Below are 144,179 nucleotides of genomic sequence, written 5' to 3' on the forward strand. Positions count from 1 at the left end.
TTTATAACTGCTTCTATCTCATTTTTCCTACAATTATCTGTCTCATCTTTTCTCTTTGATGCCTCAACATATCAAGCAGCGCATTTCTTCCCTCTTCCATGTTTCTATCAAAACTGTATGGTATTTCCTGAATGTATGTTTCATGTGCTTACAATATTTGAACCATATTTCAAAATCACTGTTTTGCCGTCTTGACCAATGACTGTTGCTGGTCATTTCCATTCCTTTTGCTCTTCTCTCTTAAAATAGACTTGATCTCCATTCTTAAGGACTTTACCAGTGGTCCTTACTTTGTGTCTTAGTGCCCGTCGTATTTTCTCAGAAATACCTGAGGACAAGAATAAGAAGGGGGCTGAGGAAAAGAAGAAGACTAAGGGAAAGAAGGTTAGTAAGGGTGACACAGGATGAGACTAGGACTGGATACATTGGAGAAAGGGCTGAGAGTGATTTAGAGTGGTGAGTGGGAACAGGTAGGTAGAAAGAAGGGTAAGAAGAGCGTAATCAAGAGCATGGATGTTAGTATGGAAGTTGATTCGTTGTATTCGGACGAGGTTAAGAGGGATCAGAATGGAAGTAGCGAAAGTGAGAGTGAGCAGTAAGTACGAAAGGCTGTGTATATGAGAGAGGTACCCCTATGTGAGAAGTATGAGGAATATGGTAGTAGGGACATAGGGGACTTTTTTAGAGAGTATGAGAAGTATTGTGTGGCTAACAAGAGGGTCTGGTCATTGAGTTGGGTAACTTCTTGACGAGATTCTTGTTGAGTATGTATGGGGTAATGATGAGTGTAGGGAATGTGCCGTATGAGTGTGTGAAAGCCAGGATTGTGGAACAGGCAATGAGGATAGAGTTGTTCGATGTAGAAGAAAGCATGATTTTGAAGAGGCAAGAATGAATGTTGGTGAGTCGCTGTCAGTGTATGTATGCAGATTGGAAACATTAGCTAGGAAAAAGCTTGGGGACGAAGGGATAAATGAGTGTAAGAGTTAGTGAGGAAGTTGTTGGCGACTGTGCCTGAGAGTGTGTATGAGTTTATAAATCTGAAACGTCAGGCGAAAATGTGATGGACGAATGAAAGGTTAACATGGAATGACATTTTAGAAATAGTAGAGGATTGCGAGCTAGGTAGGTGTATGAAAGAGAGTAGAAGTGTTAGTGTTAGAACTGAAGTAGCTGAGGGAATAGAGTTTAAGAGCTATAGGGAGGCAGTTTTAGAAGGGCCGAGGTGAATGGCAGAGCGAGTGGTTGATAGGAGTGTTAGAGCAAGTAATGTAAGTGTAGTTAACCCTAAGAGAGATCGGAGTGCAAGCGTTGGAAGTGTAGGGTTGATTAGTCATGAATGAGAACAGCAGTGTTATAGATGTGGAAAGCAAGGACACAGGAAGAATGAATAACGGTTGGTGTTAGGAGAGTGTTTCGGGGGTGGACAGACAGGTCATATGGTGAGCGAATATAAGAAAGAGAGGGATATTAATTGTTACAGGTGTGGGCAGGTAGGGCATATAGCGAGTGGATGTTGGGGTACCCATGTGACCATGGTATGCGGCAACTGTGGGAAGAATGGGCAATATGCTAAGCCGTGTAAAGAACAGCGTGCAAAGTGTGCTGAATGGGGAATGGAAGGTCATGTGGTGAGTGTGTGTAGGCGAAAGAGGGTGAGTCAGGCAGGGAATTTGGGAAACTAGGTTGTTAAGGTGATTCAATTGGGTGGGTCCACTAGTAAGTGACAGTGTGTTAAGAATGCAAGGAGTGAGTGGTTAAGGGTGAATAAGTATGAGCCGAGTGTCAGTGAACAAATGGGTCTGGGAGAGTGGCAGTTAGTGTTGGTTGAGTATGGAAGGAAGCGGAAGAGTGTAGAGAAAGGAAGTGGAAGGAAAAACCATAAACGGCATGGTAAGGGGGTTAGTGGTAGGGTGCAAATGGTTGATAAAGCTTGTAATACGGATGACTGTGAGGGAATGCATGATACTTTTAGTGTATTTGGATTTGAGTTAACAGGGATAAGTGAGACTGTGGGAAGGAAACTGAGTAGTAAGGAGGTCGTTGATCGGATGGATAAGTCTTTGCAAGAGTTGACAGAAGTATGGAGGAACTGAGTGGTTTGGTAGCAGAAATAGGGGGATGTTGGGACCAAAGCTAGAAGATGTCGAAGTAGTGAATGAGATTTGGGAGGATAGTAGTGAGGGAGATAATGGGAATTTGAATGAAAGTGGTTTGGAAGAAGTGAATGGTGATGTAACTGAGAGAATGTATGAGGGTCTTCAAACAAGATTCAGGGGGCCTGCATCCAAGCATCCTTGGGTGTTGCGAAAGGCAAATTAGTGTGGATGTTGCAAGTGTAAGGAGATGTTGTCAAATGTACTGGGGGAGGTAATATGGTGGAGTGATAATGGTAGTTTATATTTGACGTCTCCGAGGGTTGCGTGAAAGAGAGAGAGAGAGAGATTGGTGGAGGAATAATGGGAGTGGTTTAATGGCAGTTGTAAGCGTGTGTCTGTTGTGGCGCTTGCTGTGTATATTGGTGGCGAGCGCCGGTTACAAGCGTCGGGAGAAGTGAGCATGTCTGTTAGGAGAGCCAGTGCTGGTAAATCAGTTTTGGGAGGGGTATTATTGATTGTCAGCTATTTTGTGTTTTTAGAAGCTGTTGGTTGAATTGTTGTTGGTGTTGTATGTTTGAAGGTGGTTGTGCCTGTGTTGTTGAGTTTCTTGTGCTTGTGAGTCCTGTTGGGTTGTAGATGAGTTGTTGGAGTTGTTGAGTGTTGTTGTTGTGGTTCCTTGATGTTGTAGGGGTGTGTTGACATGTTGGGTTATTGTTTTTTGGTATGGATAGTGATTATTTGTGCATTGGTCTTTTGTAGTATGGTTATTGAGCTGTTGTTTGGTTGTTGTCCTTGGTCGGTTGTTTGTGTGTTGTGTTATAACGGCTAGCCTAGCCTAGCAATATATCCAGCGGACAGTGGCGCAGCTCCTCACCCTGAGTGTGAGGTGAGTACATGTGTTTGTGTTTAAAGTTTGTTGCTTTTTAGCTTGTGTAAACCTGCCACAATATGGACCCATTAATGCCAGAACATTCTGTAAACAAACTATTCATGCATTGCCTGGTTCATTCAGAACTCTTGATGTATGCAATCCCAAATTTATGTGCATGTGGCCAAGGGTTGTTAGTATGGGGGAACGATTCGTTTGTTGTGTTTGACAACATCTTGGAGAGAGAGAGAGAGAGAGAGAGAGAGAGAGAGAGAGAGAGAGAGAGAGAGAGAGAGAGAAGGGGGGGGGGAAAGTTTTGTGGTTGTTGTCGCTGTTGAGATCATGCAGTAGGTATTTATGTTTGTGGTTCTCCGAGAGAGAGAGAGAGAACGTAATTGGTAGATGGATGGTTAACAATTGAATTGCATGTTGGTGAGGTCTGGGTTGTCTGCAGGTGCAGTTGCCGTGTCAGTCAGAAAGTCAGTTTTGTTATCAGAGTTCTGGGCAGTCAGTCAGTAAAGGTAGTCAGTGGAGTCAGTATTGAAGGGATTGAGAGTCAGTTATATTGTGTGTTTTTTAATTGTTTGTATTGTTGTTGATGTTGTATGCTTACAGTTGTTGTGCCTGTGTTGCTGAAGTAGTTGTGCTTGTGTGTTGGAGGGTTGTTAAGCTTATGAGTTCTGTTGTGTTGTAGATGAGTTGTTGGAGTTGTGAGTTGTTGAGTGGTGATGTTAGTGAGTTGATGTTATAGGTGGTTGAAACCGCTTTTTATGTTATTGTTTTTTTATGCTATGGAGGATTGAGAGAGAGAGAGAGAGAGAGAGAGAGAGAGCAGTGAATGTAAAGCAGCGTTGGGTTGTTTGTGGTTGTCGGTAATAACAGGGTTTAGATGTTTCGTGTGGTTGATGTGTTGTGTTCTGTGTTGGTTGTTGGTTGGCGTGCAGTGGAGAGTCTGTGATCAGTCTGTAATGAGAAATCGTGAAGGACAGACGTTTGGGCAGCGGTCATGACAGTATTGTTGGTCAGTTGTGTTGTGTTTTCAGGGAGTTATTTGAGTTATTTGTGCTATGTGTTCTTGGATAAAGATTTTGTTGATGCCTCTGCTTGTTGTGGACTTCGCCTTGGTTTTTTTTCTCTGCTTTTGGCATTAAAGATTATGACTTGGACCAAAATGGGCTCAACTGCAAAGGATTCCCCTCCGGCTAAGACGCCTTTGGACCCTCCCAGTGAAGATGCAGCTACTCATCGCTCCTGTACTGCCTGCTGTCCCTCAGGACAAAGCATCTGAAGGAGATAGGAGGAGGTCCTCTTCATGAGGTTCGATCACGAAGAAGATAGATGCGTAGAAAGACGTGGCAAGTTCTTGCCAACTTTTACTGCATTTAACTCCGGTCAACTTTCGCTTGCGTTTGCAAAAATGAAACGGTTGTAGGAATCAATGCTTCATTTAACAGAGTGAGAACAGCACAAGTTCAGGGAAAAGCGGGCAAGAACAGTCAATCCTCTTCTCTTTTTTCCCCTCTGCTTCCTGGTTATACTGGAATGAACAAGGAAATAAGAGTAATTCTGTGGAGTCTACTCCTCGGAATTTGAACCTGAGAGACTATGTTCTTGGTTAAATCTTACGATCTTACTGAACATACGTCAATCCGTTAAGATGGATAGCACAGAGAGGTTTGAACGCCTCTCCAGTGCTGCTATTTTGGGAACAACTAGTTTGGCTTGAACTAGTCATCTTCGGTATCCTGTTATCACCATAGAAGTCTTCCTTTGGGAAAACTTCACCTTTGCTTTCTTCATTAGAGAATGAAGGAGGTCTGCTTCCAGTCCTTATTCTTTTCCCTTGAAAGAAGACGAATTAGGAAGAAGAATTAGGCTGGAGTGCGATTTACAGGAACCTATACAAATACAAGCAGTCCCCCGGTTACGACGGGGTTTCCGTTCTTGAAACGCGTTGTAAGCCGAAAATCGTTGTAAGCCGGAACATTGTCAAAAATGCTAAGAAAACCTTACTTTTAATGCTTTGGGTGCATTAAAAACTATGTAAACTGTATTCTTATTGCATTTTCCATCCAAAAAACCTTCAAATATTGATTGTTTTGCATTTTTGGAGTCATATTTCTTGTGCCAGATCAGCGTTGTAGGCATTGTAACCCTGGGACATGCGTCGTAACCCTGGAAATAATTTCTGATGACTATAATTGAAAAGCACCTTAACTCTGGAACGTCATAAGCCGGACCCGTCGTAACCCAGGGATTGCCTGTAAACTAGTATATTTCTCTCGCGACATGCTTCTGTTATCAATTGCATGATCCAAGTAGTAGGCGCATACCTGTAAGTTAACTCTTCTGGTATGTGACCGAGACCTGGAACTCAGGACAGCCTTTCGGGCCTCCCAAGAATTACCAGTTTTGATTTTGAGATAACTAGTTGCATTGTCTCTCAACAACACCGCAGCATTTGCATTATCACCGAACAAGAGGGTTATCTTCCTTCCCATTTCGGTTGAAATGAAGATGCTCGAGAGTATCTTTTTTGCGCTTGATCGTTCCAGCCGGATGCATTCCTTCATGGAATGCTCTACCAGGTAACTCAGGATGATGATAAGTTGAGCGAGCTGTGTATGGCTCTGCCTCAGTACTGCTTGCTCTCCGAGATTCTTTTCGGTTTAGTATTGTTTCTCCTCTGTCGAGGATTGACTTTCAATTCGAATCTGCCCGGCAATCACAGACTTAGGTCTCTGGTTGGCTAAAATTCTCACATATGTGTATGCCCATCTCTCCTGCACTGCATTTGCCGTTGCAAGAATTTTCAGACAGATATATCTCTTCAGACTCTTTATCATCTTTCTGTTTACCCCATGGTATAAGAGAATTCTGTAGCCTAGTCTTCCGCTTCATTGCACCTGCCCCATCAGCTGCTGCATTGACGCAGAATGATAGTCTTCAGATAATTTGAATTTGTCTTCTAATATACATTTCATAATTCGTAAGGTGTTCAATCATTCTTTGTTCACCCTGAATTGTAAATGAATAATGGAAGATTTCACCTTTTCCCCGTCCTACAGCTCTGCTTCCAAAGTAAATAGAAACTTCCTCCCTGATCCAACTCACGAGAAGCCGTTCTTCAGGCAGTACAATCCCTGTGTTTTCATTACTGAAAGACTCAACACTTTCATTGCAAACATAACCCTTCTAAAGGTGGGTGTCATGTTGTGACTATGTCTCGGGTGCATGACAGCACAGTCCTTAATGATCTGTGCTGTGGACTTTGTATTGGTTGATCCAGATCAGTCATTACTTTGTCCTATTGGTGTGTTGCTGTACCCATGAAGGATCGACACCCATCATTGAGTGTCTGTTTCTTTATCCGCTGCCGACTACCATTGCAAGAGTGTCCAATGACACGTCTTTCTCCAAGTCTTACGAGATTGTGAGAGACTTCTCTACAGTTGGATAGTCCAGTGGATGGGTACATTTCATCACTCAGAAGAATATGTCGAACAGGAAGATAGATGAGGTCTCTTTGCCACCATGTGTATATCTTTCTTCCTTCGGGTCTGCCCACAGGTCCTGGGAACCTTCTTTCCTTGGACTGGTGGTGGATGCTTGCAGTTGTGTTTGCTTTCCCAGCTCCTTCAAGAGGACAAATTGCATCTCGCCTATGGTGTGTGGTTCTACAGGTAAGTAAGAAGGATGGGAGAATGACTGGCCTCTCCACCTTCCCCACCTTGTCCTTCTACTCCTCTTCCTTTGGATTGAGGTCCTTGAGGGTAGGACTCGAACTTACACTGGCTGGTTGGGCAATTGATGCACTAAGCTTACACATAGAACTTCCTTTCTATTTTTCTTATCAGAATCATAGAAGCAATCCGCTCCTTCCTCTAGCAAGGGGTGATGGAGGAGACTGGCAATAATGCAAACCATTCCCAGAACTTGGCATTAATGCCTTTGACTCTTGATCATGCAGTTCCTATACTCCGATCAAGTTGTCAGAGGCAGGGCACTCCTCCTTGCTCTTACGACCAGGAGGAATAGCCCAGGTGTGTAGAACTCCAATCAGTTCGAGAGGCTCACTCACATTCCTCCTACCAGTCAGTGAGTCTTCCTTATGTAAAGGCCCGAGAGTTTGTATATAGTGTAGGAACAAATCACAATTTTTGAGAGTAAATTGTATTTTTCCTAACTATACAAACCTGAGGTCCTTTACATTTATGCCCACCTCGTGCCACCCCTTAATCTGAACCTGGGCTAAAAGGCAAAGTGGAGTGTTTACTTCCGGGCACGCAGGCCTACCCACCTACCAGACGTTAGTTACTGCCTGACCACCTTGTTCAAGAATTTTACAGCCATAATTTCAGCTACGCTGAAAGTAATCCCTAATATAAAGGACCACAGGTTTGTATAGTTAGGAAAAATACAATTTACTTTCAAAAATTGTGATTTTGCATAAGTAACTTACCAAGTAACTACATAGCTATAATTTTCTACTTCGTGGCAGTTTTCAAAGCAATTCATGGTAGTGATTCTTTTGTTTAGCAAAGGTAACTGGCCCCGCCCACTTACGGGGAAGTAAAGGTACAACACAGCTAAGACCGTCATTCTTTTTCTACCGCGCAGCGACAACAGTCACTTGCTTGGTGTTTTGCTTAGTAATTCCTTCATTTCACCGGATTGTTGTGGGTCCCACAGGATTTGGTGACGTATTCGGGAATTGTTTTCTTGTTTTTGGTAGCAACATTGCTAATTTGGTTAGCTTACTTTCTTTCTGCAGTGAATATGTCTGAAGCTAGTACCTCTAGTGCCCAGTTTTGTAGCAAGGGCTGTAATACTAGACTGACTTCTATTAATTATGACTCTCATACCACTTGTTCTTCCATTCTTTCTATTAATTATGACTCTCATACCACTTGTTCTTCCATTCTTTCATGCGATGAATGTAAAGACTGGGATCAGGGAAAGTGGAAGACTTTGGCTAATTATTTGGCTTGAGAAGATGGCTAATTAATTGGAGAAGCTTGAGAAGAATAGACTTATTCAGGCTCTCTCGACACCTGTGACTGCTTTCTCACCAATCAACAGTCCTCCGGCTTTTCCTAATTCTCCCTTGCCTAACTCCCAACATTCTGATCCCAATACCATCGCCAGTTTAGAGGCTTGGTTTGATCATAAATTTAATTTGCTTGTGAATTCTGTTGACCAGATTGGGAATTCAGTTAAATGTTTAATGGATAAGGTTAGCGTAAGTGATCAAGGTGCTTGTGATTTGGAGGAGGTGGCTATCCGTCCCATCGATGCTTCGGGACGAAGGTCCCTGTCAAAAGTCAAACTCCCTTAAACCTGGGAGGAGGCAAACCGGAGGTCCTAAGAAGCTCAGTGGGGGTTGCCCACAGGTAGTTGCCCCTCATCCGAGCCTGTAGTGCAAGGATCCCAGGACTCGGAGGACGGCCGTTGGAAAGGCATCCAACTTGGTATTCGTGCTCTTTCATCCAGTGAGTCGGATTCAGAAGTTAGTGGAGGATGTTTATGAACGATTTAAGGTGGTTTCTAGACCTCTGGAAAGGTCTTTTCCAGTGTCAGATTGCCGTTCTCCTCCTCCTTGCAAGCATTCTAAGGACCAGGACCATAGCCCTGGGCTGTCGCCTGGACAGTGTCTTGGAATTTCTTCAAAATCTGTCAACACCTCACAGTTCTTCAGTAGTACCTCCTTTGTCTCCTCCTTCAGATGAAGAGGAGGATCTGGAACAGGATCAACCTACATCAGCATATGCGTCCCTGTTGAGATATTTTTTGCTTTGTTTTCCAGATATCTTCTTGCCAGCTACACCCGCATCCCCGGGATCAGCCCTTATGATGAGACAACCTGTTGAAGACTCTAGATTGCCCAGTATGGTCCTGTCCTCTTCATCAAGGAAAGCTCTCGACTCACATTGAGACTTTGCTCACAGAGAAGAGAGATACAGGAAAGGTGGTTTTTTGTGCACCGCCTTATTGGTTGTTGAAGAGGAGATACCTTTCATATGTGACTGGGGAGGCTTCTTCTTTGGGAGTTTCTGCCTCCTCCCGGGGGACTTCTCCAGTCTGATTGATTCGGTAAGAAGGTTGTCGGCCTTTTCATCCACTAAGATCTTCACGGCCTCGGAACTAGATCATCTTGTACATGACTCTTTTAAGGTTTTTGAAATTTTCAGTTTCCTTGACTGGACCATAGGCTTGCTGACCAAGAAGAACGAGAGTTGCGCTTCCCTTCAACCCAACTTGTGTCGGGTTGGTTAGTTTTATCTTGCGCCGATAAAGCGATCAGGGACGGTTCGCAACAGTTAGCTTCACAGGTTACTTTTGGGGTTCTCAAGAAGAGAGAGCAATGGTGCTCATTCACCTCAAAAGTGGTGACACCTTCGCAGAGATCAGCACTGCTGTTTGCACCTGTAGACCTTGGTACTTTTTTTTCTCGAGCCGCCATTGAACATGTAACAGCAGAACTGCAGAAGAAAACTACCCAGGATCCCTTAGCCGATTCTTCTAAGAGGATTAAGGAAACAGTTTGTCCTCCTCAACTTCAATCTCTTCTAGAACTGCATCTCCTCTGCAGCAGCACCATTTTAGGGGGGGACAGAGGTAGGTTCCAGTCACGACCCCTCGGACTAACATTCGGTCAGTACGACCAGCAAGCAAGTCAACATCCAAGACCCCTTATCATAAGTGAGGATCCAGTCCTCCATGCTACAGTGGGAGCCAGACTTCAGTGTTTTTGGGCCAAATGGACATAAAAGAAGGCTGAACCTTGGGTTCCGAAAGTCATCAAAGAAGGGTATTCCATCCCCTTCAAGGAAAACCCCCAGTTAGTTTCCTCTCCCGTCAACTTTGGAGCATACTCCGAAGACTGAAAAATTTACTGCCCTATCAGAAGAGGTTGATTCTCTTTTCAAGAAGGGAGCAATAGAAGTAGCACAAGACATCAACTCAAAGGGGTTTTACAACCATATATTTCTTTCTAGTCCCTAAAACATCGGGGGGTTGGAGACCCGTCCTAGATGTCAGCGCCCTGAATTTCTTCGTGGAGACCATGAAATTGAAGATGAAACCAACCATTCAGTTCAGTCAGCCATCCATCAAGGGGATTGGATGGCAACTTTAGACATGCAGGCTGCCTACTTCCACATACCCATACATCAAGACTCCAAGAAGTATCTAAGGTTTACGTTCCAAGGCAAGGTTTTCCAATTTTGTGCTCTGTGTTTCGGCTTGTCAACTGCTCCTCAAGTTTTTACCAGAGTCCTTGCCCCGCTGGCTAAGTGGCTTCACCTAGCAGGGATAAATGTTTGTCAATACCTAGACGACTGGCTCATTTGCTCCCCATTGAAGTTAAAGTGCATGGAGGACATTCAAGAGGCTGTTCAGTTGGCCCAGAATCTGGGTATCCTGTTCAACAAATCCAAGTCCCAACTAGTCCCAACCCAATTGATTCTTTATTTGGGGATGAGGATAGAATCTCAGTGTTTTCGGGTTTTTCTGTCCGACAAAAGTGTCCTATCCTATCTTCAGAAAGTCCGAAAGTTCCTATCTCACCTATTGTGTACGACCAACAAATGGATGAGCCTTCTGGGGACCCTTTTGTCCATAGAAAAATTTGTGTCCTTGGGAAGGCTGCATATGAGACCCCTTCAGTTCTTTCTCAAGGCCAACTGGCAGAGGAAAATGCAACTGAATTCCTTGGTGTTTCCAATCACTCAAGAAATCAATGAGAACCTCAAGTGGTGACTCATAGAAGGAAGGTTTATGACAGGAAAATTTCTGTTTGCTCTAAGCTCCGACTGCACGCTATACTTAGACGCGTCGGATCTGGGTTGGGGCGCCATTCTAGGGAATGCAGAAGTATCAGGGATGTGGTCAAGTTCAGAGTGAAGGAACAAAAAGCGGTTCATCTGGCCCTTCAATACTTTACGACAGCGGTCCACGACTCCACAGTCATTGTGTATTCCGACAACACAACAGCGTTGTCTTGCATAAAGAACCAAGGAGGCACACACTGGTTCTCCCTGTTCAAGACAACCAGAGATCTACTCTAGGTTCATGACAATCACACCCAGATTGTCACGAGGTTTATTTAGGGGACACCGAATGTTATCGTGTACGAGTTAAGTCGTTGCAAGCAGGTACTACCAATGGAGTGGACATTCAATCCACAAGTGTGCACAGACTTGTGGAGGCAGCGGGGGAAACCATCGATAGATCTGTTTGCAATGGCGAGGAATCATCGACTCCCCTTGTATTGTTCACCAGTCCCTGATCCTCTCGCATGGGCAACGGACACGACGATCCAGGATTGGTAGAGTCTCGATGTTTATGCTTTCCCACCCTTCAGTATGGTAATGGATGTGATACACAAATTCAGGTCACACGGCAACCTCTCAGTGACATTAGTGGCCCCCTTTTGGCCACAAAAAGAGTGGTTCCCAGATCTCCTCAACCTCCTGATGGATTTCCCAAGACTTCTATCACAGCGATGAAGTCTACTTAGGCAACTGCATTTTCTCCGGTTCTATCAAGGATTATCCACTATTGCTCTGACCGGCTTCCAATAATCAGGAAGCTTGTCAGAGCAAAAGGCTTTTCAAGACCAGCGGCAGAAGCAATTGCTAAGTGTAGATGCCAATCCTCTGCTAATGTTTACCAGACCAAGTGGGCAGTCTTTTGCAGCTGGTGCAGAAGCCATGATATCTCATCTTCTACCTCTATAGCCCAAATAGCAGACTTTCTGCTATTTTTAAGAATGTCTCGACAGTTAGCACCAACTACAATCCAAGGATATAGAGCCATGCTAAGCTCTTGTGTTTAGACACAGGGGCCTGGCTTTGTCTTCAGATAAGGGCATCAGTGATTTGATTAAGTTGTTTGAGACAACCAAAAAGGAAAAGGCTGCATTGTCTTGGAATCTTCTTGTTGTGCTGAAGTGGATTTCAGGGCCTCCATTCGAACCCATGCATTCTGCTAACCTGAGGGATCTTTCAAGGAAGACGCTTTTTTTTTATTGCTTTAGCTACGGCTAAAAGAGTGACTGAGATACAAGCCCTACATAAAGATGTGGGTTTTTCACAGGGTGATGCAGTGTACTCATTAATTTTGGGTTTTCTTGCTAGAAATGAAACCTCAACTAATCCTTGGCCACACTCCTTCAGAATTAAGTCGCTGACTGACGACATCCTCAGTCCTACAGATCAAGAAAGAACCCTGCGCCCCATAAGAGCTTTGAAATTCTACTTGGAAAGAACTAAGACTATCCGAGGCCGCTTCCCTAACCTTTGGTGCTCGGTCAGGGACCCATCTCGTCCTGTGTCTAAAAACGCTTTAGTCTTTTTTCTCAGAAATGTTATTTCTGAATCACACTCAAAGACTTCAGAAGAAGATTTTCCTTTATGCAAGGTCAAGGCCCATGAAATAGGGCAGTGGCCACTAGCATAGTTTTCATAAAAAGTTTCTCTTGCTTCGATTGTACAAGCTACATTCTGGAGATGTAAATCCGTATTTGCTCATTTTTATTTACGTGAATAGAGATACAGTAGTACCTCGAGATACGAAATTAATCCGTTCCGAGGCGCCTTTCGTATCATGAGGTTTTTGTATCTTGGACCACATTTTACACCCCAGTAAATTTCATAATAAAGGTAAATTGACCTATAAACAATGAAATAATACAACAATTTGGACCATTCAATACGTAACTTAATAATAAAAATGCAAAACCTGTAAATAAAGTGTATATTAGTGTACAAGAAATATTATTACTGTAACGTAAAATGTGGAAGCTTACCTTTCGAGTGAGGCTATCTCCGAAAGTGGCGGCAGAAGAGGAGGACAAACGGCAGATACGTACACTTAACTTTACGAAACACATAAAAAAATGTCAGAAAAACAAACTAAACTTTACAAAACACACTAACAAAACTGTAACACTTAACTTTACAAAAAACTTAAAATTAAATTTATTTTGTCTTTTTTTTTATTTTTACATTTCTTTTTACTTTTTTATACTTTACAGATTGCCGTCTCGGTTATCGTATCGCCATCGATTTCTTTGTCCTCGATCCATACAAGAAGCAGCCTTTCCATTTCATTATGCACATGGCTCCTCTTGTTGGACAAAATAGTCACGCCCTTGGAAGGTGTAGCAGCTTTGATGGCTTCCTTCTGCTTAAGGATGGTGCCTATCGTCGACGGATTTCAGCCGTATTCCTTTGCGATCACACTCAACCGCAAGCCAGCTTCATACTTTTTTATTATGTCCATTTTTGTCTCCATAGAAAGAATTCTCTTCTTTCTGTGAACTTTAGCAACTTTCTTGGGACCCATGACTATATGTACTGTACGTAATTAAGTTACGTATGTAGTACGTATACTAATTAGGTTCTCACAACACGGTAAAGTAGCACAATGAAATCACTAACGAATTTACGATACTAAACGAAATCGTTGGACCGAACGAATGCCGCATGCGTACGATAAAGCTTCGGGTGCGAAGTGGCCGAGCGAAGGCACGCCTCTGCGTAAGATGCATGATGGGAGGGATGCTGTCCAATAGGAGAGAAGGATCTCATGGCTTGGCTAGCATCAGGAACCAATGGGAGAGCAGGAGGATGGTGGCAAGTCTACTAGAACTAAGATGGCGGCGCGCGGCGCGAGTTTCAAAACTGTTATCGGGCGAATCTCGGACTTTCAGAAACCTTTCGTATCTTGAAAACTTTTCGTATGAAGAGCAGTAAAATTTTTCATGTCAGCTTTCATATCTCGAATTCTTCGTAAGTTGAGCCTTTCGTATCTCGAGTTACCACTGTAGTTATAATAATTGTAGTGCTTTAGGTCCCTTATCTATTGCTGGTGTGGTTTTGGGAAAGGAAGGGTAGGAGAGTATATCTACGTATTCTCTTATTTTAACTCTCCTTGACAGTGGTCATAGAGTTTTGGGGAGTTTGGGGGTACGATGTAACTGGAGTACCCACCAATGTGGTTGATGATGGTTGGGTAATGGTGATAGTTTTTATTGGTGTTCAGGTAACTGGGTTTTCTGGTTGCTTCGTTTGTTGCCCAGGGCAAGGGCTTGTGTTTTCGTAGTTTTGGCAGTCATCGGAGTACTCTTTGATTGCAAAGCATCCCACTGAAGTAGAGGCAAAACCTGGCTCTACTGCCATGTCTCTACAGGTTGAGGTGAGCTCTGACCAGAAGCAGTACCTTCTTGCTGGAGGTCTCTCACCAGGTAGGTTACAACAGGCATTTTGTTGGTGCTAGCTAAGCTACTATTGTAAATTCAGCTCTGTCACAGACTGTTTATGGAATAGTATACGTATGTCCATTACTGCCACCTCTTGTCAATGTGAGATTCTGTTATGTAGTTACTTGGTAAGTTACTTATACAAAAATTATATTTTTATAATAAAATAAGATATTTTGTATACTTACCGAGTAACCACGTGAACGGAGCCCACCCTCCTCTCCTCTTATGGACATAGACATAAAACGAATGACGGTCTTAGCTGTGTTGTGCAACCTTTACTTCCCCGGGAAGTGGGCGGGGCCAGTTACGTTCGCTAAACAAAAGAATTGCTACCGTGAATTGCATTGTAAACTGCTACGAAGTAGAAAATAATAGCTATGTAGTTACTTGGTAAGTACTATATACAAAATTTAATTTTATTATAAAAATATAATTTTTAATATAAAATATCATGTTTATTATGTACTACATTGTTGATTTTATTATTGTTTGTGGTTTTATTTCATTTGAGCTAAGATCAAAACCAAATTGATATTGCTAGTGTGATATGTAGGATACTTTTCAAACGAGGAAGAGTTAACATATTTCTATTGTCTTTCTTATTGTGTTGGTTTTCAAATAAAGAAGAGTTAAACTATTTCTGTCACCTTTGTGGTTGTTTGGCTTTTGGCTTTTTTTGCTTCCAGAGAACCCAATTTGTTTGTTTTCAGGAATGACTTCTGATTCTACAGACATATCAGTAGTGATTGTTAATATGCCATTGTTACATGACTTATTTTTTAAATGATACTGTTGTTAAATTTAGTTTACGACATATGAGATACTTCCTATTAAATTAATATTTCCTTCTCTTTTTCTACTTTCCAGAGTTCAGGAATTATAACAAACATGAGCATGGAACCCAACTTGCGTGTATCTCAGAAACCTAGCCAGCATGAATGGGTGATAACTTTGTGTCCACCATCTCCTTTGCGTGTTGTTTCTCTCCTCCATGATGCGCACAGAACTCACTTTTCAATCACTGAGGTTGCCCAAATTGATAATCACCGCTGTATACATAAGTCCTGTGCACCAGAAAATAACCAAGAGTGGATTAGTTCTGATATTGAGTCTCTAGCACCTGTTGACCATCATCCCTTAGAATATAAAATTACTGTTTCATTTAAAACTGTAATCTATGGTACCTTTAGACAGGCAGTGATTTTTGATAGTGGAACAGAGCCTGTACTTTTGCAGAGGTTATGTGTAGATGTGATTCCTGTTGAAGATCTGAATACACTAGAGGAAACAAAAAATACAATTCTCACTAGGAGTGAGAGGTGGTGTGAGGAAAATGTGAAAATTGTAACATATGAGCCCAAACCCCACGAATTGAGTGGTCATGATAAAAACATTTTATCTTCTTATCCAGCCCCAACTAATCAGAATTTTGTGTTGACTCAAACAACCATGGAGAAAATACCTACCAGAAACAACTACAAAACTAGATTACATGATCTTCTTCATATTGAAGAATTAGCGCAATTTGACTTGATGTCAAGGTTTAATATTAAGACAACTTTACAGATAACTAACAGCTATCTTCTCTTGCCCTCTGCAGCAGCAACAGCTAAGTATTCACGCCCAGGAGAACTCTTTGGGAAGTTGGAGCTCTCCTCAGAAATCTCAGAGGATTCTCTGCATGGAAGGTTAGTCTTATCAAATTGTAACACAATCCTTGTAGCGCCAATATCAGAGACTCCAGAAAATGGCGTTGCAGAAAGTAACACCGAAATCAAAAAGCCTATGCGCCAAGTTTATGAAGTGCTTATAGAAGACAAAACGAAAAAGGAGATCTATTTAAGGTTTTCTGAAACGGCTGTTACCGAGCTTCAGTTGGGGGATGATGAGGAAGTCACAGTTGAAGTACAGTTCCAGCTGAATAGACTTCCACTGTGTGAAATGCACGCTGCATTAGATCGTGTACCAACGATGGACCTGATCTTTCCTGATGTCTCCACTGAGCTCACCATTCCCTGGAATACAAAGAAACAGTGGGGTGATAACATCAATAACAAACTCAACCCTAAGCAGCGGGAAGCACTCCTTGCAATCACCGCTCCATCTGATATAATTTTACCTCCAATATTAATAATTGGACCCTATGGCACTGGAAAAACATACACGCTAGCACAAGGTATCAAACAAATCCTCTTACAACAAGATACAAGAATTCTGATATGTACCCATTCCAACAGTGCAGCTGATTTGTACATTAAAGATTATCTCCACCCTTATGTTTTAGAAGGACACGAAGAAGCGAGGCCCTTGAGAATCTATTATCGAAATCGCTGGGTTAACACTGTACCTCAGGAAGTGCAGCAGTATTGCTTGATTGAATTGGAACAAGGGTGTTCAAAGTTCAAGATGCCGTCTGAAGAAGAGATCCTTAAGCATCGAGTGGTTGTTGCTACACTGAATACCTCGAGGCAAATTGTTTCATTAAACTTGGAAAAGGGTGTGTTCACTCATATCCTTGTAGACGAAGCAGCTCAGGCCATGGAATGTGAAACTCTAACTCCACTGGCATTGGTGAAACCAGGAACACGTTTAGTTTTGGCTGGAGATTACATGCAACTAAGTCCTGAGGTCTACTCACCATTTTGTGAAGAACGGGGTTTAGGGACCTCACTTTTAGAACGGCTCTACGATCTGTATCCAGTAAACTCCCCTTGTAAAATTATGTTGGTTGAAAATTATCGCTCCCATTCTGCTATAACCAAGGTAAGAGAAAAAAACTTCATAATGATAATTGTATTTTGTTGTGTAGGATTGTATATTTAACTGAAAAATTCAAAGAACCCCAATGAGTAAGAAAAGGCACCTGATGCCTTGTTGACCCATGTCGTAAGTCTAACATGATTCACTCCTAGATTAAGGAACTAATAGTTCATCTATCCCATTTTTCCATGATTTCCTAAACCTTCTAACAGGTCTTTGTTTTGCTATATCCATATCCTCAGCTTGTATGGTCAGCTTTCCCTCTCATCTGTTGCCTAACCTGTAGAATTTTTAAAAATTTTCATTGTGATGAATTCCTTTGTGGATATTTTGTTCATTTTCTTAAATATTTCTTTTTAAGAAGAATTTTGCTCTATGGAAACTATCATTTATATTAATAAACATGCTTCTGTTCTTTGCTCTCCCACCTGAACTCCCAACACATTTTACCTTCGTGCATTTAAGATTTTTGTGCATATGTATTTGTTACCCCACCTTACCATTTCCATTTGCCATACCTTGAGATCAGTGGTATCATGTAGCTCTCTCTCTCTCTCTCTGTCTAAGGTATGTAAATCAAATTGTAACTACAAATATAGTTTATTAACCCCTTATTTACCGAGAAGCTTAACCAAATGTAAACTTTGCATTTGTTACTGAACCAATTTTTTAGCTAATTTAATAAATAAATATTGAGTAAATGGGTCATAGTTTACATGGTTAGTATAATCATTCCTCTTCTCATATGAACTTCTTACTGAAGTTTCTCCAGAGAAAGAAGACAGAAGAGAAGCACAGAAAAAAAATACAGATGGTTTTATACTACATGTGTAGAGGATTTTTAAAATGTTCACACTTTTATGTCTAAAAAAAAAATGAACATGGTTTCTGGGTTATATCTTTATTTCACTTATTGTAATAAACAATAGCATCAAGAGCAGACAATGCATTCTATGATTACTGCCCAGAAGTACAAGGCAAAATGATGTATTCTAACTTCCCTTCAACTCCAGTTGCCACACTCGATACCACAAGCAAGTGTTGCTATGTAACTCTTATTCATCTATTTCAGAAAGAGATTACACTTGTTTCCAAATAACACTGAAGTTTTTATTATCTATATGTATATATGTATGTGCATGTATACTCAGCATAGATCCAAATGTCTGAATCTAGATAGCCAGCAATAATGTTTATTTTGCTTCATCATACACCTAGCAGTGCATACCACCTTGAATGACAGTACTCTGTGTACCCCCAAGCAAACCGTCAGTAAAGAAGGGGTTAAGCAAGTTTAACTATGTATTATGTAAAATGAAATTATGAAAAATGGATATTAAACCCATTAAGCATTCCCTAAATTAAAGGAATGAATTGCTTGGCAGCGTGATGTGAAGGGATTAATTTTTTCCCCACCGAGTCCAATCCAACCTTAATTTCTCTAAAGTCTGTTACTCATAGCTTTCCAAGTCATTTCTGTATTAAGTTACATTTTGCATGACCACTTCCCACATCTATTTTAAGTGCTCGTTTACAGATGAACATATCTTCCCCAATTATTCATGGGTCCATTGAAACATTCTGTCAAAGAGTAAATACCTCAAATTGACAATAGAATAAAAAAAATGGTGATAAAGGATGTCTCCTCTGATGACTGGGACGCGTCATGAGGACCGCACTCAACTCTTGTCAGTCAGGTGGACGCTACTTTCCACCCGGCAAATGTGACCAACTAGTCCCGGTGACGACTAGCATTTCTCCTGCCGTGTATGAGCACCGTACCGTACCTCGGGGGAGCGCTTCTTTGGAGTTAGAGCTCTCTTTTAGACCTGCAAACCGATCACCACCACAGGTTGGTGATCGTTTGTGGCCCACTCCCTCAGTTATTTCCGCTAGCAGAGCAAGTGGGAGCGTTTGATCTTCCTCACCTGTCTCACAACTTCCTCAGGATATACCAGGAGGGACGGGGTGATCGGGAGGAACCCTGGGGAGGGATCTCCTCAGGGTTCGGCTACAAGAGGATACTTTCCTGGCACAGTCCTAGGACCTGAGAGGTCATATGTTCGAGTGGTTCAGGAATGTCCTAGGGGATGTGCTGAGGTTCTTCCTTCTGAAGGAAGAGGGTCGAGGGAGGAACATATCCTAGAAAGGACTTGACGGTCCTTCCCCTCAGGGTTCGGTCACTCCCTGAGATCCAGAGGATGTTTGCCGAGGTCATTGCGCTGATTTGTCAGCGCAGTGGCCTAGGGGAAGATACCATGGTTACTAATTCTGACCGGCATTTGCAACTAGAGTTGTTCTGGGTTCCTAAGAAGGAAACCAGGGCCTCTACACGCCTACCTTGGTGTTCCTTGTCCGAGGAAGTGTTAGACCAAGATCTTGTCTCAGGACAAGAGAATTCACATACGGCTAACAGATCAGAGAAGCTGCTTCCCCTTACTCTGCCTCGACAGAAGCTTTTCTATATGCCTTCAGGCAACCCTTTGCTAACCAAGCAGATAGAGCCATAGTTAGTTCACCTGACTCTTTGCTTGCTGCTGCTGCACCTTTTTGTGGAAAGCTTCTGGTTTATGCAACAAGAGGTAGCATGCTTGGAAGCTACCGCTATGGCACCATTCCAGGCAGTCTCCTGCTTGGATCTCTGATCCCTCACAATATCCAAGGTTGCTGCTTCCTCAGGACCCATAGTTCCTGGAGAAGACGCGACTTTTGGGAGACTTTGCCAATCTGGAGGTGGGGCTATTTCCTACCTGGCCCACCAGACGGAAAACTTGTGAGACAGATTGGTACGTAGGAGTAGGGACGCTGTCCTGAATCGTATCTCTAGGTATAAGACTTCAGGGCCTTCTCGAGCAACTGCGGCTAGGCCTCCGAGCCAAGCTAGCTCTTCCTCCACCTCTAAGAAGACACCTCCTTCAAAGGGGGTGTGAGGAAAGACCCAGCCTACTTCTTTCTCCTTGAAAGGATCGTTTCAGCCCTCCTGGGGGAAGGGAGGTAAGGGAAAGAAGAAGAGGGGGAAACACTAGGGACAGCATTCCCCCTTAACTGCTGCCATTAGTGAAAGTGCTGCCTAGCAAGCCGTTGGGCAACATGGCACGGTATGGAGCCAAGAACTGGGTACTGGATGTCCTTCAGGAGGGATATCTTCTTCCCTTCAAGTCAGGGCCACCCCTCACCGACACTCTGGTCTGCCTTCAGACTTACACTCCTGGTTCTGCCAAGGATTAGGCACTGAAAGAAGAAGTGCAAGCGATGCTGAGCAAGGCAGCTGTAGAAGTCATACGAGATCCGTCACCAGGGTTCTACAGCCAAGTCTTCCTTGTGGAGAAAGCATCACGGGGGCTGGAGACTGGGGATAGATCTCTCTCTCCTTTGAACCAATTCTTTTGTCAGACCTAATTCATGGTGGAAACAGCATGTTCAGTGCTTGCCTCTATCAGGGAGAACAAACTTCATGCTTTTGGTGGATCTGAAGGATGCATATATCCAGATACCCATCAATCAATCCTCCAGGAAGTACCTTTGCTTTATCTTCGAGGGGACGGTGTTTCAATTCAGGGCACTTTGTTTCGGACTCTCCACCGTCCTCTCAAGTGTTCATGAGAGTGTTCACTTTGGTATCAGCTTTGGCCCATTCAGTCGGGATATGTCTGTTGAGGTATCTCGATGACTGGTTAGTCCTGGCGGGAAGCTTACTCGCAGTTGCTACAGGACAGGGATCGTCTCCTTGACTTTTGTCGCTATCTTGGGCTTATGATAAATTTCGAGAAGGCAGATCTCATTCCCATGCAGAGGATAAAGTACCTGGGCATGCTGATCGATACAGTAGTAACACAAGTCTTCCCTGTGATTCGTTGCATGTCCATATACGTGATGGAGGTCCTACTTTCGTCGTTTATTTTCCAGAGTAAGGGGCCAAGACTCTTCCAGGCAAACAGTGATCTCCCTGACATTCATTTGTGGATTGTTCTACATCACATGACCATGTTCATGTGTTATTGCACATCCAAGGTTGTGATTCATCCCACATCTATATACGTACGTGATTCATCCCACGTCCATATACGTGATTCATCACACGTCCATGTACAAGTTTCATCGCACGGCCATGTATATGTTTCCTCACATGTCCGTGTATGAGGCTATTCGCACTTCCACGTACTTATGTGGTTCATCACGTGTCCACGTACATGGTTCGTCGCATAGCCCCATTCCAGTTTTTTCCTTGCAAGGTGAATTCAGGATCTTATTCCATCATTCAAGAGCATAGTTCTTCTGGTGAAAGAGGTGATGACCTCCCCAACGGTAAATCAGAACATCTGTGCAATGCCTTTTGTCCACAGCAAAAGACTTACGGACATCCTCCAGAGCAAGTCAGTGGATTCATTCAATCAAGCCATACGACCTTCATTGTGGGAATTGTAAGTTTTTTGCATTGTTTTTTTTTTTTTTTTTTTTACATTTGAATTATTCTTCATTCTTGGGATTCAGACCCACTCTCTGGTTAGTACTTGTGTCTAGACTATGAAGGCTCAAGTTCAAGGTGAAAGAAGGATAAGGAACTGCTGTTCTTTCTGACTTAGACTGGCCTAACTGGTTGAGTTCTTAGCCTAGCATAGCCTGGCTACTTGAACCTACCTTAACCATTTAAGCCTAGCCTAGAGGTTGAGTTCTTAGCCTGACCTAGCCTAGCTAGTTGATCCTACCTTAACCATCTTAGCCTAGCCTAAATAGTTGAGTTCTTAGCCTGCCCTAGCCTAGCTAGTTGAACCTGCCTTAACCATCTCAGCCTAGCCTAAGTGGTTGAGTTCTTAGCCTAGCTTAGCTAGTTCGAATCTACCGTAACCACCTTAACCTAGCCTAAGTGGTTGAGTTCTAAGCCTAGCAAGTGGTTGAATCCTTAGCCTGGCCTACCCTAGCTAGTCAAACCTGCCCTAACCATCTCTTAGCCTAGCCTAAGTGGTTAAGTCCGTGCCCTAGTGGTTGGACGAGTTCTTAGCCTAGCCTAGCTAGTTTGAAACTATTTGTTCATACGCAAACAAACCTTCTGTCTTAATAATAGGATAATTTCTAGCGCCTAGCTGGATCCAGTTAAAAAGCAGATGAAAGCAAGGAATCTTGTGAAATCTGGCAACGCAAGCGTAGATCGGGTGAAGAGTGGTCAAGGACCACGCACCTACGCCACTGCATTAGACTGCATTTCGCTTGTGTTTAGTGTGTGTGTATGTTTGGCTGATATTATGGCTGCTTCTGCTCCTTCTCGGCCTCGTCAACGTGTGTGCCCCGGATTTCCAGGTTTTCCGTGTTCTCGTTTTTCTGGCTTCGGCAGCAACTGATCCCCACATCACGTGTACTAGGTGCCATTTTAATTTTTGTACTATAATGAATCCTTGCACAGAATGCCGGGCATGGCCTAAGAGCAGTGGAAGTCATTTTATACTAGGAAGAGAGAACATCGGAGGGTTTCGACTCTTTCTTCATAGGAAGGTTTTTTGCCTCTTCCCGATGCTTCGTCTCCTGCACTATTCAACCCCCATAGTAGCGTTGTTCCTGTATCTCCTTCCATTTCTTCCATTGATTCGTCACTGGAAGTATCGGGAGGCCACCAGACTGATGTTTGTAATGTCGCCCCTTCTTCTTCGGGAGTTAATTTGATTCCCAGGAAGGGGGGAGGCTTTTTCATCATTCTCATTTATTCCAGAGTCGGAGGCGTCCAAGATGGCGGCGATTTGGAAGACGCTTGGGCTAGGGGGTCCCCCGTCCTTGAAGGGGCTGCTAGCGCACTTTATGGAGGCTCGCATCCCCCCTCCTCAGGCTGGCCAGGCCATCCCCCCTCCTCCTGGCTTCGTCTTCATGGGTAGCCGAGGTCAGCCATCTTGTATTGCTCCACCAGTAACTGCTGCTGCTTCTTCGAGTCAGCCCCTTTGATGACGTCATGGGATCTGTCTTTGTGTATTCCTCCACCAGTGGCGTCTGATTTCCCTTCGGACCGAGGGTAAGCCGTGACGTCACTACCACTTGTGACGTCACTCCCACTTGTGACGTCACTCCCAGTCGTCTCTTCTGCACTGCCTTTCTCAGCCGTGACATCATCCCTGCTGCGCAGTTCGCTACATCTCCCTTCCATGTCATTGGAGCCTTCTCTGGCAGATCAGTCTGAGTTAGTGCTTCAGAGGTTGGACTCTGTTTTGGATGTAAAGTTGGCTGCCTTGTTGGTTGGGAGGACTTGTAGGAAGTGTTGCTTCGTCCCCGTCTCCTGCAAAGAGATCCCATAAGAAACCAGTGTTGTCTTCCTCTCCCTCTTCCCCCTTTAAGCCACGTCGGCATATCAAGCGTTGGAAGGCTAAGGACTTTGCCCTTTCTTCACCTACGAGGGAGGAACAACGCGGACGTGTTCTCGAGTGTTGGTGTTTCGGAGAGTGTTAGTGTACCTTCCCTTGTGCAATCTGCAGTGGCTGCTTCGTCCTCTGCTTTGAATCATGGGCGTGTTACAACCTCCCCCGTCCGTTCGCATCACGAGCGAGTTGCAGCCTCCCCAATCCATGCACATCACGAGCGTGTTACAACCTCCCCTGTCCGTGCACATGATGCAAGTGCTCTTTCTTCTCCAAGGCCTATTTGTCGCTGTAAGGATCTCAAGGCGCCAGTCAAGAGGTCAAAGGTAGTGAGCGCAGAGTTAGTGCAGCAGGAGTGTTTGGCTGCCTCTCTCACTGATGCTTCCAAGAGTTCGACTCTGGGGGATTCTCCTTCGATCTCGAGTGTTTGGGATTCCCCTCCAACTCACGTTCGTACGTCTGCCATGCCCGTGACCATTCACGGACATGTTAATAAGTCATCTGTTGGAGGAGTACGTAGTGATGTTCCTAGTGTTATAGTGGGTTCGTCTCGGACGCATGGACCCAGCCCAGACAGGTTAGTTGCGGTTTCTGCTGTTTGGCTGCTGATGCTTCCATTAATATTTGTGGGGAAGGTGCCTTAGAGGACCCTACACATTCTTCTCGTTGTTGGTCTCCGTTGCTGGAGCAGGAGGAGGGAGACACGCAAGAGATTTTGTCTTCCTTTTTGGAAGTTGTTGATCTCATTCGAGGGTTCAATAATTTGGAAAGTAGGACTCAGGCTCGGTCGTCTTACACTCCTTCTTGCTTGGAAGCCTTGGTGGGAGCTACACAGGATCCCAAATCATCTCTTCAGCTTCCTTTGTTGGGGCACGTTCAGTTGGTCTTGCAGAAGGTTAACGCCTCTGTTTCGGACCAGTATGGTTCACTTCACTCTAGGGGCTCTACCAAACTACTACCCCCGCCTCTCACGAGACATAGGAAGTACTATGCAACGAGCTCTGCATTTTTGATGTCGTGCCATCTTAACCCAGACGTCATTCGTCTGAAGCCGGGATTGACTTTGGAACAGGTGACGTCGGTGGCTCCGTCCTTGTCTCCACAAGATGCCTCAGCATTGGAATCTATGGCAGCCTCCATGATGCAGACGGTTTCTTGGCTGAACTTCTTGTCTGTGGTGATTGCCAAGATAGCTTCCGACAGGTCCCCGGAAGGGTTGGTGAGTGCATCCTCACTTGCCAGTCTGTTGCAGTCCAGGGGCAAGGCATTTTCATATATGGCTCACCTCAGTGCTAATTTATGAGCTAACCTTCTTCTGATTAGAAGAGACGCAGCTTTGTCTAGGATGGAGAGATCACTTGACACGGAGTCCTTGCTGGCATTGAGGAACGGAGATCTGTTGGAGTCCCAATATTTGTTTCCTCTGACAGAGCTCGAGAATGTGATAGACCGGCGCTGGGCTGACACCAAAGACAGACTGGTGCACCAGGCCGGGTCTAAGTCGGAGTCTCGTCCTCAGAGACATCCGGCTCCTCCTCCTATACTGTCCAGCAGCAGTCAAGGAGATTGTTGCCTGGTAGGCCGTCGAGGACCTCGAGTTCGTCAGGCCCTTCCCATTTGACTTAGCCTAGGTCAGAGGATCAACGCCCCTTTCGCTCTTGTTCCTTTAAGCCAAGAAGGGGCCCAAGAGGCAGAGGTAAAGGGGGCTGTCGGTAGGTTAGGCACCTCTCCCTTTCCTGTGCCATGGGTTGAGGGGTGCCTGGCTGGCCATTGGGCCATGTGGCAAAGTTATGGGGCGGAGAAGTGGGTAGTAGATGTCCTTCGAGTTGGGTACCTATTGCCATTCGACTTCTCTCTTCCTCTGTCGGACAAGCTGCAGCTTAGGAAGGCATATCCTCCAGATTCTCTGTAGTTCTTGGCTCTTCGGGAGGAAGTGCAGAAAATGCTGGACAAGGATGTGATAGAGGAAGTGGCGCATCTTTCCCCAAGGTTTTACAGTCACATCTTCTTGGTGCCCAAGGCGTCGGGGGGATGGAGGCCTGTGATCGACTTATTCACCTTGAATCACTTCATCAGGAAGACACGGTTCAAGATGGAGACCCCGCGTTCGGTGTTGGCAGCCGTGAGAGAAGGCGACTTCATGCTGTCGATAGACTTAAGGGACGCATACTTCCAAATCCCTGTTCATCTGATGTCCAGGAAGTTCCTTTGCTTCTCTCTTGGGGACAAGGTCTTCGAGTTCAAAGTCTTGTGCTTCAGGCTGACGACAGCCCCTCAAGTGTTCACAAGGGTCTTCTCTCTCGTGTCAAGTTGGGCCCATGCTCAGGGGATCCGTTTGCTGAGGTACGTCGACGATTGGTTAGTCTTGGCAGTTTCCAGGGAAAAGCTGCTGCAGGACAGGGATCGTTTACTTTGGTTCTGTCTGGAACTGGGCATATTAGTCAACCAGGAAAAGTCGAACCTCGTACCCAGTCAAAAGATTCTCTACCTGGGCATGGTCATCGATACGACAGTGTCAAAAGTTTTCCCGTCGGATCAGAGGTTGGAGAAGTTGCGGGTGGTGGAGCGCAACTTCCTGTCAGAATCACATCAGTCAGCTCATCAGTGGTAGGTTCTTCAGGGAGTGTTGTCTTCCCTGGAGAAGCTGGTCCCTCATGGGTGTCTTCATCTTCGGCCTCTGCAATGGGGACTGGGAGAATTCTGGTCTCTGGCTGCGGACTCACCCTTGTTAATGGTTCCTCTATCTCTGGAAGTGAGAGAAGACCTTCGTTGGTGGTTGGACAACCAGAATCTTTTGAAGGGTGTCCCTCTGCGTTCTCTTCCACCGGACTTCCTTCTATTCTCAGACGCCTCCCACGCAGGTTGAGGGCCTCATTTAGGCGGCCTCATCGCTTCAGGCGTTTGGAGTTTGGAGGACAAGCAGCAACATATCAACGTTTTGGAGTTGAAGGCAGCCTTCCTGGGTCTGAAGAAGTTTCGGTAGAAGGTAGAGGGTCATTCTGTCGTTCTCATGTCAGACAACACCACTGTGGTAGCCTATGTAAACAAACAGGGAGGCCTAGTTTCTTGTGAACTCCACGCCTTGACCGCCAAGGTTCACCAGTGGGCAATCAGCAATTCGGTAGAGCTCTCAGCCAGGTATATCCCAGGCAAACGGAACGTGGTCTCAGACAAACTCAGTCATCAGGATCAGATCCTAGGCACAGAGTGGTCCCTTCATCAAGTGGTAGCAGACAAGCTTTTCCAGGTTTGGGGGAAACCCATGCTGGACCTTTTTGTGACTCACTTCAATAGGAAGCTTGAGATATTCTGTTCAGTGGTTCCAGATCCTTTAGCATTGGCAGAGGACATATTCCAACATCCCTGGGACAACCTGGAGGTGTATGCCTTCCCTCCTTTTGTTTGATCCATCAGGTTCTGAACAGGCTAATGAGTTGACAGGGTCTCAGGATGACTTTGGTAGCCCCTCTGTGGCCTCAGGTAGAATGGTTCCCAGATCGGCTGTCGTCGTGTCAGAGGTTCTGAGGGAGATTCCCCCTTGGCGACATCTGTGTCAGCCCCATGCGGAAAGGTTCCACCAGTCAGTAGAATCCCTGTCTCTTCACGGTTGGTGGCTATCAAGTATCTCCTCCGAGCGAGAGGCTTTTCTCAGAGAACAGCAGGGCATATGTCCAGCAGTCTCAGAAAGTCGACCTCCGCGGTTTACCAAGGCAAAGGGGCGATCTACTGTGATTGGTGTCGTAAACGGGGTTTTTCTCCGCTCGCAACCTCTATTCAGCGAATAGCAGACTTTTTAACCTTCTTCAGAGACAAGAAACGTTTGTCCGTTTCTGCCATTAGAGGCTACAGGGCGGACCTGAGCTTGGTGTTATGCCTTAAAGGTATCGACATCATCTCTTGCTGGGAACTTTCCCTGCTAGTTAAGGGGTTTGAGCAGTCAAGTTCTCTTAGAGAGCTCAAGCCTCTGACGTGGGATGTTTCCTTGGTTCTCAAGAGCTTCACGAAGAGTCCATATGAGCCCTTGTGTCGATCATCTGACAGGAACTTGATGCTCAAGACAGTTTTCCTTCTGGCCTTGGCATCTTCCAAAAGGGTAGGAGAGCTCCACGGTCTGAGCTATGAGGTGAACCACACCAGGGGTTGGGGGTTGGTGTCCTTCGAATTTGTCCCGGAATTCGTAGCAAGACCCAAAATCCCTGTGCACGATGACAGGTTCACTTTTTTTCCATTCCATCACTGACTGACTTTGTGGGTGGTGATGCTCAAGAGCTTTTGTTTTGCCCTGTCCAGGCCCTGCGTTGCTACCTTAAAAGGACTCGGCACCTTAGACTAGGCTGCCGCAGACTTAGTTAGCACAGGCCGTACAAAGAAAGAGGTGTCTAAGAATACTATCTCTTTTTGGATATGGGAAGCCATCAGACAGGCATACTTGATTCTTGATGGTTCCACCACCACGTCTGTGCAGGCTAGAACACATGAATTTAGGGGTATTGTTCCCTCTCTGGCTTTCAAAAAGAACTTGGCTGTGCATAGAGTGCTGAGCACTGGTACTTGGTTATGCCAGTCCACATTCACCTCTTTCTATCTTAAGGATGTTGCCCACAGATCTGTGGACATGTTTTCCCTAGGTCCTGTGGTGGCTGCCCTACAGGTTGTGTAACTCATAGTTGCCCTTAACAGCGCACTTTTGTATCTTACCTAAGGTGATTGTGTGGATGAAAGAATGAATGAGTTGGCTGGTCTCCTTCTTTCTCTTGAACCTTTCCTTCTTCCTTCGGGAAGGTTAAGGAATAGACACGTCATTCGCTGGACTGGTCTGATACAGGTAACCATCTTCCTAGCCTAAATAGTTGAGTTGCAAGTTGTTAGGTTCTTAGCCTAGCTTAGCAGAGCCTAATTAGTTTGAACCTTCCTTTCCAACTTAGCTTAGCCTAAGTGGATAAGTTCTTAGGCTAGCCTACAATGGGTGAACTAATTTGAATCTTCCCCTACAGACTTAGCCTAGCCTAAGTGGTTGGGTCCTAGGCCTATCCTAGATTGTTCAAACGTATCTCTCCATCTTATCATAGCCTAAGCATTGGAGTTCTTAGCCTATCCCAACTGGTTTGAGCTTATGTTTTTGGGCATGCTCTTCAAATTCCCAGAGCATGTTCTGCTTCTTGAATTTTGCCAAAATATTTTCCCATTCTTGAAGATTTTGGGATTGGGTTAGGCTCAAGCTTAAGCTACCTTTTTATTTAAGTAACCTGATCAATAATGTAACTCATATTCCCTTGTCAAAGGGTTGCCATGCCCTATCATCATAGGACATCTCCTCTGTTGGAGATGCACGTTTTCTGGGCAGCTCTAGGACTTCTCCCCTGTCTACAGTGCAATTACTTTTGATAATGCACAAATTGACAGTAGTATATTTAGAACATATCTGTGCTGAGGATTTTGTCATAGGACATCCCCTTGGGTTATCCTGTTATCTCTTCTGTCTACTTGGGAAAGACCTATGTTAAACCTCTTCTCTCTGACAGGAAGCTAGGGATCTTCTATTTGTGGTCCCAGAATTATTTGTTGGAGAAGAAAACTCCCTTCTGCCCTCTGGGAATTTTCTGGGAGGCTGGACGATGGAGTGCCCACACCTACCTTCCTCGAATTTTGTAAAGTCAGGGGAAGTTGTGCTCAACTGTACTCTCTCATGTGGGCTTGGTTGTCCTGTATGCTCCATCCCCCCCCCCCCCCCCCCCCCCCCCCCCCCCCCCCAGGCCAGGAGCTCTTCGAGATAAGCACCCCAACCTTCGGATGAGGCTCACAAGTAAAGGAACAATTCAGAGTGGTAATTAAGGGCTACAACCTTTGTTAAGCTCCAAAGACTTTGGTTTAACCCTAGTAGCTCCTTAAACCCAAGCTGCATAGTTGAGAGATTCCTCCCTAACACAACCTTCTTCACCAGTTTCTTGTGAAGAGATGCCTCCAATCACTAGGATCTTTTTCTCTTCACGAACAGAGTTGGTCCAGTATCTCTTAGGAGAGATCTTTCCTGCGAGACAGAAACTCACATGTAAGGCTATTGCTTCGGAAGATTTTCTTCAGCCATATACAAGGTGAGATGTCTGCTGCTGTGATTGGTGACATCAGGAGGGTTCCTCTCCACTCAGAATCGCTGTGCGGTAGACAAGATCTGAATGTTTTCCAGAACAGAAGAAGTTCCTGCTGTTTATACTGTAAAAGTGCTATAGAACTTAAATATATTTAGTTTGTCTGAAGGGTGCAGACCTCTCTTCACCTTCAGAATCCTCAGTGTAGTTCAAGAGCTTGGAATGGTCTTGTTCAATTTGGAAGCACAGACCTCCTACTTAACCTTACTCTGGTACTGAGTTGGGACTTACTCTGGTTCTGAGTTTTCTCTATCTACTTCTTATTAATCATCGCCCATGGTTCTGAGTTTTCTCTATCTACTTCTTATTAATCATCGCCCAGGAAACTGACTTTCTAAGCAGTTTTCCTTCTGACCTAGGATTCCATGGAAGGGTTGGAAAACTTCAGGGTCCCCTCAGCACTGCGTAGTTATCTGAACATCTCGTCTCCTAAAGGTTAGGTGCCGTAGACTTCATGTTAACGCAAGCCAGGTTAGGAAAGAGGTGTCCCAACTTGGTTTGTTGTTTGAACAGATACTATAGTTCTTTTTTGTCTTCATCTATGGATGCAATGATTCTGGACATGTTTCATTGTGTTGACTCGACTCCCAGTGAATGATGGTCGGGCATGCCGAACCTCCAGTCCATTCAGGATTCTCGTACCTCCCTCCAAGTATGAGTCTATCCTATCGTAATACCGAAGGTTTGTTCCGCATAGGAACAAATGACAAATTTTTAATCAATTTGTATTTTTCATATCTAACAAACCTTGAGGTCATAACGTCGACTGCCCAGATCTAGCTGCCTTCTAGTAATCCTGGGTTGGAAGAAAGACTAAATGTGTCTCGATGTTCATGCGTGGTAGATGACCATTCTCCACCTCTTTTATGCCTTAGAAGCCAGATGCCACAGAGTCCTTGCATATAGTACAATTTTTTTTTAATGGGTTTACAGCTGCTGCCAGAAGATTTATCCTACTGTTAAGACCTTAGGTTTCTTAACTATGAAAAATACAAATTTATTAAAAATTTGTCATTTCAAACAGAAAGTGCTGATAAACAATAAACATATAGAAAGTGCTGATAAACAAAGGCATCCAGAATGATTCACTAAACAGGAATAGTAAAGTTGGTCAAAGTTAATAAGTTTTAACATTTCACACTTACCTTCCACAGTGGAAAACTGTTCCCAAGAGTGTCCTAGAACTTGATCAGGCACTATCGATCTCAACACCGGACTAAAAGATTCCATGCTTTGACAATGGAAATTTCCATTCTTCAACATGTGTTACTGTATCCGGGCACTTTCCAAACAATGCCAGGTCACCATTCAATCACATGCTTGGTTGATTTTTGTTCCCTTGAGGACAGAATTAGGTGGTCTCTAACCAGAAGGACAATGCTGAAACTCAACCAGAACTGCTAAACAAGATGCCTACAAGATCACTGAATACCGCAAGCATCTTATGTTACAAATATCACCACATGTATAGTTAACATATTCACTTATTTAAATCAAGAGGAATTCAGTTGTACCTGTATAATTTCTTTTTCAAAGTTTGGTATTGGAGGGGTTTTATTGCAGTTCTTTATCACAATTTGACTTCTAAGAGGCAGTGAAATATATGCGGTTACAGTAATAGAGTAATACATTACAAATTTGTGCAGGGACCAAGTGAGATGGGATCAAACATTCTCTCTTCTGCAACCTTGTAATGGATATGGATTGAGTGATCCAAGCATGCTAATTGTTATTGTCCAAAAATGCATTGCAAAACTTTTTGTTTCACTTATATAACTTACCCGGTGGTTACATATAGCTGTCGTCTCCTGACGTCACGGCAGAATTTGAAATTCGGGGTAGCGCTAATGGTTTGACAGGTGATACCTCTACTCCCGCCCTCTACCGGGTACCGGGAACCATTCCAACAATAAATCAGAAGTTTCCTGCCGTCGGAACCGGTAACACGGTTCCTCTGCTGGTTGGAATTTGGATTTGATCATCTTGGTTTTCTCCTTTTGGTGATGTACCTTGAGTTTACTGATCTTTTTGCTAGCGCTATAGTTATTTTGGTTTTGATATTGTTGTCCTTTTTAGGAATTATTTTGAATTCTTCACGATGTCTGACACCGGCTCTATTCAGTATAGGGTGTGTAGTAGTGGGTGTAAGACTAGACTTCTTAAAGCTTCACTTGATCCTCATTCTACTTGTGTTAGTTGTAGGGGACGTAAATGTTCTTTTGAGAATACGTGTGAAGAATGTAAGTCTCTAACATCTCAGGAGTGGAAGGCACTGGGAAAGTATATGAGAAAGTTAGAAAAAGATAGAATCAGAAAGGCTTCACAGAGATCTTCTTCTGAGTCAGTGAGTAGCCAGGATATTCCTCTGAATTCTGTTAATCCTGTTCCTATTAACCCCATAGTGGTTGCTCCTGCCCTCGAATCTGTATCTCCCGATCCCGATCCCGTGTCAGTATTACGAGCCGATATGGACTCGAAATTTGTCTCTTTCCTCACCACTATGCAGAAAATGGGTGAGACAGTGCAAGAAGTGGTAGTTAAGTGTGATAAATTACTTAGTGCAAGTGTAGTGGAGGAGGTGGTTGTTCGGCCCGTTCGTTCTCCTAGGGTCTAGGCCCCTGTCAAACTCCCCAGATCCCCGGGGGAGGAGGGGCATGCCGAAAACCGAAGGGAGGCGAGCGGGATCTGCTCCCAAGCAGCCGCCCCCTCAAGCAATCCTGTAGCCGTATCCCAGGATGCTGTCGCTCACCATTGGAAAGGTGTTGCGAGGAAGTGTTTTTCGTCAAGCGACTCTAGTTCAGATGTTTCCTCTTATAGAGGTTGGCGTAATAAGACTTCTAGACCGCTGAAAAGGTCTCACGATGTTTCGCCTGCTGCGGTTCCCAAGAAGGTGGCGGCTGCCGAACCTTCTTGTAGTTTTTGGGAGGAGCCTGAAGCTTTTTCTCCGGCGGTTTCGATTTATCGCCCTTCTCTCATAGAAGTGGAGAAGCCGAACACGCACACTCCTTCGGAGCCTTCTCCAGAGCCTCCTCAAGCGATAACTCCTGCGGCTCCAGACGTGTTTGTGGATCATCCCTCTACTCCTCCCGCGCCTTCTACGTCGGTGGATCCTCAACCTTCGGTGTTTGAACAGATGAATGCCAAGTTAGGCAGTATCTTGGAGCTTTTTGGCGAGTCTCTTTCGTCCCCGAATGCGCTCCCGACCGCCTTACATCTTCCGCAGACTACTGTGCAGTCCTCTTCGCAGGCTCCTTTTCAGTCGCCTCTTCAGGCTCAGACTCTCCATGTGACTCCTCTTCAGACGCCACTTCAGGTGCCTGGTCGGACTCCTTTCCTGACTCCGTCTATGGCGCCACGTCAGGCTCTCGCTCGAGCGCCACCTCAGCCGCCAGCGCGGCGCCGCCACCTCAGTCGCCAACGCAGCCGCCAACGCAGCCGCCACCTCAGCCGCCTGGATTCGTCTTGGTACAGGCTCAGACGTCTTCTCCTGCTTTCTCACACCCTCCTCGGACGCATCAGGGTGTGACTTCGCCGAACAGGATTCCTCTTCCGATGGAATGTTCGCCAGTTTCGTCGAAGGAAGCTTCGGATTTGGAGGAAGAAGGAGAAGTACTTACAGAAAAAGACAAGCATTTGTCGGGGTATAAACTCCTTTTACGATCCTATCGTTTGACAACTTTGGAGATTCTTTTGCGCCTTCCGTTCCAGTTTCTCCTAGTTCGCAGTGGAAAAAGGACAGTAAGCCTGACTCCTCGTCCTCGTTCACGCGTCTCGTCCTCTCGATTTCGGCTAAGAAAGCTATCAAGAAAGTTAACGCTTGGCTTTTGGAGAAGAGGGAACAGGGGAAAAATGTTTTTTGTCTTCCCCCTTCGAGACTTTCGTCAAGGAGCCGTGTCTGGTATGACACTGGAGAAGTTTTTTCCCTGGGTGTGACTGCCTCCGCTCAGGGAGACTTTTCTAGTCTCGTGGACTCTTCCCGCAGAGCAGCCCTTAATACTGCTAAGATTTTCTTTTCAGCAAATGAACTGGAGCATCTTTGCAAGAGTGTTTTCCGTGTTTTTGAAGTTGTTACCTTCCTGGATTGGGCCATTGCTTCGCTGGCCAGGAAAGTCAAGTCATTTGGACTTTCGGAGGAGCAGTTGAAGGATTTTGCCTCGGTACTGGATTGTATCGATAAAGGCATCTGTGATGGAGCTTCGGAGCTCGCTGCCATTTTCGCCTCTGGAGTGTTGAAGAAGAGACAGCTTTGGTGCTCCTTCTTGTCGAAAGGGGTCTCATCGAACCAGAAGTCTGCCTTGCTCTTCTCTCCTTTGGACAAGAAACACCTTTTTCCGCAAGAGATTGTGAGCGAGATCGCTCAATCTTTAACAGAAAGCGACCCAGGATCTTTTATCACAGTCAGTGAAGAAGCCCAGGAAGATAGCTCCGGTTCTTTCTGCTTCTCGGAGTGCTCCCTCCACGGAAGCTCCTAAACCATTTCGAGGGAGAGCTCCCGTTCGATCTTTCTCCAGGTTTCGTGGGAGAGGTAGAGCCTCTTCTAAAACCACTCCCTCTTCCATTAAGAAGTAGGCCCGTAGTCCTCCACACAGCAGTAGGAGCCAGATTACACCTTTTCTGGCAGACCTGGTTTCATCTCGGAGCGGATCCTTGGACGGTCCAGGTCCTGAAGGAAGGATACACCATTCCGTTCATCAAGCACCCCCCTCTCACAGAATTTCCTGTGAATTTGTCAGCTTACTCGGAGAACTCCAAAAAATTTGCCGCCCTCCATCAAGAAGTTCTCGCCTTACTGGCAAAGAGGGCCATAGAGTTAGTGGACTCTCCGCAGAAACCAGGATTTTACAATCGCCTTTTCCTGGTAAAGAAGGCCAAGGGGGGTTGGAGACCGGTGTTGGACGTCAGTGCCCTGAACGTCTTTGTCCTGAAGACGAAGTTTTCTATGGAAACGACCCAATCGGTATTAGCAGCGCTTCATCCTGGAGATTGGGTGGTTTCCATAGACCTTCGGGACGCTTATTTTCATATTCCGATTCATTCGGAATCGAGAAGATTCCTGAGATTCGTGTTCCAGGGCCGCATTTATCAGTTCAGGGCCCTCTGCTTCGGCCTGTCGACAGCTCCACAAGTGTTCACCAGAGTTCTGTCGTCAGTAGCAAAGTGGCTTCATCTGGACGGGATACGAATCTCCATGTATCTAGACGATTGGCTTCTCAGGGCAAGGTCCAGACAGAAGTGTATGGAGGACCTACAAAAGACTTTAAGGCTGACAGAAAGCCTAGGTTTGTTAGTAAACAAGGAAAAGTCATGTCTCACTCCTTCTCAGGAGATAGTTTATTTAGGAGTGAGACTGAATTCAGTTCTTTTTCAGGCTTTTCCGTCTCTCCAAAGGATCGACTCTTGCCTGAACAAAATAGACGAATTTCTCGTCAGACAAACTTGCTCGGCGAATCAGTGGATGAGCCTTTTAGGAACCTTGGCTTCAATAGAGCAATTTGTAAGTCTGGGCAGGCTCAACATGAGACCACTTCAATTTTACTTGAAGCAGAAGTGGCAAAGGAAGAAGTTCCCAGACTCCTTCGTGTTCCCCATCTCGGAAGGAATCAAACAGGACCTCCTTTGGTGGAAATCAGATGGAAGGCTAGAGGAAGGCTTGTCTCTAAGCCAGTTGAGCCCCAACCTTACGCTTTTGTCAGACGCATCGGACAAAGGGTGGGGAGCTACTCTGGGGAGAAAGGAAGTGTCGGGACTTTGGCAGATTCATCAAGAGAAGCTGGCAACATAAATCTAAAAGAGTTGAAGGCTATTCATTTGGCTCTAATGCACTTCAAGACAGAGGTAAGAGGGAAAGTAGTGCTGGTTCAAGCAGACAACACCACGGCTCTCTCTTACATAAAAAAACAGGGGGGGACACACTCGTTCTCTCTGTGCGAGGTGGCGAGAGACCTACTCATTTGGGCGAAAGAGAACAAGGTTGTCTTGAGCACAAGATTTATTCAAGGCTCGAAGAATGTAAAGGCGGACATTCTCAGCAGGAGAGGACAAGTCCTCTCCACAGAGTGGACGTTACATCCTCAAATATGCAAGAAGCTTTGGGGGATTTGGGGATGTCCTCAGTTGGATCTCTTCGCCACAAACAAGACAGCTCGTCTACCACTGTATTGCTCCCCAGTTCCAGACGAGGAGACGTTTACAGTGGATGCCATGCTTCTGGACTGGTCAAATCTGGATCTGTATGCCTTTCCGCCTTTCAAAATGCTAAGATTAGTTCTTGCAAAGTTCAGAGGTCATCAGAACGTCAGGATGACTCTGATAGCCCCCTTTTGGCCGGCCAGGGAATGGTTTCCGGATCTACTACTGCTGTTGACGGACTTTCCGAGAGTGTTACCGTTAAGGAAGGATCTACTCAGACAGCCCCACTTTCTGAGGTTCCATCACAACTTGTCCGCTCTTCGACTAGTCGCCTTCAGACTGTCGAGCATCTCCTCAGAAAGAGAGGATTTTCAAAGAGAGCTTCAAGGGCTATTGCTAGACCCAGAAGAGAATCCTCTGATCGAGTGTACCAAGCTAAGTGGGTCCAATTCAGAGCTTGGTGCAAAGAAGAAGGAATTTCGTCTTCTAAGACCTCTATAGCTCAGTTAGCTAACTTCCTTCTTTTTCTTCGTGAGAATAAGAAGCTTTCTACCCAGACGATTAGGGGTTATAGAGCTATGTTATCTTCTGTGTTCAGACATCGAGAATTAGACATTTCTAATAATCAAGACCTCTCAGACCTGATTCGTTCCTTTGATACGACCAAGACAAAGGAGTCAAGAACAGTAGCTTGGAACCTGGATGTAGTTCTTAAATGGCTGATGTCAGATAGATTCGAACCGATCTCCTCTAGTTCTTTTAGAGATATGACTAGGAAGACACTTTTTCTTTGTGCTTTAGCATCAGCTAGAAGAATCAGTGAGCTGCATGCTATTGATAAGAGAGTTGGATTCGCTAAGGGCAATGCCATTTGCTCATCAATGCTGGGGTTTTTGGCTAAGAATGAAAATCCCTCACGTCCTTGGCCACGTTCTTTCTCTATAAAGAACATTTCGGAGTTAGTGGGGCCTAATGAGCCTGAATGTCTTCTCTGTCCAGTGAGAGCACTTAGACATTATGTGCAAAGGACCAAAGGTAAGAGTGATAACCTGTGGTGTTCAGTGAAAGATCCTTCTCGTCCTCTTTCTAAAAATGCGCTCTCCTTCTTTTTAAGGAATTTGATTTCTGAGGCACACGGACAATGTCAGGACTCAGATATCAAAGTGTTTAAAGTCAAAGCTCATGAAATTAGAGCAGTGTCTACGTCTATGGCCTTTAGACGTAATCTGTCTTTGAAAGACATTATTAAATCTACATATTGGAGAAGCAATTCTGTCTTCGCATCTCATTATCTGACAGATTTGCAAACCACATATGAAAATTGCAGTACATTGGGGCCATTCATTGTGACTGACACGGTATTGGGTGAGGGAGAGAAGGATGTATCCCATCCTCACTAACTTTTCTCCTTGATTATGTTTTTTGTATTTTTAAGGTTGTCTGAAGATACAGGGAGTTTTTTTGAGTATCTTTCAGTCTTTTAATGTCTTGGTGTATTTCTTAAACGGTTGTGGTGATCCCTCGTTTTTCATTGTATTTTGTGGTGATTTGTACTGCGCCCTGAGCAGGGGCATTATAGTCTTGTCCGTTACGGTCACGTCCTCAACGGCAAGTACTTATTATTGTGTCCGACGCACGGATCCATATATCCTGTCGGTACAATAAAGGCCAGCAGACTACAGAGGCACTAACCACTGAGTCAACGGTCTTTAAAGGTAGGGAACCTATATCTTCGGATAATTCCAACAGTTGTTATTTTAGCTGCCATTGTCCCACCACCTAAATGTGTCAATCAGCTATATGTAACCACCGGGTAAGTTATATAAGTGAAAATGACATTTTTATAATAATATAAAGTTCACTTATACTTACCCGGTGGTTACATAACGAAGCCCGCCCTCCTCCCCTCATATGGACAGGTAGGCATGAAACTTCTGATTTATTGTTGGAATGGTTCCCGGTACCCGGTAGAGGGCTGGAGTAGAGGGATCACCTGTCAAACCATTAGCGCTACCGCGAATTTCAAATTTTGCCGTGACGTCAGGAGACGACAGCTATATGTAACCACCGGGTAAGTATAAGTGAAACTTTATATTATTATAAAAATGTCATTTTACTAACAATTAACTAAGTAGTATTTTTGTTGGTAGTACAGTGCAATGAGAGATAATGTTTTATAATTAACATTGGTGAGCGAGGTAGTCAACATAAAAGTAAAATATAAAAAAAACCATAGATAAAACTTTTCACATTTGTATTCATGGAGAGAGGAAGCACATAGTTAGTCATAAGGGGGAGGCATGCAATGGAGGGTAAGCCAAAAGGTGGTTGGGAACACAAATGCCCTCTGGCTGCGTCCATCATTTCTCACAAATTATTATCAGCTGCCACAAATAACATGAAGTGAGGTGGAATGTAAATCTTGAAAATAGGGCTAAATTAAGGAGCTACCAAACTGCGGACATACCCATCTAGGTCTTTGAATATAACTGAGGGTTTAACTTAACGTATTGAAAGCCTTGCCTTGCTATTTGTAAATTTCATGAGACGAGGGTGTCTATTATGCCTTGAACCTGTAGAATTGTTAGGAACTGTGAACTGCAGGGGCTCTCATGCCAGGAAAAGGAAACAGAGAAATGGTAATGTGAGACAGCATTATAATTATGGAAGAGAAAATATGATAAAAGTGTACTATACTAAAGAAGTGGATGAAAATTGGCCATTTGCAACAACTTGTAAGTGGATTTGGAATTTTCAGTTGCTGCCACTCTCTTTGCTCAAGTTATCATACTGCTCTTCTCTATCTATCATACATAATACTATATGATAGTATGTACTACTATTTTAATCTTTTTCAAAATATTTTACAAAACTAATGCAAAAAAATTAAAATATTTACTACAGTAATATGATGTGTACACTTTTTCTATTTCATGTAAAAAAAAAACTGGACTGGAACACCATTATTACAAAGGCAGTATTTATTTCAGAGTATGCAAAACTGATTTTCCTATGCAAATGCCAAAGTATTCCGGAACTGCTGCATTACCTATAAAAACTTGATGTTGTAAAGAAAAGCTTTGACAACATTTAGGATTTGCGTTTATTCAGTAGTTTCTGTGTCATCCTGAGCCTATTCGTATACATTTCAGTTGAAGGAGATAAACTTATTTCCACTAAAAAATACCAACTTTATATTTCTTTAGAACTGTCTGTAGGTATTTCAGGAAACATCTTATCTCTTGATAGATAATAATGCCCTTTCGAACCGGATGCTTTGTGCTCCATGTTCATCACTTATAACAACAGTTGCACTTATTTGTGACACATCTTTTTTAAACCTGTTTTATGTGAAGGTGAGATAAGTGCATTTGTTTGTTTCTGATAATCCTTTGTTAGTGTATTTAGTTGGTAGTTTTTTAAGCCAGTCTGTTGCCTATTGTAGGTTTTATGATTTTGCTTTGTTGAACCATGGAGTGTATTGACAGTTGTTCTTGTGTTTATCATTTTTGTACCTTGAACCTAAAAGTAAATCTGTTAAAAGAGAGTTCTGTTATCTGATTCATGGTTGTGAAGCATTAGTAATTGTTGCGCTGTGTTACCATTTGTCAAGAAATAAGGGTTCGAATGTTGAAATAGAAATATGCACTGAAAAATGAGTGTTGTGGTTAAGTTGTCAGATTATGTAGCTTACTGCACTGCATTGATACTTCACACGTAAACCTTGTTAGTTGTTCATACAAGGAACAAACATTCGGTCGTAACAATAGGATAATCTTCTAGCGCTAGCTGGAAACTGGTAAAAACAATCAAAGATTGTAAAACAAGGAATCTGTGGCATCTGGCAACTCACGCATTTACTTGGTGGATGTTTGGTCAACAACCAAGCTCGTACCCCACAATATGCCAGTCTTTCTTTTACTACTATAGAAAGTGAGTTTCGCTTCGCTCTCCTCTTCCAAGCCGGTTTCTTTTATCTTAGCCTGAGCTTCCCAGAAATTTCGTGGATGTCAACGTTTTCAGTCAAGCCATCCTTGTTTACTATGTTGACATTCCTTAAGATAGATGCTTTTGCAGTAGATACATCTCTCACCCTGCATCAGCATCACTTGTGTTGTGTGATAAACTGGTCTGTGTCCTTGAGAGTATTGCCTTTAGGGAGACAGGACCCTTTTTTGGTTTAGTGTTTTAATTTTGATATGTGTTTCACCATTTATGTTTTATATATCTTTTCACACATGTCTGGGAACTTTGCAATGTTTTAGTCTTTCAGATGTGTGTGTTTCGGGATGTCCAGGTCATTTTTAATGGCAGATGGGGTGATCTTCCCTTTTGCTTGCTGGGCCAGTCATGATTGTCATCTCATCTCTTTCCATCATTTTAAGAGGATTGGGGCATGGGCGGTAATGCTTTCTTCCGTATTTCCCTCCATCCTCGCATATTATTTTAGTCTCTCAGGATACATCATCCTGAGGGAGAGAGAATTTTGGTTTATTTACAGACTCTGAAGTTGTCAGCCCTGTATCTCATCTGGAATCTGGTGGCGGACTCCCATAACTTTTGAGCCTTCTGCTTCGCTTCCATCTGAAAGGGACATCAAGTCACTAATTTTGCCTTTGTGTTTTTGTTGTGAGGAAGTGAGAATTTAGAGCAGTCAATACTGTCGGTGGTGGGTTCTTTGCCGTTGTCGGAGCCCCTTCCTGCTGAACAATTCAGCGTCATCATGCGGGATACCAACCTTTCGGTTTGCTTTGAACATTGTTTACCTATGATGTTCATATAAGTAATGTAACACTATTTTGTTTTACGTTTTCTGCATTATTCAAATGTTCTCTTCTCTCTGTGACAGTAATCTGCTGTGTGACGTTGTGAGTAGGCTGTGATATCGCGAACGGGCTTGTGACGTCCTGGGTTTTGCTGACTGCATAGTTGTAGCTCCTCTTGGCTTGAGCTACAGTCAGATGTCGTGACGTCATTCTCATACATCTAGCTGGCTTCTCTCCTATGCCTGTTGAGCAATGATTCGTACATGACGCCATCGTGGTCGGTTGTAACCATCTGTATGAACTACCTAGAGCTGGTTATTTGGATAACCGTTTTCTCCACAGTGGCATGTTTGTGTTCGTTAGGCTCATGCAAGGAGTGCATCTAATTCCTTCATTTCAGATACGGAGTCATCCAAGATGGTGTTTGTTTGGGCATCGCTTGGGCTATAGGGTTCACCTTCCTTGGATGGGCTGTTGTCGCATTTCTTGAAGAAGCGTACCCCCTCTCCATCCTCTATACCAGTCCCCCCCAGCTCCTTTACATTGGCTCTCGAGTGCTGCCATCTTGTGGAACACCTTCATCATTGTCGACATGCTCTCAGGCTCTCCACCAGTGAGACTGTCAGTCAGCGATGGTCATAGAGATGTCGTGACGTCATTCCCAGATTCCTCTCAGACTTTTATGTCAGATGAGTTTGGCTGCACATCTCCAGTTATGGTGTCATCTCTGCTGTTATGACGTCATCGACTTCTCTGGCTAGGCGGTTCGAGGCGTTGGTTCAAGTGCTCTTCAAGAGGCTGGCGCTGGACTATGTTTGCGAGATAGGATTTCTACTGTATTTACGAGGAAGAAAGTTCAAAATGAAGGGTCTCTTCCCCGACTCCTGCTAGTAAGAGACCTCATAGAGAGAGGAGTTTCACTCATTCTCCTACTTCTCCATCACTGCCTCACCATTGTGTCAGATGGAGGATCAAGGAATGGTTGGTTTCGTCTTCTGCGAGTGAGAGAGTAATACATTGTCTTTTGCCCCATGACTGGGTCTCCCATGCTTGTCTGTGTTTGGGCAAGTGAGAGCAGTGCTTCACCATCTACCCACAAGTTTGCGTTTGTGAGGTTGGCAGTGGAGCTAGTGGAAAGAAGGCATTCTCAGAGTGAATATGGCTCATCGCTTGTCTCCACATGACACGAATGTGTACAGGTGTCATCACTGGTCTGTGTATGTGGCTCATCACTCGTACACGTACTTGATCCTTGGTTCTCCATGTACATGAGTGAGCGATCTTCTCACTAATGTTCCAGCTTGTTTCGCTCCAGATGACACGAACGTGTACGGGTGTCTTCACTGGTCTGTGTACGTGGCTCATCACTCGTACGTGTACTTGATCCTCGCTTGTCTGTGTACATGATTGAATGACCTTCTCACTGATGCTCCAACTTGTATCGCTCCACACGACACGAATGTGTGTGGGTGTCATCACTGCTCTGTGGGTGTCATCACTGCTCTGTGTACGTGACTCATTGCTCATACATGAACTAGATTCTTGTTTGTCCATTGTACATGGTTGAGCGATCTTCTCACTGATGTTCCAACTTGTATCGCTCCTCTTGATATGAACTGTCATTTCATTCATCTATGTGTACCAATGTCCATGGACGTATAGTGCCATGCCCACGTCCTTACATCAAGTTCACGTATGTGTTTCATCGTACAGCCACATCCAGTGTCTTCTGTTCAAATTACATTGTGCTCAGAAGCATAGTTACGTCACTCACCATCTGTGCAAATGCCAGTTGATGTATTTGTTCAATCAAGCCATCCAGCCGCCTTTGTGATTCAGGCCTACTTTATGGTTAGATACTTGGGTGTAGGCCAAGACACTTCAGGGAGCCGAAGTATTTGCATTCTTACCTGGCAAGTAGCTAATACAACCTATCCTTAGGGGGTTAGGTCTTAGCCTAGCCTAGATAATTCAGAAGCCTTCTTACGTAGCCTAAGTAGTTGAGTTCTTAGCCTAGCAATGGCTGAGTTCTTAGCTAACCTAACCAGTTCAGGGCTACATATCCTTAGCCTGGCCTAGCTTAACTAGTTCAAGGCTACCTGGCTCTAGACTAACTGATGGGTCTTTAGCCTAATGTAAATAGTTTAAGGATACCTTACCCTAGACTAAGTGATTGAGTTCTTAGACTAGCCTAACTGGTTCAAGGCATCCTTATCCTAGGCGAAGTGGTTAAGGTCTTAGCCTAGTCTAACTAGTCCAAGGTACCTTGTCATAGTCTAAATGGTTGTTCTTAGCCTAAGTTAACTAGTCAAACCTTGCAAGTGGTTAATTCACCAACTAGCGTAGCTAGTTTCGTTGACTAGAACTTTCCTCTCTATCTTAGCTTAGATTAAGTGCTAGAATTTGGCTTAGCAGACCTATGGGGATAAGTTCTTAGGGTAATCTAAAATGACGGTTAATGGGTATGCTAGTTAGACCTTCCCAGGCCTATTTATACTTTTCATGCCTTAAGAAGTTGGCTTTTGGTTGGGTTAGGTTCAATTCCTAGCTAAACCTTCCTTCATATGAATGGCCAGATCAGTAATGTAACTTGTTTTTTGGTGGACTTACCTTCAAATTACGAAGGATCCATTTTAACTGTTGATATTGCTCTGGAACACTGCCATGATGGTTCCTTAGCCTAGAAAGGGGTCCGGGATCTGTTAATATAGGCACACTCCTCTGATGAGTAGCATACTGATTGTAGGTCATCATGATGGATCAACTTATAAGGAATCTCTACGGTTGAGGATGCATGTCTCCTGGGCAGCTCAAGGGCTTCTTCCAGTTCTACAGTGCAGTTACTTTTGTCATGTGAAGTTTACAGTAGGAGATTTTAGAGAATATCTAATGAGTTTTATTTTAGGACATCCCAATAGGGGGCCCCATTATATTTTCAGCCTTTGAAGACTCTCTTGAGCCTTTTCTCGATGACAGATTCTAGAAGTCTTCTATTGAGATGAAAATCCTTTCTGCCACCAGCTCCTCTTCCCTTTTGACAGTTGAGATACACCAGTGTGCAGTCGACACCCCTGTGGAGCTCATGGTAAGCTACTTCCAAGCTAAGAAAGATCCATGTTAGACCTCTTTTCCTCTTGCTGCAACAGGAAATGGAGTCAAGGATCCTCTTCCTCAGACGGAGGACGCTCTTCAGCATCTTTGGCACAATCTCCAGAGTAGGTATTCCCTCAGTTCTGCCAAATACGTTAGGCCTGGTTAGAGAAATCTGTGGGATCCGTCAGGTTCTGGACAGAGTATGTAGTCTGCTGGATCCATCAGGTCTTGGGCAGGCTTTTGAGCCCCAGAAATTTCAGGGTGTCCTTGGTGACTCCCCAGTGTACACAGGTGGAGCGGTGCCCATGACTAATATATCTTGTCAGCAATTATGAGAAGAATCATTCATGGGCACTTCCTTGCCAGCCTCATGTGGAAATGTTCCACCATTCAATAAAATCTCTGTTGTTTCACGGCTGGAGACTGTCGAGTACCTCCTGAAAGCAAGGTGTTCTTTCAAAGCAGCAGACCAGATGTCTAGCTTTCTCAGGAGGTCTTCATCAGCAGTTTACCAGGAAGGGTGGGCCACCTACTATGGTTGGTTTTGTCGACAGTTTTTCTCCCCACTCCAAATGTCAGTGAGCTGTTATTAAATTTCCTTTTCTTTCACATAATGAAAAGGTCTTTCCATCTCAGCTTTCAGGAACTGCAGGCCCAACTTTGGGTTGATCCTACTCCTTTAAGGCTCGGACATATCTTTATCCTGGGAATGGTGTTTTAGAAGGTGGTACAGTCCTATTCAACAAAGGAGCTCAAATATGCAATGTGTGATCTTACTCTGGTCTTGAGTAGTCTCACTTGAGCTTCATTTAAACCACTACGTCAATAGTTAGTGGGAGATCTGACTCTTGTGACGGTTTTTTTGTATTTGCATTGACTTTCTCGAAGAGAGAACTAACTCATGGCACCATAAAAAATGAGAGGTCTGTGGCCTTCAAATTGTCCTGGATTTCGTAGGTAAGACTCAGAATCACTCGGTTCATGATATAAGTTCGTCTCTTTTAATTTTACTCCGGAATGAATGGGTGGAAAGTGATCCGTAGGAGTTCTTACCTTGTCCTGTGAAACCTCTGCCCTGCTATCTGAAGATTCTCCACTTAAGACCAACAGTCATTGACTTTGTGTTAGCACTGGTCGGTCCAGAATGGAAACACACCGGTCGGTCCAGAATGGAAACACACCGGTCGGTCCAGAATGGAAGTTTCCAAGATCTTGTCATTCTGGCTGCGTGAGGTGATTAAAGGTATACTCCTCATTGAATAGTTCTGCCACAGAGTCTGTGCAGGCTAGAGCATATGACATGAGAGGATTGAATTCCTCTTTGTCAATAAAGAAGAATTTGTCGGTTCATAGTGTTTTGAATGTTGGCTCCTGGCTTAAGCAGACCAAGTTCATTTCCTTCCTGAAGGACATTGCTCACAGGTTCTTGGACACTTTTCCTTGGGTCTGGTGAGCTGCCTATGAAGTTGAGTAACTCACCAGTGCCCAAAGCAGGACAGTTGGCATCTTACCTAAGATGATTGTTGGAGAGAGAATGAGGGAGATGGCTGGTCTCCTTTCTCTTTTTCCCTCGTCGTCTTTCTGGCAGGCGGGTTGAAGAATTTCACACATCATAAGGTGGAACAGGTCTGATACAGGTGAGTGTGGCAGCCATACTGATTGCATTATTTGTGTGTTATGCGAACAAGAATTTCACAGGGGGTCCCAAACCAGTTCCCAACCATGTCTCCATCATTTTGTCTATTATCTCCTTAGGTTCTTTACTTCTTGTCTCACAAGACTTTGAGAACCTTGTTGCCATATCCACCATATGCAGAAAATGTATACTCTCCCCTTTTTTGTATTCCTTTAGGTCTAATGCCACTACTTCATTGAACTCCTTTGCCATATTCACACTAACAATTAGCCTTGATGGTGTTTTCTTATATTTCATGCATATCTCACAGCTATCTGATACATCTTCAGCATACACATAGCACATTTCATTCTTAGCACCAGCATCCTTCAACAACTGAATCAGTCTTTTAGATGAGGGATGCCTGAATTGTTGGTGCAATTTTCCTATGATCTTCTTTCTTTTGCATTATCTCCCAAGGTCATCATTATTTCTTCTGTTTTCTTCCAGGCTTCTTTCTCATCCCTCAGTGGAAGGCAATAGTGTCCTGAGAAAGTGCACCTCAATTTCAACTTTCTTCCATGAATTTCTGCAGTATCATTTTCTAAGTCCAATATCATTTGTGCTCTCTTCATTGATTTTTTACTGAATAAAAGGGGAATATAGAGCAGTTCACCACATCTGCTATTACACTTGCTCTGTCACCTACAATGTTCACTGGAAATTTTACTTTCATCATAGACTTATAAACATTACCATCACCAAACCTAAACGTTGTTTCACTTTCTTCCTCTTCTATTTGCAATTTTTCTTTGTCTGACAAAGACTGTGTGTAAGCTTTCAACCAATCACTACCACACACTGTAGAACTGCAAGCTGTGTCTAGGATAGCACAATTAATAGATTCTGTCATCAACACTGACATCATTTTTGGATTTTCAATAATAGAATATAACTCTTCTTCCTTTACACTACTTACATACACATTTTTTTGGACATGCTGGAGACAGGTGGTACTCTGATCCACATAAATAACATTTCCTAACCTTACCATATATGTCAACTGAGTTTCTCTGCCTATTTGTTTCACTTCTGTTTACTATGCTTCCTCTTCCTCTGCCTCTAAACCTTCCCTGTCCTCTTCCACGTGTAATAACATTTACCTCCTCCGTGCTAAATACTGGTTCAGATTTTATCACCACAGCAGGGGCTCTCACTCATGTTTGACGCTGCACCCAATGATAACACTTCCCGACTTCCAAAAAATTTCCTAAGGGCTTGCTGCATAGAATCAAACATTTTATCCGTTTCACTAAAGGACACTGCTGTCAACACTATTTGTTTATCTTTAACCTCTAGCCCTGCACTGTCTGGTAACTTAATGCTAAAATGCACCCTGCACTGTCTGGTAACTTAATGCTAAAATGCATTTTGGTGTACAGTGGTCCCCCCGTATTCGCGGGGGATGCGTACCATACCCCCCCGTGAATAGTTAGAACCCTCGAATGTTTGGAACCCCTATAAAAATGCCAAAAACAGCCTATTTTCTTAGTTAAAACTCAAGAAAAACCCACCAGTAATAATTTTCATACATGGTTTTTTTGATGAAATTCATCAAAAAAACCAGGAATTTGTGGATATTTGCCATAAAAAAATACCGCGAATGCGCGAATTTTCCGCGAATAATGCAGGGAAACGTTCCTGAGAGAATTCTGCGAATGTGTGAGTCCGCGAATCTGGAGAACGCGAATACAGGGGGTCCACTGTACCTACTTTGTACGTCTCCAGAACTGTACTTCTCTTCACAAATTCCAAAATGTACTTCTCCATTGTATGTTCCTCTTCTTTTTGTAGCTGTGAAACCTTGTCCATCCCTCATACGCTGCAGATATTTCATCCTTCTTGTACCACTTGTCCAAGTGTTGAAGCAAACTTTCATTCCATCTTCGACTGCCAACTTATCAATATCCGCTTTCTCGAAAATCTTGCTCCTTACCTCGCTTCCTTCTGGGAATGACAGGGCAACAACCACAGCCTGTTTCTTTTTCTCGATGCTTGTGACAAGCTGCCATGCTTTTAGCTCTCGTTTCCAGCGGTCATATCCCTTATCAGCACCGAAAACTGGCAATTCCAGCCTACCGCCACATTCGCTGACGCTACTCATGTTTACGATGTCTTAGCCTATCTTCTAAACTAGTACTTGTCAATCCCCTCATTCCTGCCATAACCATGCTCTGCTACCATTTGTTGATCGTGTTGACCAGTGTGGCAGGGTAAATCAAAGGCAGACATAAAAAACTGTCTTTATTTACCTCTCAGTCCCAACCTGACAAGTGCCTACATAGTAGTTTCCAATCGCTTCCCCTTTCCGCTCACAACATAAACATAAACAAACCTCACAAACAAATGACGTGCGCGATGCGCAACGTTGTACACAAACATTCTCCTCAAAGTTAATATAAGATGCAGCTGTGGTTTAGCCTGGGAAAGTAAGGAAACCTCAAAGTTGTAATCTGAAATATTACACCTAGGAAAATAAGCAGTTTGTCATCTGAAACATTGCATTCTTGTTTGGGTGTGTTTCATTCAAGAATTTTTAAAATAAACTTGACCATCTTGCTTCTAAGGGACATTCCTTTTCCACTGTGATGTCCATTTATTAATAAGAATTTGTCTATATTTTTATGAATTTATAAATCAAACAAGGCTGGTTTTAGTAAATTTGCAAATTGAAATTTTGCAACAGGAGGATGTAGATTTTATAAAGTGTTCCAGGACTTAAATTGGTTTATCTGATTTTCTTTTTCAGTATACGTCGGATCTGTTTTATGAGGGACGTTTAATTGCCAGTGGAAAGCAGGCTGCTCATCCAAAGTTTTACCCGCTGACTTTCTTTACTGCTAGAGGAGAGGACTTTCAAGATCCGAATTCAACTGCCTTCCATAACAACTCAGAGGTAAGGTGTGAGAGATTGAAAGTTATTAGTGTCCTAAAGCATATTGTTAATATACCATGTATATTAATGTCTTTTAACTTATTTTATATGATTCATGAAATTTTCAAAAGGTGTTTCAACATTATCTCATAGAGCAGCCCCTTAACGTCCCCAAGTCATAGCAGCATGAAGTATGTTAAGATGTTGTGATATGTAAGTAGAGTACAAATATACAGCCACACTACTATGGCTGTAACATGACTACCCTCATGGTCGCAGCTGACCGACACCAAACGTTCAACTAGTTATCGAACCAGCAGACAACTGACGACCGGTACTCAAGCTCTATTACACATATATTTACAAACTAATATGTGAAATGACCAAACACACCACTTTTCACAACTAAATAAAAAGAGAACAAAACATAATAGCTTCCTTTCACACAATATATATTTCCACTTTAAGTAAATAAGGAAAATACACAAATCTACATAACAACTTGAGGGAAATTACAATGTCTTTTGTCGAAGTTACAACAGGGATAATGAGGTCTAAAACAAGATCTAGACCTATTGAAAATATAGACCTACCATTATTGTCCTTATGTGACTGTGATCTAACTTTTCCACGGAGGACCAAAAACAAAGGCAGGAGACAGGAGGGCACAGTCCTTGAACATCCTGGGATGTTTAGTCCTCATCTGGAAACCCCCAGACTACCAGGAATGGGTGCCAAGGTGACACGCAAGGCTGCGTCTGCAGAGTGGCTAATGGTAAAAGGGGACACTGTCTCTGCCAATGCACTGGGCACATTCAATGCAAAAGACTCAAATTGTTTCACAATTCTATTCTAGATTTTACCAAGTCGATATCTAATTGCATTAAATCTATTCTACTACCCCAAGCTTACAGTTGGTTGTAGAATCTAAACAGATTTTGATAGGGAAGATTGAAAAGACTAAAATCCAACAATCCATTTGTTAACCAAAAAAACAAACCCAAATTTTAGAGCATGTGTCCAAACAGCTTGCCGTATTCACCAACTAGAGAGGAATGACAACCAAAACATTCACTGTCTTACCTTCACCCTCCAAAGGGTGGGGGTAACTATTGGGAGCATTTGTTAAGTATTATTTCAGTTTTAACACTTGTTGAACCTGTGCCAAGTAGCCACAGATAAGGCTAATGATAGAGGGAAATTTCACCTTAAAAATTTGGGAAATATGATATACTTTCATCTACATTATTCGCATGTCACCAGTTAATTGTTTTACTGTTTTGACTTTCACTATTATAATAGTGTTCTCAAAGAAAGAAATTTATGAATCTTATTTAGAGTACAGTACTATTTATTGCTGTCTTTATTATATTTTTTAATACAGATATGCAAACTTATGGAATACTGTTTTGACAGAAAAGAGTCCTTATTTTTAAAAAGTGCCCAGGAAATTGTGTAAAATAAATAACAAACAATAAATGTACTGTATAAGCAAATAAAGGTAGAACAAGGCTAAAAACAACTACTATACATGTAAGGAAGTATGTAGTATTAGACTATTGAACTTTAGAGTATCACTATCAGTAGCTCTGCCAGGAAGAGACCAATCCTCAAATTTACCTTGAAGAGAATGTTATGTTATGGGAAAGAAGAGTGTAAAAGATTGAATCAGAATTGCTTACTGAAGATTTGCAGGGCTAGTTAAAACAATTTGTTCATAAGTAAAAGGTGAAAATTTGACCAGTGCAAAGTTAAACAGCTGGCCAGCTGTAAGGGAAGAGAAAAAAGCAATATACAGAAAGCAGTGGAGGTAGCAGCTGGAGAGTCCCTCATTTTGGGACCACCTTGACATGGTGAGGCGGCTCTCGAACCTCAGGAATTTCTTCCCAGGTTCAAACCCTAGAGTCCCATATAACATTATATGTTTTGGGTTAATATATGTGGATTTTTCCACTTTTGTCAAAATTTTCCATATCTAATAATAAGAAACATATAACTTGGATTGAAGTTAAATCCGATGCTAAATAGTGGGAATAGAACTCTCGGCATTCTGTCCGGTTTGCCCGTAATGTGGTTAGGATGGGGATAATTGTAATTTTTAATACTCTTAGTCCTACCAAGTGGGTATTGCTTACACTTGGGCCATTACTAATCATGTTATGCCATCCCACTTTTTGGGGTAGGGTAGGGATGCAGACATTTGGGTTTCATTTCTCATTTGTGCCATTGGTGGAAGATTTAACTTCATGAAAAGCCAATGATATCTTTTTAAAATTTATTTTTTTTTCTTTTTCTAATATTTATCATAAATACAATTAAAGTTTTTAGTACCCCTGGACCCCTTGATGGACGCAATTCAACACAGTTGATAACCATTGGAAGTTTATCCCTGAATGTCCCTCAGTCAGTTCAAGATAATAATGCAGCAAAGGAACATCCAGTTCCCAAAAAAAATTATACGATCCAAAATACCCATCAGGGCCCTTAGAAATTCTACAAAAAAGTAAAAACCAATCAGAAGATTCAAACATAATAACAATGGAACCATATGTTACAGAGAAAGGGAACGAATCTGATAACAGATAACCCGCATAAGGCAAGGTCCAAAAAGAAAGAGAAACTATCGTCTTAACCCATCACTGGTGCATTTTGATCATCTTATTGGACCAGATAACTGGTTGAGATTTCTAGTAGTACTTAAAGCTGAAAATAAAATATCAACAGCAATACTAGAAAACAAATTATTGAACATATGTCCAACACAAGAAATGGAATGCCAATATATTACAGAAAATGAATGGTTACTTCAGGTAACCACAAAAAAACCGTCCACCGCCATTTTAAATATAAAAGAAATAAATGGCACAAAAGTAACAATAATAAGTCATGAAACATCAAATTATATACAGGGCACAGTCATTTTACCCAACATTGAAGAAGAAGGACTACCCTCAAAACAATTGATACTTGACTCCCTTAAGTTAAGACACAATAATATACATGATTTAGAAGTCTACTCAATTCCAAGTAGGAAAGATAAAAATAAACAAATTAATATTGCAAAAGTAAAATTTACAGGCCAAGATCTCCCACTCAAAATCAAAATTCTTGGACAAAATAGAGAAGTGCATCCATTTATACCAAAACTACTTCAGTGTAGTCAATGTTCAAAGTATGGGCACACATACAAAAAATGCCATATAAAAGCAGCATACGCAATGTGTGCATCAGACACCCATACTACTAATTGGAAATGTAAATCCCCAAAGTGTGCATAAACTGTGGACAATCCCATCTCACAAAATGTAAGGAATGCTCCTTTTATCAATACAACACAGAGCTCCAGTTGTTGATAAATAGAACAGGAATGTCAGTCAAAGAAGCTAGACTCGAGCTAAAAGTAAGAGGAGTCAGTAATCCATCTAAAAACCAGTCTTTTGCAAATATAACTAAAAATCTAAATATTGATCACATTAATAACAAACAACAAGATAATATAAGGGTACAACTGATTCTCATATCAATAATACTGAGCCCCAAAACAAGCATGTTTATATATCCACTAGTACCACCACTAACACTGAAGATTCAGATATCCATGGAAAAGAACTTCCAATGGAAGAGGAGTCAAATAATAATAATAATTGAACTGACAAAAAGAAAAGAATAATGGAACAAACCCCACCTAAGGGAAAAAAAGTGAATATTGAAAATTACAATCAGTCCAAAGAAACTCCAACTACACCAGGTGAACATTTTAAAAAAGATATTGTACTAACCTCATCACTAGTGGAAATACACAATTACCCTCAATGCCAATCAAACAGCCAACATCTGGACAGTAAAGAATAAATTAATCACTCTTTACAATTCCTAACAGATAATAATAATGAAAATCATACCATTAAACCAAACCAAAATATAACTATCACACCCCAACCATCCACAAGACCCAAATATTCCACTAACAAAAAAAAAAAAACAAATAACCTCTAAAACCAACAGTCCTTATCACTACAGAAAAGGACCAATAGAATTACAAACCAGAAATTTTTAAAGCTAGATCAAATACTTCTGAACCAATTACTAACTTCACCAAACATGCTTCATCTTGTGGTTGTAATGAGTGCTGTGTAAGTACATATAACCAACTAACTACCAACACAGAGGACACAATACGAAATTGTATAGACTATTTTATTAAATTTTTGGAAATGCCCTTTAACACACCAACATGAGAATGAATTATATTCTGAATCCTTGAAATACAAAAAGGAAATTATAGAATAAAAAATAGACATTAATATTCAATTATGAAAAACAAACAACTGCTGAACCTAATAACCAACATACAAATACAACAATTAAAAAATCACAAATAAATTCAAATGCATATAAACTTTGAGGCAAAGTAGAGTCGGCAATGAATTTACAGAATTTAACACCAATTCCTCTCAATAGTGGAATATAAAATTATTCAATGGAATATAAATGGCCTCTTAACCCGATTACGTTTGGGTGAATTACAAAGAATCTTACGTGGGTGAATTACAAAGTATCTTAAGAGACCACAACCCAATATGTATATGCTCACAACACATAGGATCTAACCCCGCAAACCTTTGACAGTACAAAATTGCTTGTTATTCACCAATCATCCCCTATAAACTCCCTGTTTGTAGAAGCAGGTATATTACCCCTAAAACATCACCGCAAATTGATAACTATGCATAGGGTGTTGATCGTGTAGACCAGTGTGGCAGGGTAAATCAAAGGCAGACATAAAAACTGTGTTTATTTACCTCTCAGTCCCAACCTGACAAGTGCCTACATCATTTCCAATCGCTTCCCTTTTCCGCTCACAACATAAATATAAACAAACCTCACAAACAAATGGCGAGTGCAATGCGCAACATTGTACACAAACATTCTCACCAAAGTTAACATATTCCCCCTCTTTTGAAAGAAAGAAAAAAAAAAAGAAATCCATGTCCAAAGCAAGAAGCATTATATGGCATAGGAACAAAAATAAAATTATCTACTTATAAAATCTATTTAAGATTTCAGGGATCCACTCTCAAACACTTTACCTATTCTCAAAGAATTTACCCCCCTTTTTGGTTAACACATCAGCCAACTGTGCATTTGAATCTACCTAAAATATCTTAAACTCGCCATTCTGAACTAATTCTTTGAGAATAGCTATGTCAATTCTCAATCTCTTTTCTGAAACATTTTTTACATAGTACACATTCTCATAAAGTGAACGGTTATCCACATAGAGTTCCACAGGCAGATTTCTCTTTCCATCATACAATATTTGGGACAACATGTTTCCAATATAGTAAGCCATATGCACTGCCTCAGCGGCTGCTAGTGTGTCTGCTGTAAGAGTGCTTTTTACAACCCTTCTGATTTTCTTTGACTCCCAGTATAAAGGACAACTGTTTCCATTTTCAACCACTAAGGAAATCACAAAGCCCCCAGCACTACTAAATCCATGGGGGAGATTGCCATAAGAAGCATCACTGTAGACAACCAACTTAAACTTACAACTGTCTCCCAGCCCTGGGAAGTACATACAGATCTCAAAGGTACAGGCTTTTCTTAGACATTTGTTTGCCTCAATCAGATCTTTTACTTTAGGGTTATTTATTTTACAGCTAAGTTCCAACATATCATATGCCAAGTCAGGTCTTGAATTCGTGGATAACCACCCTAGTTGGCCTACTAGACCCCTAAAGTTCTCCTTTTCTTCTTCATTACACTCCATATTCTTATTTAATCCTCTCTCAGCACTTACAGTTATAGATTCAAGAGATTTACAATACTCATTTTGATGAAGTGTGACACCATGATTATTCTGCACAATATCCAGGCCAATGTATCTGAATATATGTTCCCTAACCTGGAAATGATTTCTGATTTGTGCAATGACTGCACTTTCAAATTTGTTTATTCCTCCCCACAAGAAATCTTCTACATGCATCAAAAACATACCACACAAATCTCCTTCATAATACCAATAGAATGCTGCAGGGTCAGTTTTCACCTGATTACATCCCATCTTGAACAGGAAAGTCTTCACTGTGAGATACCATTTTCTAGCAGCATCATTAAGACCATATACACATTTTTTTATTTCCATAACACATTATCATCACAGCCAGCTTCAACAGGTGGAGTAAGATACACTTCACGCTCAAACTGTTCACTTTGTAGGAATGCAGCCTTAATATCAATTGAATTCACTGCCCATCTTTTGGAAGACAATATACCAACAAAGGACCTCAACACTTTCTTGCTAACAGTGGGAGAATCTGACTGGATTTCTTCTTTTTCCTCAAAACCTCTGGCAACTAGCAGTGCTTTAATTTTCTCTTTCCCATCACTGACTTTCTGTGTTTTCACAAGCCATTACGATTTCACTGGGTTCCTGTATTTCATCTTCTAAAACTGGTACCCATTTTTCTACATCTCTGTTCCAGTCAATGGCTGTTAAATGTCCATCTTTTTGTTCAATATTTCTCCAACTCTATATTTTCCTTTAGATTTTCCAGCGCGGCTGTGAACAGTTCCTATCTGCCATTCATTAGACTCTTTCAGCAGGAATCTTATTCTCTGTCCAATATTTGGAGTACTCTTAATTGTTAAATTATCTTCAGATGAAGTGATCTCAACTTTGGTTCTCTTGTTCTTCATCTTCATTTTTTTCTTTTGCATTATCTCCCAAGGTCATCATTATTTCTTCTGTTTTATTCCAGGCATCTTTCTCATCCCTCAGTGGAAGGCAATAGTGTCCTGAGGAAGTGCACCTCAATTTCAACTTTCTTTCATGAATTTCTGCAGTATCATTTTCTAAGTCCAATATCATTTGTGCTCTCTTCATTGATTTTTTACTGAATAAAAGGGGAATATAGAGCAGTTCACCACATCTGCTATTACACTTGCTCTGTCACCTACAATGTTCACTGGAAATTTTACTTTCATCATTGACTTACAAACATTACCATCACCAAACCTAAACGTTGTTTCACTTTCTTCCTCTTCTATTTGCAATTTTTCTTTGTCTGACAAAGACTGTGTGTAAGCTTTCAGCCAATCACTACCACACACTGTAGAACTGCAAGCTGTGTCTAGGATAGCACAATTAATAGATTCTGTCATCAACACTGACATCATTTTTGGATTTTCAATAACAGAATATAACTCTTCTTCCTTTACATTACTTACATACACTTTTTTGGACATGCTGGAGACAGGTGGTACTCTGATCCACATAAATAACATTTCCTAACCTTACCATATATGTCAACTGAGTTTCTCTGTTATTTGTTTCACTTCTGTTTACTATGCTTCCTCTTCCTCTGCCTCTAAACCTTCCCTGTCCTCTTCCACGTGTAATAACATTTACCTCCTCCGTGCTAAATACTGGTTCAGATTTTATCACCACAGCAGGGGCTCTCACTCATGTTTGACGCTGCACCCAATGATAACACTTCCCGACTTCCAAAAAATTTCCTAAGGGCTTACATGCAATCAAACATTTTATCCGTTTCACTAACGGACACTGCTGTCAACACTATTTGTTTATCTTTAACCTCTAGCCCTGCACTGTCTAGTAACTTAATGCTAAAATGCATTTTGGTGTACTTATTTTGTACATCTCCAGAACTGTACTTCTCTTCACAAATTCCAAAATATACTTCTCCATTGTATGTTCCTTTTCCTTTTTGTAGCTGTGAAACCTTGTCCATGCCTCATATGCTGCAGACATCTCATCCTTCTTGCACCACTTGTCCAAGTGTTGAAGCAAAACTTTCATTCCATCTTCGACTGTCAACTTATCAATATCCACTTTCTCGAAAATCATGCTCCTTACCTCGCTTCCTTCTGGGAATGACAGGGCAACAACCACAGCCTGTTTCTTTTTCTCAATGCTTGTAACAAGCTGCCATGCTTTTAGCTCTTGTTTCCAGAGGTCATAGCCCTTATCAGCACCGAAAACTGGCAATACTAGCCTACCGCCACATTCCCTGACGCTACTCATGTTTACGATGTGTTAGCCTATCTTCTAAACTAGTACTTGCAATCCCCTCTTTCCTGCCACAACCACGCTCTGCTACCATTTGTTGATTGTGTCGACCAGTGTGGCAGGGTAAATGAAAGGCAGGCGTAAAAACTGTCTTTATTTACCTCTCAGTCCCAACCTGACAAGTGCCTACATCATTTCCAATCGCTTCCCCTTCCCGCTCACAACATAAATAAAAACAAACCTCACAAACAAATGACGAGCGCGATGCGCAATGTTGTACCCAAACATTCTCACCAAAGTTAACGTAGGGGTCTTTCCCTTCAAGCAGGAACATTTCCCGCTGCTACCTGCTTTCTGAATTATAATCAGATTAGAAAACCATATTGCTAGTAGCTCTTTCCCACAAAGAACCAAATATTTAATGAGTTCACCTAATATTAAACCAATTTTCCATCCAGCAATGGAATTCCCACCACCCTGGACTTTGAAAAGAGTAAAAATATGTACTGCTCTATCATATCTTCTAAAAAGAAATATGGTAAACACAGAAATGTACCGCCAACATGCGTTGCAACTTATGATCTCTACGGATGGATAAAAAAGCAACACTGGAGTCTGAGCTTCAACATTCTCAAAAGATAAGTTAGTTAAGATAAGTCTTCACCCAATATCATCAGTATGCACAGCTGAACTCGCAGCCATATAAATAGTACTAGACATAATATGTATCTGAGAAGAGAGTGATTTCCACCATAATTTTCAGTGATTCACAAAGTGCTATGATGCTATTAACAAGTACAAGTCTACAAATCACCTTGTACAAGAAATCCAAATAAAAATACAGATTACAGTTACAGGTCAGACAGTATCATAACAAATAGGAACAAATTCTGAGTATACTTGTAAAATATTTACTACACATTCTTGAATGGGAAGTTGGGACAACATTCCCTTTTACCAACTCAAGCAATACTGTATCTCTCCCAGCTCACTCTGACTCTTGTACAGCAATCTGAAGTTACCAATAGTGATAAATGGCACTTTGAACATTTTTCCAGCAAAATCCCTGAAACTATATGGTGGCAAACCTTGAACTTATATGTGTGTAGGGGGTTAAATTTATACAGGACAGTTTTAAAAGGTAAATAAAAAGATAATACATGACCAAAATAGTTATTTTCTTGAAGAACTTTTCAGAATTATTGACTTATTGGTGGTGTTGTGGGGTAGGTACATTAGACCAGTGACTTACCAGTAGTCATGTAACTGAAAGCTTTGTTTGGGGGCCTGATTAGTGCAAGGCAGAGAGTTATACAGGTTATCTACTTATGATTTATCAAGGAGCATAGGAAGTCAGCTGCTCTATCCGTAACTGAGCAGTAAAACTTATGGGTTCTTTTTCCAGGTGTATGAGGTATGCGAACAGGTTGGAGAAATTGTCAAACACTGGCCAGTTGAAGATTGGGGTCCTATTGCTGAAGGATCCATTGGTGTTGTAACACCGTATGCTGATCAGATGATTCGGATAAGAGCAGAGTTGAGAAAACGCAAGCACCATAAGATCAATGTAGAAAGAGTGTTAAATGTACAAGGTACTCCATGTTTTTTTTATTGAAATATTAGTTTGTAAGAGCAGGCAAGTCTTAATCATAGCCTACATTAGTGTTTCATTGGTATGGTGTGTTGACCATATTGAAAAGCTTGTGATGATTTCCAAAATTTTTGCGCTTATTCATTTTTATTCTTAAAGGTAAATGAAAAGTGAAAATGAAATAAATGATTGAGACTTTATAGGGAGGTGGTGGTGTCTCAAACCTTGCCTGTGGCAAATCAAACACACTTAACTTTCATATATTAGTTATGTAAAGAATCTCAATAATTTATCCATATTATATTGAATGGAATCCCCCCAAAATTGTAGATAAATAGTTGAATTAATCTAAGAGTTTTCTATTGATGAGATCATTTGCAGTCATCAGAATCTTGAGGGTTGATTTTTGCATTTCAAATTGTGATGTTACCAGTTAATGCCTTTATCAGCTGTTTATTGGTAATAGATTTTAGAAGATAAATCCACTTTCATGCTGATTCATGATTTTTTTGACAAGGGTGGCATACAAATTGCTCCTTAATTTATTAAGGAACAAACACATTATAAAGATTGCAAAAAGAGAATATTATATTATTAACCAAAGTTTTATCTTAATTTCTTTTCTACTTGGGGGAAAAATTTTGAGTTCTAAATGCCTGATTGCTTTTTCTGTAACAGTGTTATGTGAATTTTTCTAAAACTTAGTAAATTGATATAAAATCTAGATGGCTCATTCTTATACAAAATCTGTCTTGATTATTTCAGGGAAGCAGTTTAGAGTTATTATCTTGTCAACTGTCCGAACGAGACACACTTGCAAGGCAGGTGATGATGAATTAGATTTTGGCTTTCTATCAAATGCTAAGCTGCTCACGACTGCCATTACTAGAGCACAAAGTTTGGTTGCTGTTGTTGGAGATCCTGTATCTCTCTGCTCGATTGGCAAGTGCAGGTCAGTTCTGAGATGCAGCATATGTTTTTTAACCCTCTTACGCCGAAGCCCTAAAAATCAAAACCTCTCCCGTATGCCGGGGCCGGTTTGGAGTGAGCGCGGAAGCGGAAAAAATCATTTTTTCAAAAATTCATAGCGTGCTTAGTTTTGAAGATTAAAGAGTTCATTTTTGGCTCCTTTTTTTGTCATTGCCTGAAGTTTAGTATGCAACCATCAGAAATGAAAAATATCATTATCATATGTAAATAATGCGATATATGGTAGCGAAAAAAAAAATTCATACATAATTGTATTCAAATCACGCTGTGCAAAAAACGGTCTAAGCTAACGAGTTACTTTTTTTTCGTTGTATTGTACACTAAATTGCAATCATTTTGATATATAATACATTGTAAAACAATAAAAGCAACACCGGAAAAATATTATCACAAAATGATGTACAAATTCGTAACGCGCGGACGTAAATTTTTTTTTTTTTTCAAAAATTCACCGTAAATCTAAATATTGTTCTAGAGACTTCCAATTTGTTTCAAAATGAAGACAAATGATTGAATATTATAATACTGTAAGAGTTTTAGATTAGAATTGCAGATTTCGACCATTTCGGACGAGTTAAAGTTACCTAATGTTGAAATTTTTATATATATATTTTTTTATATGCACATATTTCGGAGATGGGAAAAGCTACAACCTTCAATTATTTTTTATTGTATTCTTCATGAATTTGCACACATTTTGATATATGAAACTCTATAAAACGGCTAATATGAAAAGGAGCAAATATTAGGATAATGCGATGTACGCATTTCGGAGACTTGCGGCCGCGAATCGGCGCGCGGAGGGAAGTTAAATATATTTTTCAAAAATTCACCATAAATCACAATATTGTTCTTGAGACTTCAAATTTATTTCAAAATGAAGATAAATGACTGAATATTACTAGGCCTTAAGAGTTTTAGCTTACAATTGCATTATTAATAAACATTACCTTAATATAATTTATCTAGCCCTAAATCCCCAAAAACCGCACCAAAATTTACCACATTGGCAACCCTGTTACCTCCTATTCTGTCCGCCAGTTGGCAACACTGTCGTTGACAGATACGAAAAACCTTCCCTCAAATCAGTTGTTAACGAGCGCCCGTGTTGTTTACATCACGGCCGCTCTTTATAAATTTCCTTAAACATTTTTTGCCTTTAAAGCTTTCATTATTTGTTAAATGAGACTTTATATGAATTACCACTCACGCATTACATCACATAGTGAATTAACTTTGATTTCTGTAGTGGTTCTTATCTTAAATTACGAACTTTTGCGCGACCCGGAACTACTGACCTGTCCAATTCTACAATGGATTACCAAGAAATTACGATGCTTCCTTCTGCCAGCAACATCAGGAACTGCCCGGTTTGTGGGACAAGGATGAGTAGCAGGGAGTATGAACCACATGACATTTGTAGCTCTTGTCGTGGACAGGTTTGTGACTGACTTCTCGTTGTGACGTATGTAAGCCCTGGTCTGACGAGGATATGACTGCTTATATGAAACGCCAAACAATCTTGCAGCGTAAAAGATCGGTTAAGGAGAAAAAGAAATCAATTGCTAGAACTGTATCTAACGAATTCTTTGACTTGGGCGCTCATGATTCTGGCTCTTCGGTTTCGGTATCGTACGACTCCGACTCCGAATTAATTGATGCTTTGCCCCTGTACAACCGGTAATTAGTGAAGTTATTCTGATGTAGATTCGAAGATTTTGGCAATGGAAACTACCTGGAAACAGAACTTTAAGAAATTACAGCTTAGTCTAGATAGAGATATTTCTGCTAAGTTTAACAATCTGTCAGAGAATTTTCAAGAAGCCTTTACTAGAATGTCTAACACACTTTTAGATTCATTTTCAGCTCCTCGTCAGGTACCTGTCGACAGCACCATGGGTAACGGTGCGACAGATACCCCGCTTGTGAACCCCGTCGTGGCGAAGGCCTAGGGGGGATCCGGTCCGGGCAGGTGCCTAACGAATCTTTACCCAACGTGTCCCCTGTTAGTCCCGTAACAGTGCCAAAGGGCGCTTATTTAGGAGAAGGGGGGGAGGGATATTAGTGTCAGACCTAAGATAGCTAGTCGTCAGGATTTTACTTCAGAGGAAGTTTCTAAGTTAGGATCTGACGATGATGATGATGCGGATTCGTGTGATATTGATGTTTCCTCGAATGGATGTCATGATGTAGAATTCAAGAAACTTTTTGATTTAATTTTGAGTTTTTCTTCCTCAGGCGAGGCCTAAAGAGCAGAAGCAGCCTCCGCCTCGTTGTATTACAGAAGGGATTTTTCTTGACGGTCCTTCCCGGTCACGGGAATTTTTACGTTTTCCCTTTGCCCAGAGGTTCGCGAGAGTGAGGGCGGACGTTGCCGCTAAATTTTCGAAGGTGATCGGGGAAGGGAAGAGGAAGCTCTCTTCTCTTCTACGACACCAGAGAGGAGTTTACCAGGTGGCGGATGATTCTTCATTCTCTCGACCCCCCAAGCCAAATCCTGATTTTGTCCGACTTTCAGTCAACCCTTGCCTTCTAAGGCTTCGGTCTCTGTCTCAATTGAAGATTTTATTGCTATGGAGGCTGTTATGAGCTCCTTACAAGAAGCTCAATCCTTCAATATGTGGGTCCTCGGAGGGCTTTTAATGTATATCAAGGACTCCGGGTTTGTTCCTCCTGATGCTCCTCTTTTTGAGAATTCTGCTCATCCATTTCAATCGCTTCTGTACATCAGAACGAGCTTGCTGCTTCAATGCAGGCCTTTCTTGTTTCTCTAAGGCGTAACCTGTATTTGTCGCAGTTACCCTCCTCTGTATCGGAGATTCAGAGAACCCGTCGTTGTCCTCTTCTCCTTTTGGCGATTTTCTTTTCGATATTTCTGTGCTTTCTGAGGTTTTGAAGGAACATCAAGGTGATGCCTCTTCCCAAGCTCACTGGGCCTTATCAAGAGCTTTTTCCTCTGGTCTTCCTCCCGTTCCTTCAAGGAGTAAGCGTAAGTTTAGGACCAGATCTGTACCTTCTGCTCCAGCCCAACAACCTCCTTCTGGCTCTTTTTTCCAGAGTACATCTCAGTTGCTGGTCCTCTTCTTCATCTGGTGCTCACCCTTTGAAACGCGGGAGAGGTTCTTGGCGTGGCTCTAAGGGCAGAGAAAGAGCTCAACCTCCAGGAGGACCTTCTTCTTCTTCTTCTTCTTCTTCCTTGTCTTTGCGTAAGAATTTTCGGAAGTAGGAGTCATCACCTTGCCTGGAGACCGCAGTAGGAGCTTCTCTCTCCCGCCATTGGTCAGCTTGGCAGGGAGAGCGGTGGATGCTTGGGTGGTGGAGGTCCTGAAGGAAGGTTTACGAGATCCCTTTTGTTTCCAGACCTCCACTTTCCAATCGTCCTCTCGAGTTCAGCAGTTATTACCCGCACTCAATCAGGGGTCAAGCCTTGGAGAAGGAGCTTCGGCCCTCTTGGAGAAGGATGCCATAGAGCGAGCTCCTCCTTCTCCCGGGTTTTACTCTCGGATGTTTGTAGTTCTAAGGCCTCGGGTGCCTGGCGCCCCATCATAGATCTTTCGGTTTTGAACAATTCATTCTAAAGTCCAAGTTCAGGATGGAGACGGTCCAGACTGTTCTTTCATCCGTCAGGAGGGGGGACTGGATGATTTCCATCGATCTGCAGGATGCTTATCTGCAAATCCCCATCCATCCAAGAAGCAGACCTTACCTACGGTTTTTCATGGACTCGGGAGTTTTCCAGTTCAAGACCCTTTGTTTCAGCCTCACCACTGCTCCACAGGTCTTTTCTCGGGTGATGGCTCCTGTTTCAGCTATTCTGCATCAGTTAAACGTAAGGATGCTTCGGTATCTGGACGATTGGCTAGTCCAGGCCGAATCTCTAGAGAAATGTCTCCGGTCGAGGGAGATAGTTCTGTCTCTGTGTCGAGTTGGGCATTCGTGTCAACTTCGACAAGTCAATCTAATCCCTTGCCAGATCATGACTTATCTGGGGATTGTTTTGAATTCCCAGATTTTGAGGTTTCTCCCGCTCAGAAACGGATAGACAAGCTTCTGAGTCTGATCGAAGAAATTTTTGTCCTCCGTAACGCAGCCAGTTTCTCTTTGGAGGTCTCTCCTGGGCCATTTGTCATCCCTCATCCAACTGGTTCCCGGAGGTCGTCTCAGAATGAGGTCCCTTCAGTCGACACTTCGCCAGTCATGGGATTTCGTGTCCGAGGACACGATAGTCGCCTCTTCTCCACAATGTCAGAAGGATCTCCGTTTGTTGGATGCAAGTTCAACCGCCTTCAAGTCAGGGACATCTCTTCTTTCAGTTCCTCCGGACCTAATGTTTTGGTCAGACGCCTCAGATCAAGGTTGGGGCGCACACCTGGGCTCCGAAGCCGCTTCGGGCCTTTGGTTAGAGGAGGAGAGGAGCATGTCAATAAATTGGAGGGAACTGAGGCAGTGTACCTAGGCCTTCTTTCATTTCAGGAACAACTGTTGGAGTCGGTTGTCGCGATCTTTGTCGACAACACCACAGCAGTCTCGTACTTGAGAAACCAAGGCGGCACACAGTCGGATCTTCTCACTCAAGCAAGCCCGATCAATCCTGTGTTGGGCAGAAGACAGGGGGATTAACGTTGGTCCCTCAGTTTATCCTGGGCCATCACAACGTCTTAGCAGACGCCTTGTCGAGACCGAACGAAGTTCAAGGGTCGGAGTGGACACTTTGCCAGGAAGTCTTCGACAGCCTCAGGAAGAAATGGCCTGTCACAGTCGATCTGTTTGCCACCCCACTGAATTTTCGGTGCCAGATATTCTTCGCCCCTTACCAGACTCCTCAGAGTGCCGGGACAGACTCTCTTTTGCAGGACTGGGAGGGACTTCAAGCCTATGCTTTTCCTCCGTTCTCTCTGGTGAGGTCAGTCCTCAACAAAGTGAGGGCAACCAAGCGTCTGGATCTCACCTTGATCGCCCCCTTCTGGCCACAGAAGGAGTGGTTTCCCGACCTTCTGGAAGCACTGGTGGAACCCCCCATTCGCCTGCCAGAGAGACCAGATCTTCTCAAACAACCCCACTTTCATCGGTTCCATCAGAGGCTCCACATGCTTCATCTTCATGCCTGGAGACTGTCAGGAGGTTCTCCAAGCACGAAGGGTTCTCCTCCAGAGTGGCGCGACAGTTGGCTCTTGCCAGGCGGCAATCAACCAGAGTAAATTATCAGGCTAAATGGTCGGTTTACAGACGTTGGTGTAAGTCTCAAGGACATTCAATTTCTAGACCTTCCTTACCGAAAGTAGCGGAGTTTTTAGTTCATTTACATCATGACAGGGCCCTGTCACCTCGTGCATTAAGGGTTATAGGTCTATGCTTTCCTATGTTTTTAAAGGCAAGGCTTCCTGAGATCTCTTCATCTTATGTCATTAGAGATTTACTTCGATCTTTTTCCCTATCTCGACCCAGGCCGCAGTGTTCGCCTCCGACATGGGACGTTAACAAAGTCCTTCAAGCCTTAAGGTTCCCTCCGTTTGAGCCTCTGAATTCTGCCAAATTTAGGGACCTCTCTTCTAAGACACTCTTCCTTGTCTCACTGGCTACAGCCAAGAGGGTGGGTGAACTGCAAGCGCACTCTTTTCTGGTTGCCAGATCTGGACAAGACAATGATTTTGTCATACCTTCCTGAATTTGTCGCAAAGACTGAATCGTCTGATATCCATTCCCAGGTCTTTCGTACTGAAGTCGCTGGTCGACTTTGTTGGTAATTTAAATGAGGAATTAGTTCTTTGCCCTGTTAGGGGGCGCTCATGTTATTTACGCCGCACGAAGGACATTCAGGGTCGTCCCCGTCATCTGTTTGTTTCACCCCGAAATGTCAAGAGACCTATTTCAAAGAATGGTGTATCCTTTTTTCTTAGAGATCTGATCGTTAAAACTGGTGGTATCGGCTGTCCTACTGGGGGAAGATCAGACGCCGAGAGCACACAGTATTAGAGCAGTTGCTACATCAGTAGCTTTTATGAAGAACGTCTCAGTCGCCAAGGTGCTTGAGGCGGCGACTTGGCGTTCTAATTCTGTTTTTGCCTCTTTTTTACTTGAGGGATATTTCTCTAGTTCTAGGCGACCTTCGTTCTTTGGGCCCGTTGGTGATGGCAGGACAGGTCGTCAGACAGGAGAATTAGGTAGTCTTCCTGTTTTACGTTTGGTTGCTACCTGTATATTATTCATTAATTTTTATTTTGTTGTATATATTTTTTGTTTTGTATTATAACCCATGGCAGTTTTTTGACGTAGTTATAATGGGAATTAGGCAGTTTGGTATTTAGGTGTTTTTGATGACAAGGACTGACTGCTTGGCAACTCATGCTGCTTCCATTTTCAGTGTGAAATGGTTCCAGCCACTGGGTTGTCGGCACTGGCGACTACGCTTCTCCCAGAGTCGATGCTGACCTAGGACTAGCCACTGGTTCGCTTGTCCTGACGACTCCTGCTTCTTCCACTGTCCTGGACAGGGAATTAGTCGATGGATCGTCTGCTGTCATCTGGTGACTCGCTCACCATCTACTTTTGTCTCACCTGTCTTCTCGGAGTCAGACACTCGTGTGAGATCAGGCGACATTTAGTAGCCCTGAGTTTCTTGTTGACGAAGTCGGTTGCGTTGATACACCCCCGATGATCGTGTAACACGAGACCAGGTTGGACTGTCAGGCATTCGTCCTTCGGGGGACTGAATCGCCTTTTTGCTCCGCGCTCCTTTCTCTTGGCACCAGAAAGCTCGAGTTAGGAGTTGCTCATGAGCCGATTCGTTGCTGGCGACTTCGGGTTGCGTTGATACACCCCCAAGGTTTGCTTAGCTTTGAATCGCCCAGACAGTCCAGACACTCATCCTTTAGGGAAAGAATAGTGCTTGATAGTCTTCAGGGTGCAGCCTTGCTGTCCGCAATTCGTCTGACTGGTCACCTGGTCGGGCACCTGACTTTAGTACAGACAGACTGACTATGCACTTACTCCTTGTCCTGTGCTACCGCAGTTGGTGGCATTATGGTAGGAGACTTTGAGTTGTTAGTATCTTTGACCTTGGGTTGAGTTTTGACTGCCTATGATATATATTTCTTTGTTTGTTTTCTCCTATTCTGTCCGAAGGGGAAATTGTATTCAGATTCCCTCCTCCTTTTCAATGTGGTTAATCGGGCTAGATAAATTATATTAAGGTAATGTTTATTAATATGGAATTTTTATTCTAAAATTAATATTAATAATACTTACCTGTATAATTTATCTAGCCCTAAATCCCCAAAAACCGCACCAAAATTTACCACATTGGCAACCCTGTTACCTCCTATTCTGTCCGCCAGTTGGCAACACTGTCGTTGACAGATACGAAAAACCTTCCCTCAAATCAGTTGTGATAGGCAGATCGTGGGGTAGGATGGGTGGGACTAGATAAATTATACAGGTAAGTATTATTAATATTAATTTTAGAATAAAAATTCCATTTTCAACTATTTCGGTAGAGTCAAATTTGACCGAACGTGGTTTTTTTTCTATTTATCGTGATTTATATGTAAATATTTTGAAAAAAGAGAAAAGCTACAACCTTCAATCATTTTTAGTTGTATTCTACATGAAATTGCGCACATTTTCATATATAAAACTTTATGTAACAGCTACTTTTAATTGGTGCAAACATTTCGACAATCGCAAAAAAAAAAAATTCTGATTTTATCGGAAGAGTTACCGCGCGGACGTAAGGAAAATGTTTTTTTTTTCTTGTGGCCTTGGCTATTTCTCTTCTTTTCGCCGGCGGAATTGATAGAGTATGAGAGTCTAGGTCCCACTGGATTCCTAGCCACTGGAAGCGTGACTCCGGAGTCAGCCGGGACTTGGTCCTGCTTATCTGGAAACCTAAGTGTTCCAGAAACTCTATTACTTTGACCGTCGCCTTGCGGCATTCTTCGACATCTGTGGCCCATATGAGCCAATTGTCCAGATAGGCTACTAACATTATTCCCTGAGTCCTTAATTCCTGGACTACTGTTTCCGCTATCTTTGTAAATATTCTGGGCGCTATGTTGAGCCCGAATGGCATTACTTTGAAGGAATAAGCCTTCTTTCCTAGTCTGAAGCCTAGGAATGGGCGGAAGTGTCTTGCTATCGGGATATGATAGTAAGCATCTGTAAGATGTGGTGACGGCCCCACGGGGAAGTAAGGTCCGCACCTGCGAAACGGTCAGCATTGTGAACTTGTCGCAGTGAATGAATGAGTTCAGATGGGACAAGTCTAGAATTATTCTTAGTTTGTTAGAGTCTGTCTTTGGCACGCTGAACAAGTGCCCTTGAAACTTTAAGTTTCTGATTCGTGACACTACCCTTTTCTGAAGAAGTTCTTGGGTATACTCTATCAGTTCCGAAGTCGGTTTTTGGTAAAAGGTGTTGGATGGAGGAGGACCTTGAAGCCAACTCCAACCCAGACCCTTGGTCACAATACTCTGTGCCCAGTTGCTGAACCCCCACCGATGTCGGTAGAAGTACAGTCTCCCTCCTACCTGGGGATCTCACTGGTTGGCCGATGGTCGGCCACCACGTGCTCCCCGGAAGCCTTTGCTTCGGTTAGAGACTCTTCCGCCGCCTCTGTGACGGGAGGGTCCTCTGGCACGACTGCCTCTGGCAAACCTATTGAACCCTTGAAGTGTTTGAGTCTCAAAGGTTGCATTATAGGCTGGAGAGACAGCAAAGGAGGTCGAAGCCTAAGCCTGTTGTGACGGTTGGGTCAATAGCACAAACTGCTGTTGCGGATGTGCCTTTGACGTCGACGGTTGCGGCACTTGGGACACCGGAACCGCCTGCACCAAAGTCTGCTGTTGGGGGCCTTGGAAGGGCTGGAACTTCCTCTGCCTCTTCTTACCTTTGGGATTCGTTCCGGTGGACTCGGGTTTCCTTTTGGGAATGAGTCCCCAACGAATCTTTAGACTTTGATTTACCCTCGAGGCTTCCGCCAGAACCTCGTTCACGACGGAGGCGGGGAAAAGGTCCGTTCCCCATATGGAGGATGCAATTAGCTTATTAGGTTCGTGGCGGATTGTCGCCTCCGCCAGAACGTGCCTCCTGCAATTCCGCCGAGCTATGATAAAATCATACAAGTCACACTGCATTGTATGCAGTAGTGACTTGGTAATGATCTTAAACAATGGTTCCTCACCATAGATGAGGGACGCCATTTCGGTCATAGTGAGGGAATTGAGGGACCTACTGAGCCTCATCCTAGCGTCATACTCAGCTTGGATCAGGCTGTCTGACAGTCTAGGGAGCCTCCCGCTGACCAGCGTGTTACAGCAGTCCGGCTTGAGCTTACCTACTGAGAAGGTGGCAGGGGTGTCAACCCAGCAATCAGTGGATCCGGGGACCAGAAGGGAAGTTAAATCCGTCTCCCGGAGCTGAGGCATGGGTTCATCCTTTATGGCTGCCTGAATCATCAGTTCAGCCACTTTGGATGTACATGGCATCGGAGTTACCTCATTTACTGCAAAAATAGTAAACGGGCTTTTGTATGCTGTCACTCTTGTTTTGGTACACTGCCATTCTTCCAAGCTCTGGAGCCAAGCCTGTTGAGCTTGATCCCGGGGGAAGATTACTGTTTCTTTGGGGACCTTGTCCTCCCTCCTCATGGCAACTTCCGTTAGGCGGGCGTAGCCCATGAAGGGGAATTGGAGCCCCTGAGGATAGAACTCGAAGTCTTCCAACCTTCGAGTTCCGCAACCCTCAATAGTCAGCATACCCTCCAAGAACGGGGCGTATGCTGCTAACCTCCATGGGTTGTTACTCTTAAATGGAGGTAGATTGGATGAGTCCAGCATTGGCAAGGGCTGAGTAGCCTGTCCGGACTGGGCCAGTCCTGTTGCCACTGTATCCTGGAGACCCGCCATCAGGTTCTCCTGGGTTACCATCCTTTCCGATAAGGATTGGATAGTCTGTCCCGATGCCTCCAGCGTGGTAGACAGTTGGGAAAACATTTCCTGGAACTTGGTCTGGACCAAGTTCCCCATCATGTTTCCCACCTGTTGCATGATGGTGGCTGAAAAGGCATCCGGGTCGAAGGTAGAAGGCTGAGCCTTCGCCTTTAGAACCTTGGCTCTCGACCCCTTCAGCGGGGGAGTAACCTTAGCCTTATCTGCCTCGGGGTTGCGAGCCAATGGCTTAGTGACTTGGCTGGTTCCAGACCGCTTAGGCAAGGATTTTTGCATGGACTTTAAGTCCACTGGGTTCTTAACCTTAGGGATCACTGAGGTAGACTTCGGTCTGACCGACTGAGGTCTCTCGGCGAACCCCTGAAAAGAAGTGGTAGAGGAGAAGGATGAAGACTGAGATGGGCTCAAGAGCAATCCTTGAGCCCCTACTGCACCTGCCTCACTAACATCCTTACCGTTGCCCATGTCGTCAATAGTCATGGGCTCGTGGTCCAAGTCGAGGGCTGCCACTTCCCCTGCGACCTCCTCTTCAAGACCTTCCTCCGGTAAGGGCGATGTCGCGGCTTGAATCATAGCGATGATGGGAGCAGCTACCGTGGGTTCTACCGTCGATGCCTTCTTGGCCCCGGGGTAACTGAGTCCAGCCATATCTTGGGAAAGCATGTAAGGCTGGCCCTTCTTGGCGTTGCGGCCAAACCCGCCTACCCAGACCTTCAGGGTTGTCAAGGCAGCGTCCCTAACCGCTTGGATGCCCTGTAAAAAGGGGTATATTAATAGTTAAAACTAGAGATTAATCTTAGTCTAGTATAATTTTGCAGGCTATAATCGAGTTGATTCTCATTGTATCATTATGTACAGTCCGGCGTGCTACATACCGATTCAGAGACCGTAGCATATCACGCAGCATTCATGGTGCCTGACGATCACGTCCTCCATCTGGACTGCGCAACCGGCATGAGACCAGCAGACCACGTGCCCACAGGGTTCCTGGAGAACGGCGTTGCAACCCTCCTCCAGGCAACGAGCGACCTGGAAGTCAAATGATACATAGTATCATCATTAACCTTCCGGAGACAAGTCCGGGGTTGCATGTAGTATGCTATTGCTGCTGGAGTAACTCCGGTGGCAGCATATATATTGCACAATAACATGCGACCTTGTTCTCACCAGCTCCGGCGCTCCGTCTATACCCCTAGTAACATCCGAAATAGACAATGGGGGACAGGTTATGAAACTCAATGGACTCCGGTGACGCCGGAGACGGTTTCAAGCCGTTCCCATTGCGTCGGGATGAAGGATAGAATCCAATACCCAGGTACAGGGTTGAGGAGCTAGTGATAACCGGGTAGGTCAGTTAAATACACGGTGGAGTTGATAAGTCCGCCGTCGTAAATAACCGAATATTTAGTAAGATAATACCTTACAAAATACAATGGTGGATGTTATGTTATGTGTAATAAAACATGCATGCAGCATAAGGGATCCCATGGTTAGGCCGAAGCCTTTTCACGTATCTAAATACGCCTAGCTATCCCAATGCCGGGCCCGGCTTCGAAAGAACAGAACAGGGGTTCGGTTATAACCTTAACCCATATTTGGTCGGCGAGGGGTAGGACTATTTACATAGACCATACCTTGAAGCCAGAGTCCCGAGTCTGCCGGAGCGGGGTGGGAAAGGGTGGGCACAAAAGACAGAGAAAGGGATACATAACATAGTGGACCGAGGCGCACCCCACCCTGCTGAGCCTGGTGGCCAACCAGGGCTCGGCCGAGCAGGGCTCCCCCCATCTCCACTAGAGAGAGGCATGGTACGGTGGGCCCGCCTACCGATAGTCCTCCCCACCCATCCCCCCTTTGGGAAACTCGGATCGGCTACCTGAGGTAGCGTGAGCGAGTCCTCACTCCACCCCGAGGTGGGTGAGAGGGTGGGGGGGGGGGGGGGGGTTTTGGGGGGGGGGCGCGGGGAGGGGTCGGTTAGCAGGGTGGCGTCGGTTTAGCAGGGTGGCTCGTACGCGATCGACTGGGGACCTTCTCAGCCGTGTGAACAGTCACGCGGTGTGAAAGACCAGTTGATCGAAAGTAGGCCTATAGGTTAACTGAATGCCGTATACAATGAACATAGTAAACACATAACACAAACATCCTGTCCTAACACGGGGAGAAGAAAGAAAAATAAATATGGAGTAAAAGAGAAAGTAAGGTGTCCTCTTGAGAAGCTGGCCTAACTTCGCAAATCGAATCGATCTGGACCCGTTAGCCTGGCAACTCAGAGCGGCTTAGCCTAGATGCCATATCGAGTTATTTAATCGAGGGGCAAGGCGGCCAGGGTGGCTCAAGGACGATCCTAGGCTACGAATGGACCAGGGTCCTTCCGTAGAAGACAAGAGTGTCTTACCATGAAAATGTCTATAATACAACCTGACTAGATATATGGTTGTTATGCCAACCTCAAGATGTAAAATAAGGCTAATTGAGTAGGCTACGTCCCGACAGCATGCGGTTCGGTCAGTAGGCTATACCTCTGTGATCGTACTAATCATAAAAACGTCAGCAATAAAAGCATCTGTATAAAACATAAATAGAGTACTGCTAGGTAATAGGATCGACTCCAATTAGTATAGGAGACCAATTGGAGAATGATATAAGCGTAACTTTACGCGGGTAGCGAGCCACGAAATGGTGGCGCGGGTCGGCAACATGCGGACTGCCGCTCTCGCATATAACCTATTTTAAAACAGTTTATCATGCCCATCGCTACCTCAAAATAATATCAAACATTAATTGCAGTACGTACTTGGATGCAGAAGCTACTTGACGTTCCATGATGTTAATTAAGGAAATTCCAACGAATTCACAACACAGAGCAAAAAACGTGTGCTAGCGATGTCGTGCTATCGAAAGGAATGGTAAACAAAGGCGCTAGTTGTAGTAGTAGCGGGTAGCGGGGGCCTAGAACGGCTCCTAAGTAGACGTGGGATATTGAGGAAGGAAGAGACTAAATGGCAAGGGATCTCTGGTAGTGGTTTCACTCGCCCCGGATACCATACTGACACCTTGAATAAAGGTGAGCGAGCCAGAATACTCTGGCACTACCATATAGCTTTTTTCTCTGGTATTTGTAGCAATACTTATATCTTAAATATGAGTGCTAAAGGAACCATTTCACGGAGCGACACAGGCTGAGCCCAGAAATTGCAGATTTTATTGAGATAGACAAGTGCCATAAAACTAGATCGCCAATAACCGAGTCCTCCGATGACTGGGGACTGCCTGTATACCTTACCTTGTGAACACCACTTATGCCCCCATTCCTTATTATTACCATTGCCACAACTTCCCTATAGGCACTGCCCACCATTGTTCACACATGTATATTGCTCATTTTTATATTCCACATGAATTAAGGACTAGTTGGACTATATTCCACAAACTCACCATCAAGACTATTAATATCCCTAAACTTTTGCGAGACATGTCACACCTTGTAGCCTTTACCTAACATAGTCCATTGGCCTAGCAACTCGACAATACTAAGAAGTGTTTTAAATTTATCCTACCTAACCAACAGCTCAGACTATCATAAAGTAATGAATTTTCTTGTCGAACAAACTGCTTGCTTGGTTTTTTTTTTTTTAATCAAAACTTTTTTTTTTTTTTAATTTTTACCAAATTTTTTCCACATGCAGCCATTACTTTAACTTTATGGGAGAAACTTTGCTCTCCTCCCAACCCCACAAAACAGCACCTTGCTCAAATGCTGATGTTGTTTGAGATTAATTTTAGCTGAAAAATGTATATATGTTTGGTTTCTCTGTAGCAATACCAGGTTGTTAGTGTTTTATTTTATAGTTACTTATTAACCCTTTAACGCCGAAGGGGTATAATAAAAATCATCTCCCATATGCCGGGGGGGTCTCGGAGTGATCGCCGAAGCAGAAATTTTTTTTTCAAAAAATCACAGTGCGCTTAGTTTTCAAGATTAAGAGTTCATTTTTTGCTCCTTTTTTTGTCATTGCCTGAAGTTTAGTATGCAACCATCAGAAATGAAAAAATATCATTATCATATATAAATAATGCGATATATGATAGCGCAAAAACAAAATTTCATATATAATTGTATTCAAATCGCGCTGTGAGCAAAATGGTTAAAGCTAATGAGTTAATATTTTTTCGTTGTATTGTACACTAAATTGCAATCATTTTGGTATATAACACATTGTAAAACGATCAAAGCAACACACAAAATATTATCACAAAATAGTGCATGAATTCATAACGCGCGGACGTAAAAAATATTGTTCTAGAGATTTCCAATTTGTTTCAAAATGAAGATAAATGATTGAATATTACTATACTGTAAGAGTTTTAGCGTACAATTGCAGTTTTCGACCATTTCGAGTGAGTTAAAGTTGACCGAATGTCAAAATTTTTTAATATATTTTTTTGTATACAAATATTTTGAAAATGAGAAAAGCTACAACCTTCAATTATTTTTTGTTGCATTCTACATGAAATTGTGCACATTTTCATATATAAAACTCTATGACACCCCTAATATGAAATTGAGCAAATATTATGAGAATGCGATGTATGCATTTCGGAGATTTGCGGCAGAGAATCTGCGAGCGGAGGGAAGGAAAGTTTTTTTTCCAAAAATTCACCATAAATCTAAATATTGTGCTAGAGACTTCGAATTTGTTTCAAAATGAAGATAAATGGCTGAATATTACTAGACTGTAAGAGTTTTAGCTTACAATTGCATTTTTCAACCATTTCGGTAGAGTCAAAGTTGACTGAACATAGTTTTTTCTATTTATCGTGATTTATATGCAATTATTTTGAAAATGAGAAAAGCTACAACCTTCAATTATTTATTGTTGTATTCTACATTAAATTGCGCAAATTTTCATTTATAAAACTCTATGAAACGGAGCAAATATTACGAGAATGCGACGTACGCATTTCGGAGATTTGCGGCGGAGAATCCGCGAGCGGAGGGAAGGAAGAAGTTTTTTTCAAAAATTCACCATAAATCTAAATATTGTGTTAGAGACTTTAAATTTGTTTCAAAATGAAGATAAATGACTGAATATTACTAGACTGTAAGAGTTTTAGCTTACAATTGCGTTTTTTGACCATTTTGGTAGAGTCAAAGTTGACCGAACGCAGTTTTTTTCTATTTATTGTGATTTATATGCAATTATTTCGAAAATGAGAAAAGCTACAACCTTCAATGATTTTTTGTTGTATTCTACATAAAATTGCACACATTTCCATATATAAAACTATGAAATGCCTAATATGAAATGGAGCAAATATTACGAGAATGCGATGTACAGTGGGCCTCGTTATCCCCACGGGGATAGGGCCTAGAACCCCCCCGTGATAAGTAAATACCCGTGTTATCCTGATACCCCCCTCAAAAATTGCTTAAAACTGCCTACTTTAATAGTTAACCCACCCAAGACCACTATTCCAATGTTTATAACTGCCTACTTTAGTTCAAACACCAAATATGTTTTTCAACTATCACCTAAAACTAAATTCAAGACAGTTTTAAAGTATTGTACAAAATTAGCCTTAAAAAATAAATGTAGTATATGTACTACTGTACATAGGTATGTAGCCTACTAGCCTAGGGATTACAGCTAGAAGCCTACATACGCATGGTGGGCCTCTTTTTTTTTTACAAGGAAAGAGAGGATGAGTGGTAGAGAACTATCAAAATATGTAAATCATATGGGTACTCACCAACAATCTATGTTGATAAAAGATGGCGACGATTTTGCAGTGCAATCCAGTAATATAATAACGATAATGCTACCAACAGTATGCAGCGAAACATCTCTTCCCTTCGTCACAACACGTTAATACTAGTATATTCCACGTAAAAAACCTTCATCTGACCTTTAGGCGTCTTTCCCATAAGAGTTAAAGAATCAGGGCTTTTGGATGCCACATAATTAACTCGTTTATATGGGTACAATTTAAAGAACGCGCCGCACACCACATTTCATAACAACACCAAACAAACGTTTGTAGGCCAGTGTTGCCAACTGGGAATGGCAATTTCTTGCTAGATTTTGTTCCATAAAAGGCTAAAAAAAAATCACATACCGTATATACTCGAATAAGTGCAATCTCCCCATATCGTGCAACCCCTAATTTTCACCAATAAACAGTGGTTTTGTGTTTTGTCATGTATCTCATGTATCATGCAAGTTCATAAGGTTGGTGGTTAGCCTGCTAATGGCCGAGTCATTCAGATGTGTGCTGAGCTAGTCAATTTACGTAATTTTCTTATTAATCTCGAGAATTGAATAGAAAATCTCAGATTAAAAAAAAATCCCAAGATAATAAAATAATTGTAAAAATAACACGCCTTGGAGTCCTTAATCATTCTCTCTCTCTCTCTCTCTCTCTCTCTCTCTCAGGAATAAATACGTACGTACTGTAATTTGCAGTAAATGTGTAGACATTGTGTGCGTGTTTTTAAAAAAGTGCAGTACACACACATTCCGATGTTTCGGTTTTTGGAATTTTTCAGATTTCGGAAATGTGAGGTCAGATGCCTAATCAAACAAAACACCACTACTGCAGCAAAAACATTTTTTCCCTTTATGTTTTTCATTATTGTTATTTATTAATTACAGTTTATTTAAATAAATATTAATATAATACTGTTAAATGAATGTGAGATAATTAAGATCACCTATAATAAAATAGTGGGACAATTAATACCATATGTTCACTAATAGGTATTATTTTCAAAACAAACATTCCGTAAAACACAAAAAATATATGTACATAACAATCAAAATATAATAATGTTTTGCAGTTCAACTTGTGAATTTTAACAATAAGTATGACTATATAATATATTTTACCATATCGATCTTGAAGTTGAAGAGTCGTAAAATTCTGAGGATGGTCCGGGAAAAGGATTTGTACTTTGTGATTACGTATCGCTACACCATGTGGTATTTTCATTCCACTATATTGATGACGCACGCTACGACACACTGGTGTTTTTCATACCACTATACGTTAAAGTTAAAAACATGACATAGAATCGACTTTGCGACTTCGTTCACTTTGATATTTTTAACGATACAATAACTATCATTTGTACTACTAAAACATCTTCACATAAGTAATTTTTCGTAAGATATTGTGTTGTTGCAAAAGCTAGCTATACATAAAAGGCTTTTATAATTTAAGTCATCTTAGATATACATATGCACCCAAACTCATTGTGGGGAAATTTACTACTGTTTCCTCGGATATGGAAATACTTTAGCATCATTCAAACACTTTAATAATATAATGCATAAATACTAGGCTATACATATTTACATCGTATACAAATACTACATACAGTTATATACACATACTTTTATATACAAAGTTAACAGTTATATACCATACTTTTATATACAAAGTTTTATAATATGAATAGTGATCAGACGACAGCTGTGCACTGGACTACGTACGTACTACTTGGAAGATTAAAACGAAACAAAAAAAATTTTGTTGTTGTTAGTCGCCGGGATAGATTAACATTTTTCCAGAGATTAAAAGCTGAATTTTGTTTTGAAGGTATGTTCACCGCGATAGTTATATTATTGTTTTCCACGAAGGAATAATTATATAAAGAAAATTATTGAGTAATTTTTGCCGTCAGCAGTCAGAAAATCACGAACATGGTAACGTTCAAACCTAGTGCCATCCATGGCGTATGTCTATAAATAGAACAGAAGCAGAGGGCAGTCATTGGATAACAGATCTCCATGGCTACCAACCAACCAATCAGGTGTTAGTTATACTACTCTGTAATTTCTTAGAATGAACGTTTACACACACGAAGCTAACGATGATGTATGTGTTTTTGCATACAGTACGTAGTTTTTAGTTTTATTATTAGTGTAAGTATTTACTGATTCATGAAGAATAGAATGATTCCTTCTCATTACTTGAATGCAAAATGGCTTGAAGATTCTCCGCAAAAAGAAGAGAAAAAAAAATTCCTTAGAAGATGATATCTATTTACTAACGCGGTTGACATACCTTCAAAAGAAAAATTCAGCTCTTTAATCTCTGGAAAAATGTTAATCTATCCCGGCGACTACAACAACAAAATTTTTTGTTTGTTTATCTTCCAGTACATAGTACGTACGTAGTCCAGTGCACAGCTGTCGTCTGATCACTATCATATGATTAATTTTGTATATAAAAGTATGTGTATATAACTGTTAACTTTGATATAAAAGTAGTGTATATAACTGTATGTAGTATTTGTATACGATGTAAATATGTACCCTAGCCAGTATTTATGCATTATATTATTAAAGTGTTTGAATGATGCTAAAGTATTTCAATATCCGAGGAAACAGTAGTAAATTTCCCCACAATGAGTTTGGGTACATATGTATATGGTGACTTAAATTATAAAAGCCTTTTATGTATAAGCTAGCTTTTGTAACAACACATATCTTACGAAAAATTACTTATGTGAAGATGGTTTTAGTAGTACAAATGATAGTTATTGTATCGTTAAAAATATCAAAGTGAACGAAGTCGCAAAGTCGATTATATGTCATGTTTTTCCTAAACGCGTGACTTAACCTGTTAAGCGTCACCCCCCACGTATATACGTTTACCGCGATCTACTCGGTAGCGCCTTCAACGGGATATTACGTTCAAAACTTTGACTGTGCTTGTCAAGCCGTCAGCCCCGTAATAATACGTTTACTCGTATAGAAAGTGTAGGAAATCATTTGGTAACACTCTCAGCACACGGGGAACTTATTTCCAGCCCCTGGCAAACTCTTCCTGGTGGTCGCTTATGCTAAAAAACTGCCTGTCTGTTGGTTTTCTTTCAATACGCTTCGGCCGTTTATCGAGACAAATTGGATTTCGCGTCTTTCACAATGAATGTCCCAAAGAGGAGGCGTATTTCTTCAGGTGAGATCATTCAAATACTAGATGAGGAGTCTGATATTGATAAACCTATTTGATGATGAGAGCTCTAGTTCTGATCCTCCAGTGATGATACAAACTTTTCTTCCAATAGCGGGAGTGAAGATGAATTTTCTTTGCCGAGTGACTGGACTCCGAGAGAGAGAGAGAGAGAGAGAGAATTTCCTACACTTAATTACAGTAAGAATAATAAACATAAAAATCAATATTAACTTTGAAAAAACTATCATCAGTGCTATGATCGCTGATTACACAAAAAAGCGTGACGGTACGTTTAGCAGCGAGCTCATCCAGGGGAGGACGCTTAACAGGTTAAAGGAGAACGTTATTTTGGTTGTTTATCACTGGCACAAACCCATAACAATGCAGTGTATGTATGATAATTTCTAAACTATTATTCACTACCAAAATAACGATGATATTTTGTATTGAAAATTAATGTTACGTATATTCCAAACATTATTACTACGTAGCATGATAGTACTATAAAAATTTCGAAAGATAATCTTGCTGTGAACGCTACCATAATTTGATTTTTCATCATACGTACGTACATTTTGTCAGCTGGCTGGCCTCGCATAGATAAAATTGATTTCATGATATGGAATTACTCCACGAATAGCCTTTTATTATGAAGATATGACGATAATATATAAGGTAAAAAATGCTTTTATGTATTTCGTTTACGCTTCGTCGCCAATAACAAACAGCAATACTTACGATAATCTATGACAAATAGCGTTTGTATGACTTCATTGTTCAGAGAAGTTATATACGAATACTGCCAAAATAATAATGAAGTTCGAATTAATTTTAGCCTTAATGTTATTACTACTGTAATTACACTACCACTACTATGTTAAAATTTCTAAAAGTTTATCAAAACAAAAAATGTCGCTTTGAACGCAACCGTATACATAAACCATTTTCGTACTTAAAGGTATAGCTTACATTTGTGGCTGGCCACTGCAACGATAAAGTTGAGTGCAATGATGTGGAATTATTCTTCGAATAGGCTATTTATTATGAAGATATGACTATAATATATATGGTAAGAATGGTTTATTACCTTTATTGTCAATTAATATCATAATGTGAATGTGTGTACGTTGGTGGTTATCGCACTGCAACTACGCTTAGCCTACCAATGAACGTCGTACATAAACCTTGAATAGGCTATTTATTTCGAAGATAGGACACTAATATATTAGGTGAGAATGGTTTTATTACCTTTATTGTCAGTAATCATTATATGAGTCTTTAAATGAATGTTGGTAGTTATCGACCACGGCCGAGGGTTAGCCTACCGAAAAACATCGCATACGCAACACAAACAAACCCGTGATGCAGCGATTCATACCAGTGATGTAACATGAGAAAGAGAAACGTCCAAGAAAAACCCAGTGATTAACTGGATCCGTGAATACTGATCCGTGAATAAGCAGGATGCCCACTGTACTCATTTCGGAGATTTGCGGCGGAGAATCCGCTCGCTGAGGGAAGGAAGAAGTTTTTTTCAAAAATTCACCATAAATCTAAATATTGTGCTAGAAACTTCGAATTTGGCTCAAAATGAAGATAAATGGCTGAATATTACTAGACTGTAAGAGTTTTAGCTTACAATTGCGTTTTTCAACCATTTCGGTTGAGTCAAAGTTGACCGAACATAGTTTTTTTTCTATTTATCGTGATTTATATGCAATTATTTTGAAAATTAGAAAAGCTACAACCTTCAATTATTTCTTTTTGTATTCTACATGTAATTATGCACATTTTCATCTATAAAACTCTATGAAACGCCTAATATTACGAGAATGCAACATACGCATTTCTGAGATTTGCGGTGGAAAATCCGCGCGCAGAGAGAAGGAAAAAGTTTTTCAAAAATTCACCATAAATCTAAGTATTGTTCTAGAGACTTCGAATTTGTTTCAAAATGAAGATGAAGATAAATGATTGAATATTACTAGTGTTAGGTATTTTGCCTACCCAAAAAATACCAAAATATATATAGCATATAATATATATATATATATATATATATATTATATATATATATATTATATATATATATATATATATATTTATATATATATATATATTTATTTATTAAATTTATTCTGGTACGAATACATAACTAAAAGGAATGCAGGTGAAACTTTTCTTTTTGCATAAAATGAAATAACATGTATCATGCATCAATAGATACTGATATATAAAAACTTGTAATAAATATAAAAGTAAATATAAAATAAATGCAAAATACTCATTCGTAATCCTGACTCTACGTACTAGTACTATTCTTGTTTTCTCCCTCCTCCATTGAAGAGTCTTGCATTTTTGCATTTTTTTCCTCTCGACATGACGAGGTACAGGTGGAGGAGGGAGAGCGCGCCCTTACTGCTGATGGGCCAGGCAGCCCCGTGCGCCTTCCGCTGTCGGTTCCTCAGGCACACTCCAATAGAAGACCGCATTGTGGTATTTACGGTCACACTCCCCGAACCTGCAAAGAGCTATTTTGCAGGTGCGACAGAAGAACTGGGTGTCTCTCCTTCTGCCATTCATATGGCACACCCGGCACCGTTTCTGCCTGTGCCCTTGTAGGAGCTCCAGTGTGTGATCTCCTGGCTGCAGCCGACACACAGGGTACGCTACCCAACGAGAAGTGATGTGGGCGGGGCCAGCAGCAGGGGCGTTGGCAGCAAGGGTGTCGGCAGCAGGGGCGGCAGCGGCAGCACCAGTAGGAGCAGGACGACCGAAGTTGGCCCCCCTAATATCTGCCCTTTCCTCTAGGGGCAGATCTGCAGCTCGGGGCAGGGACCATTGATGGAAGGCCACTCATCGGGATTAAAGTGGATGAGGGCATTCCCGGCTACCTCGAGGAACTGGATGTGGGACAACCTCCGGAGACCGTGACTGTAGTACCCACAGTACAATATGTAGGCATTTTGGAGGGCCAACTGAAGAATGTATTTGAGGAGCTTCTGTGTCCACCTCCTGGTTCTCCTGGCGAAGGGATAATACTGGATGAGTTGATCAAAGAGATCAACTCCTCCCATGTGCCTATTGTAGTGCCCAATGACGGTAGGCCGCTCGGCACGAAACTCCTCATACATAACTCGGCCCTGTCGACTTGTCTTCTTCCGCTGTTCGATCTCTTCTTGGATGGGTTCGTGACTCCTCGTAATCATGGGGACGAGTCGGACCCCCTTCCAACAGATGACGAAGACAGCTCCCTTCCGCAGCCACTCTGTCTCTCCTCTTGCCAGATGTTGCGGATGGCTAGCGAACCTCTTGAGGACATTCGGAGCCCCATGCACCAACCGAAGGGTACCACTGACGTGCACACCTGCTTCATACAGTTCCTGGGCCAGGTATACTGAGTTATAATAAGTATCCATAAACAGGTGGTATCCCTGGTTATGGAAACGATCCACAAGACTGAAAACAGTGTCACGCAGCGTGGAGAAGACCCCGAAATGCACCGAGAAGTCCACTACGTATCCAGTGTTGGACTCGGTAATAAAAAAAATTTCACTCCATATTTCTTTGGCTTCTTGGGGTTATACACTTTAATGCTTCGATGTACTTTGTAAGGCATCATCCCCTCATCCAAAGAAAGGTTCTTTCTAGGAACCACGAGAATTTTGCACCGCTCACGAATGTATTCCAACACTGGGCGGACTAATATGAGGCGATCGGAGTTATTCCGGGGTATGGCCCATCAGTTGAAGATGTTGAAATACCTGTCCAACGCCAGGAAAGTATCACGGGGCATAACGCTTGGCACATTGGGCGTACTTAAAAAAAATTCCGCCTCCAATATTGCCTGACGTCGGCAGCAGGAATCATACCAAAAAAAATGTGGACCCCCAAAAAATGCGCCATGTCGGTGAGGTTGCAGCCCCACCAGCGATACGACAGTGTTGTGCATAGTTTGTCACGGCAGTACCAAGCGTAGTCTGCCGTCTCTGCTACCAGGTACTCCAGCAATTCCCGCGTAAGGAACAGCTGAATGAACCCCAGAGCAGTGAGAGGAACAGGTACGGTGAGGCCTGGTGCTGCCATGAATGGGTGCATGTTAGGTGGGGTGGGGTTCTCCGTCCACCCCTCGTCGCTCTCGGACGACCGACCTTCACCTTGGCTGGCACGACGCTCCGACCTTCTACATGCCCGTGCGCGGGCACGGTTTCGCACCCGAAACCCCACCACTGGCCCATCTCCCTCACTTAGTCCCTCGCTTTCTGTATCGTCATCAGCGACAAAACTAGACAACCCTATATCCTCCTCCTCCTCCTCCTCCTCAGATTCCCCCTCAGATTCCCCCTCATAAGCACTAAAATCACTAAATTCTAGCTCACTTTCGGGATGTGAGCCTCGAACGGACATTGGGGGCAAATATTCATCATCACTGACATCGGGAGTGATGTCCTCATCACTGGATGACCAACCGCCATCAAAATGAGGACTTGCGACATGCTCCCGATCGAGCTCCGATAAGTAAGCATCAATGTTCCTTGGTTGGAGGCCTCCCAAATACCTTGGTCCGTGAACTCCCAGCATCCCCCAAGGCGTGTGATTCAAAAGTTTTCAGCTGGTAGACCTATAAGTATTTTTCCGCAAATTTAAAAAAAAAAAAATTTCTATGTCGACGTACGATACGTCCAATCGGCACCCAACAGACAATTTATGTCGACGTATAATACGTCCAATCGGCGTTTAAGGGTTAATTAAAGTTTGCCATATTAGCTTTTGTACCATTAATGTTAGAACTTGCTTTTTATCACACTGTAGGCTGAACTTTTAATTGATTGATGTTGGAACTGATCCAATTTTCTCATGTCCAAAAAAGAACTTATTTTTCCAAGTTAGTATTATATTTTTGCTTATACATGTGTTTGTATGTTTTATTGTCATTATTTCATGTTTTTATCATAATTCCTTGCTTTGGTTCTATTTTTATTTTTCTCAATGAAGCATTTTGCAGAACTCCTCCAAATTTGAGTCAGATTGTGTATGTCAGATAATGCACAGCCAATGATTAAGATTCTCTTTATGTACTAAGGGGATAAGTAGAACCTGTTAGTAGTGAATATTGGTGTAACATAAGTGTTAAATTAAAATCCTAGATATATTTTGACAAATGTAATTTGATACACATGCTGAGAATTGTTTTTCTTTAAACAGAAAACTGTGGGAGAAGTTTTTGCAGCTCTGCTCAGAAGCAGGATCACTTTATGGGATCACCTGGTCTGCCCTCCGAGCTCAACTGGATGGTGTTGAACTCAAGAAGACCTATGTTCTAAATCCGTTGGCTCCAGAATTTATTCCTCGTTACCTATATTTTTCACCCTTACCTTCACTTCCAATGGTACCAACTATGCCACCTTATGTTAACTTTTTCCCACCTTACAGTTCTTACATGCCTGCGTACCCTATGCATTCTGTCATTGGACATCATCCAGTGCCATACATGCCTTCAGCCCATATACCTCCACAGTGGCCTGCTGTACGATATGGCAAGCCACTAATGAAGCCTCCACCTGGTAGGCCAGCCCAACAGTTAGTTGCATCCCATCCTTTACGACCCCCAGTAACCTCAACAATGGCACCTCCTTACATTGAAGCAATTGGTCACGATTATCTTCCCGTGCAGCCAGGTTTTTATTCTATGTACTATCCACATTGCCCTCCTATCACCCACCCTATAACGGCAATTAGACCTCCACCAAATATAGAGTCATATAATCGAAGTGCATACATTTCAGCCCTCCCTCAAACGTATCATGATATTAAACAGTTAACCCCACCTGCAAATTTGTTACATCCCATTGGCTTCAAAAGTGCTCATTATGGACGGAGTATGCCACTCCCTGTGCCACAACCAGATCATGTTATACCCCAGAGTGAAGGAGACAAATCATACCAGTTCCTTAATAATGTACACTTTCCTGAACGTAATCTTTCATCCAACCCATCAGCAGTTTCCCAGTCCATCCGTTCACGTGCTGACACAGAATCTCCTCTGTCGACTCATTCTAGAGAAAGGTAAGTTACCAGGTTTGGGTTGATAAAGCTTAACTAATACAGTAAAATCTCATGTAATTGTACAGTCCATAACTGGATTTCACTAAATGATGAACTGTTTGTTCTATCAGTCATACCAGGATGTTAAGAAGATTTTCCAATTAAAGTAGGATGAGATGAGCAGAAGTCAATACTGTTTAGCATTGCATGAGTTAGGTAGCAGATAGTGAATGCTGTTTTGCAGTGCAATTTTGGGGGTGGTGGAAGTCCTTGGAAGGTGAAGGCCAAGGCTAGTTCACTAGAAATATTTTGAAGGCATGGTATCTTTAATATGACATAGGAGTATATTAGATATATATATATATATATATATATTATATATAGAATATGATATTATTATATAATTATCATATAGTATAGATAGATCTAGATAGAATCTATATATAGAGTATGATGATAGATCTAGAAGATTAGAGAGATCTATAGATATAGATATATAGATGATAGATAGAATATATATGATATCTAGATATATATAATGAGAGATCATATATAGAGATAGAGAGATATATAGATAGAGAAATGGTTTGGATAGCTTATATATAATCTATAGATCGTAATAGATATATAGATAGACGCTAGAGAGAGATAGATCGATAGATATATAGATCGATAATATAAGAGAATATAGAGATATATCAAGAGTAGACATAGATATAGATTCTATTATAATATATAGATCTAATATATATAGATATAGGAGATAATATAGATAGATAATATATAATAATATGATTACACATAGCTATCGATATGATATATATATATTATAATTATTATATAAAATATATATCTATATATATATATACAGATCTATATATATATATATATAGATCTATATATATATAGATCGATATATAATATAGATCTAATATATATATAATAATATATAGATATATATATATTAAAATAATATATAATAGATCTATATAATTAGATCTATATTATAATATATATAGATATATATATATATATATATATATATATATTATAATAATTCCTATCTATCTATAATATCTATATATCTATATATAATATTATATTATCTATACATTATATATTATTATATAATAATATAGCCCCCCCTATATATATATACTATCTATATAATCTATTATATATATATCTATATATATTATATATATATATAGATATATATGATATATATAGATTCTATATATAATATATATAAAGATCTATATATATATATATATATATATATATTATATATAGATCTAATATTATAGATATATATATATATATATATATATAAGATATAGATCCGATATATATATATATATAGATCTATATATATATATTATAGATAGATCTATATTTATATATATAGATTATATTATCAGAGATCTATCTATATATATATATCTATATATATATATATAAATATATCTATATACTATCTATATATCTATATATATATAATTCTATATTATATATATCGATATACATATTATATATATATATAATAATCTATATATTATCTATTATATATATCCATATTTTCAGAATATATATATAATCTCTACTATATATATAGATATCTATATATATATAATAATATAGATCTATATATATTATATTATATAGATATAGATAGATATAATATTATATATAGTTATACATATCTATTAGATATATATATATTATATATTAGATATATATCTATATATATATATATATATATAATAATATATATAATATATATATATATGTATCGAATATTCATATATTATATATATATATATATATAATATATATATATATATAGAAATCTATATATATATTATATATATATATCGATATATATATAGATCTATAAATATATATATTATGTAAACTATATATATAATATATAATATATTATATATATATTATTATATATATATATATATATATATGATAACTTGATCACAAAGTCATATAAAACTGTGATGCTATGATATATAGATATATATATAGGATATAGATATATCTATATTATATTATATTATAGATCTACATATATATATAATATATATCAGATTATATATAAAATATATATAGATAGAATATAGATATTTATATACATATATAATATATATATATATATATACTAATTATAGAGAATATATAAAATAAGATAATAATAGATATATATATATAGATATACAGAGATAGATAAGATATATATACTATACAATATATATTATATACATATATATATTATATATATATCTATATTCTATATAATAAATATATTAATTTCTATAGATAATACAATATATATATATATATATAAAGACTATATATAATAATATTATTATTATATATATATAAGAAATTATATAATATTATATAAATATATATAATATGTGTAAATATTATAATAGATATATATTATATATATATATATATATATTATATAATATAGAATATATTGAATAACTTGAACGAAGTAAGTATTATAAAACCGTGATGCTATGTTATAAATAAAGGTTTTTTTGCCACGAAGGAAAAAAATGAAAAAAACGAGTTGGCCGAGTACTTTCGGTCCTATTCGGACCCTTTACTGAGGCATACTGGTTTTACAAAGAACACCATAGTCAAAAGAAGGCTTAATATACAAACTGACACTACCAATTAGCCATAAGGGTTGATTTTTCACTCTACAGAGAGGAGGAGGAGTCATAGGCTAGCCACACCTTGAAGGATACCCGCGGTAAACAAGTGATTCTTCCAGAAAAACAGTTCATTTTGAAAACAACACAGGAGCATATACAATTTAATATCATGAATTTTTACACAAATTTTCCCAACAAAAATGATTATTAATGAAAAGACGAAGGAAAATATAAATATATATATATATATATCGACAAGAGAAAGAGGGAGAGAAAATATCGAACCAGAAAGGAGAGAGAGACGAGAGAGAGAGAGAGGGAGAGATAGAGAGAGAAGGAGGAGAGAGAGAGAGAGAGAAAGAGAGGAATAGAGAGAGAGAGAAAGAGAAGGAGAGAGAGGAAGAGGAGAAGAGATGACAGACAAGAAGAGAGAGAGGGAGAGAGAGAGAAAGAAAAAGAGAGAGAGAGGAGAGAATTAATAACTTATTATACTGTGGGACTAATTTATTAGTTGTTCATTTATTTTGAGGTCCTTCATAAAACATCTTTACAAATATATGGGTCCAAATGGTACATTCCCAGACTAAGATTTAGGTTGTTTTTATTAGTGATTTGTATAATTGCCGATTCCAGTAAATTTCTTGAAACATAATCATTAGATCTAGCAATTACCGAGGCATCACCCCAATTAATACAATGAGATTTTTCACTCAGTTAGAACAGCCCAGACTTCAAATGCACTGTTTATCCATCTGAGTGAAAAATCTCATTGTATTAATTGGGGTGATGCCTCGGTAATTGCTAGATCTAATGATTATGTTTCAAGAAATTTACTGGAATCGGCAATTATACAAATCACTAATAACAACAACCTAAATCTTAGTCTGGGAATGTACCATTTTGGACCCATATATTTGTAAGATGTTTATGAAGGACCTCAAAATAAATGAACAACTAATAAATTAGTCCCACATGTATATAGTTATTAATTCTCTCTCTCTCTCTCTCTCTCTCTCTCTCTCTCTCTCTCTCTCTCTTCTCTCTCTCTCTCTCGTCTCTCTCTTTTCTCTCTCTCATCTTTCTCTCTCTCTCTCTCCTCTCTCTCTCTCTCTCTCTCTCTCTCTCTCTCTCTCTCTCTCTCTCTCTCTCTCTCTCTCTCTCTCTCTCTCTCTCTCTCTCTCTCTGGTTCGATATTTTCTCTCCCTCTTTCTCTTGCTCAATATATATATATATATATATTTATATTTTCCTTCGTCTTTTCATTAATAATAATTTTTTGTTGGGAAAATTTGTGTAAAAATTCATGATATTAAATTGTATATGCTCCTGTGTTGTTTTCAAAATGAACTGTTTTTCTGGAAGAATCACTTGTTACCGCGGGTATCCTTCAAGGTGTGGCTAGCCTATGACTCCTCCTCCTCTCTGTAGAGTGAAAATCGCCCTTATGGCTAATTTGGTAGTGTCAGTTTGTATATTAAGCCTTCTTTTGACTATGGTGTTCTTTGTAAAACCAGTATGCCTCAGTAAAGGGTCCGAATAGGACCGAAAGTACTCGGCCACTCGTTTTTTCATTTTTTTCCTTCGTGGCAAAAAAACCTTTATTTATATATATATATATATATATATATATATATATATATATATATATAGATATATATATGATATAATATATAGAGATATAGAGATATAGAGATATAGATGATATATAGATATATATATATATATATATATATATATATATATATATATATATATATATATATACACACACACACACACACACACACATACATACTGGTAGTGCCCAGCTTACGACAGGTTAGGCTTACGGCTTTCCAAGGTTACGATGCTTTTTGATTATATTTATCAGAAATTGTTCCCAAGTTTACGACATGTTCCAAGGTTACAGCACTTGTGCCGCTGATCTGGCAGAAGAAATATGACTCCTAAAATACAAAATAATTAACATTTGAAGGTGTTTTGATGAAAAATGCAATGAAAATGCAGTTTATATAGTTTTTAATACACCCAAAGTATTATAAGTAAGGTTTTCTTAGAATTTTTGGTGATTTTCCGGCATACAGCGATTTTTTACTTAGACACGTCTCAAGAATGGAACCCTGTCGTTAGCCGGGGACTGCCTTATATAGAATTGTCATCTGTAGAGAAAGATTTAGAAAAATTGTCACTATTGACTTAATCTTCAGAGCACTGCATGGAAATTGAAAAGAAAGACCAAAAAAATTGTGATACATTAAGAATCAGAGGGAAACAATAATAAAATTATATAATGCTTTAGTAGGACCCCACCTAGGGCATGTCATTCAGTTCCTGTTGTCATCATAAAGGAAGGACATAGGAAGAACAGAAGCAGTGGCCAAATAACCAAACTAATAGCATGAGTTTCATAACTTCGATAGAAAAGGAGGCTAGAATCCCTTAATACTTTGTACTCTTGAAAAGTATTTATTTTTATTAAGTAGTAACCAAACTAGAACTAAAGGTTTCAACAGCAGCCTCTGTGGGAACTTCCACATTGTAAGATAGCTAATTTTTGGAACATTACCCGCTGAGCTTTTGAATAGCACCATTACTTTATGGACACATTAAGTAAATTGATCACAAGCTCTTGTGATTTTTTTCTTAAGTACAAAGGCATCCCACTGTTAGGTATTACATGTGCAAATTTTGTCTTTGTTCCAATATTTTTTTCACAATAGAGAAATAAAGACTTTTTACTTTGCCATTCATTTAGCAGAGCTTAGGCATCCCATCTGCACTATGCTTGAACATTTTTTTTTTATTAATTTATTTTTTTGTTTTTATCTAGGAGAATTTTATTGTGGAAAATTGCCTGTCACATTAATGACATTTTAGGCTTATTAAAGAGTAATATTATTTCAAGACTCACACTTTTGATGATACTTTTTATTATCTTCACATTAAGAACTTATGTGGACTTCATACTCATTTTTGTTATATAATCCATTGCCAATTTTCTTGCTTTGGATCATAGTTCCTCTCGTTTTGTGTTCTTTTTCCTGTTTCTCTTAACCTGTCTGGTGTTGCATGCAGTATGGGTGTTCTGCTTTTGTTTTGTAATTTGTGAATTTCTTCCCAGGGCCAAATCCAATACCAGCAGCAACCATCATGCGGTACCATCAACCCTCACAGTTGCAATATTGGTTTGAGGGCTCATTCACTGCTAACTGAAAATTATTAATCTTACCATAAAAAACAATTTTTTACATTTTCTGATGTTTTTAATAAGATAACAGCCCGAGAAGAGCCTTTATTAGGCTCAGAGGTCTACATAAACTAATCCTTTATATAATAATAATAATAATGCAGTTTTTTATGATAACCTAGAAAGGGACAAACGTTACTAACACCTTTAGAGTTATCCACCAGTTTGTGATGATTTGGTCTTAATCCTCTCAGTTTTGCTAAATTCAAGAAACACATTCATGGTTGACTCAGTTTTATTGTTAAGTAAGTTTGTTCTAATGTCTTGCAGAAGAGATCTGTCCCCAGAATATTGTGAAGTTCATCCATCGTAAGTCATCATCTCTATGGGAGCAAAACATTTGTCCAAACCACCTTTTGTGATGCTTGATTTATTGAAATGACAAAATTGCTAAGGTTGGCAAAGGTTGACTCACTGGTCAACACAAATAAGTCACTTATTTGAATTGTAAAATGTTCTAATTTAAAACATGCTGGAATTGAATTGTAGTATTCATAAAAGCAGAAAAGATACCCTTAATAGTTTTAGGGAAAATTAAAACTTAACATCTATTATTGTGAAGTAGGTTAGATTTAAAATGAATAAATTAATTCCCTTACTACATAGGTTGTAAATGCCCACAGACCACCAGTAAATGAGTTTGTCAAAACTCTTGACATAACAAAGATGATATGATATTAACTTCAGTTGCAGGATTTTCAAGGCATTGTCATTCATAGTATACTGCAGTATTTTCATTGTATTGTCAGATGCGATAGATATCGTTGCTTAGTCAACTCAACTTAGAAGTTGCTAAATTGTTAGTGTATAATTTTGTATTTTAATTTACGTTTGCTTGATGCTCTTCAATAAAATAACCTCACTGACAAAAGTAATCAATGGTGACTGATGATTTCATGTTTTAGGAATGAAAGCATTGTGAAATGTGTGCAAAAGAAGCTGCAACTATTGTTAAAAAAATTATATTACACTTACCAATACTAATCAGTAATGCAATTTTGTTTTTATTTTCAGTTCCCATTCTAGCAACAGTGATAGTAGAACATCCTTTAGACCTCAAATTCAGCCAATATCTCGACCACCTCCCGAACCAAAGATGCATTCTGGTTTTTCTGCATCATTTGTAGCCCATCAAAAACAACTTGATGCCCAAGATCAGCATCCTGTTCAGAGGAGGCCAAGCTTTCCTACGTATCGGCAGAATGGGGAGATTATGTCAGATGAATCGGCTCTTCCTACTCCAGATGTAGTTCGTATCATAGATGACATAATTAGTGACAGGTCACCTACAAAAACTACAAATCAGTGGCACTGGGGGGAGTCTGAAGATGGTTCCAAGTTGGACCCTATTCAAGACATTTGTCAGGCACCAATGGATTTATGGTTAGGAGGAAATCAGCCTAATAGGATAAGGCCTTCTCACTCAAATGTTCAGCATTCTGCTTCCCCATCTTGGTTAGGAGCATCTGCTAATATTGGTAAAATTGTTACAGTGCAAGAAGTGGAAGCTGGTTTAAGGAAGAGGCAAAAAGCTCATGAACTGAATATTGGTAATTCATCAAGTCTCACAGCACCCCAAGCATCTTCTGGGCTACCAGCAACTCACACTTCAACAGGGCATCCATATTTCCATGGGGACAGTGAAAATTCCAGAAGAGGTAGAGAAGGTGAGGAAATAAAAGATGTGCGAAGTGGAAGAGTGGATGTTCCTCCTCCACCTGGTTTTAGTGGGCTTAATAGACTAGTTGACCCACTGACACAGTTAGAACTGAGAGATGTTGAACCTGTTGGGCACAGAACCCCCAGTATCCCTTTGTACTTGAGACGTGGAAGTCGTGAAACATCTTCCATGCGTGGGTGCAATTCTCCGCTGAGTACTCAAGGTTCAAGTAGTACTAATTCTAGTAATAGTTATGTTATTGGATCTTCCGTGTGGAACAGCAACTCAGCAGATTTACATTCCTCTTCATCGCAAGGAGACTCAAGTTTTAAAGACATGTCATTTCTCCATTCTGGAGGACATTCAGTTGGGGGACAAAGTCAGTTGACTCATAATTCAAATAACAAGACTTATGCGGGAGTGTTGAGGTCCTCATTGCAACAGTCGCCTATAGACCAAAATGAGGAGTCTAATTATCTTTTAAAAGACTTAACTGATAAGCGACATTGTATGTCAAACCATCTTTATCAGTATTTCCCATGATTTAAATTTTTGTTTATGTACAGATCATATGAAATTGATTATTTTTCATCGATTATCTGAGTATTGTCTCGTAGTTTTATGCCGGATCATATTTTACCTTTAGTGGAGAGATTTTCAAAGGAATCTTGAAATTTAAGGTAATGCTTCAATTGAATTCAACCAATTGACCACAGAAATTTAAAAACCTACTTTCCTGCATTGAATTAGGCTTACGGAAACTGGAGATTTTGGTGTTTTCTTCAATTATATAACAATAATGGAGGGGGCATTCTGCACAACCAGTAGAAACATACAGTCTGTAGAACCATAATTATGGTAAATACTTTTTTATAATTATAAAAATAACATTTTCTGGATTCTTACCTTTTTTTCAATCTATATTTCATTTAAGTGGGAACTTACAGGAGAAAACGGGTTACGGGCAAAGTGAACATATAACATCAAAGTATACATCAGCCTTATAATAATTTTACTAAAGCATTTATGGCTATCCTGTTTACAATTTTAATTTATTTATCTTCAGAAATTATTGGTTTGCTGAGCCAGATTATAGTAGAGCTTAGTTTTGGCATGTTACATTAGAATGTCAGAAATATGAGATTAGAAGTTTGGGTGTATGTTTTGAAAAGTTGATGATGTAACTGTACATTTAGTTCTATAAATAAGAAAAAAAACAGAAACAAAACATTTGCATGTGTGGCAGTTTTTCCATCTACTTGCATTTTTATGGTTTATTAAATTGTTTACTGAGACCTTATTTCCCAGTACGTATATCCCTCCTTTTCTTGAGAATTTAACAGTGATCACCCATCTTCCATTGCTTGCTCTCAGTAAGTTCATAATTTTTAAATGTTGTAAGTATAACAAACGGCAAAAGTATGCTCTCTCTCTATTTTGGATAGCAAGAGTTTTCCTAGGAGTATTAAAACTGTGGCAAGTTCTCCAGGAATCCATTTTTATTAAAATTATAAATGTTTAAATAAAATTTTGTTTAACCCACCAACTTTTTATCAGACGGTTTTCTCCTGTTGAGTGGTGATAATTGTGAATTTTACATGAATGTGTGACCCACCCCTGGTTGATGAAGCTAATGCATTATTGATAGAACCTCTAGTATTAAGTTGAAAATTTTATAATGAAATTTTTATATTATTTGGTACCATTGGCAGTTGAAAAGATTCCTTGGACTGATTCACACAAAGGTTACGGCACTCTGTAAGAATGAGGCTTTGTGGTGATACTCAGAATTGGCTTCTCTTATTAAAACTGCATTTATTTTTTCTTCAATCTCTGTACCAGTATTTCATTGAATATTGTAAATAAGTTGCATGTGAAATTTATACACTGTAATTAGTAGCAATTAATGTTTGTATATTTAGAAGTACAATTAATCTTCACTCAGAGTAATTCACCTTCATCTATTTTGTTTATGAATAAATTTAGAAAGGAAAGAAACGGTGCATATTTTGTAAAAAAAAAAATAAAAAAAAAAAGACATCTTTAAATGTTGTGTGTATTGTAAATATAAAGTGAATTAGTAATGTAAATATGTTAATAGATGTTTGCATACATATATTTATATGTAATGTATAGTGTTTATATATTTTTATGTGTATGCAGATATTTAAAATGGGACACACATACACGTATTACTTGTACATGATAATTCACTGACGTGACCAGTTGTATTCTGAGGAATATCTAGTTCCGCAGCAATATTTCAGCATGTTATTTCCTGTTAGTACCGATTAGCAAAAGAAATATTTTACATACGCATTTAGGTCAGAGTGTTGGATTAGTGTTCAGAGGGTAGGGAGTGATAGTTAATTGTTGGTTATAGAAGAACGAAATAGACATAGATTGATTCTCAGCATACTGGTATGTTGACACGTTATTTTTTATTGTGTGATCTCATTCTGATTTGTTGGATCTGAATTGGAATTCAAAATTGCTGGTACATTTAGGAAAGAGTTATTGTGTTAAATAAAATGTACCTGTATGTGTGTGTCTGATTGTGGTTTGGATGTGGACGTGTGTGTGTGTGTGTGTGGCGCGTGCATGCATGTGTAATTATACAGTATATTCAAGTTAAGTGATTGTCTATGATTATGATTGGAGAGTAACGAAGCCCTGTGTGAAATTTTAAAAATTAATGCGGATTAGATGTTCATCGAGGATGAGGCACTTTTTATAAATTTGTTTCGTATTTTATCTTTTGACTGTTTTATGTTCTCGTTATGTTACGTGTTTTACTGTGTATTCACCTTCATCAATAAAAAAAATGAATTTACAATAAACAGAAAAGGCTTTTTATCTCCTCTTGATAGAAAAGACTGCTCATATCCTTGTTGGCTGTTTGAAATTCAGCAATTTCAAACATAAGACAGCTGAGAAGTCAAGTTTGAGGTAGAAGGGCGGTAGAAGGAAAATGTTACAAGTAGGCAAAATATACAGTTTTGTAAAAGTTGTTAACAGCTAATACTTGGAATACTGTATATCATCCTCATCATCATTATCGTTAACTCTTAGGACTCCTTTTGCCCCACTTATATTTCAGTTACTGCAGTATCGGTTTCTTGAGTACCCTTTTCTTATTTTTTAATCTAAGGTTATAGTTTCTTCATAAATGCTCAAATTCTCCCATTTTTTTCATTTATTGGAGTAACTTGGTGAAAAGTTATTACCGTGGATTCGGTTTCCAATAGCTGTATTCCATATTTGCTTCATAAATCTATTTGGTCACTTCAGTAAATAAACCATGTAACTGCTTCTGTTAATAATACTGGAGAACATTGTACGTATTTCCAGTAGTGTAATCATGTTTGTGTATGCTTATGTACAATCAATTTAATAATTATCATTCAGCTCTCTTACATACTTTTGACATCTTATCCGTTTCATTGAGATCAATAAGTATTCTTGTCTTCTTTATTTATGCTCCCATTTTTTAAATATTTTACCATTTTAAAGTTAATATAAATATTTTTATGTGGCTTTAAATATGCTGTACATTTCATACATTTTATCTTCATTTAGTTCCAGTGTTTCTGCTCATCAGACTTTTGCTGCTATTTATCACCATTTTTCATATTACAGTACCTTTAGTGTTGCCAATAAATGGTAGGAACTGTGTATCATATAAGGGAAATGTAATTACAGCCATCAACTCCGCTATACATATCGCAGTGCAGCATTTGCGGCTTCAATTAATCACAGATTTTTCTGTGGAATGTACATCTCCAAATATATCACAGAAACTTCACTAATTTGCAGATTTTTCGCAGAGCAATATTCACTTATACAATTTTTATGAATGGAAAATTATTTAAACTACTAATTTCAAAATGGTACTAATATTAAGATTACATAAATCATACAGGCACGCATCAGTGATGAATATTGGAGGTGACGATGATGAATTAGCTGTGCCGTCCAATGAATGACGACGAAGATCTGACTTCACAGCAAAGTAGAGGAGTTACATCTCTGGAGCACCTCTTCCCCTTCTTCAGGCTCTCCATCCACTAATTGCACTTTTTCAGGGGCTTCAGAAGGCTTTGGAGAGTCCTTCTTCATGGTGACAGGCAGCTGCTGTTACTGTTTCTTTTGCTGACAAGGAGCTTATAATAGGGCACTGTGCACGCATCAAGGCCACTGTGAACGGTATGGAATATTCCATAGAAGGATACCATGCTTCTGTCATATCCGGTAGCTCCCTGGTTGCCATCATAATTTGGGACTGACTCTCTCAAGACAGGCCCTCATCCTCTTCCTCATTCCCGTCCCCTGAACCTGTTGTGTCTTTTTCCTCACTGACTTTGTCAGCTCTTCCAAATCCTGGTCCATCAAGGGGTCAGAGTGGGCATCAGTGATGGTGGTGACTTCATCTCCACCAAGGATACTCACAAATAGCTTTATCCCCTTATCCTATTCCTTCGTGATGTACTGGACAGTACTCTCATTCACGCCAAAATGGGGGGCTACTGCGGCGGGGATTTTGGGTCTTGGCCACGAATTCCAGGACAAATCCGAAGGACACCGACCCCCAACCCCTGGTGTGCTTCACGTCATGGCTCAGACCGTGGAGCTCTCATACCCTCTTCAAAGATGCCAAGGCCAGAAGGAAAACTGTCTTGAGCGTCAAGTTCCTGTCAGATGAGTGACACAAAGGCTCATATGGATCCTTAGTGAAGCTCTTGAGAACCAAGGAAACATCCCACATCAGAGGCTTGAGCTCCCTAGAACTCAACTGCTCAAACCCTTTAACTAGCAAGAAAAGTTCCCAGGACGAGGAGATGACGATACCCCTAATGCGTAACACTAACTCGGGACCGTCCTGTAGCCACTACTGGCAGAAACGGACAAACGTTTCTCATCTCTGAGGAAGGTTAAAAGTCTGCTATTTGCTAAATAGAGGTTGCAAGTGGAGAAAAAACCCGTTTATGACACCAATCACAGTAGATTGCCCATAGCCTTGGTAAACCATAGAGGTTGACTTTCTGAGACTGCTGGACATAAGACCTACTGTTCTCTGAGAAAAGCCTCTCTCTCTCGGAGGAGATACTTGATAGCCTCCAACCGTGAAGAGAGAGGGAATCTACTGACTGGTGGAACCTTTCCGCAAGTGGCTGACACAGGAGATGTCACCAAGGGGTAATTTCCCTTGGAACCTCCTACAACAACTACAGCAGATCTGGAAACCAGTCTGCCTGAGGCCACAGAGGGGCTGCCAAAGTCATCCTGAGACCCTACGAACTCATCAGTCTATTCAGAACCTGACGGATCAAACAAAATGGAGGGAAGGCATACACCTCCAGATTGTCCCAAGGATGTTGTAATGCATTCTACGCTAACGCCAAAGGATCTACTGAAAAGAATATCTTCAGTTTCGAGTTGAGTTGAGTCACAAAAAGATCCAGCATGGGTCTCCCCCAAACCAGGAAGAGCTTGTCTGCTACTACTTGAAGGGACCACCGTGCCTAGGATCTGATCCTGGCAACTGAGTTCGTCTGCGACCACATTCCGTTTGCCTGGGATATACCTGGCTGAGAGCTACATTGAATAGCAGACCTCCCACTGGTGAAGCTCAACGGTCAAGGCGTGAAGATGACGTAAAACCAGACCTCCCTGCTTGTTCACATAGGTGACCACCGTGGTGTTGTCCGACATGAGAACGACAGAATGACTCAACTTTCTCCCGAAACTCCTTCAGATCCAGGAAGGCTGCCTTCAACTGCCAGACGCTGATATGCTGCTGTTTGTCCTCCAAACTCCAAACGCCTGAGGCAATGAGGCCGCCTAAATGAGCCCCCAACCTTCGAGGGAGGCATCTGAAAACTGAAGGAAGTCCAGTGGTAGAGAATGCAGGACACCCTTCCAAAGGTTTTTTGTTGTCCAACCACCAACGAAGGTCTTCTCTTACTTCCAGAGACAGAGAAACCTCTAACAGTGTGAGACCCCACCGGAGACCAGAATTCCCCCAGTCTCCATTGTAGAGACCGAAGATGAAAATCACCCATGAGGGACCAGCTTCTCCAGGGGAGACAAAACTCCTAGAAGAACCTGCCACTGATGAGCTGACTGATGTGGTTCCGAGAGGAAGTCGCGTGCCACCGCTCGCAACTTCTTTAATCTGTGATCCGACGGGAAAACTCTTGCAACCACCACATCGATGACCATGCCCAGGTAGAGATTACTTGACTGGGTACAAAGTTTTACTCTATCCTATCCTATTGTTAAGACCAAAGGTTTGTAGCTAAGAAAAATACAAATTGCCTTAGAAAATTTGGCATTTTTCCCTTCTCACATTTTCAAAAGTCCTAGCTTCTTGACCTTCCTCTGGAACATAGGTTCTTTGCCAGAAGCCTTAGAAGGTGCAGGGTATGTAGGAGGCAGCTTAGGGCACGATTACTTTAAAATAGGTACACGAAATATAGTACACTTATATGCAACTATACAGAACACACAAACAGTAGAAGCCTAAGCTGTAAACTGGACAGAGGTGCTGGATAATTTGTGCATCATATACTACAGTGGCACAGGGTATCGCGCATTACAACATTGGTATTTTGCTCATTGTGTACTGGTCATACTGTACATTTTATTAATATTTGGCTGTGTTGTAAGGTGGTATTGAAATTACATTAAATTGTTTAAGATGATAGAAGGACAGGACTACCTCCGAACAAAATACTAGGTTTAACATCTGTGGAACCTGTCCTGTCATTCTACAGTATTTTCATTTTACTCTATTTTCATGACTAAATGCTACATATTTTACAATAAAAAAAAGGATTTACTAATTTTTAAATATTAATATTAATGTAAGCACAGCAAAGTATAAATAATTTTTTGTTCTTTTAATGTTCACCTGAAACCACCCCGGAAATTCCAAACTCAAAGCTTGTGAAAGAAAAATTTATATATGTACGTATTAGGAAGTTGAAATACTTGGGCGCAATGCTATTTGACACGCTATTGGGTGGTGTTTGCAAAGCAGCCAATCCAGGAGCACTATACATTTTCCTTGGTACTGATTGGCTGTGTACTCCAAGACACTCTTGGAGATGTACATCTGTACTGCGGAGCCCCATTTCTACCACTTCAAAGCGTATCCTTCCACTGTGCAAGTGTTTTGCTGTGTATCTGTGTACTTTCTGTGTCTTTGTTCACAGTGAACACCACATGCTGACCCAATGAAGTGTAATAGATGTCAAGCACCCATGACAGTGCAACATTTACTTGTTGAATGTCCAAATTGGACCCATCAAAGATCAATTTATCTACAGAATTCAAAAATGAAAAACATTCTTGCTGAAAGCAAATATTTTTTAATTAACAATAACAAATTTTTTAAATAAAACTGGTTTCTTAAATGAAGTCTAATTTTTTTTTTCCTCAGGATTAATCCCTGAGGAGAACCAGCCCGAGAAGAGTCTACTCAAGACTCGGAGGTCTGGAAAAACTAAGCCCTATTAATAATAATAATAACCCTTATGAACAGGTAACATACATACATATATGTACAAGAGTTTGCACCATATGGTTTGAATAAATTTTGCGGGAAAAATGTTTCATGTGCCATAAATCGCTATTGGCAACTCTTCAGATAGCAGTGTGAGTGTCTGAGTTAGCTGGGAGACATATAGGCTTGCTTGAGATGGTAAAGGGGAATGTTGTCCCAACTTCCCATCCAAGGATGAGTTGTAAATATACACAGATTTTGTTACTAATTTTAGTTCTTATATGTTATGATATTGTGAGCTGTAATTATATTTTGACAAAATAAGATAAAAATATTAGAAGAAATACTTATAACTTGATAAAATTAGAATATTTTTACAACATTGTTTTGGAAACAAAGCCCTACACAAGGTTGGAAATATTCACTTTCAACTTCCTTTGGTTTGTAGAATTTTTTATACCATGTGTATATGCATATGTTACACCCTATTTCTGAAACTGCCCATTTCATGAAATGAGTAAACCATTTGACCAATTCATGTAATGGGCAAATGACCGGTCCACTTCATGAAATGGGCAATTTGATGTATGAACCTTAGAAACTCATGCATAACTAGTTGTTTTTTTGTAAATAGCCAGAAATAGTATTTAATGAAGTGGTTGTACAAATCTTTAAAACTTTTTGTTTAGACAGAAACTGTAATTCATGAAGTGACTGTTTAGCCACTGAGTACCCATTCAAGTTTTGGCCATGGAAGAACAAATATGTACAGTTGTGCTTCTTTGTGGTCTGCTGAATATGAGCAGATGGTAATTACAGTTCTGAAGAGAGGAAAAAGTGGACAGATGCTTAAAAGAGATTACCACATTTTGAAAACTTTTCAGATTGCCTCTTTTAATGAAAAAGGAAAGGTTAAAAAGAACAATGGAAAATATATGGCAACCACTTTATTCTGCATGATATGGATTACCTAACCAAGTTTCATGTTATTTGTCCCCTGGAATCAAAGAGAGATCAGAGGTTGCCTGTGAGCTTCTTTTCATCTTCTTGGATATAGGTGCACCCCATATCCTTCAGTCTGACAATGGTCGGGAATTTACATCTGCAATTATCGAAGAACTTGTCTCACTGTGGCCTGAACTTGTTTTAGTGAATGGGCATCCAAGGCATCCCCAAAGCCAAGGATTTGTTGAAAGAAGTAATGGGGATATGAAACTCAAACTCATGGCATGGATAAGAGACAATAATTATGCTAAGTGGAGTTATAGTGTCTATTTTGTTCAATGGGCCATGAACAGTTCATATCATGAAGCAATCAAGATGTCTCCTTACCAAGCACTTACTGGCTACAAGGCACGGTGTGGTCTCAAGTCACGTCTGCCAGAATAATTTATCAGTGGAATTCATCTGGTATTGAAGATGAAAACCTTGAAAGGCTTTTAGAAGTAGTTCTAAATCCTATTTTGAACAATACAGACCCAGTTAGCCAAAGTCCAGCTGATGATGAGCCAGTTAGCCAAAGCCCAGCTGATGATGACCTAGTGCCCCAAAGCCCAGCTGATGATGATGACCCAGTTACCCAAACCCCAGCTGATGAAAGTGAAGCACATCCAGTTGCAGACTCTCAAGTACACCCAGCAATATGTGCAAGAATGAAAACAAAGCTTGGTCTTCAACAACAAGCAAAACGAATGTCGGCACGAAGCACCAGATCATTGCAAGCAGTTGGTGTTTGGGGCAATGTGTCAGTGCCTGTTTCTCAATTTGACCACAGAAATGAGATCCTCCAAACTTAGTAGGTGTTGTATTAGCAGTTGAAGACAATAAATATGTGATTGGCACAAAAAGAGGAGTCATAAAAGGCAAACTTGCCAGGAACCAGTTTGAATTTATTCACTACAAGAACTTGTGGCAGAAAATATCCCACCAGAACAACTAAGCATTCATGAACTAGTTTGAGCAAGAAGTTTGTGTGGTGGCCCCACAAACTTGTCATTGTAGAAGCAACTGCTTAACTAAGTGGTGCTCGTTTAAAAGATGGCTTACGCTGCAACAGTGCTTGCCACAGCCACAAGTGTGACAATGTTGATAAATAGTTTTTGGTAATTTTGTCATTATTCATATGCAGAAAAAGAACAAACACTTATAGTCTTCTTAACAATAGGATTTATTTCCAACACAAGCTGGTAACCGGTCAGATCAATCTAAGATTGAAAAGCAAGGAAGCTGTGACCTCTGGCAACCCTGATCATCCGATGTGTTGTGAGGCTGGAAGCCATGCATAGCCAGTCTTCCTGACTGCCTTTGTCATGGTAATTGCTTTATAGCGAAGAAACATATTAAAGGAAAGGAAAATGTATCTTCTTCAAGTATGTCTGCAGCAAGGAGGCATTTCCGCACGTGTTTGTGGCATCTGTTCTCACAATTGTTCGAGAATACTCTGTTGTTTTGTGGAACATAAGTACGTGACCGTCGTTAGAAATGCAGCATTTTGAAAATTATGTAACCTTTCGTCAAGAGGCTTCTAAAAAGTTCCTGCCGAGGGACGGAGACATTCGCTGGTTAGCCCCGCCCTTCAGCCCTGCCCCAAGATCGACATGTGTATATGTATATATATACTATATATATATATATATATATATATATATATATATATATATATATATATATATATATATATATATATATGTATATATGTGTATATGTGTATATGTGTATGTATGTATGTATGTACGTATGTATACCTGAATCACGACAGTTTGAAACGCGATAAGTCTATAAATAAAGGTATAAGCCACGAGGGAAAATAAACAACAGAGTTTCCGCAAGATCTTTCGACGTTCAACGTCCTTTACTTAGCAGATGAACTGACTTACATGAGGAATTGACAATACTAAGAAAGGTCGTATAGCTGACAGATAGGTATTATAAAGAGATTAGTACCTAGAATCCGACACACCTGGAAGATGAGTAACCTTCCCAAACAAGCATAAACATGGGTACAATTTCAAAAAAAACCAAAAAGATTAAGACAATCTGCTCAGACACAAGGACAAGACAATTAAAGGATTATTATAGGTGACAGCTATTCGAAACTTTGATAAACAAAATACCAAATTTGTAACTAATTTGTATTTTTCATAACTAAGAAACCTGAGGTCTTAACATTAGGAGTTACTAGCGCCAAGCTGGAAACCGGTAGAATTAAAATTACACTTGTGAGATCCAGGGACTATTGGCATCTATACCAGGTCATGGGGCATGTATACCCAGAATGCCCTCGGCATCCTGTGACCCACCAGTTATATTTCTAACCCGGTTTAGACTGCCAGAAGGGTGGTTCGAGGTGGGCCTTTACCTTATAAGACCTCAGGTTTGTTAGTTATGAAAAATACAAATTAGTTACAAATTTGGTATTTGCTCATATACGGAACAAACCTTCGGTCTTAACATTAGGATAGACTTACTTATTGGAGGGAGGTAAGTCTCTATAACTGACTGGGAGTTTGCCACCTTATCCATTTCCAAATACATTAGGGGAATTCCAAGAGAATGGACAATGAACCTAGAACCAAAGATATAAGCGAATCTATTGGTTTCCCTCACTGGGTGCTGATACCATTCCATGGTTTACACATTATGGGAGAACAGAGAACCTTCCCTTCTCACAAACTACTCTTGTCCCTTGTATCTGGATCCACCCTCACCCCTCTCTTCCCTATTATCTAGAGGGGTGTGTTGCTACTGAAAAGTATACCATAACCTAAGATAACTTCACAGTATGGCTGACCACCTCACTTGCATCTAGTCCGTTCCAGCATATGACGGTACTCTCCTTCATACTACCCGTAGTTAAAGGAGTAGAAAGAAAGTAGTAAAGAAAAAAGACCAGTCATCCCATTCATTCTACTTTCATACCTTCATCTTAGACTAGACACAAACTGACCCGCCAAGGGTACTGGATGAGCTATATCACTTGTTGGGCTGCCACCACTGGACCCAAGGAAAAAGTGCCCAAGGATCTATGGGCAAAGTCTTTTAAATAAAATGAGGTGAAAGTTGTTTGGCGTTTCCAAACACCAGCTTTCAGAATTCTCTCCACAGACATGTTCTTAAATGCCAAAGAAGCACTTGAGCCCCTGATGTCATGAGCTCTAGCTCTCTCCTGGCTATTTGACCCCCTGTCTTCTGTCATGTAGGCATTCCTGATCGTCTCCCTTAGCCAAAACGATATTGTATTCCTGGACACCACCTTCTTGTTCCGTCCTGTACTTACGAACAACCTCTGGCACCCTGGCCTGAGGTGCCTTGTCCTTCTTTAGCATCTCATCTTTGTCATTGTCTGCAAAGTCTACCAAGGAAGGTATGGAAAGGGAGTCGAATCTGCCATCCCTTATTGCTGGGTTTTGAGTCTTGGCCACGAATTCTGGAACAAACTCGAATACCATTGACTTCCAACCTCTCGAGTGCTTTATGAGTTATGACAGGCCATGTAGCTCCCCCACCCTTTTGGTTGAAGCTAGGGCCAATAAGAAGACTGTCTTCAGGGTCAGGCTCCTATCTGTGGACTGCCTTAGTGGTTCGTAGGGGGGTTTTGTCAGACTACTCAGTACCATGGTCAGATCCCCATCTGGGGCTTTTAGTTCCTTTGGTGGACATGACTGTTCAAAGCTCTTCATCAGCATGGCCAACTCCCATGAAGACGAAATGTCCACTCCTTTCATTCGTAAGACTAAGGCTAGAGCAGCCCTGTACCCCTTCACTGCAGATTCAGACATATGCCTTTCTGTCCTGAGATATACCAGAAAGTCTGCTAACTGCTGAATAGTGGTACCGGGTGGAGATAAGTTCCCTCTACGACAACAATCACAGTATGCCGACCACTTTCCTTGGTATACTGCCGCAGATGATTTTCTGATATTTCCTGCCATCTGAGTTGCTGCTTTTTGCAAAAACCCTCTCACTCAGAGGAGATACTTGACAGTCTCCACCCGTGAAGCGATAGGGACTTCACCGACTGGTGGTACCTCTCCATGTGCGGCTGACATAGTAGGTTGCTCCATGGGGGTAACTCTCTCGGCATGTCTATTAGGAGTTCCAGCAGGTCTGGAAACCACTCTGCCTTCAGCCATAACGGAGCTACCAGGGTCATTTTGAGGTTCTGAGACCTCATTACCCTGTTCAGAACCTGACGGATTAGACAAAATGGAGGAAATGCGTACACGTCCAGATTGTCCCAAGGGTGTTGTAGCACATCTTCTGCTACTGCCTCTACGTCTGGGACTACCGAACATTACACTTCCAACTTTTTGTTGTACCTGGTTGCGAATAGGTCTATGATCGGCCTTTCCCACAACATGAGCATCCTGTCCACTACCTGTTGGTGCAAGGACCACTCCGTTCCCAGTATCTGATCCCTGTGGCTCAACTTGTCGGCCACTATGTTTCTTTTTCCCGGAATATATCTGGCCCTGATGTCTACTAGGTTCTCTACAGCCCACTGATGAGGTCGAACTGTCATCACATGTAACTGCTGAGAAACTAGGCCTCCTTGTTTGTTTGTATAAGCTACTACTGTGGTGTTGTCTGACATCAATACCACTAAATGTCCCTTCACTCTCTCCCTGAATTCCTGTAGAGCTAGAAACGCTGCTTTTAACTCCAGCACGTTTATATGGAGTTCTCTGTCCTCGCAGCTCCATTTTGCTGACACCATCAACTCCTCCATATGGGCTCCCCAGCCTTCTAGTGATGCATCTGAGAACAGCAAGAGGTCCGGGGAGGGTTGTTGAAGGGGGACACCCACTGTCAGATTGTCGTCGTTCACCCACCACAGCAAGTCTTTCTTCACTTCTGCCGACAAGGGAATTTGCTCGTACGGGTGATCTACTATTGGTGACCAAAACTCCTTCATCCTCCATTGTAGAGATTGAAGGTGTAGCCTTCCTTGTGGTACTAGCTTCTCCAGGGAAGTTATGATTCCCAGTACTACCTGCCACTGCCTTGCAGGCTGTGTTTGTTTTCCCAGAAAGGCATTCACAACTTGTTTGCATTTCTCTATTCTCTGGTCTGTCGGGAATACTTTGGCTTTTATTGTGTCTATAACCATTCCCAGATACTCCAAACGTTGACTTGGATCCAACTGCGACTTCTCCTGATTTATCACAATACCTAGACTGTGACAAAACTGCAGGAGGGTCGCCCTGTCCCTGAGTAATTTCTCTTTGGACTTCGCTATCACCAGCCAATCGTCTAGATATCTTATTAGCCTGATCCCCTGAGCATGCGCCCACGTCGACACGAGAGTGAACACTCTTGTAAAAACTTGAGGAGACATTGTCAATCCGAAGCACAGGACTTTGAATTCGAAAGCTTTCCCTGCAAGACTGAAGCGGAGAAATTTCCTTGAAGACTGATGGACAGGTATCTGAAAGTATGCATCCTTCAGATCGATTGTCAGCATAAATTCCTTGATCCTGACTGCTTGTAGAACCGTTTTTGGAGTTTCCATTTTGAAACTGGTTTTTCTTATAAACAGATTCAATGTTGACAGGTCTATTACTGTCCTCCACTCCCCGTTGGCTTTGGGTACCAGGAAAATCCTGCTGTAAAAGCCCTTTGACGGACTGGATACTTGTTCCACAGCCACTTTTTCCATCATCTTCTTCACTTCCTCTTGCAGAATAATGGCCTTCTGAGATTCCTGAGCATAAGCGAGGTGAGGTAAGGGCTTATCTGTCAGGGGCGGGGTTACCTCGAACGGAATCAAATACCCGACCCTGAGAACATCCACCACCCACTGCTCTCCTCCCAGTTCCTGCCACACCTTCCAGTGATTTGCCAAGCAACCCCCCACTGGTGTGGCCGAGTGATGAGAGGCGCCCATCCTATCTTCTTGAGACTCTCCCTCTTCCCCTACTCCCCCTTCCTCTGTTGTTTCTATTGGGAAAGGGCCGATGAACTAACCTCTTTGGGGAAGAGGGTCTTGTTTGCTCTATTAGGGATGTCTTCTTCTGAGGTATTTGCTGTTGCCTTACCTCCATAGAGGTAGCTTGACTATTAGACTTTTTCCTAACTGCCTGCTGTACCAATCTATCGTTAGTATCCATCCTTCTTCTATCTATAGCCTCTTCCAGTATGACCTCTGGCAACAGCAATTGCGACTCCAAGATATCCCCATTCCTCATCGCTAACAGGGAATCCAAATCAACAGTGCGGCTTAGTCTAGCCAACGCTGCATCTCTCCTCATTAACAGGATATTTGCCCAAACATTGGCACTTAAGTTTCTCAAGTACGCAATTGTTTTGGAACCTGATTGTAGTAATCCAATGAATTATCTTTCATCCAGACGGACAATGCCTTCCACGAATGTATCAGACAAGGTTGCCAACTCTCTATTCTTCGTTCTTTTAATAGGAGCCTTATCATCCTTTGTCCGTATTTTAAACAGCCTTACGGGCGAAACTGGAACCTGCATTCTATTCTTTGCTGCACCTTTCGCCGCCAACGTTGATTTTGCCAGCGGTATCGTAGTCTTTGTAATCTGTACTGGCAACTCTGCGTCGGCCGCTAGTCCATCGGCCGTCGCCTCTCTCACTTGTTCGGACTCTTGCAAACGGCTTCATCCGCTAGCTTTGTGCTTACCAGCCACTGACTTCCCGACTTTCCCGCTGACTGGGATACGGCAGTCCTGGTCTGAAGATGAAGAAGAAATCACTCTTCTCCTCTTAGCATGAGAATCAGTCACGAAATCCCGAATCCTCCAACGCTTGACTGGTGCTCGCCGTAACGTCATCGAACTTAGCGATGACACCGAACTAGAGGAAGAAGACGAATCACGCCTTTTCTTTTTGTCTTTCTTAGCCATTCTCTTCTCTATATCCTGTAATTTCTTCATTACAGTGTATACTGCCGAGTCAGAAAGCGTATTTGAGTCCGGGTGCAGCGAAGTAGGCCGGGAAGCAGTAGTCTGTGACGTCATCGTGTCTGCCATAAACATAGAATTTGATGGCATAGCCGCGGCATTATTTCCCATAAATTGCAAGCCAGGGGGATGAGGAACATTCAGCGCTGCCAGACCCTGCTGGAATCGTGACGCCATATAATGCGTCAGCAAACCCTCCAAGGTTGGTACGCCTGGTAGGCCTAGCGCTGCCCACGTACCTTCCATCCTATGTGCTTCGGGAGCCGGCACCTGGAACAAAGATGGCGATGCTCCCCCGCTACCTGCTGGGAACAAAGGAGCGTACATATTATGCATAAAATTACCCAAAATCCCTCCTGACGTTTCCTATAACGAGTCGCTAGGAGAAACCGAAGGGGTATGGGACAAATCAAAAGCAGGTGGCGAAACATATGGAGCAGTCTGGTTTATTGCCAATACAAAAGAAGGCGGTAAGGTTTGGTCATCCAAAGATGGCGTCACCTCCTTCCTTTTGTACTGGCCTTTCTCATAAAACTTTTTCCACTGTTCCACCGACCAACCCCGACAAACAGAACATGGATTAGTAATCGTACATACGTTTTCCCTGCACCTACTACACGTTGGATGAGGATCCGTTGACACCAAAGTTAGGAATCTAGAACATGGAAAGCCACTGACTCCGGGGCATTTCCTTTGTCTCCTCTTCGAAATGGCAGAAGATCCCGATGGTGAAGCAAAAATTTCCATCATACCACTTATACGCTCTTACCGATCACACTCACACTGGGCACACTCAGAGAAAAAAAATTAATAAGAAAAATGAAAAATGAAATGGATAAAAAACAGGCAAACTGAAAACCGGCTTTAAATCAGATAGACAGTAAACACGTCTTATCTTAAAGGCGGTAGGAATATAACTAGTGGGTCACAGGCCACCGAGGGCATTCTGGGTATACATGCCCCGTGACCTGGTATAGATGCCAATAGTCCCTGGATCTCACAAGTGTAATTTTAATTCTACCGGTTTCCAGCTTGGCGCTAGTAAATCCTAATGTTAAGACCGAAGGTTTGTTCCGTATTTGAACAAAACATATTCACAATACATATACAACGAAGATATCTCTAAGGCAACTAATTTTTATTTAAGTCTGTAATTATATCTTTGAGGTCATTCTTAAACATGTACAAATACAAGGGTCTAAATGAAACAGGCCACGACTAATATTAAAATTACAATGAGAAGTAAGTTGTACTAAAGCAGATTCTAAAAGATTTCGTGATAAGACATTTTTTGACCTTGCAAATACTGAACTACCAGTCCAATTTATTCGGTGGTTGTTTTCACTTAAATGAATGAATATTACATTAGATGTTTGCCCAGTTTTTACAGAATATTTATGCAGCCTTAATCTTACTTCTAAGCCCTTGCTCGACTGTCCGAGATAAAATGAGGGACAGTCCATACATGGAATTTTATGTATTATTTTGTTGCTTTCTCTAGGGCCATTTTTTATTAACATTCCTTTTAGTGTGTTACAGGAAAAAACAAGGTTGACCTTAAAGGCTTTTAACAATGATTTAATGGTTTCAAATCCATCAAAATATGGCATACTGAGAATATTCTTAGAATTTTCTTTTTCCGTGTTACTTACACTATAAAACTTTTTGTGGGCTTTATTATAACAAATATCTAATATATGTGAAGGATAACATAAATCTTTCCCAATTTTTCTTATGTATTCAATTTCTTGATCCAAATATTGGGGACTGACAATGCGCAAAGCTCGTAAAAACATAGAAGAAAAAATTGATATTTTGATGTTAAGGTGGTGGCCTGAATAGAAATGAACATAAGTTAAGTTGTTGGTCGGTTTCCTATAAATACTGAATTTACGTTGAAATGGTTCTCTATGTATCAAAACATCTAAGAAAGGTAGGCAATTGTCTTTTTCTAATTCTAGAGTAAACTTAATCGATGGTACCTGGTTATTTAATTTAGAGAGTAAATCATTTACATCAATACCGACAGGCAGAACAGCTAAAATATCATCAACATATCTATACCTCTTTACAGGAATATAAATTATATTAGGTAAGTAGCGTTTTTCAAAGAATTCCATGTACAAGTTTGAGAGGAGTGGCGATAAAGGGTTGCCCATTGCCATGCCAAATATTTGTTACGGAGTTGGCGCGGTGTTATGGTCGTTGTTGCTATGCCAAGGCACGCGCTCTTGCAGCTTTGTTACTTCGTGTAGCGGTGTGTTGTGGGTGGGTTGTGGTGTTGTTGCGGAGTGCGTGCACATCCGCACGAGTCACAACGTGCAAATTTGCATGATTGTTGCACATGCACCGTGCTGCACCGTGCCAGATATGAACCTTGAGTATATATAGAGGCCTGCCAAGCACATCCTTCATTCCACACCCAACCAGCATGCAATATGGACCTCAACAGCCTCTCACCCCAGGAGACCCAGAGATTTTTGGTAGCTGTCCTGTGTCTCTGTGCAGTCCAGGTCATCGATGGGTTGAGAAGACGTACTACAGTGCCACAGCCACCTGCACCACACAGGAAGGACAGCAGGGCAGGGCGGATTTGGGTTCGGGAGTGGCTGACACAGCGGCAACTACATGTGGACTACGACCAGCTACTACAAGAACTGAACAAGGAGGACCGCAAAGGACACAAGAACTTTCTATGCATCTACCCTGAATTGTTCGAGGAGATGGTCGAAAGGCTGGTGCCCCTGTTGAAGAAGAAGGACATGAAGATGCGGCTTGCACAAGAGGTGGGACTCAAGTTGGCGGTCACTCTCCGCCACCTGGCAAGTGGGAACGACTACACAAGCTTGCAATACAGCTTCAGAGTCTCCAAGAGTTCCATATGCCGATTTATCCCATTAGTCTGCCTAGCCATTATCAACACATACAAACCAGAAGTGATGAAGTGCCCCAAGACACCAGAAGAATGGAATAACAGCAAAACGATTTGCCTCCAAGTGGAACTACTTCAATTGTGTGGGAGCCCTGGATGGGAAGCATGTCGCGATCAAGAAACCCAAAGGTGGAGGATCACTGTATTTCAATTGCAAGAAGTTTCACAGCATCGTCCTCATGGCCCTCTCTGGTGCAAAGTACAGGTTCCTGTTCGTTGACGTCGGTGCAGAAGGAGGTGCTGGGGATGGAGGAACCTGGCAGAAGTGCAACCTGGCCAGGGTCATCACAAACAACCGAGCAGGACTCCCACAAGACAGAAATCTGCCCAACGATGACGAACCCATCCCCTTCCACATAGTCGCCGACGATGCCTTCGCTTTCAATCCGTGGTTGATGAAGCCCTAATCCCACCAATCACAAGATCCCACCGAACGAATATACAGCTAAAGATTATCTCACGCTCGTCGTGTGGTGGAAAATGCATTCGGCCTGCTGCAGATGAAATGGCAAGTCTTTGGGACGACGATGCAACAGGATGTACAGGTGTGCAAGAAGATAACTTTGTGCACGTGTCATGCACAACCAGGCACTGCAACGCTACCCACTTGCTGGCACCGGCGTCAACTATGAGGACCAACACCATAACGTCGTAGCAGGTACTTGGAGGGAGGAGTCGCTGAACCTCATGGAACGACTCATGGCAAGAAGGGGACCAAACTACACATGTCGAGCGAAGGCCGTCAGAGATTACCTGGCCCAGTACTACTCATCGGATGCAGGCGCAGTGGAATGGCAAGAGCAATTGGTGTTTCCTCGAGGACGACCAGCTACTGACGAGTAGAGGACCCATAGAACTCTGTAATAAAACATAACCAAACAAGTGTACATAATTTTAAATAAAGATCATGATGTATTTCTCACTGTTTTATACTCCCATACTTTTGTATTTCCTAGTAACAATATTAATATAATAAATAATATTGGTATGATGATTGGTACATATAAAAAATGATGTTGGAAAATAATTAACTGAAAGTTATAACAACATAATTCATAATAATGAGACAAATGAGAAGCAAATGATGGACATAACAAAAATACTTATACTAAACAAACATGAAAAGCATAGAATATAAGAAAATAAACATAAAAAGCATAGAAAGTAAGAAAATAAACATGAAAAGAATAGAATATAAGAAAATGAACATAAAAAGCAAAGAAAGTAAGAAAATAAACATGAAAAACATAGAATATCAGAAAATAAACATGAAAAGCATAGAATATAAGAAAATGAACATAAAAAGCATAGAATGTAAGAAACTGAAATTGGGACTTGGTTTTTACCATAACATGTTCAACTGCAAATATCATATATTATCAACTGAGGCCAATATGTCCTTAGTATCTTACTGATTTTTCATTGTTCCCCTGTTAATAACTATGTCCAGTCAATCTTAATTACTGTTTCATTATCATATTTCTATGTGTTCATGTTCATTTGATCATGTTCTCAATATGATATTATTGTTCTTACCTTGTATGTTATTATATCATTTGATGGCCATATTTATTTAATGTTACACTTCATTTTATAGTTTAAGTTATTTTCAGAGTTTTATTTATTTCATGTTTCATATATCATATTTCATGTTAAGATTTCCTGTTATATTTCTTCATGTTATTATTCTTTATGGCCATGCTCTTTCATTATTCAATTGCATTTTATAGTTCAAGTTATTTTCCGAGTTCTATTCATTTCATATTTCACATATATTTCATTTTATATTTCCTGTCATACTTCTTCGTGTTATTATTCTTTATGGCCATGCTTTTTCTTATTCAATCTCATTTCACCCAATCATATCATGTATATATTGTCATGACGTATAAATTAAGCATCCATAAGGAAAATGTAAATGTAAGTCACTATTTCAACATATTTATTACAAAAAGAAAAATGATTAATTATAAAAGTTACAAAAATAATTTTAATATGACGAAAATAACTAAAATACAATTTATTCTTAAAAAATAACATTTATTTACATAATTTACAATCTCACTCCATTGATTCGGGGTCAATGTCCTCCTTATCACCTGAGGAGATGGTCAAGTCGTAGGTGGGTGGATCCTCTGCGGCAGAAGGTTTCGGTGTCGAAATTCGGTGTCGAAATACTGGCGCCAGAGACTGTTGACCAACAGCGACAGCGCAGAACTGGAAGGTAGAGGAGAGAAGTTCAGTGGTGTCGAACGTCCACTGGGGGAGAATGACGGTGTGCCTACCCTTGGCGCCTGTGTTGAGTACACCTGATGAGATACCTGCTGCGGTGGCTGAGGCTGCTGTTGAAGGTGCGGATCATAAAAAAACACAGGTTGGGGTTGAGACGTGAACCACTGGTGTGGTGATGCCCGAACGGGTTGCACTGCAGAAGGTGTCGAAGTTCTGGGTTTCGTCTGCGTCTCTTTATCAACTCGTGGGGGCATTCAGTGGGAACAACCCCTACGAGCCATGGCCTCTTTCGTCGTGGCATCCTCTTCCTCGGGACCCTCCAAACTATGACAAAACCTGATGACTTGCTCGAAGAACGGCTTCTGGTATCGTCGAGGCACGTACTCCAAGCGCTGCGTCAAGTACTGCACGAACACAGTGATGTCACGGTGCGTGTCGTCCTGCGCTTGTGGCATCAGTGTGTTTATGCTCGTCATAATCTGGGTCAGTTGAGTCTGCAGACCTTCTGTAGAGTCAACTGACATGTCGGCGGATAGCCGTCGGTCCTCTGGCAAGTTCGTCACTCTTCTGCTTCAGCCGCTTCCTCCACTGGATCGAAGCAGCTGATAGGCCTGACATGTCGGTAGAGGAATTGTCTGCGTCGGTTCTGTGTGATGATAGAGGTGAGAACCGATCGCTGGCTACTGTGGGTTCGTGGGCTATGTGTCCTCCCAGGAATGCCCACATGGTCATCACCTCCTCCTCCCATGGTGTCCTGTTGCGTGCAGTGACCCACTCTTGTATTCTCTCTTCTCGATCTGGCCGAAGTCCGTACGGCGAGCCTCGAAGAACTTCCGAACTTCCTGGAATCTGCAATTGATGAAATTTGCTGCCAGTTCACGCCAGAGTTCCTCCTTCCTCCTCGGATTTGACCATTGCCTGTCCCACTTGTCGTACAAGGTAGGGTGTGCCTTGATGAATTCCACGATGACTTCCTTGTCCTCTGGCGTGAACGGGTAGTCTTGAATGTCCTTCTTGCTGGGGCGGTATCGTTTCTTCAGCTTCACAAGGACACCACTCGGGCCTGCGATGTCCTGGGATTCGACAATGGATACAGTCGGCTCAACGTTCAGCTCTTCCTCATGTTCAGATGTCTCTGACCGTTGTGAAGGCTGGATGTCCTGGCTGTCCTGGGTGCCCTGGGACTGCTTGGTAGCCCTGGGGGTGGTCTTCCGTAGAGGCATCGTGTCACGTGGCTGGGAAAATGTCGCTGGGTAAATGTTCCTGGGTAGTAAACATTGCTGGGTAGATGTCCCTGGGTGAGCGTGCGTGGATCAACGTCCCTGGGTGTACGTCACTGGGTAAATGTCCCTGGGTAGTAAACGTTGGGCAGACGTCCCTGGGTGAGCGTGTGTGGGTGAGCATCCCTGGGTGAATGTCGCTGGGCGAGAGTGACTGGGTGAGGGCTGTCACAGCAAGAATGATGCCCCAGTGGTCAGTCAGGCCCCTTTTATCCTCCCCAGAATGTGCGGCAACCTTCCATCCAATCGACCTAGGGAAACGCTGTAACACGCCGCATGCCCTGCAACATGTGCGCACCATGTATTAATCCTGTATGACGGCGCCGTGACATCACGCTGTAACACTCCCTCGCGGGTGGTACGACGTTGCACCACGTGCGGTGTGGCACTGCACCATGCGGGTTCTTACCTCTTTTGTTGTGAGGCCGTGCCACATCGCTTACAGCTTCGTGCGACTTCATCAACCCACCAGACGCCGCGCAGAAATTTGAAATGATTTAAAATCCAGGCGGCATCGTGCGGCTTTACCAATCTTCACCTGGCCCCGCCAGCGAGGTGGCACGCTTTTGGTGCGGTTTCATGCAGTCCCACGGCTTAACAGACCACACCACAAAAGTGCGAAGGTGTATACCAGTCTTAAGTCATTCCTTCCTGCAGTACGAAGATAAGAAGCCATCTGAAGTTTCTACTATCCCCTTTTTTGAAACCCTTGTTTCGAGCACTGATCTCAACAGCTGTATAAATGGCCAGCAAGTATTTTACCAATGCACTGTTTCCCTCTTTTCACATATAGTCAGATTTAATTTTGTTATGTAAATAAGAGAAACCATTCTACATTTATCTTTGTGAATAAGCTTGTAAATAAACTTCTGTTCTGTTTGAATTTCTTTCTATATTTGTGTCCCGAGTTTCAATTGTTGGTGTTGAATTCTTTTTGTTCATTGTAATAAAAAACCTGAGTGGATTCATGATCAGTAACAGCCTTGGAGATACGTATGCTTTTGCTTTCTCCCTCAAAGCCGGTCCTTTTTTTTCGCCCTTTATTTCTTATTGTGTGTGTTTGTGTGTGTGTGTGTGTGTGTGTGTGTTTGCATGGTTTTAGTTATGGAGTCCCCTGGATCTTTGAAGGCTTGTCAGCGTATGTGCCCGGGCATTCGAGGATTCCCCTGCTTAAGGTTTTTGGCTTCCTTAGCAACCGACCCACATTCGACATGCAGTAGGTGTAAGCAAATTTTTGCACAGTGACCAACCCCTGTGTAGAGTGTCGGGCATGGCCTATCTCTCAGTGGAAGCCTCTATTCAATGCATAGCGGATTTTCTAGTCTTCCTCATGAATGAGAAAAGACTATCAATCTCGGTTATTATAGGCTACAGGGCGGCACTAAACCTAGTGCTCCGCTTGACAGGTGTAGACATTTCGGCATCCTAGGAGATCGTCTTGCTGTTCAGGGGTTTCCAATACACCTGTTTGCCAAAAGAACTCAGACCACCGGCGTGGGATGTTTCACTAGTCTTGAAGAGCCTCACTAGAGCACCGTTCGAGCCTCTACGTCAGGTTTTGGACAAGGATTTGACACTGAAAACAGTCTTCCTGTTAGCCGTGCACACACCAGAAGTTAGGGGTCCGTGCCCTTCAAGTTTGTCTCGAAATTCGTGGCTAAGACCCAGAACCCCTCGGTGCAAAACGACAGATTGGAGTCTTTCTCCGTCCCATCATTGAAAGACTTCGTAGGCGGTGACCCCCAAGAGCTCTTACTGTGCCCGGTCAGATCCCTGAAAAGAACTCACGATCTAAGACCTAGATATCATAGACTTTTCATAAGCACAGGATGAGTCGGAAAGGAAATATCCAAGAATACCCTTCTTTCTGGATTAGGGAGGTAATTAGACAAAGCACACAGTTCTAGGAAGAGCCGCACCGATGAGTCTGTACGGGCTAGAGCACACGGCGTCAGAAGCATAAGTTCTTCTCTGGCATTCAAGAAAAATCTGGCTGTTCACAGAGTTCTGAACGCTGGTACCTGGCGATGCCAGACCACGTTCACCTCATTTTACCTGAGAGACATTGCACACAAGTCCTTGGACACATTTTCTTGGGTCCTGTGGTTGTATTGATAGCTATGAGAAATAATATTAGATGGTAGTCTAAAAACAGAAAAGAAAGAATAATCAGAGTACTATAATGAAAATAATGAGAAAGAGAAAGAGAAGAAGAGAGAGAGAGAATTGAGCTTAGGTGTGTGAGTCAAATTTGGTCAACAACCATAGAAATAACAATCCTGTTAGTCACAGGACGTTGGCCATAATACCGTTGCTATAGAAATCTTAAATGTTTAAATGTATATAAGAAAACTGGATATACTAAGAAATGTTAATGAATACAATAAAATATACATAAACAATTGTTCCTCCAACTCTGGAAGAAAGAAATGTGTAATAAAAATTGTAAAAAAAATCATAGTAAATGTTGAACATATAAAATCATAAGTGCATTAAATCTTAAGCATAATAAAGGAACACTCAGAATACTAATATCTGAAAAAATAAAACTATGTTAGAAATGATGTGGATATTAAATGTCAATTATGGATTATTTCTTTTCATTTCTGTCAGTATCCCTTATATCTTTTTGATAATCAAATGCCTCACTATTATGATAATCAAAACAGTAGTGACTACTATTACCAGCAGATTTATAAATGATAAAACTGCTGCTATCTGTTTCATATAAAAATAATAGTCATCAACATAATTCAAGTTGTTTGACATGTAATACAAACCCTAGGTCCTTTAACATATAGAATGTAATCAGCGCCAGCTGGAACCGGTCGTAAGCTTTCGAACAAGGTGGTTTGGTAGTTAACTGCTTGTCCGATAGTCAGGAGTCCCACCCGACTGGGAGGTGAAGCTTCACCTTACTCTCGGCCGCCGACGGAGCAAGACGTGTGTTCACCTCTCTGCCCGCCATCGTCGTTTGCTTTTGCCTTAGCTTTTATCAAAGCCTTTCGTGTGTATGGTTATCTTAAGTGTATACTTGGGTGACTGTAAGTACTCTTTGTGCCTTTTTTCATCTTTTTTGTGTATTGCTGTCGTGTCAGAATGAGTGGCCACGAGACAGAGAAACCCCCCCACCCCCCAGTCAGCCGCAGATTGTGCCCTGGCGTGGAGGGCCGTAGGTGTAGGGCCTTTAGGCCACTGTATAAGGTAGACCCTCATCCTTTATGTACTCGGTGTCGAGGGCATTAATGCTCTCGTGCCGACACATGTAATATTTGTGTATCTTGGTCGGAGGAGCAGTGGGAGCGATGCAAGGGGAGGAAGAAGGCGCATAAGCCAGCCAAGGAGTTGTCAGAGGGCTCTCCAGCGACCCCATTGGTTACGGACACGTCTTCCTCTTTCCTTCCTCCGTCTCAGCTTTTGCGTATGGCTCCTTCCCCTTCGGGGAGCGTGTCGAGGTCCGCCTCTTCACTCAATCAGTCGAGTGTAGAGGAGGGGGCACGGCAACCCGACGTTCAGCTGTACTCGGGGTCTTCCGTTCGCTCGGGGTGGGAACTTTCTCCCCCCAGGCGAGCGAGAACCCCCCCACTAACCCGACTATTCCTTCCTCAGGTATGCCTGCCACGGGTGGCGATCTCAAGCAGGTCTGGTACTCGCTTGGACTCCCGGACGCACCGAGTATTCAGGGGCTGTTGTACCACCTGGCTGCGCAGGGACCCAGGCCAGTGACACATGGACCAGAGACGTTGACGACAACAACGGTGTCGACGCCGGGGTATGCAGCTCCTCACCTGGTCTACACCCACCACATGGCTATGGTCACCCTGACAACTGCAGGCCAGGCCCCGCTGCCGTGTTTGCCGAGGAAGGAGATGACCCCGCCGCCTGGTTTTGCTGCCTTCATCCCAGCCCCTGACTTTCAGTGCCCCAAGAGTTCCCCGCTCAACTTGCCTGCCAGTTCCTGTGATGCTGCTAGCTCCTGTACTGCCGCCAGTTCCTGTTGTTGCTGCCCCCATACCAGTTCCTGCCGTCGTCGCTCCAGCCCGTGGTGTTGCTGCCCCCACTGCAGGTTCCTCCGGACAGGTGCAGCTGGGCCCTGTTGCTTCGGCAACTGCCCCAGCTCCATCCTGGATGAAGGACCTGATGGTGGTCCTGAGGAAGCTGACGAAGAAGAAGAGGAAGGTGTCATCGTCTTCTTCATCGTCATCTGCAGCCGCCTCTTACCCTTCGACTTCCAAGGCCCCACAGCCGAGGAAGAAGAAGGTAGCCTCCTCCCCCCCACCCAAGAAGTCTTGCTCAGAGACTTCTAAGGGTCTGTCCTACTCCGGTGGGACAGTTGGGGCTTCCACTGGTCCTCTTGTTCCTTCGGGAACGGGGCCTGTCTCTCCTTCCGCAAGGAAGAAGAAGACGGTGACCGGAGGGGTACCGGCTAACACTGGTACCTCTTCTCCTGGCGCCAGAGGTTCTGCCTCGGCACCAGGAACCGTCTCAGCTGCTCATTCACGAGTGGTACCGAGTGTACGGTCGCCAGCGGGTGACTGTGCAGCCAGGGTCCAGGCAGCCGAGCCTGCTCACCGCCAGGATCCAGGCACAGAGCGGAAGACTGGTGGCAGTCGCTCAGGCGACTCCCGCCAGACCAGTGATCGCTCTCATGGTGATCTGCCGGTCCCCAAGGTTGACGCGACGGTCCCACCAGACTGTACACGGGCAGAGGTGAGGAAGAGGTCTCCCCGGTCACCAGGACCAGCCTCGGCTGGTCCAAGTACCGTGACGCGCTGTGAGGACGGGCCACGTTCCCACCGTGACAGTGGACTCTGCCGGTCTCCTGACAGGGAAACATCACTCCTGACAGGGAGACCGTGCGACTAGACCTGCAGCTCGAGCGTCACAGCAGGTTGTTGATGGCCTGCAGGCTCCCCAGCACACTGGCTCTGCTGGTTGGCAGGGGGGGAGCGTCAGGTCTGCCTCTCCTATCCCTTCAACCTCCTTGGGCTACACCGGGAGGAGCGAGGCGATTAGGAGCGACCGCGAGGAGTGCGCTTCTCGCAGTCCCTCCACGAGGGCCTACGAACCTGGCACGGTCTTGGGACCGACCAGATCGTACGCCCAAGTGGTTGGAGGGTACCAAGAGGGGTCTGTTGTGGTTCTTCCTGTGGAAGGAGGAGGGCCTTGGAAGGCGTTCTCCCTGGATGGACTTGATGGTCCATCTCCCCAGGATGCAGTCACTCCCGAGATCCAGAGGTCGTTTGCAGAGGTCATCGCACTGATTCGTCAGCACAATGACCTCGGGGAAGGATCGGTGCTCCCGCCCTCCGAGCCTACATCAAGGCTGGAGTCATTCTGGGGTCCTAAGAAGGAACCCAGGATGACGGTGGATCTGCCCCGATCAGCCTTGGCCGACAGTGTGTTGAGCCAGGTGGACTCTCGTCTCCGGACAGGAGGGATCACTTCAGTCTGGCAGGTCGTCCAAGCTACTTCCCCTCCTCTACCATGGCAGAGGCGCTTCTACATGCCTTCGGAGGACCCACTGCCGCCCAAACACGTTAACCCGGGGTGTGTCTCTTCAACACCTGCTGGCCGAGAACCAGAGAGGTTCTTGCAACAAGAGGGACTGGCATTGGAATCGACTGCTATGGCAGCATTCCAAGCAGTCTTCTGGCTGGACCTGTGGTCCTGCACAGTGTCCAAGGTCGCGGCCTCCTCGCGAAACATCACTCCCAAAGGAGACCCGGCTTTCAGGAGATTGTGTCAGTCTGGAGGTAGGGCGATCTCCTACCTGGCCCACCAGACGGCGCCAACCTGTGGTCCAACCTGGTGCTGAGATGTAGGGACACAGTCCTCGCTCAAGTTACCAGGTCGGCAGGGCGCGAGGCACTGTTGGGTCTGAGAAACGGACTGGTGCTGGGTTCCCCCCTCTCTTTCCCAGAGAGATGGTGGACGCTGCGGTGGAACAGCGGCACACTGAGGACAGTGACTGCCTAGTCCATCCACCAGGCAGTCTCGAAGGCGACTGGGCAGCCTCGAGCCACTGTGGCTAAGCCTCAGAGCTTGGCTAGCGCTTCCTCTGTGGCTAAGACGACGTCCTTGTCAAAGCCGAGAGGGAAGACCCAGCCTTTGACTTCTGCTGTAAGGAGTGACCGTCAGCTCTCCTCCCGAGGAGGAACCGGGAAGAAGTCGAAGAAGGGGAAACGCTAGGGACGGCGTTCCCCCTCACCTGCTGCCAGAAGTGGGGGGGTGCCTGGCGAGCCATTGGGCAACTTGGTAGTGCTACGGAGCCAAGACCTGGATATTGGATGTCCTTCGGGAAGGATATCTACTACCCTTCGAGTCACGGCCACCCCTAACCTCCAACCCAGTCCATCTGCAGATGTACATCCCCGGTTCTGCCAGGGACGTAGCGCTTCGGCAAGCAGTAGATGCCATGCTGAGCAAACAAGCTGTGGAGATCATACGGGATCAGTCGCCGGGCTTCTACAGTCGACATTTCCTGGTAGAGAAGTCTTCATGGGGCTGACGCCCAGTGAAAGAGCTCTCTCCCCTGAACCGATTCGTTCACCAGACTCGGTTCATGATGGAAATGGCATGCTCCGTGCTCGATTCTGTCAGGGAGAATGACTTCATGCTTTCTGTGGACCTGTAGGATGTATATTTCCAGATACCCATTCACTAGTCCTCCAGGAGGTACCTCCGCTTCATCCTCGACGGGACGGTGTACCAATTCAGGGCACTTTGTTTCGGTCTCTCAACCCCCCCACAGGTGTTCACGCGAGTGTTCACTCTGGTGTTAGCTTGGGCCCATACGGTAGGAATATGTCTTCTGAGGTATCTCGATGATTGGCTGGTCCTGGCGAGCTCCCGCTCACAGTTGCTACAGGACAGGGATCGACTCCTCAAATTCTGTTGCAATCTCGGGATTGTGGTGAACTTCGAGAAGTCAGATCTCGAGCCCAAGCAGAGGATGAAGTACCTGGGCATGCTGATCGACATGGTAGCAGGGCGAGTCTTCCCCGCAGACTTGCAGATCAGCAGGTTCAGGGAGGCAGCCGGTCGGTTCCTGTCCCTATAGGAGCAGCCAGCTCAGCAGTGGCAGGTCGTGATCGGTTACCTGTCATCTCTTGAGAAGTTAGTCCCTCACGGGCATCTTCACCTGCAGTCTCTTCAGTGGAGGCTAAAGGAGTGTTGGTCACAGGCAAGAGACCCGCCGTACTTCCCTGTGCCTCTCATGGAGGAGGTGAGGCAGGACCTAGCCTGGTGGCTGGATGACAGGAACCTCGTAAGAGGAGTGCCCCTTCGCACTACCCCCTCTGTCCGATTTGCAAGGTGATCAGCAGGGTGCTGGTCACCATGAATCTTTGGATGATTCTGGTGGCACCCAAATGGCCTCAGGCCATTTCGTTTCCGGACCTGCTGGCTCTGCTCGCCGAGGCACCGAGAGAGATTCTCCCCTGGCACAACCTCCTGTGCCAGCCACACGTGGAACGGTACCACCGATCGGTTCGGTCCCTGTCTCTTCACGGCTGGCTGTTATCCACCATCTCTTGCGAGCGAGAGGCTTTTCTCGCCGAGCAGCAACAGAGATGGCTGGGTACCTTAGGCAGTCCTCTGCAGCTGTACCAACCACAGAAGAGCCACTCTTCAGAAGGTAGCGGATTTCCTCATCTTCCTTCACTGAGAGAAGCTCCTCTCCGTCTCCGCAGTGAAAGGCTACAGAGCCACCCTGGCCATAGTCCATAAGCTGCGGGGGGTGGACATTTCCACCTCCATGGAGATCTCCCTCCTGATGAAGAGCTTTGAGAGGTGTTGCCCACCCAGGGAACTCAGGCCCCCAGGGTGGGACGTGACTCTCGTCCTTAGGAGTTTGACTCATAGGCCCTTCGAGCCACTCCAAGAGTCGTCAGACAGGGATCTGACCCTCAAGACCGTCTTTCTGCTGGCCCTGGCATCAGCGAAGAGAGTAGGGGAACTTCATGGTCTTTTTTTTTTATGTAAAGCACACGAGGGATGGGGATCGGTGACACTCGATTTCGTCCTGTATTTCATAGCGAAGACTCAGAACCCTTCGGTCCCTGACAACCGGTTTGAGTCATTCACAATCCCCTCCCTGAAGGACTTCTCCAATAATGATGCAGATGAGATGCTGCTTTGTCCTGTGAGGGCGCTACGGCGCTATTTGAAGAGAACTCGCCACCTCAGGCCTGAGTGTCGACGCCTCTTTGTTAGCACCAGGGTTACCAAGAAGGAAGTGTCTAAGAACACTCTTTCTTTCTGGCTTCGTGAGGTGATTAGGAAGGCGTACGCTTCGGATAGGAGTGACGACACCGGTACCCTTCGTCCGAGAGCCCATGAAGTCAGGGGTATTGGTCCAACCCTTACATTCCGCAAGAATTTCTCTGTGGCACAGGTGCTGAAGGCAGGGATTTGGGCCAACCAGACCACCCTCACATCTTTTTATCTTCGGGAAATCGCCCACAGGTCCTTGGACACCTTTTCCTTGGGACCCGTGGTGGCTGCTCAACAAGTTGTGTAGCTTACCCAGCTCCCTCGCCGGACAGAACAGCATCGCATCCTTGTGAGACTGTGTGAATGGACAAGTGAATGAGTGTGTGACTGGCTTCTCTTCCTCCCCCTTTCTCTCCTCTACCTGTGGGCAGAGGGCTGCGGTCATCACTACGCTAGACAGGAGGCCGATGCCGGTAAGCTATGCAACCGAGCTCCGTCCTGTCCCTTTCATTAGGGATAGGAGCGGTTATCCACCACTCCCCTAACAAGGGGGGGGGGGGGGGGGGGGGAGTGGACGCCAACAAGAGACAAACCCATGACCTTATATTTGGCTCTTGAGTAGGAACTAGTTCTTGCTTGCTATTCATAAGAGGCACGCTTGCCTCCCTCTTATGAATTTGGTCCAGAGGTCTGACACACTGATCCTGTGGTGCACACCCTGATCGGTTGGGCAGAGGCTAGGATCCCTCCCTCTGCTCTTACGACCAGGGAGGGAACCAAGGTCGGACGAACACCAGTCTGTTCATAAGACTCAGATTCCACCCACCAATAAGTGAGTCTTCCATATGTTAAAGGACCGAGGGTTTGTATTACGTGTCGGAACAAATCACAATTTGTTGTATATTGTATTTTTCTTAACTATACTAACCTGAGGTCCTTTACACATAGTCCCACCTCATGCCACCCCTCACTGTGTTCTTGGGCCTAAAGCAAAGTGAAGCTTCACCTCCCAGTCGGACGGGACTCCCGACTATCAGACAAGCAGTTAACTACCAAACCACCTTGTTTGAAAGCTTACGACTGGTTCCATCTGGCGCTAATTACATTCCATGTTAAAGGACCTCAGGTTTGTATAGTTAGGAAAAATACAATTTACGACAAATTGTGATTTTTCAAGTTTCTTTAGTTCTAACTGAGACAATTTAAATTTATCTATTGCTTATGTGTAATTCTTATATGGCACATGTTTGTTGAAATGGTATTCAATGAAAAGGTGTGGTTCATAGTTTACTGTAATTGATTTGGTATAACTAACTTGCATGATGTTGCAAAAGACTTAATATTCTTAAATTTCAAATGGGTGGTGAAAATAGGACAAGTGACTGTACCTATAACACTATCTAAAGAAAACACAAAAATGTCTTCACTCACTATAGTTGCTTCAAAAGTCTTATTAAATTACTGTGTGCACACATCCTTTTCTTGATTTTGTTTTAATATCATCTCTTGTATACATGGATGATCACTAGTAGTCTTATATAAGTTATCAATATCACATAAATATTCCTTTTCTTTCAAAATTACACATTCATTGAATTGTTCATCAGTTATAAAGGCTAACATTAATCCATGTTCTTCCAATGCAAAATGAGTACTAAGCCCCTTTCAAATAATGATTTGATTTTTACTACACATAGGAAAGGGATATACAGAAACTAGCACATTTGTGACCTTAGTGTTGAAAGGTAAAACTAAAATAATTCTGTCATGGATTACTTTGGCACTTATCAAGTTATAGTACATAAAGCAATCTTCTACTAAATGTGTGCAATGCTTCTCAATTATATAAAACTTAATGATGTCTTCTAATTCTTTTGGAGTGATTAGTGTTGGGCTCAAAATACCTTTGTAAGCAAATAAGACAGCACTGAGCATGTCTTTACATTCTTGTAACATCACTTCACTTTCTAGTACAAGGGTATTTAAAAACTATATTTTCTATCTTATTGAGTTCTTTTGTTACATTCTGATTGACTTGATTGATAAAAATTTTCAATTTTTCTTTGTTCTGCATTTTGATTGTGAGAGGTAATCACTTTTTTCCATTCTTCATTCCTACGGGCGGGTTGAAGATTAGACACATGTTGGAACTGGCTTGATGCAGGCGAGTACAGCAGCCTTACTGTTATAGCACTTTATTTTAATGTTCCACTCAACATACAAAACTGCTTCTCAGTAGCATACACTCCTCTCTCCAGCAAGGGAAGTGAGGAGTTGTGACAAACCCTTTGCTTGTGGCCAACATGGTGTGTTGCTTGAACAGATATAGTTCTCTTTGTCTTCCATATAGCAATGAATCTGGACATGTTACAAATGACAAATTTTTAATCTATTTGTGTTTTTCTTAGCTAACAAACCTGAGGTCTTAAGGTATATGTCCCACCTCTAGCTGCTCCTTTAGTAATCCTGGGTTGAAGGAAAGACTAAATGGTTCACGTGGTTTGAGGGTGGTCAGCGACCACTCTCCACCTATTCTACACCGTAGATATCAGGTGCCACAGATTCCTTGCATATACAATTTTTCATTGTTCTTAACTGGTTTCCAGCTGGCACCAGAAGATTTATCCTATTGTTAAGACTTCAGGTTTGTTCGTTATGAAAAATACAAATTGATTAAAAATTTGTCATTTGTTCATACGCGAGCAAACCTTCAGTCTTAACAATAGGATCATTTCTAGCACCTAGCTGGATCCGGTTAAAAGGCAGATGAAAGCAAGGAATCTTGTGATATCTGTAATGCATGCGTCGCTCGGGTGAGGAGAGGTCAAGGATAACGCCGCTACGCCAGTATTTTCTTTGACCACCTGGGCAAGAGTCGTGTTAACCTCTCTTGGCCTTTTCCCAGTTCATTGCCCATTTCGCTTGTGTTTGGTGTGTATGTGTGCGTGTTGGCTGATATTATGGCTGCTTCTGCTCCTTCTCGGCGTCAACGTATGTGCCCCAGAGTTCCAGGTTTTCCGTGTTCTCGTTTTCTGGCTTCAGCAGCAAGTGACCCTCACATGACGTGCAGTAGGTGTCGTTCTAATTTTTGTACTATCATGAATCCTTGCACGGAATGCCGGGCATGAGGTCGTTTTGTGGCAGAGAACATCGGAGGGTTTCGACTCTTTCTACTTGGGAAGGTTTTTCGCCTCTTCCCAATGTTTTGTCTCCTGCAGTAGTCAACCCCCATGGTAGCGTTGTTTCTGCGTCTCCTTATCTTCCATTGATTCGTCGCTGGAAGTATCGGGAGGCCACCAGGCTAATGTTTGTAACGTAGCCCCTTCTTCCTCGGGAGTTTTTTTCTTATTCCCGAGAAGGGTGAGGCTTTTTCATCAATATCTTCCCCTCCAGAGTTGGAGGCGTCCAAAATGGCGGCGATTTGGAAGACGCTTGGGCTAGGGGGTCCCCCGTCCTTGGAGGGGTTGCTAGCGCATTTTGTGGAGGTTCGCATCCCGCCTCCCGGTCTGGCCAAGCCCTCCCCCCTCCTCGTCTTTGTGGGTAGCAGCAGTCAGCCATCTTGTATTGCTCTGCCAGTGTCTGCTGCTGCTTCTTCGAGTTGGAGTGACGCCGTGGGGTCAGCCCCATTGTTGATGTCATGGGATCCGTCTTTGTGTATTCCTCCACCAGTGGCGTCTGATTCCCCAGTCGTCTCCTCTGATCTGCCTCTCTCAGCCGTGTCATCATCCTTGCCACCCAGTTCGCTACAACTCCCTTCCTTGTCATCAGAGCCTTCTTTGGCACATCAGTCTGAGGTCATATGCCAGGCAGTGCTTCAGAAGTTGGACTCTGTTTTGGATGTGAAGTTGGCTGCCTTATCAGTTGGGAGGACTGCTAGGAAATGTGCTGCTTCGTCCCTGCCTCCTGAGAAGAGTTTGCATAAGAAACCAGTGCTGTCTTCCTCTTCCTCCTCTACGCCCCGTTGGCATACCAAGCATTGGAAGGCTAAGGACTTTGCCCTTCCTACGCCTATGAGGGAGGAACAACGCGGACGTGTTCCCGAGAATGCTGTTGTTTCGGGCAGTATTAGTGCTCCTTCCCATGTGCAATCTGCAGGGGATGCTTCAGCCTGTGCCTCGAATCACGGGTGTGTTACACACCCCATCCCCCCGTCCATGCACATCGCGAGCGTGTTGCAACCTCCCCTGCCCGTGCATGTGATGTAAGTGCTCCTTCTTCTCCAAGGCCTATTCATCACCATAAGATCTCAAGGCGCCTGTCAAGAGGTCAAAGGTAGTGAGTGCGGAGTTGGTGAAGCAGGAGTATTTGCCTGCCTCTCTTACTGGTGCTTCCAAGAGTTCGACTCTAGGGGATTCTCCTTCGATCTCGAGTGTTTGGGTTTCCCCCCATCTCGTACGTACGTCTGCCACGCCTGTGACCATTCATGGACATGTTGAGTCATCTGTTGAGGTAAGTGATGTTCCTAGTGTTATAGTGGGTTCGTCTCGGAAGCCGATGCATGGACCCAGCCCAGATAGGTTAGTTGGGGTTTCAGGCTGTTTGGCTGCTAACCCTTCCATTAATTTTGGTGGGGAAGGTGCCTCAGAGGAGCCTGCACGTCCTTCTCGTCGTCGGTCTCCGTTGCTGGGGCAGGAGGAGAGAGACACACAAGAGTTTTTGTCTTCCTTTTCGGAAGTTGTTGATCTCATTCGTGGGTTTAACAATTTGGAAAGTAGGACTCAGGCTCAGTCGTCTTACACTCCTTCTTGCTTGGAAGCCTTGGTGGGAGCTACTCAGGACCCCAAATCATCTGTTTGATGATTGGAGGGTGGATGATCAACATACCAACTCGCATCGCTCTAGCCTCAGTAGTTTTTAAGATCTGAGTGCGGACAGAAAAAGTGCGGACGGACAGACAACGCCATCCCAAGAGTTTTCGTTTACAGATACTAAAAATAGATGAAAATAAATAAAAACAGGTTATCGAATGTAGGACAATGGATCAAGTTATTTTTAGATGATCTGGTTGCATTGGGAAAATGCGAGAGAATAACTAAGTCAAATGGAACACAGTCTGATGTTCAGGATTTGAAATGTGGCAGGAGATCCAGTAAAGAGGGACAATAGGTATAAAAAAAGATGGGGTCCTAATATATTGAGGGATCGCCAGGGTTTCATCTGCTCGTTGTATGAATTGGTAGTGATACTAAAGCAATTCACTCAAAAACGTTTGTAAAGGAATAAAATAGAATAGGTACCCGAATTGCAAAACTATCATAGATAGATATCCAAGATCCATCCCTTCATAAGAGCTGCAGAGTAATAATCCATTGTCTATAACTATGAAGACGGATCCCAGGTCTTACGTACATCCTTATACATGGGTCTTTTCAACGAAATTTTAGTATAAATAGTTCGACAGTTCAAATATAGAAAAAGATATATATATATATATATATATATATATATATATATATATATATATATGTATATATATATATATGTATATATATATATATATATATATATATATATATATATATATATATATATATATATATATATACACTGTAACGGCTCTCTTTACCGTCACCAGAATAGACTATTCCATTTTCTCTTTAATTAAGTATCCATATACCACTCATATGAAGTCCACAATAAGGTGGAATCATAACACAAACTCAATTTTCAAAGTGCAAGGATGAACTCAAGGGGGGAGTAAGCAAACACAACGAAAAAACCATAAATTTAATACATAATTAACCAGATAGAAATTACACCTAAACCTCTTTGAGTACAGGAAATAAATGAACTACCATCACACTTAATAATAACTCAAAACACGTATACAAAATTAAGATAGTATAACCAACACACTCAAACCAAAATAAGGGCGCCCAGAAAGGAGGAGGAAATCGAAAAGAAGGAATATCCTGACGATTTACAGGCTAATTCTTACGTAAACCAAACTTGTTACTGAAAAGCTTCGTTATCAATAATGCTTATTGTTCTCCTTGAAGAATACGGAAACTTCCACGTCTAGAGGGGTGGTACCACAGGTGGTTAAATAACTCTGGGCCCAGTCGAACAGTCACAACAGAATCACAGCCGTGATCAGTAACAAAGGTATCAAAAAACCTTACCATGGGATAGCGAGATCCCCTGGCTTTATAACTGAACCCAAGGACGTCCAGATAGGTTAGCTGAAGAGATCTTCCAATTTGAAGATAGCGGATATTAAAAAATCCTCGGGTCCTGCAGATAAGGGCAAGTCACCAACAGAGGCTGCAACCACCAAGAAGCAAGAGACGGCAGTACTCTTTGTGCACGAAGCAAGGTCAAAATATTCCAAATGTGACAAGGTCCAGAGAACGGCTGCCCGTTCTCCTCCCAGAAGCCAAGAAGTTAACCCCCCCCCCCCTTATCCACAGGGGAGGGACAAACGCGAACGTTAATTAATAGCAAGCAAACAATTGTTATACTCGAGAGGAGGTCAAACGACCAGTGTAACTTAAAAAACTAGGTTTAACAAATTATATCAAAAAATTTATTTTAATGATAATTTTTAACAAAAAAGGATCACATACTGACAGTTCATTGATTTGTGCACACTGTCTCTTTCTCTTATCTTATCTTTAATTTCTCTGTTGAACCACTTTGGCTGAGAGTTTCCATTTGTTAGTATTTGCCTCAAGAGTATACATCTAGAGAGTTTTTCTGTGTATTTCTCAGTGTTTATATATGCCTGTGTTCTCGTCGTACTCTATATTTTTAACGTACTTCTTTAGTTTTTTAGGTCTTGTCGACTGTAGTCTAATCTCATTAATATCTTCTCTTTTTTATGTTGAACATTAATTTGAACATTTTATGGTCGCTTTTGCCTAGATTCGCGCCTCTGAAAAGTCAGATACTAGATTAGCTTCCGTTGAGAGGACGATGTCTAGTATGTTGTTTCCTCTAGTGGGTTCGTCAATCCATTGGTGGAGGAATTCGTTTTTAACAAAATGTAAAAGTCTCTTTCCTTCTACGTTCGATGAGGAGGTCATCGTGTCCCAATGTACTGCTGCATTGAAATCTCCCATTATTATGCAGTTTGTTGTTTATCTCTTGTCCGAGAGAGAGAGAGAAAGAGAGAGAGAGAGAGAGAGAGAGAGAGAGAGAGAGAGAGAGAGAGAGAGAGAGAGAGAGAGAGAGAGAGAGAGAGAGAAGTGAAGACAGACAGATAGACGTCTTCTGTGGGTTGGGGAGGGGGGTGTTTGTCTCTCTGGGAAATTTTACTGTGGGGGGGATGGCTGTCACTTTTTTTTTTTTTTTTTTTTTAAGCTGATAGGTAAGATGGGTGAAAGAAGATTGAGGGCAGTTAGCTATAGTATAGCTAACCGTGGTAGGGAATAGTTTGGAAAGTTAAGTATTAGTAAGAGTAATGTCGAGTGTGGTTTATCCACAATTTTTTTCTGATTAATATTAACATAATACAATAATGATTATACATTATATTAACATGGTGAATTGTACAGATTACATATTTTGAATTTTATTACTTAATAGTATAACCATATTTAATAAAGTTCCAATTTTCTAATTCTAAACTTAATTTTAATTATCATAATGATTCTGTATTATATCTACATAGTAAATTCTACACATTACTTTTTCACAAGACATTTCTTAAAAGTATAATGGTTGAGGTTCATCGCGATGAATATATGAAGATATTCTTCTCTATCTGAGGTCTGTGTTGTTTGGGTCAAGGTTTCTCTCTTCTGCTTCCGATTCTTCTGATAATTCACTATTGTACTGAACTAGTTTTCTCCATATATTGGTTGCCAGTCTGTAATCTCTGATTAATTAGTTCTACTTTGTATTTTTTGTGTATTTGTTCTATATTCAGATCGTCATCTTCTTGATTGTTTCTCATTGCAGACCTTACTATCTTATTTTGGAATTTTTATAATGCACTTATATTAGAAGCCGATGCTAAACACGTGGGTATGGGTGAATATTCCATTATTGGTCTGATTAGGCTTTGTAGAAATGGATTTTAATAGCTGTGTTCATATTCCTAAACCTTTTCAGCTTCGTATTTTGAGTTCATGCTATTCTTAGCCTTTCTCTCTCATTTCTTGATATTCCTCTTTGTCCGATGTGCATTCCTAGTATTCTTGTGCTTTTAGCAAAATTCATTGGTTGTTGGTCTAACATTATTTGTGTTGGTTTGTATGCAGACACCGACGCTAGTTGGAATTTAGATTTATTTGTCTTTATCTTTCACTTCTTTTCAAATTGAATTATTCTTTCAATTTGGTTCATTGTTTTTTGTGCTACTTGTCTTTTCAAAGTTGGGTCCCTTCTCCTTGTACGTTTTTCTGGGTGTATAACTATTTGAGTTATATCATCTGCAAAGCAGACATCAGTACAGTACTCTGGTGGTGGAGTCACATTTGATGTATATATGAATAATGTTGGACTGAGTACAGATCCTTGTGGGACTCCACTTAGTAACGGAAATGGATTCCCTATGTAAGTTTGTGACTTTTTTGCTGCTGTTCGATTTTCTCAAAAATGCCTGGAAGGTTGAGATGTAATATACTGTATTGAAGTCCTTGTATCCATACTTTATCAAATGACTTGGTTATATCTACATACTAGCTTGCATAGGTACCTTCTTCTTTGTGATAATGCAATGCTCTCATATATTGTTGCTATTGCAAACTGGGTTCCTCTTCCTTTTCTAAATCCATATTGATTTTTATAGTGTAGCTGATTACCTTCTAGGAACAACACTAATCTGATATTAATTATTTTTTCAAATATTTTGCCAGGTATTTCTAGTAATGATATTGATCTATAATTGTCTATCTGACACGTATCTTTTCCTGGTTTGGGTGTCAAAATCATTATTACATTCTTGAATATAATTGGAAAATATCCCATTGTGAGAGCCCAATTGTATATTTCTCTTAATTTTTCAAGTGCAATATCTGGTAAAATTTGAATAATTATTATGACCTTGACAATTCCACTTCTTCCTGGTGCCTTGTGTGTAAAATTTGTGATTATTATTTTGATTTCCCATAAATCTTTAGTTGTGTTTTGATTCTCTGTGCGAGAAGAAAGGAAGAAGGAAAATCGCGAGAAGGGACCGAACTTACGGCTGTACTCAATAATAATAATAATAATAATAATAATAATAATAATAATAATAATAATAATAATAATTAAAGGAGAAACAAGTGGAGGTCAATGAAATAATGGGCATAATACACACCACCAGTATCACAGAAACAAATAACTTGACATATGCAAGGAGCAAGATTAGTAGCAGAACTGATGGGGATTCGAACACCAACACCACCGTCACAACCAACCCAACAGAAACCAAAACAGCAACCTCCTTGGAAAAGGCGCCTGGAAAAGCAAATCATGGTGATGAGATCTGACTTGAGTAAACTGAAAGAGATGGCAGAAAAAAGGCTAAGAAGCAAAAAACACAAGGGAGGAACTCAACGAGAAATACAAAGTACAAGAGAGGGGACTAAAACAACACAATAGAAGATGTAAAACAGAGGCTTAAGGCCAAAGCACACAAGATCCAACGGTACATGAACAGGAATAAGGGATACCAACAGAACAAACTATTCGGAACCAACCAGAAAAGACTATACAGCCAACTAAGAGGGGAAGAACACCACCCAGAAATTCCTGAAGCCGAACCAAGTAAGAGACTCTGGGAAAACATATGGAGCAATCCGGTATCACACAACAAACATGCAACATGGCTCCAGGAAGTCAAGGAAGAAGAAACAGGGAGAATAAAACAAAGATTCACAGAGATCACGACAGACACAGTCAGACACCAACTAAAGAAAAATGCCAAACTGGAAAGCCCCAGGTCCCGATGAAGTCCATGGATACTGGCTCAAAAACTTCAAGGCCCACACCCACGAATAGCAGATCAACTCCAGCATTGTATCTCAAATCACCAAGCACCCAAATGGATGACCACAGGAAGAACATCCTTAGTACAAAAGACAAGAGTAAGGGAATATAGCTAGTAACTACAGGCCTATCACCTGCCTACCAATAATGTGGAAGTTACTAACAGGTATCATCAGTGAAAGGCTATACAACTACCTAGAGGAGACAAACACCATCCCCCACCAACAGAAAGGCTGCAGAAGGAAGTGTAGGGGCACAAAAGACCAGCTCCTGATAGACAAAATGGTAATGAAGAACAGTAGGAGAAGGAAAACCAACCTAAGCATGGCATGGATAGACTATAAGAAAGCCTTCGACATGATACCACACACATGGCTAATAGAATGCCTGAAAATATATGGGGCAGAGGAAATACCATCAGCTTCCTCAAAAAATACAATGCGGCAACTGGAATACAATACTTACAAGCTCTGGAATAAGACTAGCAGAGGTTAATATCAGGAGAGGGATCTTCCAGGGCGACTCACTGTCCCCACTACTCTTCGTAGTAGCCATGATTCCCATGACAAAAGTACTACAGAAGATGGATGCCGGGTACCAACTCAAGAAAAAGAGGCAACAAAATCAACCATCTGATGTTCATGGACGACATCAAGCTGTATGGTAAGAGCATCAAGGAAATAGACACCCTAGTCCAGACTGTAAGGATTGTATCTGGGGACATCAGGATGGAGTTTGGAATAGAAAAATGCGCCTTAGTCAAACATACAAAAAGGCAAAGTAACGAGAACTGAAGGGATTAAAGCTACCAGATGGGAGCAACATCAAACACATGGATGAGACAGGATACAAATACCTGGGAATAATGGAAGGAGGAGATATAAAACACCAAGAGATGAAGGACACGATCAGGAAAGAATATATGCAGAGACTCAAGGCGATACTCAAGTCAAAACTCAACGCCGGAAATATGATAAAAGCCATAAACACATGGGCAGTGCCAGTAATCAGATACAGCGCAGGAATAGTGGAATGGACGAAGGCAGAACTCCGCAGCATAGATCAGAAAACCAGGAAACAAATGACAATACACAAAGCACTACACCCAAGAGCAAATACTGGACAGGGACTATACATACCAACGAAAGGAAGGAGGGAGAGGACTACTAAGTATAGAGGACTGCGTCAACATCGAAAACAGAGCACTGGGGCAATATCTGAAAACCAGTGAAGACCGAGTGGCTAAAGAGTGCATGGGAAGAAGGACTAATAAAAGTAGACGAAGACCCAGAAAAAATATACAGAGGGACAGGAGAAAGCAGAAAGAACAGAGGACTGGCACAACAAACCAATGCACGGACATACATGAGACAGACTAAAGAACTAGCCAGCGATGACAATTGGCAATGGCTACAGAGGGGAGAGCTAAAAAAGGAAACTGAAGGAATGATAACAGCGGCACAGATCAGGCCCTAAGAACCAGATATGTTCAAAGTACGATAGACGGAAAGAACATCTCTCCCATATGTAGGAAGTGCAATACGAAAAATGAAACCATAAACCACATAGCAAGTGAATGCCCGGCACTTGCACAGAACCAGTACAAAAAGAGGCATGATTCAGTGGCAAAAGCCCTCCACTGGAGCCTGTGCAAGAAACATCAGCTACCTTGCAGTAATAAGTGGTACGAGCACCAACCTGAAGGAGTGATAGAAAACGATCAGGCAAAGATCCTCTGGGACTATGGTATCAGGACGGATAGGGTGATACGTGCAAAACAGACCAGACGTGACGTTGATTGACAAAGTCAAGAAGAAAGTATCACTCATTGATGTCGCAATACCATGGGACACCAGAGTTGAAGAGAAAGAGAGGGAAAAAAATGGATAAGTATCAAGATCTGAAAATAGAAATAAGAAGGATATGGGATATGCCAGTGGAAATCGTACCCATAATCATAGGAGCACTAGGCACGATCCCAAGATCCCTGAAAAGGAATCTAGAAAAACTAGAAGCTGAAGTAGCTCCAGGACTCATGCAGAAGAGTGTCATCCTAGAAACGGCACACATAGTAAGAAAAGTGATGGACTCCTAAGGAGGCAGGATGCAACCCGGAACCCCACACTATAAATACCACCCAGTCGAATTGGAGGACTGTGATAGAGAAAAAACAAAAAAAAAAAAAAAAAAAAAAAAAAAAAAAAAAAAAAAAAAAAAAAAAAATATAATAATAATAATATAGTGATGCTGCTTCAGCACTATTTATCTTGTGTAAAGAGTCTTCTCTATCTTTCTGATGACGGCTTTCTCGTTGTTGCTTAGACTGGCGAGCAACGCACCAAAGGGCATAGTAAAATTCGGTTGAGTCATTTGATTTATTATTACTTATACAATTCTCTCTCTCTCTCTCTCTCTCTCTCTCTCTCTCTCTCTCTCTCTCTCTCTAACGCGACGTATCCTCCTGATCGACAGGACATTATCAAGCGATAACTGCTGAGGGGACTGAATTCCAGTGGTTGTTGTTTAAGATTAAGCTGGCCTTGTGCCAGCACAGGCTCTTGCTCGTAGAGCAGCCCATATGTTTCCAGTGGCGAGTCCATCTCCTTTTATCGTGGTGTTGCGAGCTCTTGAGTACGGTCAGAGCACCTCTCCGGCAGGTCGGGTTTTCATTGGTTCCTGGGAAGGTGACTCATACGGCGGGCGTTTACGAGTCTTGCAGACCTTCTCAGGTGGGGGGTATCACCGTGAGCCTCTTGATTGGCTTCTACCTGAGTGACGTCACCCCTGGTATTATTCTCATGTCCGGTGTTCGTTTCATGCGCGCTGGTACTTTCGTTGGGGGGGAGAGTGGTCCTCCTCACACACGTCGGTATCAGGAACGCTTCTTGGGTGGTAGTTAAGGGGAGGCTTTTCCTCGAGGATGAGCAGCGCTTCTAGGAGACGCAGACGTCTGGTCAGGTGCTCTCCCGATGATCTTAATATTCTGACGATGTCGTCTCTCGTGATGTGTGTGGTGTACTACAAGGGCGTGCTGCCTAATGGCGCCCTCCTGGGCGTGGCAGGAAATCCTTTTTGACAGGCGCATCGTCGTCATGCCGATGTAAATCCCAGGGCATCCTTGGGCGGGGCATACGTATCGGTAGACGACGTTGGACTGCTTCAGGGGTCTCCTACCGGCGGGGAGGGGTTGTCCTTCATCAGGAGGTCCTTCGTACGCTGATTCTTGTAGTAAATAATGAGGGACACTCTCTTTTCCTTCCTCCATGGGGCGGACGTGTTTCCTCTATTTTTTTCTTCATGGCTGCTTCGTCCTCCTGTATTGGTGGTGCATGAAGGCTTTATAGAAAAGTTTGATATCCTCCGGGGGCGGAATGTTCCTTCTCTCTTCCTCCGTCATGTACCACTTGTCAAGGGCGGCTCGAGTTTCTCGGTTTACGAGTTTATTCGAGTACCCATTGTTAATAGTGCTGAAGCAGCAGTCATTTTTAACAAAACATGTCTACGAGAGGGTCTCCTTCCAAAATAATAATATAGGTATTATTTCTACAAAAGAAATAGTATCTATCTATATAACTATATATCATATATGGATTATATTATGTATATATATATATATATATATATATATATATATATATATATATATATATATGATACAGTCATTATTATTATTATTATTATTATTATTCATTATTATTATTATTATTATTATTATTATTTTATTAGTTCATATATATATATATATATATATAGATATATATATATATATATATATAGATATATAGATATATATATATATATATATATATATATATATATATAGATATATATATAGTCTATATATAGTATATATAGATATAGATATAGATCTATATATATAGATATATATATATATATATCTAGATATATATATATAGTTATATATATATATATATATATATATATATATCTATATATATATATCTATATATGATAGATATAGATATATATAGATATAGAGATTCTATATAGATATATATAGATAGATATATCTATATATATATATTAATATCATATATATAGATATATATATATATATATATCTTTATATAGTATATATGAAACTATATATATATATATATATCTATCTAGTATATCTATAGATATACTATATATATATAATATATATATATATGATATATATAATATATATATATATATAGAAATATATATCTATATATATATATATATATCTATAATATATATATATCATATATATGATATATATCTATATATATATATATATATATATAGTATATATATATATATATATATATATATATATATATATATATATATATATATATATATATATATATCTATATATATCTATATATATATATAAATATATATATATATATATATAATATAGATATTATATATAGATATATATATATGATATATAGATCTATAATATATTATCTATATATATATATATAATATATATATATATATGTATATAAGATAGAGTATATAAAATATATATATATTTAATATATATCTATATACGTTTATATATATACATATATATAGATGATATAGATCTATATATCTATATTATATATATCTAGGTATATATATCTATTGATATATATAATATATATATTATATATATAATATAGTATTATCTAAATAATATATATATATAATTTATATATTATATAGATATATATATAGATATTATTATATATATATATATATATATCTATATATATATAGATATATATATATATATATATATTATATATATATATATATATATATATATTCTATATAGATATATATATATATATATATATAATAGATATATATATATAGTAGATATATATAATAGATAGATATATCTAATCTATATAGATATCTATATATATATATATATATATATATATATATATATATATAATATATATATATATTTATATATATATATATACGTATATATATATATATATATATATATTATATATATATATATATATATGCATGTACGTATGTGTGTATGTATGTAAGAGAGCGCATGAATGAGAGGGAGAAGACTGATTATAATAATAATAAAATAACTAATAATAATAATAATAATGATAATTACTGTATTGTCATTACTGTATTATCATTACTGTATTATAACAAAAATAAAGTTAACACGCCAAGAAAGTTAATGCACAATACAAATTTTAACGTAAGTAAACTTGAGGAGAAAAGACACACACAAAAAAGCTTGTTTCAGAAAATCCGAGGAGAAATAATATTGGACTGGAAAAATTTAAATTAATAATTTCTGTTGAGATAAAGTTTGAAGGGTGAGGAGAAGATAATATCATCCTACGAGAATGCCTACGTCGGAAGAAGGACTTCAGGGCAGTAGCTCTGGGAGCGAGAATCCTTCTTCATCCAAACATGAAGAAGAAGAGGAATTCCTCGGAGCCGAGCCGGGAACGAGACGCTCCGAGGCCCGCGCTGGAGGAGGAGCCTTCCTCGGATCCAAAGGAGCCACGCGTCAGTTTCAGAAACTAGGACTAATGACGTTTGACGTGTTTGGCATATCATTTTCATGATGTTTACTATACTTATCGTAGCTTTTTGCGCACTTGTGTTAGTTGCCTGTGGATTGCTTAGCTCAATTGTCGAGGACCTGATGATGCTCTATTTTGCTGAAGGACCTTTGAGTGGACCACAGGATTTAGACCTTATAGTTGAGGAACCTGTTGTTTCCGAAATTGTTGTTGATGAACACAAGAACATTTGGACGTCAGGCTGGACCGTCGCCATCACCTGTATGGGTGTGGCATTGTTGGCTGGCCTGGCGGTGACTGCTTATCATAGATACCGACGACGAGGACATTACATTCACGAACTCGAAGAAGATCTGGAAATGGAACGAACCGAGGTGTCCAGACTGAGAGATCGTCTGGAAACTGAACAGGAAGGAAACTTGAAGACGAAGGAACGCCTGAACGAGATGACCCAAGACGTCCAGTTGTTGGAACTCCAGCAAGGACGTCTAGACGCTGAGAAGATGATGCTAGTAGACGTTCTGGAAAAGAGTCAGCTTAAGGAAACTGAAATGGAATGTCTCTTGAACGGAGTTAAGGACCAGATCGAGTTTCTACAAAATCAAATTGTAGAGAAAGATCTTTTGATTGAACAGAACGCGTTGGAAAGGAAAGAAATGGAAACTCGTCTGGAAGAAGAGAAAGCGAGAGGCAGAGACATCCAGATTTTGGAAAAAGAGAGGAATCTCTTCCAGGAGAGGATGGAAAGCGCTCTGAAGGAGGGAAAAGAGCTCGCCTCGAGACTAAAAGAAGCTGAAACCACCAATCGAGTTTTGGCTTCCGCGAATGAAGGCTTCAAGAGGACGAATGTCCAAATGCGAGAAGCTCTGGAAGAGAAAGAGAAGGAGATCGACAATCTAGAAAATTTGAAGGAAGCATCTGTACAAGAAATAGCTGATCTGCAACAGATGAATGGCGATCTCAAGAAGGAAATTGAAAAGAATAAGAATGAACAGGAGAAGAACCGACTTTTGAACGACGAAGTTCAGCAAATGAGAAATTGGGTTGCTGAACTAGGCGGTCAGAATGCTAAGATGGAGGAGGAACTGGCCATTAAAGAACAGGAAATAAATTCACTAAAGGATTCTCTAGGAAATGAAGAAGAAGAGAATAGAATTCTGACGGAAGAAGTTCAGCAGATGAGAAATTGGGTAGCTGAACTAGGCGGTCAGAATGCTATGCTGGAGCAGGAATTGGCTGGTAATGAACAGGAAATCAAGTCACTGAAGAATTCTTTAGAAAATGAAGAGGGCGAAAACAGAATTCTGAAAGAAGAAGTTCAGCAGATGAGAAATTGGGTAGCTGAACTAGGCGGTCAGAATGCTATGCTGGAGCAGGAATTGGCTGGTAATGAACAGGAAATCAAGTCACTGAAGAATTCTTTAGAAAATGAAGAAGGCGAAAACAGAATTCTGAAAGAAGAAGTTCAGCAGATGAGAAATTGGGTAGCTGAACTAGGTGGTCAAAACGCCATGATGGAGGAAGAACTGGCCTATAAAGAATTGAAAATAAATTCACTAAAGGATTCTTTAGGAAATGAAGAAGGAGAGAAAAGAATTCTGAAAGAAGAGGTTCAGCTGATGAGAAACTGGGTAGCTGAACTAGGCGGTCAGAATGCTATGCTTGAGGAGGAGTTAGCCAGTAACGACCAGGATATAAAGTCACTGAAGAATTCTTTAGAGAATGAAAAGGAGAGGAATAGAAATTTGATTGAAGAAGTTCAGCAGGTGAGAAATTGTGAAGCTGAACTAGGAGGCAAAAAGGCCCAGTTGGAGGAAGAGTTACTTGACAAAGAACAGGAAATAAAGTCACTGAAGAATTCTTTAGAAAACGGCGACGAGACCAACAGAATTCTGAGAGCCGAAGCCCAACTGATAAGAAACTGGGCAGCTGAAATTGAAAGTGAAAAGGCTGAAATAAAGAAAGAGTTAGTTGAGAGGGACCAGGAAATAACTCTTTTGAAGAATGGTTTAGAAAATGAAGAAGAGAAATACAGAATTCTGAGTGAGGAACTCGAGCAGATGAAGGCGCGGCTGGCTGAACTGGAAGGCACGAATTTAGATATTAAAGGTGAATTGACCGAAAGGGATAAAGTTATAAAATCCATGGAGAATGCTCTAGAAAACGAAAAGGAGAGGAATGAAGAGTTAAGGAAAAAGTTGCTGAAGCAAGTTGAAAGACTTGATCAGATCGTAGCATTTGCGCAAACCATGGACAAATAATTCAGACAAGGATAACAACCGTCAAGTGATGCAAGATGGAGGGTGATGGATGCTGCTGTGTCTTGTTCCAGAGGAGCTGCGATCTTCTTGGCCCATTCGATGGGCTTGACTGCAGGATGGGTGTTCAGTGCTGCTCCCCCCAGCAGCAACCAGTAACGGTGAGGTCCCCCACCTCCCACACACCCATCCTGCAATCAACCTCATCGACTGGACCAAGAAGATCGCAATGCCTCTGGAACATGACGCAGCATCAATCAAAATCCTTCACATGGGCTTCATCAGGCATCATTGACAATTCTCTCGTCTCCCTGAAGGAAACAGGAGGAACAACTCTCAGGATGAGAGTCAACAGCTCTTTGGAGGCAGGAGGACCAGCTCTCAGTAAGAGAACCAACAGCAGTTCGGAGGAAGGAGGACCAGTTCTCTCAGAGAGAACCAAGAGCTATTCGGAGGAAGGAGGACCAATTCTTTCAGAGAGAACCAACAGCTGTTCGGAGGAAGGAGGACCAGCTCTCAGTTTGAGAGCTACCAGCTGTTTGGAGACAGTGTGGAACCGTCAAGTGATGCAAGATGGAAGGAATGAACATGGAAGGTGATGGATGCTGCTGCATCGTGCTCCAGGAGAACTGCAATCTTCTTGGCCCATTCGATGGGCTTGACTGTGGGATGGGTGTTCACTGCTGCTCCCCCCAGCAGCAATCAGTAACGGTGAGGTCCCCCCACCTCCCACACACCCATCCTGCAATCAACTTCATCGACTAGACCAAGAAGATCACAATGCCTCTAGAACGTGATGCAGCATCACTCCAAATCCTTCGCATGGCTTTTCATCAGGCATCCTTGACGATTCTCTCGTCTCCCTGACGAAAACAGGAGGACCAGCTCTCAGGATGAGAGTCAACAGCTGGTTGGAGGCAGGAGGACCAGCTCTCAGTTTGAGAGCCAACAGTTGTTTAGAGGCAGGAGGACCAGCTCTCAGTTTGAGAGCCAACAGCTGTTTGGAGGCAGGAGGACCAGCTCTCAGTTTGAGAGCCAACAGCTTTTTGGAGGGCCGTTGGGCCAGCAGAAGGACCCCGGAAGGCCACCAGAGGGATACCAGAAGGATACCAGAGGGATACCAGAAGGATACCAGAGGGATACCAGAAGAATACCAGAGGGATACCAGAAGGAGACCAGAAGGATACCAGAGGGATACCAGAAGAAGATTCTGTTGGAATAATCTAGAAGACCAGCTCTGCAGAAAGTCAAGTATGCTATGCCCCTTGATGAAGACTCTTCTAATAGAGGATCTCTGTCAAAGCGGGCAAATAGTTGGATATCTAGATCTATTCTTGCAGATGTTTTCCTTCTGGTTATTCTGTTGGAATAATCTAGAAGACCGGCTCTGCAGAAAGTCAAGTATGCTATGCCCCTTGATGAAGACTCTTCGAATAGAAGATCTCTGTCAAAGCGGGCAAATAGTCGGATATCTAGATCTATTCTTGCAGATGTTTTCCTTCTGGTTATTCTATTGGAATAATCTAGAAGACCGGCTCTGCAGAAAGTCAAGTATGCTATGCCCTTTGATGAAGACTCTTCTAATTGAAGATCTCTGTCAAAGCGGGCAAATAGTCGGATATCTAGATCTATTCTTGCAGATGTTTTCCTTCTGGTTATTCTATTGGAATAATCTAGAAGACCGGCTCTGCAGAAAGTCAAGTATGCTATGCCCCTTGATGAAGACTCTTCTAATTGAAGATCTCTGTCAAAGCGGGCAAATAGTCGGATATCTAGATCTATTCTTGCAGATGTTTTCCTTCTGGTTATTCTATTGGAATAATCTAGAAGACCGCTCTGCAGAAGTTCAAGTATGCTGATGCCCCTTGATGAAGACTCTTCTAATTGAAGATCTCTGTCAAAGCGGGCAAATAGTCGGATATCTAGATCTATTCTTGCAGATGTTTTCCTTCTGGTTATTCTATTGGAATAATCTAGAAGACCGGCTCTGCAGAAAGTCAAGTATGCTATGCCCCTTGATGAAGACTCTTGTAATAGAAGATCTCTGTCGAAGCGGGCAAATAGTCGGATATCTAGATCTATTCTTGCAGATGTTTTCCTTCTGGTTATTATGTTGGAATAATCTAGAAGACCGGCTCTGCAGAAAGTCAAGTATGCTATGCCCCTTGATGAAGACTCTTCTAATAGAAGATCTCTGTCAAAGCGGGCAAATAGTCGGATATCTAGATCTATTCTTGCAGATGTTTTCCTTCTGGTTATTCTATTGGAATAATCTAGAAGACCAGCTCTGCAGAAAGTCAAGTATGCTATGCCCCTTGATGAAGACTCTTCTAATTGAAGATCTCTGTCAAAGCGGGCAAATAGTCGGATATCTAGATCTATTCTTGCAGATTTTTTCCTTCTGGTTATTCTGTTGGAATAATCTAGAAGGCCGGCTCTGCAGAAAGTCAAGTATGCTATGCCCCTTGATGAAGACTCTTGTAATAGAAGATCTCTGTCGAAGCGGGCAAATAGTCGGATATCTAGATCTATTCTTGCAGATGTTTTCCTTCTGGTTATTCTATTGGAATAATCTAGAAGACCGGCTCTGCAGAAAGTCAAGTATGCTATGCCCCTTGATGAAGACTCTTCTAATAGAAGATCACTGTCAAAGCGGGCAAATTAGTCGGATATCTAGATCTATTCTGCAAATGTTTTCCTTCTGGTGATTCTGTCTGAATAATCTTAGAAGACCGGCCTTGCAGCAAATCAAGGGTATTTTTGCCTATTGCCCCTAATGAGGACTTTCTAATTTTAGAAGATCTGTGTTCAAAGCGGGCAATAGTTCGGATAATTAGAATCTATTTTGCAGACCGGTTTCCTTCTGGTTATTCTATGAATAATCTAGAAAAGCCGGCTCTGCAGAAAGTAAGTTTAAGCTATGCCCCTTTGAATGAAGACTTCTTCTAAATTGAAGATCTTCTGTTCAAAGCGGTGCAAATAGGGTCGATAAATCTTAGAATCATATTCTTCCAGGAGTTTCCTCTGGTTATTCTATTGGAATAATCTAGAAGACCGGCTTCTTTGCAGAAGTCCAAGATGCTATGCCCCTTGATGAAGACTCTTTTCCTAATTAAGATTCTGTCAAAGCGGCAAATTAGTTCGGATATTATAGATTATTCTTTTGCAGAAGTGTTTTCCTTCTGGTTAATTCTATTGGAATAATCTAAGAAGGCCGGCTCTGCAGAAAAGTCAAGTTATGCTATGGCCCCTTTGATTGAAGGCACTCTGGTTCTAACTTTGAAAGATCTCTGTCAAGCGGGGGCAAATAAAAGTCGGGATATCTAAGAATTCTATTCTTGCAGAGTTTCCTTCTGGTTATTTTCCTTATTGGAATAATTTAGAAAGACCGGCTTCTGCAGGAAAGTTTCAAGGTTAATGCTAATTTGCCCCTGATGAAGACTCTCCTTAATAGAACCGGATCTCTGTCGAAGCGGGCCAAATAAAGTTCGAGATACTCTAAGGAATTATTCTTGCAGATGTTTTCTTTCTGGTTATTATGTTGGATAATCTTAGAAGACGGCCTCCTGCAAGGAAAGTCAAAGTGTGCTATTGCCCGCTTGAATTGAAGACTCTTCTAATAGAAATCTCTGTCAAAGCGGGCAAATAGTCGGATATCTAGATCTAACTCTTGCAGATGTTTCTTCTGGTTAATTTCTTTATTGGAATAATCTAGAAAGACCGGCTCTTGCAGAAAGTCAAGTATTGCTATTGCCCCTTGATGAGACTCTTCTAATTGAAGATTCCTTTCTGTCAAAGCGGGCAAATTAGTCGGAATCCAAAACTATTCTTGCAGGAATTTTCCTTCTGGTTAATTCTGTTGGAATTAATCTAGTAAGAACCGGCTCTGGCCAGAAAGTCCAAGTATGCTATGCCCTTGATGAGACTCTTGGTAATAGAAGATCTCCTGTCGAAGCGGAAGCAAATAGTCGGATATCTAGGAATCTATTCTTGCAGATTTTCCTTTGGTTATTCCCCTATTGGATTAATCTAGAAAGACCGGCTCTGCAGAAAAGTCAAATCTAATTGCTAAAAATCCCCTTTGATGAAGACTTTCTAATAGAAGATCTCTGTCAAGCGGGCAAATAAGTCGGGATATCTGATTCTTATTCTTGCAGGTTTTCCTTCTGGTTTTTCTGTTGGAATAATCTAGAAGGACCGGGCTTTCTGCAGAAAGTCAAGTTATGGCTATTGGCCCCTTAATGAAGACTCTTTAATAGAAGATTTTTTCGCTGGGTTCAAAGCGGGCAAATTAGCGGATATCCGTAGGAATCTAATTCCTTGCAAAGATGTTTTCCTTCCTGGGTATTCCTGTTGGAATTAATCTAGAAGAAACCGGGGCTGCTGCAGAAAGTGCAAGTTTATGGCTATGGCCCCTTTGATTGGAAGACTCTTCTAATAGAAAGATCTTCTTGTCGAGAACGTCGGGCAAATAGCGGATATCTAGATCTATCTTGCAGATGTTTTCCTTCTGTTATTCTGTTGAATAATCTAGAAGACCGGCTCTTCAGAATCAAGTATGACTAATGCCCCTTAAATGAAGGGACTCTTCTAATAGAAGATCTCTGTCAACAGTCGTCAAATAGTCGGATATCTAGATCTTATTTTTCCCCTTTTTTTTGGGCAGATGTTTTCCTTCTGGTTATTCTATTGATAATCTAGAAGACCGGCTCTGCAGAAAGTCAGTATGCTATGCCCTTTGTGAAGCCTCTTCTAATTGAAGATCTCTGTCAAAGCGGGCAAATATCGTATATCTAGATCTATTCTTGCAGATGTTTTCCTCTGGTTATTCTATTGGAATAATCTAGAGTACCGCTCTGCAGACATCAAGTATGCTATGCCCCTTGATGAAGACTCTTCTAATTGAAGATTCTCTAGTCAAACGGAGCAAATAGTCGGATTCTAGATCTATTCTTGCAGATGTTTTCCCTTCTGGTTATTCTATTGAATCATCTAGAAGACCGCTTCTGCAGAAAGTCAAGTATGCTATGCACCTTGATGAAGACTCTTCTAATTGAAGATCTCTGCAAAGCGGGCAAATAGTCTGATATCTAGACTATTCTTTGCAGATGTTTTCCTTCTGGTTATTCTATTGGAATAATTTTGAAGACCGCTCTGCGAAAGTCAATTATCTATGCCCTTGATGAAGACGC

General features: G+C 41.7%; 2 protein-coding genes across 2 annotated transcripts; both read left to right on the forward strand.

Moving 5' to 3' along the window:
- The first annotated feature begins 15,107 nt into the window (after positions 1–15,107).
- LOC135214475 (probable helicase with zinc finger domain) lies at positions 15,108–94,007 on the forward strand. The gene is made up of 6 exons (XM_064248822.1): positions 15,108–16,999; positions 47,890–48,036; positions 57,456–57,642; positions 58,407–58,593; positions 82,742–83,602; positions 90,521–94,007. The coding sequence occupies exons 1-6, from the start codon at positions 15,125–15,127 to the stop codon at positions 91,707–91,709; spliced, it is 4,446 nt and encodes a 1,481-aa protein (XP_064104892.1). The 5' UTR covers positions 15,108–15,124; the 3' UTR covers positions 91,710–94,007.
- A 42,847-nt stretch (positions 94,008–136,854) lies between these two features.
- Positions 136,855–138,990, forward strand: LOC135214208 (myosin-J heavy chain-like). The gene has a single exon (XM_064248274.1). The coding sequence runs from the start codon at positions 136,855–136,857 to the stop codon at positions 138,988–138,990; it is 2,136 nt and encodes a 711-aa protein (XP_064104344.1).
- The last annotated feature ends 5,189 nt before the right edge of the window (positions 138,991–144,179 follow it).

This window comes from Macrobrachium nipponense, chromosome 45 (genome assembly GCF_015104395.2).
Source record: "Macrobrachium nipponense isolate FS-2020 chromosome 45, ASM1510439v2, whole genome shotgun sequence".
In the NCBI taxonomy this organism is placed as follows: Eukaryota; Metazoa; Arthropoda; class Malacostraca; order Decapoda; family Palaemonidae; genus Macrobrachium; species Macrobrachium nipponense.

Excerpts from the sequence above, each read along its gene's own strand:
- LOC135214475 (XM_064248822.1), top strand. The coding sequence starts at position 15,125 with ATGAGCATGGAACCCAACTTGCGTGTATCTCAGAAACCTAGCCAGCAT. Across the intron at positions 57,643-58,406 it reads AAGAGTGTTAAATGTACAAG|GGAAGCAGTTTAGAGTTATT; the intron begins GTACTCCATGTT and ends TGATTATTTCAG. Across the intron at positions 58,594-82,741 it reads TGCTCGATTGGCAAGTGCAG|AAAACTGTGGGAGAAGTTTT; the intron begins GTCAGTTCTGAG and ends TTCTTTAAACAG.
- LOC135214208 (XM_064248274.1), top strand. The coding sequence starts at position 136,855 with ATGCTCTATTTTGCTGAAGGACCTTTGAGTGGACCACAGGATTTAGAC.